At 43.2% G+C, this 140,642-nt stretch overlaps 12 protein-coding genes across 15 annotated transcripts in view; 5 read left to right on the top strand and 7 right to left on the bottom strand.

The window, feature by feature from the left end:
- Positions 1-18,411, top strand: part of ralgapa1 (Ral GTPase activating protein catalytic subunit alpha 1) — a 64,442-nt gene extending 46,031 nt beyond the window's left edge. Inside the window, exons 44-46 of the mRNA XM_079286889.1 lie at positions 12,845-12,969; positions 14,714-14,746; positions 18,266-18,411. Coding sequence (XP_079143015.1) covers positions 12,845-12,969; positions 14,714-14,742 — 154 coding nt within the window. The 3' untranslated portion in view covers positions 14,743-14,746; positions 18,266-18,411. The remainder of the gene's footprint in view (positions 1-12,844; positions 12,970-14,713; positions 14,747-18,265) is intronic.
- A 4,437-nt stretch (positions 18,412-22,848) lies between these two features.
- Positions 22,849-24,855, bottom strand: insm2 (insulinoma-associated 2; the record flags this gene model as incomplete). Its single annotated transcript, XM_079285965.1, has 1 exon — positions 22,849-24,855. The coding sequence occupies one exon, from the start codon at positions 24,853-24,855 to the stop codon at positions 22,849-22,851; it is 2,007 nt and encodes a 668-aa protein (XP_079142091.1).
- Positions 24,856-31,158: 6,303 nt separating this feature from the next.
- On the top strand, positions 31,159-35,746 carry nfkbiab (nuclear factor of kappa light polypeptide gene enhancer in B-cells inhibitor, alpha b). Its single transcript, XM_079285967.1, has 6 exons — positions 31,159-31,461; positions 32,777-32,882; positions 32,977-33,187; positions 33,929-34,017; positions 34,156-34,416; positions 34,513-35,746. The coding sequence occupies exons 1-6, from the start codon at positions 31,241-31,243 to the stop codon at positions 34,546-34,548; spliced, it is 924 nt and encodes a 307-aa protein (XP_079142093.1). The 5' UTR covers positions 31,159-31,240; the 3' UTR covers positions 34,549-35,746.
- A 478-nt stretch (positions 35,747-36,224) lies between these two features.
- Positions 36,225-40,190, bottom strand: psma6a (proteasome 20S subunit alpha 6a). The gene is made up of 7 exons (XM_079287137.1): positions 40,038-40,190; positions 39,313-39,407; positions 39,093-39,174; positions 38,722-38,877; positions 38,124-38,302; positions 37,492-37,586; positions 36,225-37,084 (listed from the first exon to the last, which is right to left on the bottom strand). Exons 1-7 carry the CDS (start codon positions 40,111-40,113, stop codon positions 37,027-37,029), a joined length of 741 nt encoding a protein of 246 aa, XP_079143263.1. The 5' UTR covers positions 40,114-40,190; the 3' UTR covers positions 36,225-37,026.
- Positions 40,191-40,400: 210 nt separating this feature from the next.
- prorp (protein only RNase P catalytic subunit) lies at positions 40,401-48,263 on the bottom strand. The gene is made up of 10 exons (XM_079286302.1): positions 47,560-48,263; positions 47,178-47,316; positions 46,784-47,018; positions 46,374-46,681; positions 45,893-45,940; positions 45,642-45,774; positions 41,775-41,885; positions 41,178-41,326; positions 40,679-40,877; positions 40,401-40,563 (listed from the first exon to the last, which is right to left on the bottom strand). The coding sequence occupies exons 1-10, from the start codon at positions 47,993-47,995 to the stop codon at positions 40,435-40,437; spliced, it is 1,887 nt and encodes a 628-aa protein (XP_079142428.1). The 5' UTR covers positions 47,996-48,263; the 3' UTR covers positions 40,401-40,434.
- A 561-nt stretch (positions 48,264-48,824) lies between these two features.
- ppp2r3c (protein phosphatase 2, regulatory subunit B'', gamma) lies at positions 48,825-55,719 on the top strand. Its single transcript, XM_079286405.1, has 13 exons — positions 48,825-48,951; positions 49,056-49,180; positions 49,577-49,681; positions 49,820-49,932; positions 53,065-53,162; positions 53,421-53,491; positions 53,617-53,749; positions 53,867-53,922; positions 54,183-54,258; positions 54,346-54,482; positions 54,622-54,759; positions 54,853-54,912; positions 55,007-55,719. The coding sequence occupies exons 1-13, from the start codon at positions 48,885-48,887 to the stop codon at positions 55,199-55,201; spliced, it is 1,374 nt and encodes a 457-aa protein (XP_079142531.1). The 5' UTR covers positions 48,825-48,884; the 3' UTR covers positions 55,202-55,719.
- Positions 55,720-55,765: 46 nt separating this feature from the next.
- Positions 55,766-58,661, bottom strand: fam177a1 (family with sequence similarity 177 member A1). The gene is made up of 5 exons (XM_079286404.1): positions 58,569-58,661; positions 57,976-58,146; positions 57,829-57,895; positions 57,494-57,591; positions 55,766-57,309 (listed from the first exon to the last, which is right to left on the bottom strand). The coding sequence occupies exons 1-5, from the start codon at positions 58,635-58,637 to the stop codon at positions 57,094-57,096; spliced, it is 621 nt and encodes a 206-aa protein (XP_079142530.1). The 5' UTR covers positions 58,638-58,661; the 3' UTR covers positions 55,766-57,093.
- A 1,060-nt stretch (positions 58,662-59,721) lies between these two features.
- Positions 59,722-80,540, top strand: ttc7b (tetratricopeptide repeat domain 7B). 3 transcript variants are annotated; one of them, XM_079286201.1, is made up of 22 exons: positions 59,722-59,868; positions 63,670-63,824; positions 64,067-64,142; positions 64,283-64,375; positions 64,900-65,063; positions 66,851-66,972; positions 67,397-67,475; positions 68,244-68,419; positions 68,604-68,667; positions 68,771-68,908; positions 69,140-69,328; positions 69,530-69,647; positions 69,936-69,993; positions 71,033-71,105; positions 71,320-71,480; positions 71,584-71,700; positions 72,739-72,836; positions 73,344-73,592; positions 75,729-75,869; positions 77,274-77,476; positions 78,406-78,479; positions 78,826-80,540. In XM_079286201.1, exons 1-22 carry the CDS (start codon positions 59,748-59,750, stop codon positions 78,971-78,973), a joined length of 2,817 nt encoding a protein of 938 aa, XP_079142327.1. In that variant the 5' UTR covers positions 59,722-59,747; the 3' UTR covers positions 78,974-80,540. The 3 variants fall into 3 exon arrangements, with proteins under 3 accessions (XP_079142327.1, XP_079142328.1, XP_079142329.1); XM_079286202.1 differs by lacking the exon at positions 73,344-73,592; XM_079286203.1 differs by lacking the exons at positions 73,344-73,592; positions 75,729-75,869.
- A 4,187-nt stretch (positions 80,541-84,727) lies between these two features.
- Positions 84,728-92,101, bottom strand: LOC306790776 (calmodulin-1). Its single transcript, XM_079287269.1, has 6 exons — positions 91,973-92,101; positions 87,268-87,298; positions 86,977-87,120; positions 86,757-86,863; positions 86,241-86,376; positions 84,728-85,713 (listed from the first exon to the last, which is right to left on the bottom strand). The coding sequence occupies exons 1-6, from the start codon at positions 91,973-91,975 to the stop codon at positions 85,685-85,687; spliced, it is 450 nt and encodes a 149-aa protein (XP_079143395.1). The 5' UTR covers positions 91,976-92,101; the 3' UTR covers positions 84,728-85,684.
- A 1,824-nt stretch (positions 92,102-93,925) lies between these two features.
- On the bottom strand, positions 93,926-104,618 carry nrde2 (NRDE-2, necessary for RNA interference, domain containing). The gene is made up of 19 exons (XM_079286568.1): positions 104,538-104,618; positions 103,766-103,871; positions 103,192-103,389; positions 102,940-103,080; positions 102,577-102,842; positions 102,242-102,462; positions 101,595-101,822; positions 101,093-101,282; positions 100,763-100,896; positions 98,891-99,011; positions 98,564-98,736; positions 98,114-98,285; positions 97,789-98,009; positions 97,205-97,688; positions 96,013-96,419; positions 95,680-95,819; positions 95,068-95,209; positions 94,429-94,500; positions 93,926-94,245 (listed from the first exon to the last, which is right to left on the bottom strand). Exons 1-19 carry the CDS (start codon positions 104,596-104,598, stop codon positions 94,120-94,122), a joined length of 3,603 nt encoding a protein of 1,200 aa, XP_079142694.1. The 5' UTR covers positions 104,599-104,618; the 3' UTR covers positions 93,926-94,119.
- A 2,191-nt stretch (positions 104,619-106,809) lies between these two features.
- On the top strand, positions 106,810-109,909 carry LOC306789948 (tubulin beta-4B chain). Its single transcript, XM_079286050.1, has 7 exons — positions 106,810-106,952; positions 107,174-107,282; positions 107,839-107,949; positions 108,151-108,395; positions 108,505-108,827; positions 108,925-109,269; positions 109,381-109,909. The coding sequence occupies exons 1-7, from the start codon at positions 106,896-106,898 to the stop codon at positions 109,526-109,528; spliced, it is 1,338 nt and encodes a 445-aa protein (XP_079142176.1). The 5' UTR covers positions 106,810-106,895; the 3' UTR covers positions 109,529-109,909.
- Positions 109,910-112,393: 2,484 nt separating this feature from the next.
- Positions 112,394-139,700, bottom strand: LOC306790363 (zinc finger MYM-type protein 4-like). 2 transcript variants are annotated; one of them, XM_079286563.1, is made up of 29 exons: positions 139,562-139,700; positions 136,187-136,802; positions 135,116-135,168; positions 134,877-135,026; positions 134,537-134,600; positions 133,365-133,561; positions 132,966-133,090; positions 131,995-132,217; positions 131,642-131,857; positions 130,532-130,682; positions 130,080-130,195; positions 129,589-129,951; positions 129,297-129,447; positions 127,714-127,889; positions 127,389-127,566; positions 126,795-126,908; positions 126,657-126,700; positions 126,322-126,460; positions 119,586-119,731; positions 119,363-119,480; positions 118,949-119,206; positions 118,265-118,341; positions 117,823-117,952; positions 117,578-117,729; positions 117,341-117,455; positions 115,520-115,768; positions 115,174-115,291; positions 114,990-115,058; positions 112,394-114,311 (listed from the first exon to the last, which is right to left on the bottom strand). In XM_079286563.1, the coding sequence occupies exons 1-29, from the start codon at positions 139,601-139,603 to the stop codon at positions 114,152-114,154; spliced, it is 4,710 nt and encodes a 1,569-aa protein (XP_079142689.1). In that variant the 5' UTR covers positions 139,604-139,700; the 3' UTR covers positions 112,394-114,151. The 2 variants fall into 2 exon arrangements, with proteins under 2 accessions (XP_079142689.1, XP_079142690.1); XM_079286564.1 differs by lacking the exon at positions 139,562-139,700 and adding an exon at positions 138,530-138,610.
- Between the last annotated feature and the right edge of the window lie 942 nt (positions 139,701-140,642).

The following is a 140,642-nucleotide window of genomic DNA, read 5'->3' as shown; positions in this document are numbered from 1 at the left end:
CCTCTACATCTTGTTGTGCTGTAATTTTTTTTATGCCGCTGTCTTGTATCACTCTGTCCCCCCTGCCGGGATTTTCTCTGTCTCGCTCTCTAATTCTGTCCCTGCGTTTCCTCTCTTGCCTCTCTTAAGTCCCTTATCTCATTGCATCTCTGTTTCTCCTTCTATCTCCATCACGTCGCCTGTTTTTCCTCTTTCTCAGATTTCTTGACTTCACTCATGGTCATCCTCTTCACTGCTAAATCTCATCTTCCCGAAACTACGAGGAACTCTGACATCTTGACTGATGTCGAGGACGACGCATGTGTTATCTCGGTCTCCTCGGAGACCAAAAACACGTGAAAGTTTGAATACAAGTACGGGGAGGCCTTGTTGGTAAATTGATACATGGGTAGGGTTGGGTATCGTTTGGGTTTTTTCCGATACCGGTGCTAAAACGATACTTTTAAAACGATACCGGTGCCTAAACGGTGCCTGAACCGATACTTTTTTCTTCAAATTGAACAATATATTAACTGTTTATACTATGAATATAAATAAATACAAAACACTTGGCAACTTATTTAAAAAATACAAAGTTTATGCACATGTGTTACTGCAAGTTAATAAACACGTTTACTGACATTTGTTTTGCTGCTGTTAATATTAACTGTCTTGATTGATTTCCTCTGCCTTAGGATTGCTATACATATATATATCTATATCTATATATATATATATCTATAGATATATATATATATAGATATCTATATATATATATATATATATATCTATAGATATATATATATATATAGATATATATATATATAGATATCTATATATATATATATATATATATATATATATATATATATATATAGATATATATATATATATATATATATATATATAGATATATATATAGATATATATATAGATATATATATATATATATATCACGCATGCGTGTATGTGTGAATGAAATTAAATAAAGTTATTGATAAATACATTGTTTTAATTGCAATAACTATAACTGAAAGTGTTATTTAACATAGTAACTGATTTAATTAACTGATTATTAATTTAGAAAAACAATATTATGGAGGAAGTCAGTAGCCTGCCAGCCGTTTGACAGATCTTCTTCTTTTTTTTTTTTTTAATAAATCATGGCCGAAGCTTCGCCAGAATGATGGAGGGGTTTGTTTCTAAGCGCGCACGGCTCGTCCGGTTGTAATTATACTATGAGTGAGGAGCGGAGGACCGAGGCTATCGTTACCTGCTGCCAGGACGGAGTCATCAGAGTAGTGTACAAAAGTATTTAAATCGGCTCAGGCACCGAAAGGAAGCACCGGAATCTGCGTTGCGTTTCGGTCCGGTAGATACCGGTCGTATAGGGTTGGGTTTCGGTACCCAACCCTATACATGGGACGTGTTGTGAGAATGCACACACTCTAAATTCAGAGTGCTTTGTTAGTCTGGTGCCAAATCCACTGAATTTAAAAGACAATAAAGTGACACAGGCAGCCTGATGGAGAGAGGCGGACGTACCGCACACGAGGGTTTGATGCCCTTGTGTGCCCCTCAAGTTCTGCATCAAGCGGTGTTTGTGTGATTGTGAGTGCTGCACTGTGACATCGAGCCTCCTCACAGAGGGGCTGACGCACAGAGGCGAGTTGGGGTGGGGGGGGGGGGGGGGGGTGGGAAGAAGGCTGGCAGGGCAAAGTGTGTCAGTGGTTAACTGGCATTTTTCTCTTCTGTCTTTTTTCTGTCTATCTCTGTCTGTCTTCCCACCTCCCTCTCTCTGTCTCATGGCCCTCGGGGTGGTCCATCTGCCTTCTCTCTCTCCCTCTCTCCCTCTGATCTTTCATTCACCATGACCACAGCCATCCAGCACACACACACACACACAGAGTGCCAGGCTGCTAGAGCAGCTGTGTGTAGGCACAGCTCTATCTCACATATCAGCTCATTGCAGCAAGAAAAGCAGTCCAAGACTCCCCGACAAACACACACACACACACATGCATACACACATGCATACACTCCTTCTCCATATAGGGCCTCACCATGTAGTTAAACACAATACACACCAGCAGGTTTTAAAAGTGCTCGACCCTCTGATGAGCAGCGGTAAATCTTTGTTCCTCCTGTCGGCCCACCACAGTGGAATCTGAACTCCTGAGGAGAAGAGATGAACGTCAGGAGCTGAGCGGCGTATTGATGTCACCACTCCTTAAAAGGATGGTTCTGTTTAGTTTTTTTTTGAAGTGGGGTTGTTTGGGGTACTTATCCGTACTCTGTGTAGTACCTCCAGTCCATGGCTAACGGCACGCCCCCCCACAGTTTGGAGAAGCAGACAGGAGTGCTGGCACAGAAGTAATGCGATGTACTGCTGTGGACGGGGGAAGCCGTTATCTCTGCGCTCTTAAAAGTCATTTTACCTCGCAGAACACAGGAGCAGCTGATCTATCTGTTTGCTTGTTTGTGTTACTGTGTGACTTTGGTGTTATCAAAGGTTTGGGTCACACAAACTAACTTACGACTAAAGTCTGATATCTTTTCTTCCTCAGTGAGCCACGCTGTTGCACTGCGTGACAGATGTGTATTTATGCACAGCTGAAATAGTTTCCAAACAAAGGCACTTTTTACTCCTTCCTAGGTGTGTGTGCTGTTGTTAAAGGCTTGTAAAGATTGTTAAAGTCATAAAAGGGAAATCATAAGTGAAGGAAGTATTGAGCCACGGCCTGAAGAATTAAAAATTTAGAATCTTAAAGCACAGTTGAGAACATAATGGGCTATTTATAGGAAGTGAATGATAATTAATATTATTCATTTTTCTAAATTGGACCACAATAATTACAGTGTTGATTGGAGTTGCTCCTTAATGCTGCAGAGGAGACGTTTTTATATTCATGTAAATTAAAAAGCCGCTTTTCACCACCTTCAAGTTGAATCGTAATTTTTGTGACCACGTGTTCTGTGAGCAGAGCCTCCGTGGATCTGTCGACCGCTACGGCCAAGATTCACCTGTAAATCTCCTACAGCTGCTCTACCATCTGATAACTGTGTGAGCGTGAGAGAGAGAGTTTGTGATAGGTGTGTGTGCATGCGCACGTGTGTGTGTGTGTAAGAGCAAGCTGTGGCTGTCCTCCATCTGCTCCTGGGTGATTGTGGTTCTGGGGAACAATGTTGGAGAGACTCTAAGCTGCCACACACACACACACACACACACACACACACACACACACACACACACACACACACACACACACTAGTTCCAGCAAGTAAGTGTGTGTGCTTGAATTTTCAAATGTATATCACTCCATTTACATTTGTGTATTTCCCAGCGTTTATGTTGCATGTGTATATATTTCACTCTCAGGATTAGAGGTATTGTTTGTGTGCGTGCGTATGTGTGGGACATCCCCTCTAGTAGTTGATTGGCAGAGATAGCTGCACTGAGGCTAGGGTCAGCATATGGCTCGGTGTGATAGCGATGCTGTGTGTCTGTGTGTGTGTCTTTTTTGCACGTTTGTGTCACTGCCTCTTTTTTTTTTTCTTCACACTCCGTTCCCGGTGAAATGATGGCAGCTCTGGGCATGTAGCGCTATTATCCCCCATATCCTCACACACACACGCCCCGAGCGCAGCCAAACGCCCGGCGACTTGCCTGGCTTCTCTTTGCCAGCTCCCACAATGGAGCCCATTGTCCCGCTAAGGCTCCAATCTGCTGTGTGTGACGAGCAGTGTGCGTGTTCCTCACCGCGGCAGAAAAGGTGAGGTCAAAACCTGACAAACTGAAGACCTTTCCTTATCGCTGATGCTGAAATGGGGTCATGTTATCCATAACCCCCCCCCCCGAGCTCGACATCACAGAAAGCTGCACTGCCGCCTTTTTGACAGAACTGTTCAATTAACAAATACGTTAGATAATAATTACAGCTGCTGATGCAGGTGCATTGACATCTTGCTGATATTTCATGAAAATATATATATTTTTTAAGACAAATTACATAAATGAAGAAAGACAAATTGTCAGCACAATACATATTTTTGATGTGAGCGATAAAGCTTCTGCATACAGTATGGAGGAATATAAATGTATTTTTACTCGTCCGTTCTTGATTAAAAACAGAACGTTCCATGAGCAGCCATTATGGCAAATTGACAGCAAATCGAAACCACACGCAGAGCGGTATTTGATGCTTTAAAATACAATTAGGATTAGGTTAAGGGTCGGTGTATTAGTGGGGGTAAGGAAATGAATGTGGCCAGAGGAGGGCAGAGATTGTGGTTAATTATTTCCCGTCGGGCAGATAAAGGAAATGAAAAGGAAAGGGTGAGGAGGAGGAGGTCACAGCTAATCGCTCCCACTTCTTCTTGTGTGTGTGTGTGTGTGTGTGTGTGTGTGTGTGTGTGTGTGTGTGTGTGTGTGTGTGTGTGTGTGTGTGTGTGTGTGTGTGTGTGTGTGTGTGTGTGTGTGTGTGTGTGTGTGTGTGTGTGAGAGAGAGAGAGTGTGTGAGACACTTTCCGCATCTCAGTTAGTTTCACAGGCACATATTAGCACCGTGATGTTTGACACTTTGTAATCCGCATAATTTCATAACACACCGGTTAGTCGGATATTGTGTGGATTTCACTCACTCAATCAACGGGATCATTTTTAATCCTTGGGGGAATTAATTCCTAGAATTCTGCTAAACATTCACCTTCTCACCTGACTTAGGGAAGTGAATTTAAGCCCTTAAGACTGATTAACAAGCTTAAGCGACTGCTGGCAGGAGTTTGTCTCACAGGAGCAAACACTCAAACTCAGTGTTGCAGTAAACTCAACATCCATGTCCGTTTCAGGCACCACACACACACACACACACACACACACACGAATAGTCTGTGGCCTGAATTATCAGAGAGAAAGAGGCAAATTGCTTGTTTGCGAGGAGTAATACTCTAGAAATTGGCGTGTGTGTGTGTGCGCACACCTACGCTCCTAGTCACAGAGAGCTGTGCAGACACATGAGTTGTAGCCATCAGTGGCTTGACAACGCCTTGTTGGAGCAGACCCCCCTCTGACTGATCAACAAGCTAATCTGTAGTGTGTGTGTGTGCGTGCGTGCCGGTGTAGCTGTGCGTGTGTGAATGTAAGTATTTTTATGTGACAAGGTGTTTAAGATTCAGGGTGGGATGTCACGGCCGATGTTGAAGGGAAAAATCTCCTCACAATGAAAGTGGAGCAGGCCAGCACACGTGGAATGATAGCTTTTCAGTCACACGGCGCTAAAAACGTTACCGAAACTGATTTACAATTATAAGGAATTTAATTCCACTGATGCAAGTACGATTACAGTTAAACATTGGAGTACATACTCCTATGACATATTAAAACAATAAAACCCCATTTGCAAAAAACTCTACTCAGCTCCTCGGGTATAAAACACGTCTGTCCTCTGCGAGCATTCACGGGAGAGAGAAAAAGGCTTGAAATTAAACCACCCACATCTGTTCGAAACACCTCCTCTTCCGTCTATCCCGATTCCTATTGGCTAACTTCCAGGAGTGTATTCGACTGTCTGCCCCTGAGTTTACTAACACATTCAATGACCGTCAGTTACGTTTTAATCTCTTCTATAATAATCCTTCAGTGTGAAAGTTAAACTTCTGCAACTTGGCAGATGCTTCATGTCTTTTAGCTACTATTCCTACATCACTTTATGTTTATCTTAATTATGCATTCCCAAAACCCTTATGATTATGACTAATTATGAATTATTAATTATGAATTATTAAACACTTTTATTATATCTACTAACTACAGTTTTTTGCTCAAATTTCTTACACCGACCAAGACCATGACAGAGTAGACAGGAGAGCAAACTCTGTGCAATGAGCTCCAACAGCCGTCTTATAATATGGACGACGGTCTTTACAGACTAGCAGTAGGTATGTGAATACACAATTGGTGATTGACCAATCACTTTCAAAAATTTGTTTTGGAGAGAAAAACAAGCTAAAAATAGCCAAGTGTGACTGTATATTGCAGCAGGTGTTTTCAGCGTGAACTAAAGGTGTTGAAACCTTTATTCACATTACTGGGCATGAAGAACGACAAAAATTACTATTAATCAATCATTAGAGAATAAATATATATATATATACACTGTATATTCTGTTGTATTAGATGTGCATAACTTGTGCTATAAATAATGAACCGATTTGCAATTTTCTTCACAATTCAAAGCATGTAGGAAATCAATTATTGTATTTTTTTCCAAATACTTTCTTCGATCAATTTGGATGGCATTATTGGTTTTAATTCTGTATTATAAGCTCCTTCAAACATCTGGATTTATTTAAGTTTCTCGCCAAAAGCTGCATTTTACAAGATTACGTTTGAACGCATTATAAGTTCCCTTCGCCTAATACTCATTTTTACCGTTTACGTTTCCATTTAAACGTCTGTAAATGTGGGAAACGATATGAGACTGACCGGCTCGGTTATGGCCGCTCAGCTGAAAACCGGCCGTCAGCAGATCGACAGATGCATCTCTCGTCCTCCATGTATTGTGTGATGAGTCTATAGTGTAAATAGTAATGAGGTCATGTCCATACATCGTACGATAAGTAGATAGATGTATTTTGTGTCACCTCGCATATCCATATTAAGGATTCATATGGGTGTTCATATGTATGTGTGGAGGATGAATATTGTCTCACTGTTGTTACAGCCTGCAGATAAGAACAGGATCCATCTCCTTAATCAGAGAATTATTATCATGGCCTCTGTGACGTTCACCAACACCCAAGGTGTGCGTGTCCGTGTGCGTGTCCGTGTGCGTGTCCGTGTGCGTGTCCGTGTGCGTGTCCGTGTGTGTGTGTCCGTGTGTCCGAGCACATTGCTGTGTGTGTCCGTTAAATAAAGCTTGTAATTGCGCTGGCAGCTTTAGGGCTCCCCAGTGGTGATAAGGAGGTGGGTGTGTGTGTTTATCTTTTTCACAAGTGTGTGCGTGTGCACGCACACTAGTCAATGGGTGAAATAGTGGGGCGACAAGGGGCCAATTAATGTATCACGTCTGCTTTTCTCCTCGGCCTCTGTTTCTGCATTAGGTTAAAGAGCAGATGAATAGGGGTAAATACGAGTGTGTGTGTGTGTGTGGTTTCCGTGCACGTCGGCCCCTAACAATAAGTAGTGCATTAGATCAACCTATCTCTGCCCTCATCTTTGGCGTACGTGGACACACACACACACACACACACACACACACTCACTCTTCATGAAATCACAAAGCCTCCATATCATTGCTATCGCAGAAAGATGTAACCCCATTAGCTTTTTCCTTTGGGCATGGACACACACACACACACACACACACACACACACACACACAGGTTTATCATTACACGCTGTAAAGCTTTTCCAATTGTATTATCCCTCTGATGTCCTCTCTGTTGTCTGTTCCAAAGCCTGGGGTGGAGAACACAGATAGTGTGTGTGTGTGTGTGTGTGTGTGTGTGTGAGATTCAGGGTGAGATGCTGCGTGTGTGTGTTTGAGGATAGGTATCTTGTAGACGAGCTTTATAAAGAGGACAGGAGATGTGTTGTTGCACTTTTGATATGTTTATTATCTTTTAAACGCGTCACCGTATAATGTTCGTGCAAGTTTTGCTCTGTTCACATTCAAAGTCACGACATGATTGTCCTTCTTCCGGCTAGTAGCGATGTTGGCGTTTCACACAGTTGAACTGCGCTGGGATTCGTTCACATGTCTGGCCGAATGGAACAGTGATTCATAAAACCGTCACAGAAAAATGTGAATAGCAGCGAGTGAACAGAGAAAGCTGGAGCCATCCCACTCCTTTTAACCCTGCTGTCGCTTTAATGTTTTACAAAATGAAGCAGACCGGCTGGACTTGTGGATCATTCAGAGCCACGTTGCCTTGTGTATCTTTTAAATGCGTCGTCGTCGGGTTTCTACTGCGACAGTAACGGGTGAAGAATAATAAGGCTTCATCAACACTACCGAGCACTGCCTGTGTATACAAAGCCTGATTTACTGCATTCCTCTGTGCCATATAGCTCCATTGGCAGTGGAAAAACTAGCAAAACATATCCGTGAGCCCCATCATTACACTGGGACTGTTGTTTATTTTGAGTCTAATATGCACAATCCTGCTGCCGTAGATATAGCTTTCAAACATCAAATGTGTATTCATTCGCAGCTGAAAATAGTCCCTCGCAAATGCTGTATTTATTCCTTTTTGAGTCACGTTAGTTAAAAACAATTCCCAGCTGATTTATGGGTTCACTTTGTCTTTTAAAAAAAGGAAAGTGAAGATTTGTGACGTGTTTCAACCCATTGTTGGTTTTCCTCTTTGTGTGGGATAGTCTTTAAACAAGTCTGACATTAAGAAAACTATTTGTTTGTGAGAAAAATCAAGAATAATGTCTTGTTCTTTAAGTTATTTAAATTGAATGAAGTTGTATCTGTTTACCAGGGCAGCAGTAGCTAATTCCCACAGAAAGGTTTCTGTAATCTTCATCAGCAGTATAGTCGGTGAGTTCTAAGCTGAGCTGGTGATATTGAAATGTCCAACATGATCTGCTCTGCTCCACTTGAACAGCAGAGAGCACTCTCACTCAAAGGCCATCGGTCTGGTTCTCTCACAGCATGGTAGCTGCTGTCGATGAGGCCGTTTTTAGACAATGAGCACAAAGTCCGTGCATGCAAGTGACAATGACTTGCATATGTGGGCTGCATATTCTCTTCTGGGATTCCACTGTTTTATATTTACATGCCCAAAGTACTTTTAGCAGAGCTTAACCGGATGCCCATTTCTTTAAAGAAAAATGGAAATGTACATTTTTTTTTATTAAAATGACCCTTTGTTCCCCAGATGATTCAGTCACTGTCATGTCCGGGACCATTGATCCAAAATGTTTCGTCCTTCTGTATAAAGCCTCCAGCTGAGCTGCATGAGTCCTTTACACAAGACTGACACGGTAAAAGGTTTGGATCCTTACCACATTTTTAAATTTTCACTTTTATTTTGAAATCATTTAAGCTGTAAACTTAAAACAACACATTGACACATATTGACTGTTTCATTATGTTAATAGCAATTAGAAAGGAAGAATACAAATCAACCCATTTTGATCATGCAAATGAGCGTGTTGACAGTCTCAGTCAGCCCTTCACATTTACAAGGAAATATCGAGTATCTTCACACGATATACAACGTACACACACAATCCTCCATGCAAACTTGCCACCGACACGCACGTGCACAACCCATCGGTGGGCCCCGGGCTCCTAATGCGCTAACAAGCTCCCTTTCTCCTCCCCTCGCCGCCTCCAGTCTCAAGTGATCGCAGGAGTCGAACAGCGGCACAATGAGCCGCGCAGAGAGAGAGAGAGAGAGTTAGAGCTAAAGATGGCCTGATCACTTCACTCTCTCCTCTCTTTTCAGCCACGCACAAGAAAATGAGTTTCTGATTGGATACAAAAGAGGCTTTTTATCCGACCCCCTCTCCTCTATCTCTCCCCTGTCCGCCATTCTCTGCGCTGCTTTCTCCCTTGTCTCCCTCACCGGCCTTTTTCCCCCCTCTTCCTCCCCTCATCATTTTTCCTCTTTCTTTCCCTTTCTCTCCCTCCAAAAGAGAGATATTTTTCCGCTGATGAATTTATAAGAGGAGCCATCTGAAATTCAATTACAGATTTCATCACGACGAATGCCATTTGGATGGAGGGATGGATGGATGGTGTGTGAACAAAAGTCCATTTTTCTTTGATCCCTGATTGGTTTCTACTTTTTGATGGTAATAATTTCATTCGATGGTGAAGATGCACCACGAAATGTTCCACAAAGCAACTTTCAAGTCTCAAATAGATGAAATATTTAGTAACCATAAAACAGTAAAAACAAGAGCCACATTAAAAGAAAGCTGCTTGAAGGTGCAGTATATGGGATTCAGAGCATTATTATCCACTGCGCTCATACGTCGGTTAAAGCTGATCACGCTGTCACAGAAGTGTAGCACCCACCCTCCGGCTCCCCCTCAGGTAAACACTGTTAGCTCTGACAGCACTTTTGTCCTAGTTAGCACCGTTGGCTGCAAGCCGCTGGCTCAGCCGTCGCGATGTTGAGAAGCAATTGAAATGCTTCCAATCTCAATCTTCTTCTTTTTTAAATTGCCAAGTAAAAATGCCTTCATATATTAAGAAATATTTTTACATATTCTGGCAAAAATGGGTGTTGAGGACGGCCCTAAACGCCTATATAGTTTTAGAACTTTAGTTTTATGAACTGCTCATGTCAAATGTTTTGCAGCGACAGTGCATCCATCCCTCTCCTGATGTTGGCCCCTCCCAGTTTGGAGCTGGCATTTATGACAGTGACACGAAGCCACAGGCAGAAACCCCCCACTGAGAGGAAGAAAGAGGGAGAGAGATCTGACGGAGGCAGACGGAGAAGTAGGGAAGAAAAGTAAAGTGATGTTCCCGTCATTTATCTCAGCGGTGGTGCCATGCCTGTGTATTTATCTCTCCCTGTTCTCCTCATTCCCCCTGCCTCTGTAGACTTCTTTCTCTCCCGCAGGTGTCCTTTTAAACCTTTTGACCTTTTCATAAATGACGAAACAGTGGCCTTTCATCAGGCAGCGTTGGCAGATACTTTCTTGTATTTCCTAAGCTGCCGCCTCATACAACCACACACTATTTAAGCATGATATAAAGGTGATTATGTGTTGTTTGCAAGAATATATAACAGCGGTTGGTCCTCATTGCGTTACAGTCACACAACTTTCTCACTCACACACTCACACACACTCATCCACCTAAGGGGGAAGTGCGATGCAGGGGAGGGAAGCAGGAAAAGGCAAACGGCGAGATCACATAGAGACTCGGTGTTGGAGACACTGGCTTGACGCTCCATGTGTGACTGCTGCTCTTCTGGCCGCTCCAGGAAAGACACTCTCTCTCACACACACACACACACACACACACACATGCACACACACCACATCATGCTCTTACTTAAACATCCTCCCTCCCCCATCTCACCCGCCGTCCTCCCCTTTCACCTCCACTGTGATTTGCTGCGGGATTCTCACCCTTCTTCCTCTGCACCCTTGCTACTTCCTCCCTGTCATTTTACATGTTCTCTTCCTCCCGCACCACCTCGCTTCCTTTGCACCTCCAGCCTCCATCCTTGCTCCTTTGTTCCCTCTCCAGCTAGTTCACGTTCACTCCTTTTCTCAGTAGGATTCAAGTGAGTATTCGAAAAGTATTTTTGAAACTATAGCTGCTATTTTTAGATCTTAAAATCCCTGTGAACACACAGGGTGGTTATATTCAGTAAAATGTTAAGCAAACAGCGTCATCTGTCCACAGTTTATTTGAGTTTTCTTTCTCTCTGCTTTGCCAGCTTTTTCCACTCATTCCCTCCATCTCCACCCTCCTCGTTTCTTTTTAATTCTGCCAGCGCAGTCTGTCCCTCCACTTTAAAAGGAGCCATATTGTTGTTATTATCATTGTCTCTAACTGGATCAGTTACCATTAGACCTGAATCTTTCTCCTTCTGAGGCCCATAGACCAGCTCTCTAACCCAATAGAAAACCCATGGGAGCTATTACAGATGGCCCACCCATTCACAATGCACACACACACACACACACACACACTGAGGTACAAACACACAGATTTCATTCTGAAGATTCATTGGCCTAATCCCATCACACACTTAGACGGGGACACGTGCGCTGACATACACACACATCGTGCCTGTTCACAACCACTCTTATCAAACACACACACACACACTCTGCTCTCATTGATAATCCTCGGTTATTGGAGCTCACTGAGCAAATGGTAATACCATTTGGAGCTGATGGGACTGAGTTGTGTGTTTGTGTGTCAAAGAGACTGTACCGGCTGTATGCGGCTGTCATTATGGTTGGATGTATGAGTAGGGTAAATGTCATTCTATCAATGAGGTTATCTCTAATAGATGGACAGTTGAAGTCCTGGTTTCCATTTACTCAGCTCTGCGCCTCTCTCTTTGAATTCAATGCTGAAGGCTGTAATCGCAGGTGATAAAAGGCCTTTGATTTGCTTCTTCTTCTTCTTCTTCTTCTTCTTCTGACCGCAGCGTTCTCTGTAGATCCATGTGGAGACTGCTGTAGGTCTATGGAGTAAACGGTGCTTTAATCTGAAAAATGCTGCTTTCTCATTTCATTATGTTTTATTCTATTATATATTCACTTTATTTTACAGTATTTTATTTTCTATTCTGTTGCTGTTGTTTTCTGCTATTTGGTTAATGGATTTTGAATTCATGTTCAAATGTGCAGATTAATGAAAGATAAATAGACTTCATTAAAACAGTACATAATGTGTCAGATATTAAAGGGGCACTGCAGTTATTTAGTCTCCATAGAGTTCGGCTCTTTGAGATACAGATTTTAAAAGAGAATGTGCGGCAGAGTCTAAAATATCCTGACTTTCAGTACCGAGTATGGGTCATGCTCCTAAAACACTGGAGCCTACATTTCCCACAATGCAACTGGATGGTCTTTCTATAAACCTTTGTGCCTGGTAAACACCCACACCTTTTAAACCCCACGCATCCAGTTTGTATCGCAGCCTTCTTGTTATCCGCTTGTAGCCTCCGAGCCTAAACTGAGATATGACCCTGATGACATCATTATGACATCATCAGGCTTGTTTTGTCAGACTTGACTAAGCTCCCCCAGATCTACAGAACATTTTATCACCATCTCCCATCAGATTCTATCTTCATCTTTTTTGCTCCTTGTGGGTTCTGTTGGCGTCTGTCTTTGTTGTTGTTGTTTGAGCTTGACCTTTGACCTCAGCTATGAGGAGCGAGCCCGATACCTGGAAACCATCGTGGAGCACCACCAGGAGCCGACCACGTTCGAAGATTACGCAGCTCGAGTCTACAGTCCCGCTCCCTGCACACACCTGCCCTCTGACACAGGTGAGACACAACCTTCTGCACGGGAAGCATCCAACAACCAGACAGATATTACAGAACATATATATCCAAACCTCGGAGGCAGGCTTTGACGGAACTAATGACACCCGAAAAACTGCTGGACAACCAGCCAAAGTGGCCAAATCTAGACACGACGCTTCTTGCTATTTCTTGTCCCTCGCCACAAATCCGTGGGAGAATTTAGAGCTGAAGGCAAGTGAAATTAAAACATGCATAGTAGACAAACTTATTATAACTATTTAGACTGAATACTTAGTGTGTGTGTGTGTGTGTGTGTGTGTGTGTGTGTGTGTGTGTGTGTGTGTGTGTGTGTGTGTGTGTGTGTGTGTGTGTGTGTGCGCCCTGACCTATAGGTTCTTATAATAAATATAATACTCAGGATTTAATCCTAAGAACAAAGGCTTGTTAAGTGAAATATACAGCTTTTTTTCGAAAGTACTAAAGCTGGATTCTAACCTACCAACAGCATCTCTCGCGCTCTGCCTTTTGAACGACACACACACACACACACACATACTGGCAGCTCACAGCTTGATTCACAGACTCAGAGTATCGAATGAGTTCTGTTTTCTGTCAAACGCCGTGCTCAGAGCCTTCTTCTGTCTCCAGAGCGTCTCTGAGGAATTAGCTGACATCTGATCAGCCAGTAGAGATGCCAGGCATGCACATGGGAGTTACACTCTGCTGCATGACACCTCATATGTATCCCGTTAAGTTTATTAGACGGCTACTGATCATTTTTGCCCGTAGTGTGTCCGGCTGAGTGTCATTTAAAACAGTGTGCTGTCCTTTGACTCGCACATAATCAGATTGTTCAGCGTGGCAGTTATTTACAATAATCGAATCGTGCAGCTGAGCCGCACACTTTCTCTTGAGGTATATGAAGCATAAAGGAGTAACACTGTGTGACGTAAGCCTACATACATATCAGTGTAATAATGTAAGGAATACAGTGACACCGTGTTTGACTTTGTTTCTTTACTGGTCAAGCAGAGGTATGGCTGTGAATGTTGATCTTAATGTGTATAATTAATCACTGTTGGGTTTTTTGTCCAACTGCTCTTCATCTCACCAGCTATTATGGCAGAAATATTAATAATTGTACAACAATAATCAACCTGCTTTGAGGCTGAATAACATTAAACACAACCTGGAACGCTATTATGTTCCCCAAATATTCATTTAGAGTATTGTATGGTACTGAAATTGCTCTTTTATTGGGTTGTCAGTGTGTTCTTCAGCCCCAAACATCATTTCAGAGCACAGGATCAAAACGTTAGTCGGATAATAAGATATCTGGGCCTCTCGTGGCCACTCATTTCACTACTTGCTCGTCTCAATTTGCCTGATTCCTAATCTTAATATGCGTATCATCATGTCCAAATGAAGAATTCGGATTGTGACTATCTGGACAGTTTAATAATCCTGTGCTCTGAAATATACTTTGCTCAAATTACGACAGCCCCCCTCCCCATATCTCTACCTCGCTGTCTCTCTCTCTGTCTGTCTCCCGATAATAACTTACAGGTTCCCCTCCCTTAACAGCAAAATGATCAAACATTATTCTCTCTTTCTGTTTTTTTATTTGTATTTCACCTTCTTATTTATAATTATTTTCTTTTGTTTAAATTGCTTTTCCCTTTTTCCTTTTTTTTGTTCATATTCTTTTTGTTTATTTATTTCTTCCCTTTTTTCTTTTTTTCTTTTTGTTTCCCCCCTCCTTCAGATCGTATTGTCTCACTTGCCTATAGCTAAAAAGGTAAGCCTGGTCACATGATTGACCCGCCTCGTTCTGATTGGCTCCTCCTACTGACATTTCAGCCTAACCTATGCTCTCCTCAGATTCCTCCGCCATATTGTTTCATCTCGACTTTCTTCCCGTCTGTTTTCTCCTCTGTGTTTTCCACAGTTCAAGCAGGTCTGCATGTGTTTACAGTTGTGTACTGTTTAAAAGGAAGTGTCATCTTCAGCTCATCTGTGGGTGTAGTTCGGTATGACTCATTGTGGTTAGTTACGAGTGTAGCAGCAGGGCACGCCATGAACGTGTTGTTTGTATCTGCACATCTAGCAGAGCAACATGAGCATTCATCTGGTGTCATGTTTGTGTCCACCTGATGAATATCAGTCAAATATCCACTCTCCATTTAAGCTCTGGTGGTCTCCACCACCTCCTGAGTCTCCTTAGTCACGAACTTTATCCGCCTTGTGTTGGCTGCTGGGCAGGTAGTGTGGATTCCTTTGATCTTACACAAGAAACAGCTCCCTGTGCTGATGACATTCAGCTGGATTGCATTTATTGAAATTTCTTATTGAACATTGTTTTTGACTTTTATTCTTTAAAGGGACAGAAAATATATTTAAAAAAAATATTTTCCTCTTGCATGTAGTGCTATTTATCAATCTTTTGTGTTTTGATGTGAGTGTTTGAGGTATCGGTCGTAAAGATGTCTGCCTTCTCTTCAATATAATGGAACTATAAGGCTCTCAGCCTGTTGTGCTCAAAGCTCCAAAAAATACATTTTAAAAACTCAACAGCAACGTCTCTCTGGAAATCCTGACCCGGTTACGTAAAATAATCCACAGACCTTGTTATGAGCAGTTTCATGTGGGAACTATTTTCTTTCTAACAAACTACACCCGCCAACCACATCACCGTGCAGAAGGAAGAGTTCATCTATACTCAACACTGCTAGCTCACCTAGCACCCCTGAGCTAGCTCACCTAGCACCCCTGAGCTAGCTCACCTAGCACCCCTGAGCTAGCTCACCTAGCACCACTGAGCTAGCTCACCTAGCACCCCTGAGCTAGCTCACCTAGCACCCCTGAGCTAGCTCACCTAGCACCCCTGAGCTAGCTCACCTAGCACCACTGAGCTAGCTCACCTAGCACCACTGAGCTAGCTCACCTAGCACCACTGAGCTAGCTCACCTAGCACCACTGAGCTAGCTCACCTAGCACCACTGAGCTAGCTCACCTAGCACCACTGAGCTAGCACACCTAGCACCACTGAGCTAGCACACCTAGCACCACTGAGCTAGCTCACCTAGCACCACTGAGCTAGCTCACCTAGCACCTCTGAGCTAGCTCACCTAGCACCACTGAGCTAGCTCACCTTACAGCTCAGCCATCAATGTTTCTATCTCACGCTGTCATCAGCCTCTCGTTCATCAGTGGATGAACTCTTCCTTCTGCGCGGTGATGTGGTTGGCGGGTGTAGTGTGGTAGATAGAAAATAGTTCCGACATGAAACTGCTCACAACAAGGACTGTGGATTATCTTGAGTTTCAGATCATGATTTCCAGGTTTCTCAATCGTCGCTTTGAGCACAACAGGCTGAGAGCCTTATAGTTCCATTATATTGGAGAGAAGGCAGACATCTTTACTGTCCGATACCTCCAACACTCGCATCAAAACAAGCTAGATTGATAAATAGCACTACATGCAAGAGGAACAATATGTATCTTCTGATTTTGGGGTGAACTGTCCCTTTAAGCACTAGATCAGCTTCATACCAAGCTACACTCAGTGGCATGATGAAAGTGAGACGTCCTTGTTATAACGATGTGAGCTTTCTGCTCTTTGGCCTTCTCACTCACTCACTCAGTCATTCTCCTGTTCTGTTAACCTGCGCTGTCACACTGACCTGGTGAAACTTTACCTCTAACCTGTTGTATGCTCCTCTCTTCCTGGTTATGACACGATGTACCTCTGTACACACACACACACACACACACACACAATGTGTAACTTTAAACTAACATTTCAGTTGTGTTTCTTCTGCAGTAGACTTGTTTGTATTGTAACATCTGAAATAAGTAAGTTAGAGGTGGGGATGAGCAGAATGAAGCATACAGATGAGGTTCAGATGTGTTCTGTGTCATCATGAATGTGTCCAACATGTTGTGTGTGTTGTCAGTGAGTTTGTTGTGTCTTTCCATTCTGTCCATTGAATGTATTGTTTTTCTCTTTTGTGTGTGTGGCAATATCTTATTCTTTATTTTTATTCATTTTTCCATTTTCTTTCTTTTCTCTGACCATCCCTCCTTCACGGCTCCTTTGTCATCTCCTCTTTTTATACCTTATCTCTTCTCCTGTTTCCTCTCTATTTCCTGTCTATTTCATTTACTTCCCTTTCTCTATCTTCTGTATCTCTCCTCTGGTGTTTCATTCTTTCCTGTATCCTCCTCGCTTCCATCTTCTCGCCTCTTTTTGTTACCGGCCCTCCTTTCCTTTTGTTCCCTCTCCTTTCCTTTCCTCTCCTCTCCCATCCTTTCCTTTTCTTGACTCTCCTCCTCCTGTAGAGGAGCATAGTGTTATGTATATGATGGTCCCTAAACCACTAGACAGCTTTAACCTGCTCAGGGTGAAGGGGAAGGGTCTGAAGCAGAAGGTCCTTCATGCTAGCTGTGAATGGTATGTTTATAGACAGAAGATAGCCCAATAATGACATTTTCTGTTTCTAGTCTAGTTTCCAAACATCTCATATAGAAATTACTGCAAAGATTTCCAATAAAAAAGAAAAAGTGCTAAAGTGAAAATGTAGGCAGAGATTAGCGTCTCTTGACTAATGTGTTGCTAATATCAGCTGTAACGTCGGATCACCTTTAAAAATCCATGTGATGCAGGATAAGTATGCAAACCATTTGTAACGACACTGTTTGGTCAAATGTCAGTATTTATGAATCTTGTAGAGTGCAGTTTAATTAAAAAGCTGAATCTACCTCTGAGTCCGCTGCCACAGAGCATTAGAACTGAAAGCTAGACGGAGCTGCTCATCCGCTGGAAAGCGAACAAGCAATAAAAGAGCTGAGCTCCAGAGACGAGTCGGCTGATATTCTAAGTGTAGATGGGAGCAACTAGATCCTGACACTTGTCAAGCACATGTTGCCTCTACAGCAATCGTGACGATTCAGCAAAAGGCAGCTGTTGTACATTCAATGTCGAAGTTCATTTATGTAGCTTTTAATGTCACACATGGTCTCAGAGATACAGTCTCTGTTCTTCTGTGAGCTTTTAGGGATTTAGAATGAATGCAGTATGTTGTGTGTTCTTCTAGTCTGTGTCTGTCTGTCCTGTCTGTGTGAGTTTGTGCAGTCCGGCTCAGTAGAACATCATGGGGCGGGATGCATTTTACTTATTGTCCCTTCTTCCTTTTCATTCTCTTGTTTGCCTCCTCCCTCCTCTCTTTTATCCCTCCCTCCCTGCCCCATCAATCCATCCTCCTCACTCGCCCCTCGACCCACAACTCCCCCCCCCCCCCCCCCCCCCCACCCCACAGGCTCCTGCCTAGAGATTCTTCGGGGAGAAAGTCCGGCTCTTGGGGAGGCCGGGAGCGACTCGGCGTCCCCCATGTCTCCTCGGACTAGCAAGAGCCGCATGTCCATGAAGCTGCGCCGCTCCTCTGGATCGGCCAATAAGACTTAAGCTCTCTAGATTTTCGCGGCCCCGGTCCGAGCCGATCAAGCAATCAGACACTTTTGGTCTACATTTTGTGCTCAGAAGTCGGCGAAAACAGACTGTGGTGGAGAAATCCACATAGATGTTTATTTCCAACAGGAAAAAGACTGATGGGTGTTCTCAGGAAAGAACATCACCATCTGGGGTGTCGGTAGAATTTGACGCTTCGTCACACAGTTGTACTCTCAAAAAATACATTTAAAAGTATTCTGTGGAGTATTTAACACTGTAACTTTATTTAGAAATTGCTCACAGCTGCTGAATATATCCTTGGCTTTGCTCTAAAAAAAGAAACATAAAATGTTTGAACCAGTGCTGATCTTCATCGTAGACGCAGCCAAACGAGTGCAGCACTCGTCCATCATGATCCGTGCCATGTTAGAAATCGCAAAAAAAAAGCTCAAGTGTGCCACATTAGACGCTGTTCGTTTTGGAGAAGCGCGTTCATCGAGGTCAAAACCGCAGAACAAAGAGCGGTTGAACGCCGCTGTGTGGAATCTGTATATTTGTACGATAGTCAGTCCGTGTGTGTGTACAGACAGAACTATGAGTTTTGATATAAAAAAAAAAAGAATGCATTTCTGAACGATTGCACCTTCAGTGTTGCATGGAGAAAGCGAGATAAAAGTATATTTTTGTTCTCAGTACAGCATTAGGCCTACAAAGATAAGGGCAGGGGTCTGTTTGATATTCAGTCCTCATAGAATGTAAATAGAAACTCTTTCGTTTGCTAGCCATAAAATGCGGCATCACTCTAAAGCCCAAAATGTTCTCCAGAAGAACAATCGCCCTCCTTCAACTCCCGTTGAGCGAAGAGATGTGAGAACCAGTGTAGAAGGAATGATGGAGGGATTGTTTGTCTTTCACGACGCAGAGAAAAGCGCGTTGTTGAAAAGTGATTGATCGAAGAGGAAGCACTTGTTACATAAAGTTAAGTGTCGACTTTTTTGTGCTCATGCTGTAAAATGTGGACAGAGCACTGATGTTCATTGCATTCATGTTCCTTGTGTTTTTCTTTTTTTTGTTCCTTTTATATATATTCTGTATATCTATATATGTATGAGTATATCGGTATATATATAGTAGATATATGAATATCTATAAGGTTGTGTACATACTCTTGTGTGAGATTAGCTGCCAAAGTCCAACTGGTTTATACTCAGAACACATTATCTGCTTAAAACACTACAAGATGTAATGCTTTCCTACCCAGTTTACTCTTCAGCCTCTCTGTATCTCAAGTATTCTTCTTCACTGCTGATATGCGTAACCTTGCTACCACTGTGTTTTAGGCCATCATATTCCTGGTTTTACATTGTTTGACATATTGCTAAGTAAGGCCCGAAGGAGGAAAAACAAAGTGTTTAAAGGAGAGACACTGTAGAACCATGGCCAACGAGGGGGGGGGGGGGGGGGGGCAGGCAAAGGAAACACCATCACTTAGAAATAAACGGTTTTGTGCTTGTAACTTCTTTTTTTTTTTAATCCCGCGCTTAACTTTCGACTCTTTCCTGGTTCCAGCTGTGGATGGAGGGGATCCGCGTGTCATCACAATCCAGAAACCGTGACGCTACGCTCATGTGTTGATGTTTCAGATCGGCTTCCATCGTTCTTTTCCGGGTTTCTCTCCATTTATGGTCTCAGCTGTGGTTCCTTCAGGGTTTATCACCATTGAACCTTCATCCGTTTATTTGACACGAGTTCCTTTTCCTCCTGTCTGATCTAAAGGAAACACGCATGTACTGTATGAAATGTTTGCATTTGAAAATATAGATCTGAGTTAAAGGTTTTGCGTTATGCTTCACTGCTTCATGGTGTATTCACAACTGTATTTTCTGTTACTGTTTCATTGTATTTACTTCAGCCATAGATTCCCTGTAGAGAGGAAAGGGATTGTCACACTTGTTTTAATCCCTCTGTGGGGTTGAAAATGTTAAAGATTTGCCAGTTTAAAAATGAGGTCAAATTAATCTTGTGTTATTTTGTCTGTGGATATTTAAAGTCAGCTGAGATTTGAGTGTTCCCGTTAAATTATTGCTGTCACGGTTGTTATTATTATTATTATTATTATTATTATTATTGCCGAGGTTGAAGAAGCACCATTGATTGGTTGCGACACGTGGTCAACTAGCCCCACATGGGAAGGATCTGTACATGCTGTATGGAGACCGCAGCTCACCCGCGTCTCAATATCTTTTGGGTCTCAACATTACTTTGGCTTTGGATTAAAATACCATACTTGAGTCATGATGCTGCTTTCATAGTACCATGAAGAAAGATTCAGATAAAAAGGATTTCACTTAAATAAAAAAACCCTGATTAGCAAAACCAAAATGTATAGAAAACCTAGGTTACCCAAAGCCTTTCAGCATTCTAACGAATCCACATCAGCCTGAGGACCGTCTGTCCAGGAAGATTGTTCAGGAAGAAAAGTATTAGTCCGCATTATTGACCCAAATCTGACATCTTGGTTGTCTGTAGTCTGTTGCCATGTCGACCACACACAAACATGTATGTAACTTCTGCGCCTGCGTGGATGGATGCTCTGAGCGAGAGGGCCGTGATGGGTACGGGGTTCAGCTGTTGTCAGTTGGGAGACGGATGTATGCAACTACTGACTGTACACACTGCATGACGCCGGTTCAGTACTAACCGCATGTGTTGATCATGTAACAGCTGTATCTCAACACACACACTTCCTGATTGTTACTGTCACACCTTATGTAGACCTGTAATGTCTCTTTTGGACACTGAAGAGAGCGCAGATGTGCGATGGTGGAGTTTGACAATAAACGATTCGTACCACTTGACAGCCGGACCCGTGTGTGTGTGTGTGTGTGTGAGTGTGTGTGTGCCAACTTTGAAACCACATGAATGAGCACTGTCTTAACATTTATTGACAATAATTTAGAATAAATGTCACATTCAACTTCAGACATATCAAAATAGTACTGGTTTCATCGAACCACAATTATATTTTAGCATCATGAAGGCATTTAGCAAATATTTCAACAGTAATGAATCATCAATAAAGACAAGACTTTTTTTAATTAGCAGTACACACATTAAATGTTCCATTTCTGTATGAAAATATTTTGTAGCTGAGAAACTTACTGGCACATTTACTATAAAAGGCATGTTATGGTCTATCTGATTATTTTCTCTTTATGTTTTATTTGTTTTAGTTTTATTGTTCACTGTACATGAAACAGAGTTAGGACATTGGTTCTGTCTCCGGTTGGTGGGGTAAGGAAGGTCACTTTCTGTAATTACAGGTCACTAAATTTTACGTCCGTACGTAATGTAACACACCGGCTCCACCTGAGCTTCGGTGTAATGTGATTACTTTGCCACAGAACCGTGTCGACCGTGAGTTTAAACATGTAGAGAGGCCTGTGTCGATCTTTGCTTCAGTACATTCGGCGTACAATAGCCCCATCTTGCTCTAATTAGTCACAATCGAATTACCCTTTCTGTCAAAATTCAGTCTAGCCTGTTCTCTCAAGTGTTCACTAATTATAACAGTTTAGTTACTGTGATTAAATGTCAAATCGTTTACAGACGGTTGAGCATAATATGAGAGGATGCAAGAGAAGCCGAAAATGAAATGGCCTCCATGTGGCAAAACAGGATATATATATATTCTCTAAATGAGAAAAGAAATATAGAAACTATTTCTAACTTCTGATTGTACTGCCCGTACAAATTCAATATTGACAGATAATGTGATTTGCTCTCAAGATTTCAACAGAAGAAATAGCCATTTAGAACAAGGGTCACTTTAATTTGCATCCAGTTTAATGTGTAATCGTCATAATAATCCTGCTGTTATTTTATTAAATCATCTTAGATCACATGTCCAGCGAATTAAAATGTCCTTTTTATTTTTCTTCCAAAAACAAACAAACTGTAAAGACTGAGCAACCTGTGGAAGATAACAGAGGTGCGTTTGTGGACATGGTGTCGGTTTGTTTGTAATAGTTTCCGTAGGTCGTTTATTTACCGGCAGTTGAGTTTCAGCACCATGGACAGTTCCGCTTCTACTGACACTGTTAGGTAATTGTCTAGTTTACATTTGCTTTTGGATTATCAGTCTCAACACCAGAAACAATGTTTGCATCGTTTTGGCGTCAGTAGATCATAACTGTATCTTTGTGAAACAATTGAGCAGTCAAGAGGCTCACTGAGCTTTAAACAAAACTCACCCGTAGTCCGTAAACACAGTGAGTTTTTGCTTTTTGACCACAACTGAACCCAACAGGCCTCCGTCCCAATCTACAATAGATCCATAGCTGAATTAAATGTACTTCATAATTAGGTTCCTCATAATTACGGTCAATGACTTTTTCATATATAATCTGTTTGCTTGTTTGAGTGTTTCTCTTGGCCCGTCTCGCGCTCGCTTTATGGTCGCACGGTCATCTGCAGCAGCATCACCTGCCGGTTCTCGGTGGGATGGGATTTGTTGATGTGTCTCGCGAGCCCCGGGGAGCTGAAGAAAGTGGACGGACAGTGCTTGCACGTGAAGATCTGCTGCTGCTCGCACTCCCCGCTGCCGCTCTCGCCTTCCTGCGCGTGGAAGACGTCTGGTCTGAGTCCTCCTCCCAAAGTTCCCGCCAGTAACTCGTCCCTCATCGCGTGCCACAGACGGTGCTTGTCCCTGATTTCCGCCGACGGGAAGCGCGCGCCGCACAGGTGACACAAGAACACCTGGCTCTGTCCTCCGCCTGTCTCGCGCGCCTGCCCGTAAGATGGCGGGTTGGGAGACGCTCGCGCTGTCGTCTCGTGCGCAGCCAGGTGTTTCTTTAGGTAAGCCTGTCGGCGGAATTTCTTCCCACAGTACCGGCACTCATACACGTCGTCCTCCGGTAACGACTGGACAAACGGCAAAGGAGGATGCGGAAGCGACGGCAGGTCCGCGCGCTCGTCCGGGTTGCCGTTTAACAGAAGCAGGCTCGAGGGTGGACTGTCTGCCGCCCTCACCTGCTGCTGCAGGTCCAGACAGCTTTCGGCCGGATTCCGGTAATGAAGCGAGGAATCATAGTGAGGGGGCGCGAGGCTGGCGCCGTCGGGGTTGTCCCGTGAGCGACCGTGGAGCAGCAACAGGGAGGGCTCGCGCCTGACGCGGGAGCTGTCCAGCGCTCCGTGGTGCTGGTTAGCGTTTATGCGCAGCAGCTCGTTCTCTTTTCCCTCCATCTCTACCGGTTGCCTCTCGTGCTGAACGAGACCTCGTGCTTCTTTCAGCGGCTGGCTCTTGTTTGTCTGAGTCTCTCCACCTTGGCCGTTTACCGGACGAGGCTTGTGCCAGCGGCGGTGGGATGCCAAGTTGGCGGGACAGCTGAAGACTTTGTCGCACTCGGGACACCGGTACTCCACGCGCACTATGCGGGAGCACTTGTGCTGCGCGAGGGAGAAAGGGTCGGAGTACTCCTCTTTACAAAGCTGGCAGATGTACTCTCCGAGCGGCTGGTTCCCGGTGGGAGCGGACGACCTCTCCCGCTGTCTCCTCTGCTCGGGAAGCTCCTTCTTGATCCGCAGACCCAACACCGGCGAGGTCATGACCTCGTCTTCGAAGTTCAGCTTTCGGTTCACTTTGGGTTTCTTTGACGGGTTGCCCGCAGGCTGTTTGCTGTGTCTGTTGCCGTTCAAGCGTTGATCCTGCTCGAGGAACGAGCGCTTCCTCGCCGCGTAATGCTGCTCTGGGTTCACAAGTGTCAGTGGCGGGAACAAGTGTACATTACCCATGCTCGGGTCGTATTTGTCATTGTGACCGTAGGACGGTGCGTTGCGGCTGCCGCTCGCGAGGAGCATCTCAATGGAAGGGGACACCGAGGTCTGCGTGGAGCTCACCAGGAACGGCAGCTCCGGTAACCCCGGCACCGGGGAGGATGTCAGGCACTTGCCGGGTAACAGCGGCTGCTTATATCCCTCCTCGTGGTAGTGGTGGTGACGGTGGTGGTGGTGGTCCAGCAGTCTCGTGCCGACCGGTTTAACGGGGCTGCAGGACTCTGTTGATGTCAAGTCGCGTGGGGGTAGAGGAGGAGGTGGGAAGAAGCAGGAGAAGTCACTATCGGGAGTCAGAACGTCCACCTCGCTCACCTGGCCCTCGGTCTCCGGTAATTGTGCGCGCCGGTCCGCCTCCGCCTCCAGTGCGGACTCCACGTGCGGGCTCCACGCCTCCCTGACAGCGGCGGAGTCTCCACGGGACACCGGCAGCAGTCCATCCGGCCGTCCAAACGGGAACAGATTCAACACGTCATTCGCCTCCACTGCCTCCGGTTTTGTCGCTTCACACTTACCGCTGCTATTCTGGTCACCGTAATATGCTTCGGGTTTGTTATTACTGTTATTCCGTGACCGGTACGACGCCGGACATCGCCGGTTTCTCTTCACCAAGAATCCTCGAGGCATGGTGGTGGTTGTGGTGACGATGATGCTGGAGACCGCCAGGCGGAAAGAACAACTCTTGTCTCGAGCCCACTTTCAAGTAGAGCTGTGATGTGGCGAAGTTAGAGAGAGGGAGAGGAGGAGAGGGGGGGGGGGCGCGCGCAGGGAGAGAGAGAGAGAGAGAGAGAGAGAGAGAGAGAGAGAGAGAGAGAGAGAGAGAGAGAGAGAGAGAGAGAGAGAGAGAGAGAGAGAGAATTATCCGTGGTGTGCGTATTCTTTTTTTTATTCACCAGTCTCTCTCTGTCACACACACACACTCTTTTCGTCCATGGGCCAGTATCCTTTAGCAGGCTTTATTAGTTGGCTAATTAGCGTAAGCCTTTTTTTATTTGTGAAATATCAGTAGGAATCAGTAACAGTTTGAGCATGAATGTTAGTGTATAGATACTTATCAAGTGTTTTAAAGAAGCCATTAGAGATGAATACCCTAAAATAAACAGTTGGTGGCTCATTAGGTACATCGTAAAAACTATAGGTTATAAATTATATTGAATGTACGTTTTAATTTTTATGGAACCAGCATTGTTTTACTGTACCTAACTCTTCTTCATGTCATAATCTGGCCCACTTGAGATAAAACGCAATTTTATATATATATTTTGTTTTTATAAATAGTGTTGCTGTTTTTAACTCTCATGTTGTCACAATAAGGAAATAAGTGGGTTCGCATCTGTCCGAGGTAATCAGGAAGTTTGCATTATGGTTAAAATATATAATTAATTATTAATATTACTCACTTATATCATATCACAATCACTGAGTCGTTGTAATCAGTGGAATTTTGAGTTTTATCAGTTATACGGGGCGACCGTGGCTCACTGGGTTAAGAGGGTCGTCTGGGAACCGGAAGGTCCCCGACTGGGACGTGTCACGTGTCGAAGTGTACCTGAGCAATACACTGAATCCCCGGCTCCCCGGGCGCTGATCACTGGCAGCCCACTGCTCCCTATATACAGGGATGGGTCAAATGCAGAGATACATTTCGTGTATGTGTAAAAATATATATGACAATAAAAATGGTTTCTTCTTTCTTCTCTTTCTTATTGCTGGGGTGTGAAATAACATATTGCTGTGTGCGCGCGTGTGCGCGTGCGTGCGTGCGTGTGCGCGTGCGTGTACACGGACTATTCACACCCGTCCCACTAGAAGCTGCACTAGCTGATAAGATATCGGAGGGATATTCATCTATCTATCCATCCGTGCTCCCCCACGGGCTTGGCCGGGCCCTCCGCGCAGGCCAGGCGGTCTCCAGCTCGGCCAGTGGGATCAGGCCAGCCGGCGTCGCTCCCTGGAAATCAATCAAGGCGGATGAGCGTGAGAACGAGCTCGAGGGTCGGGCTGCTGGCTTGACGAGGGCCGCCTGGGGAATAGAAATGAGAATAGAGAAGGGGATTGGTGGTGGAGGCTCCAACACTAAAAACTAATTAAGCACCAGGCTTATCTGGATTTTTATTTGGGTGGTTTTTCACTGTAATTGTCAGCTGCTAATGTGTCCCACAGAGAAACCTTGACCCGGGTTCAGCTGGTATTGACCCGACTGACTGAACGTGAGTGATTGAGGCCTCTGTCAGATTATTTTCACCCCACTTTGTATCGCATGGATGTGGAAGCCCATTTATATCAGGAAAACAGAAAAATAAATAAGAGCAAACGTTATAAATTATTTACTTTTTTAAATACTGATAGTCCAAACAATAAGAAACCAAGTCAAATTACTTTCTCTCTAATCATTTTCACTTGTTCTCTAACCTAAAGTCAAAATTGTGATTTATTTTACATGACTGTATTACATTTGCTCATAATTAACTGACTAAATTATGACGGCATCACACCATATTAACGATATGTTCACTGTTAAGTTGATGCACATCATGTATATTCACGGATCATTTAAAATCAAATGACCGTGTGATGATAACCAAGACAAAGGAGTGCACTGGGACTCAGAGCTCTGCCACGAGGTTATAAAACCCCATATTCTAGTGGGGGGAGGACGGAGCAGGCAGCTTTCAGTCGTTTAAAAACAGGAGAAATGTTCTCAAGTCGATTTCCTGTAAAAAAAGATATGGATCCACAGACATGGGGAGGGGGGGGTGTTGGGTGGAGGACATGAAGTGTGTGTCTTTAGTTTGCATCGCATCAGTGGGCAGTGAGGTGGATAATCCAGACTGCTGAAAATGACTCTATTGATCTGTGCTTCTCAGCCACAAGCCCAAGTACTGCAGTATTATACAGCTCAGCTGTCTGTCTGGGAACTGTATTTGTACATTGCGTCTGTCTGCGTGTGTGTGCACGCGCGCGTCTGATAGAAAAATAAGGAAACCTGTTAAATGAAGACATTTCACATGGTTCTCGTCTAATGAGAGGACTGTCAGTTTAGTTTTAGGACCTGAGTTTATGGTTATGTGTAGCTTTCACTTAGTGCCACGTGTAGAATGTCCACCAGCTTGCTGATCAGCTCTTAAGTGATGAGGGCGGAAAATAAAGGGACTGAAATCATCCATGAACTCCTGTCACTCTTCGTTACCACGCTGAGAGTTAAAGACAGACGGCAGAGACCTGCAACATCCCAATAAAGCGGTCATCTGTCGCCATCTAGTGGTACAGAGTCACAGCACCCATAAGGTAAGTTTGAAGCTGCTATGTTGGCTTGTGGTCGATTATTATAATACAAATAATATTAACAATAATAATCATTATTACTTTTGTCTTTTTTAGCACTTTTATCAGTAAAGTGCTGTAATAATAATAATCACAGTAATAATTCTTATTGTACAATGAAAACGTTTGACAGTTGTTTGACTGCCAGCAGCCCTCTTACTCCCCTACTGACAGAGATCTGTCACCCTGAAATCCCAGGAACATCAACAAATGAGTTAACAACACAACTAATGCTCTCTGGAAAGTTGATAAAGATGTTTTAGCTGCACTGGTTGCAACAGTTAGCACACAACATTTTTGCACAAAGTGGAACATAAAATATTATATACTGTATATATAATGTCTTCAATAAGCTATATATTTATATATATTTATAGAATGCAGATAAAATGCCAGTAAAAGCAACTTAAACTGCAATTTGATCATTATTTTAAAATCTATTTTTCTTTTTCTAGGATTGATATGAATATTCCTGCAACATTTGGGAGAACATTGTAAACCTAGCCGGTCTCTGACTCAGCCTTTATCGCAGTATCGTCGTCTTTTTGTAATATTCAATGAAAAAATACTACAATGCGATACTACATGCAAGTAAAAAGTCTGCATTCTTACTTGACTTAATTAAAGAACACAAGTATAAACCACAAAATTAACTTAGTGTCAAAAGTAAATTCACTCAGGCTTTTTTCAGTGATATATTATTATTATACATTATAATATTGAGTCTTAATAATATGAATCAGCTACTGTGTTAGCTGGTGGAGGTGGTTTATATGTGTTTAATCTGTACACTTATATGTTATATGTTTTTTTATCTGAAATGTAATTAAGGATAAGTATAAAGTTAAATAAAATGGAAATACTCGAATAAAGTACAATACCTTCAAAAGTACTGTGCTAGAGTAATTCTACTCTGTGACATCCCACCACTGATTAAACCAGACCTAAATTTAAAACATATCACATACACAGGAGGCCGGCATATATACTGTGGTTTGCATTTTGCTTTTAGATAATCGTCTCTGACTAAAATACTTTTTGGACCACAGCTCTGATCGGAATATTACCGGTTCAGGAAGCAGGAAGCAGAGGGAAAAAGGGAAGAGCAGGAGGAACGGGTGAAACAGTGAAGCCCCATGTGTCAGAGCTCATCAGAGGGGGGGCATTGTCATGCTTTCTGTTCTCCCCACAGTCACAAGTTCAAAATGTCATTCGATGAGTCATTATTCACTTTGACCCTTCACCATCATGTATTTTACTGCGTTTGGCTGATTTGAGTGATTCATGGTGAGTCATCCTGTGCTATACATGTCAGCTCATATCCAGAATGCCCAGGGATTCCCACGACACACACACAGGCACGCAAACGTGCACAGATGTACCCGCAGCTGTGCATACAGTCACACATTTATGTAAGAATGGCTATTGTTCTAAAGCAAATATTCAATTATATTTCAATTCAATTATCTCATTAATACACATTCTACAAATAATATGAAATCACATGGTCACCAAGTTTTAAAAGGTCTATACTTCACAGACGCCGCACAGTGTGGTGAGCCGGGTGAACATGATACAGCAGTGGTTCTCGTCTACTGGAAAACCAGTGCATATTGAACACTGGGTGCCAGGAACTGGCAGCGTTAGCCCATTAAGCCCATGTTATTTGACCGCTTACGCTCCTCTTTCGTGTTTGTTCATTTTAATAAAACATTGAGGTGAGAGACTAATGGCAAGAAAAATATCTGGCTGTCATTCAACCCGGCTACGTTTATTCCAGTAAAAGCTCAAATGAATATATTTAAAAGAGCAATATGAAAAGCATTAATTCCCGACTTCCCCTGACCTCTATGGGTCATGTCTCCTGCTGTAGCAGGTGACAGGGTATAAAGGGTCTACTCTGTCAGAGAAGCAGACTGGTTGGTTGTTTTTAGGAAAGCGGAGGAAGGCTGTCGTTTTCTGCACTGGAATTCTTTCTTCTTACTAATCATCTGCAGAGGACTCTACATGATTAACTGAGTGAAACGTGTTTTGCGTCTTCCTCTTGGTGGCTGGCCTGAACTTGTTCTGTTTTTCTGGAAAGATCAGCGGCTGCACGCTGGCCTGCTCTTCCCACTCCAATCCTGAAGCACAGCAGTCACAAACCATACACATCAACCAAAATCATTCTTAAGTGTTTGTTTTACAGTCTTTTGTTCTTGGAGGCGCATTCTTGCTGGGACACATACGGTAGCGTGTTCCACAGTGCATTCGACTCAATCCTCCCCCCTCCAAAATATCACAAGCATCATGAAGACCGAGCTTATCACAGACTTGGTTACACCATCTCGGTTTCCTTTCCCGGATTTTCTAGTTAGAGCACACTCCAACCATAAATAGGTCATCAACAAAGTGTGAATGACTCGGGTTACATTTTGAAAAGCCCAGAAAAGCCAGCTGGGAGACACCCCGGGAAAACACTGATCACACAAAACAAATACAGGCAAGTGTAGTTCCTTCCTTCCATGTCTGCTGCTGCTTGTGGAACCTTTAGGTGTTTGTTAAATGCATTCGTTTCTGGCCCCTTTTAAGCATCAGTTGCTGCAGATTGTTCTTGTCTGTTCCAATATCATAAACGGATAACACGGATAACCTCATTACGGTTCAAACAGAGGTCTTGTCTTCACTGTGGATGCATCGCATGTACTCAGAATGAACCGAGCGCCGTGTGGTTTGTTGTCCTCTCTACAGTCTTTCCATCGCTGCAGCAGAAACTGACATACAGACGCAGAATGCAATGTCAAACTGAGACATGCAACAGTCGCACAGCACATTATTCTCAGTTTAACCCTGTGCAACATGGTAAATAAATACCCAAATCAACGGTGCACAGGAGTCTCAGCAGAAACAGCACGCATTTGCATAAATGTGCTGCTCAACAGTCACTATCGTGACAGTAAAATATGTGCTGAGAGCGGCGGGGCCTGAGCCTCCCCGTCTAACTGGTTGCACAGACGGAACAATGGGAGGTAAAACAAGCCCGGAGTTTCCCTCAGGGCCTCCGGAACATCACGTTCGACTCAATGTTTGTTTTCTTGTTGAAAGGGAACGGTCGCACGCTCGCCAAGTCTCGCGGCCTTGGAGTACTTCCATTTTCATCCGCAGAGGAATTTAATGAGTGATCTGGGTGATGCTGGGTTATTCAAGGCACTGCCACAGAATCAGTGGGAGTTTGATCCTCATCTCAGTGGTGGCATCACTCTCTATAAGCACAGTGGGTTTGCAGTGCATACTAACAATACTATATAGTTTGCATACTAACTGAGAAGTAACTGCTGATTTCAAGTTGGAGGTGTAGATAGAGATGATATATGCATATTTGTTGGGGAAACACTTATGCAAAGACTGAAATACTGCAGAAATGTGTGCAAGTGTAGCCTGCAAAGAGACTTTGCTCTCTTGGTGACAAACTGGGGAGTGTATTTATATGTGTCTGAATAGAAATCCCCTCTTGGTGCCAGCGCCTCTGTACACTGTGTTATTCTGAGTGACAGTGTTCTGGAAATCCCCCACCTAGTCGTTAGCTCCGCCCCGCCGCAGCAGGGCATTAACAGCCATCTGCACAACTCCGCCCGCAGACAACTAAGCGCACCCTCGTCCCGAACAACAAGCCACCACGGCCCTGCACCGGACCAGTATATTAAACCAAATGGATTACGGCCGGGAGTCGAAAGAAGGGAAGCCGGCTCCGTCGACCGAGGAGCGGCTGGACAGCGGCCTGGACTCGCTGAAGGAGGAGGAGTACCAGGCTGTGGCGGCCGAGATCCGTCAGCTCCAGTTGGAGTGCGAGCCGCCGCAGCGCAAACAAGCTCTCACTGCAACCGGAGAGCCGCACGAATGGAAAACGCAAATCACGGAGGACGGAGACACGTAAGTCGGACCAGGATAAACCGTTCTAAAAAAATTTAAGCATGGGGATATTTACGAGTTGTGTGAATGTAACATTACGGCTCGGCTTGTAGTATCGCCTGAGAAGAAGGCCCAGCTCGCGGGTCTCGGAGGTAATTTGATCCCTTTCCTGTGGGGAATGTCTGCCTCGAGCCTGTCGTTACAATGCAAAGGAGCGGGCCCAACTGTGTCCGTGTTGGGGCTTCGTGTAGTATTAGGGCTCTTAAAAACGACGTCGCCGCAGCGTTAACAATACACATAACGGGTGTCCGGTTTGATAACGGGTTTAGTTGCGGCCAGGCACTGCGGTGTTGGACGTAAACAAAAGGCCGCAGGGTCAGACTGGGAAAGTCCCGGGCGCGCCGCCAAGGAATCCGACGCGCGCTCCCGTGATGCGAGAAGAAGGGGGAAAAAAACAAACCAAGAAAAAGTTAAATTACACAAAACGTTAAGTGTGCGGAGGTTTGAGGGCGAAACCCACTTCTGGAATACGTGTCTGCGGCTCGTTGCTGTCAGCAGACCAGGGGGAAGAACATTAAGGGTGACCCCAAATGTGAAGTTAATAGTTCAGACTCGGAACAGTATTGTGACTGTTCTCATGGCACGTGCATAAATGATTAGCTATCTCGTCAAAAGTTGAACAACGTGACTTTATTAATCAGGACGAAGAGCCGAAACGGTCTCATGTTACAGTTCAGGGAGCATACGAGGTTCTCAACGTGGGGTCTGGGGAACACTTGGAGGTCATCAGCAGCTTCTAGGGGGCCTTTATTACATTTGTTTACATTCATCTCCTGTAATGGCATCCTAAGGAAACTGTTCCCAATGCATCAAGTGCTAAACTGGCTGCTTACAAAACGATCAATTTGATCTGAGTCTAAATGAAAAGAAAACAATGAAGTAATTCAATTACGTAAACTTGGGGAACTTCTGTGTTCTACTTGATGTTTTTCTTCAAGGATTATACTTCCTGCTGACGGGAATGTGTATAAGTCACACAACATTGTTCAACTTTTTCAGTGCTGATTTTTGAATACTAAAAATAAATGAAAAAAACCTTATGTCTGCACTTGACATAACAATCTTAGCTGAGGACAGCTTTTCACTGTTCAAAAGTAACAGTATCAGAAGAAAACCACAAACGGAGTTATCTGCTGTTATTTACTGTCTTCCATAACGTCACGTGACTGTCACTAGTTTCCTTGTGGGATGAAAAAAGCAACAATACTATAGATTATGTTGTGTTGTTTATGTGTATTGTAACAGGTTTTTCTACCACCCCTCTCTGTCTCTATAGGCTGCTCCACCTGGCCATCATCCACGAGGCCAAGGACTACATCAGAGGCATGATAGACCTGTCCAAGAACACAGACTTCCTCGACACACAAAACGACCAGAGACAGGTATTGAAGGGGATTATCCTCACGTAACTAGTAATACAAATGTCCTCTGACTCTGCAACTCACCCGTCTTCCCCCGACTTCTTTCTCTTCCCAGACTCCTCTCCACTTGGCAGTAATAACGGACCAGGCGGCCGTGTGCCAGAGCCTGCTGGTGTCCGGCTGCGACCCCACACTTGTGGACGACAGCGGGGACACGCCTCTTCACATCGCCTGTCGCCACGGTAACCTGCTGTGCTTCAGCGTCCTCACGCAGAACTGTCCGCCGGAGCATCTGCACACGGTGATGGCCGCCTGCAACTATCACGGTGAGATTGTGGAACGAGGATGGCGGTTCTTTGACCGTTTACCACATTTCTGATAAATGCTTCAGTCGTCGACGTTGGAGCTATACTTGTTTACTTGGAACAGAAATGTTTGGGTTTAGCAGGGCTAGGCTACATGACTACGTTTCGACATCATTAGAATATTATGGAGGTAATTTCCACCTGGAAACAGACCAGACACTGACCAGTCTGCTGCTGGTCTTAACTGCTATTTAGATGAAGGAATGGTGGGCACGAAAAGAGTAACTTCCATCCTCCCATTATCCCTGAACACTATGTTTAGGGGGAAGGAAACATTTTAACAAGGAGGGGAATGCCACATTCACGCCATCACTTCCTGACAAAAACCCATCGATTACGTGGCTCCTGATGGTAGACGCTCAGGCTTCAAATAGAGTAAGACTTGTGGACATGTCTGATTCTTCTTTGGGGGAACCGCATTTTTAAATGTAAAATAGAAAATGTAACAAATTGTATAATGTACAATAAAAAGGACCTCTTGCAAAAGCCTGTTGTCCCTTAGTAATCAGCATTAACATGGCAGAATAATATAAATCCACATTAAAGTATCAATACTTTGTCCGGGGAAATACTATTTAGCTGTTGATAAATCTTAATGAACTTGAGATCCACCTTTTTCCTAGAAAACATCAGGTATATAAATATGACGTATGCTGGTCTTGTGTCAGTTATTAAGCTCTTCCTGTGATTGTGTTCTTGCAGGTCAGAACTGCCTCCACCTGGCTTCAGTTCAGGGTTTCCTGTCACTGGTGGAGAACATGGTGGATCTCGGAGCTGACATTAACTCAAAGGTACACACACCAAAGCTATATGTTAGAATATACACTTGCATAGTATATATATGTACGTGTAGAATTCTTCATTTGTTTTAAGGGCCAGCACCCCCACCTGTCACTAATTCAAATCTTGAATCTCTCCCTGTCCTGTAGGAGCAGCGTAACGGTCGCAGTGCGCTGCACCTGGCCGTGGACCAGCAGAATCTCTCGCTGGTCAGACTGCTGCTGAAGAAAGGAGCGGACCCCAACCTCCTGACCTCCGGGGGCCACACTCCCTTCCACCTCACCTACGGCCGCAGCGACGACGACGTCCGGAAAGAGCTGTACTCGCTGACCAATCCCGACCTGCGGGAGCTGCCCGACAGCGAGTCGGACGACAGCGAGGAGGAGGAGGAGGACGAGTCCGACGAGGAGGTGCGTGTTGAGAATGCGGCCATGTCGACCGTGACGTTAAAATGAGCTCACTGGCCAGTGTGTGACTTTCTTTTTTTTATCTCCGTGTGTTTGCAGGTGGGTTATGACGACATACAGTGGAATGGACATTAGCAGGAAGAAGGCGGGGGAGGAAGTTACAGAGGCAGGAGGATGCGATGGTGACGGTAAAGGACAAGAGAACGGGCTCGGCTCTGCACGTCTACTACTTCCTGCAACGACGTCACACGACAGCGTTGGCGGGGGGGAGGGGGGAACGGCGGCCGACGGAACAGATGGACAGACGGCAACGAGTCCGTCCCAGGCCGCGGGAGAGCGAACACGCTGCGCTTCGACTACACCACGACGGGATGAGTTTTGCTGTATGAGAGGATTGCTTGTATTTTGTGGACACCACCAATCATTTGTCACAAAACATCCATCCATCCACACAGATGTACCTGCAACAGCTCTGTTGTATGATATTGTAAATGCTGTGTATACAAAGATGTATTTTTTATGGAAGCTGTGAATGTGTACAGTTGAGCAGGTTGTATATGTCAGGCAGCAAACAGTCCAGCACACTCCAGTTAAATTAAAGACACTCATATTTAACAGTACAAAATCTGTGTGCATGTTTGTGGGGATGGGATGGGTGGCATGTGATTGGAAGATTAGTTATTCATTGATGGAAACTAGTTTGGAGAGAGAGCGCATTAAGAACCCAACGTATCATCAACAGCGCCTGACAATACGACAAGGCTGCGATTACACCAGACATCACTTTTACCACGTGGCCTCTGCTGCCGTCAGTATGTCTGCTTCGGTGAAGGCCTCCACCCAAACAGGACCGCCGAGTTTGAGTTTTATTTTCATGTCTCGCAAGAACGGGCTGCTAACTCGTTTCCACTGAATGAGGAACTGGCGGCTAATTGAACTCTCAACAGTTCCTGTGTGTGTGTGCAGAAAGCGATAAGAAGCATAAGGGGAATTGTGAGGCCGGTCACTCGGTTATCTAAACCAGGAAGTTTTTAGGAGAGCGGGGCTAAGGAGGAAGGGACAGGAAAGTCCCAGGAACAGAACACTCAGCAGTTTCCCGACATTCCCGCTTCTCGTTCCGCCAAAGAAGGGAATCTCCGCCGAACAGGACGCTTCAGTCAAGCTCGGCGGAAGGGAGTTTTACTCCAGTTCCAGTAAAATAAATATCAAGCGTCAAACTGATAATTAGGCTTATGAAAGTCTATGATTAGTGTGTTGGCTTTACGCTCTGCAACTTTTAACATACAATGGAGATGTAATGTAACTTTATAACAGCTGTGAATACAAACTATAAAAACTAATATATTAAATAATTGCAAGACTCTTCTTAATGTGCCTAAATTGTAAACACCACGAATATTTTCCCAAAAAGAAACTGACATCTATGCTTCGCTGCAGTGTTTGGAGTAAAAGCATACTAAGAGCTGCATACATGCGATCTTTGGGGGAGTACAACACATTATGCATACACGAGACACAGTATTCACCCCCACCCACCAACCACTGTCATATGAGACAAGCAGTGCAACTGCTATTGTGACATTTCTCCCCCGAAGTCCCTTTCAGACTTTCACCCAGCTAGTATGTTTTTAACTTTAGCACCTTTCGAGAGCAGAGGGAAACAAAACAATGTAAATAAGAATGTGAAAGTAATGTTCACTCCCACAGCAAAGGAACTGTAACATGGACAGACAAGCACATGCTGCTGCCCTCAAGTCTGAATTACCCGCTTCACTTCATGGCGGTGATACGCAAAGAAAAGGAAACTCAAGTGTTGGATAAAAACATTGCGTTTAATAGAAGTGCAGTAATGTACAGCAGTGGCAGCAGACGGGAGGATCAAGACACGGGAGAGGATGATGTCATCAGTGACTTCCCGTTGACGTTGACCTGAGCAGACCTGAACGAGGGTGTGACAATGATGGGAAAATTCCCACAGCTGTTCCCCGAGTACACCAGAGCGTAAACATCGTCCTGAAACTAGAGACAGTGGAGGGGGGGGAGACTTTAAAGCAGAGTATCAAATGGGGGGAGATACGCGTTGTGGCGGCCCTGAGTAAATGAGATTAGAAGCTCTGATGACAGCGACTCCAGAAGCCACTGAACAACAGAGGCCGGAAGTTGTAAGAGGTATTGTGCCGTAGTTTTAGTGTCACCACACCCCGCTCTTCCAATCTGCTCATGTCACGCTCATCAACGGAAATCATTTGGGCTGAGCTCCATCCACACAATGATGAATGTCTCTGTGACATTTGGCAGCTGCCTGCAGTATGGCTAGAAATGCAATACATCATATTGGTTCCAGTCAGGTCCTGGCTATGACCAGTAAGGGTGGAGGAGGGGTAAGTGCAGGTGGGTAACACATTCTACCCAACCTGCTAATGAGGACCATATTGTTCTTTACTGTTTTATCTTTTCTGTGTGTCTCAACCTCACTGTGCGGTACCGCCGATTCTGAACAAGATGATACCAACTCCTCGTTAATCTTCCTTCTAGGATGAGAAAAACCTGTGTGTGTGTGTGTGTGTGTGTGTTGGGTGGGGGTGTTGTCATTCATCCTTTTCAGAGCTTTCCTCACTCTCTCTCAGACAAAGCCACCAGGTGGACATCGATCTCAGCCTCGGACAGAATCCTGGAACACAAACACACAAGTTAACGGTCATCATTTGTTGTTACGCCAGATTTTATAAGCTTTCTCTCTCTCTCTCACACTCACTCACACACACACACACACACACACACACACACACACACACACACACACACACACACACACACACACACACACACACACACACACACACACACACACACACACACACACACACACACACACACACACACACACACACACACACACACAACCCTGTAAGCCCTTGCTTTGAGTTTTGGGGAATTTCCATTACAACACTATTGTGTTTTTTATTAATTTTTAAAAAATAGCTCTGATGCATTACTAACAATGCCAAGACATTACCACGTTTCAGCACTTTCACTTTTCCCCCCAGTGTCAGCACTTTAAATCAGATAAATACTCACTTGAATCTTGAATCTTTTGTCGTGATGACTCCCACCTCCAGCTCCGAGGGCTTGAAGTCGATGGACAGAACGCCCGCCAGACACGAGATAGCCGTCTGTTTAGAGGAGAGAGGGCGAGTCGTTGAGACGCATGAGAGGAAGCAGGGGAGAAGGAAATAAAATGAACCTTTGGAAACGGGAGCTCACAGTGTCAAATAACCGAGAAAGATGGGACGTTTTTTAAAAAGACATTAGAAAACAAAATGTTTGTCCACCTGCTCTCTGTGTGACATATTTCACTTGTTTGCTTTGACTTCTTGTTCTTCTACCAAGGAGAGTACATTCATATCTGGGAAATATTAACCAATATTTTGAACAGAATATCTAATAAATAACAAATCAGTTTTCATTAGACTAATATCTGGATTCCTAGAGAGCCGGACTTGTTTAATTGCATCAATGGCTGCAAGCGTTTGGTTTCCACTTCAGTTGTTCAAAGAGCCACTAAGTAGTGCAGTCACATTCCAGTAGAGGGACATTTCCTCTGTGACATTTTCTGACACCCAAAGCACTCCTAGACTTTTCCTGCCAAAGAAATTCCCAAATAATTCCATGACATTCAGCCCTGATCAGTCAGGTTGCGTGTGCGCTACCTCTATGGTCTGCTGATAGGTCCAATCCAGTTTCTTCTTGACTTTCTTCTCTAGGTAGCTGGTGGCCTCAGTCTGTTTGACTCCAGCTGCCGTGGCCTTAAAGCCACAGTAGTAGCCGGCTGGATCACACTTATAGAGCTGCGGACCCAACTCTTCATCCAGCCCGACCACGATCATACCTGAAGGCAGAGGGGAATGATCCGTTCAAACATCTGGTTAATGCTCTAAACAGCACTTTGACAAATACATTTTACTCAAAAATTGTTTCAAACAGCCATGTTCAAGGGCTGGACCAATATCAGGTTTCAAAGATATAACATGTAAAATTAAGCTGCAAATATTCTGTGCCGTGTTCAGAATCAAGCTGTGATGAAACGCCATTTACACAATATTAACAACACTCTTAGCTTTCACTATAGATCTCAATACATCACAAAGTAATGTTAACATTAAAGCATGGACCGGCTCTGGTCATGAAGAAACACATATTATTTAGAAAATGGATGACAACAAGTGGTTTTGAACATTTCTAACAGGTCAGTTTTGGTTCAAATAAGAAACAATCATATAACACTAACAATCATAAAGGACTACTCACAGCAGCCTAGCGGCCTCATCTCAGCATTCTGTGTGTAGACCTGGGAGATGTCCGCCATGCGTTTGCACAACATGTCCACAGGGATCTCATAGCCGTATTTATACATCCAGTTAGCCGCTTCATACCGGGCCCTCTGCACCTGGGACCTGCTGTCAGCTGGAGGGAGGCAGAGGACAAACACATGACAGAACATGAGCATTTTTACAGTGAAAGAATATGATGAACTTCTTTGCACAAATGTGTCCATGAGACAAGAGTCATCGTAGATACGGCTGATTCAATACTCTCAACATGGTTGTCACTGACACATTATATAATTTTAAATGACTGACTAGGAGTAATCACCATCAGATGGACGAGACATTGCTTACCTGTCATGCCAGTCATAACACAGCCGATGCCCTCTGTGATTTTGTACAGATGTGTGACTGTCAAGGAGTCCAACAGCTTGTCCTGAGAAACACACATGACAAAGACAGAAAGATATCTGACCACATTTATAAAGAATCTGACCACATTCTCTGTGAGGACGGAGAAACATAAACGTGTGTGTGTGTGTGTGTGTGAACTAATGTGAGCATGTATACTGACTGGAACTTTCTTTTGTGTGACAACCACAACACAGTCGTTCCCTCTGACCGCTACGGTTGTGAGTCCTCCCTGGTTGATGGCTTTGAAGGCGTACTCTGCAGACAGAGAGAAGGGGAAGACTGCACTTCAACGTTTGGACAATTCTGTGCAAACCTACCAAGTTAGTTGTTTACATGCAACTTCATTTTACATACGCACAACTATTCAAGTATTACACAATTTATACCGTTTTCTCATGTTTCACAGATTTTCTTTTGACAATTAAAATTGGTCTTCAGCCAACATTTCATACAGTTATGATGACTTACATCATCATTGTATAAATTATAATTAATACAATTGTGAGCTGGGGTTCTTAGCGGGTTATGGTTACTTGTCTATTTGCTACATTAGCTAAATAAGGAATTCATTTAAATTCTTATACAAATGTTTATCTAACGTTAAACATGAGTTAATAGTAGCACTGCGCAGCTAACTGACGGTAGCTAAGAAGCTAGCACCACTGGGTTCAAACGATCCTGTTAGTTACTTAATTACTACAGAACTATGATCAATTACAGTTAATCATATATCAGCAGCTCATATTCTGACCGATCACGATGTACTGACTCATTTTCGAAATAACAGCGAGTTATGAATGGGCTAGCAAGGAGCTGCTAGCTGATGTTAGCAAGTAGTGATGACTGAGCAAGTTGAGTTTGGTTCATTTCACCGACGTTACTCACCGACTTGGTAGAGTCTTCCCTCCGGGGAGAAGATGGTGATGTGGCGGTCAAACCCTGCACTCGACCCCCGAGACATGCTGGCTGGAAATAACGTTAAACTGAAGTTGCAACAAAACTGAGAGGCCACAGAGCAACAACAAGGCAGAACATCTACACCGGATGTGATCTGTCCGACTGGAATCTTCCACTTCCGGGTCACCTCCGCAGCTCTGTAGCTCACAGATGTCACCACTGACTACAACCCTACATTCATGCATAGAGATGCAAAGCGAATCAAATGTAATTTTTCCAAGTCTCAAAAGTGAAATTGAAGAGTGCCGGCCACTTAGTTCTTTGTTGTAAATGATTTATTTACAAGTCCACAGTTATAATCAGAACATATGAGTTGTGTGTGTGTTCAGTGCTTTGTGGTAAGGCAGAGCCACCGTTGTGGTACTTCATAGGTGCTCCTGTCCTCTGTGTCGTCGTAGGGAACATGCCATGAGTCCGCTGATGTCTGGACAATGGTGTCATAGCTGGTAATACTCTAAACACACAAACGGTTAATTGGTATGCTTCTTTAAATCATCAACTCCCTCTCCGTTCGTACCCCCTTGCTGCTGCTGCTCCTCCTCCTCCTCCTCCTCCTCCTCTTCCCTCACCTGAAATCGGACTCTCCTGCCTGCTGCGACGTATCCGTCCACCACCAGCTGGTGGCCTCTCTGCCATTTGAAGAAGAGCCGTCGGGTGGCTCCGTCTGGCAGGCAGGCCTTGTGGTCCCTCATCAGGTCCCTGCTCACGAACCGACAGTGGTTCCCGGAATGCAACGTGGCGTACAGCAAGAAGGGGTCGTCCTCCGAGCTGACCAGACGCAGAGACCACAAGGTGTGAGGTTAACTCGTTACAAATAAAAATATCTCAAGAGCAGAAAGGTTGTGAATAAAAAGAGGTATAGCCGAATAACAATGTGCCGAATGATAACATGTGAATTCATATTCCCTGCTGTGGTTTATTCTTTATTAAATCAGCCTCCCACATGCTGCTCCTTAAACATTCTCAGTAAATAGCCTGTGTTGCCCCTGCTGTGTAAATATATTTTTTTTCTTTTTCTATTGAGCATATCCCATGCTCTTCTTTGTTTTTTAGTTATCATGTGCTCACATGTTTTCAGTGAAGAAGCAGTGAGCCTTCTGCTGGATAAGCTTCATGTTGTTTCTCTCCCAGGACCTGGAGGGCCGCAGCATGTGTTTCCTCCCCAACACCAGAACAGTCAGGCCCTGACCCTGCAGCTCCGACACCACCGCCAACAACTGAAACGCACACGCCTCAACACTTTCATCTATGTTAACAGCCACAGAACGTCTGAGAAAGATGTGACGTAGTTGAACTCAGAGCGAAAAGTACCGATAGTTGACACATAACACACATCCTGGTAGACAGACAGATGTGGGCAGGCAAGCAGGCCAAGTGTTGTTAAAATCAGGTATTGGCCACAGTTCTAAAGGCACCTCCTACACACACACACACACACACACACACTACAGAGTTAGTCATAGTGCAACCGGCAGAAAACTCCCCGGGTTCACTAAATCACTAAAATCACTAAAATCAAGACTGTAAACCTGTGTGTGTGCATGCAGACAGGATTCTGAAAAAAAGTGCCGTTAGTCCGGTAGACCCTGTACAATATGTCTCTGTCTCTTATCTCCTTGCTGCATCACATTTCGCATGCATGTGCGTCTGGACGTATTTTCTCACCGACTCCGACTGCCTGCTTTTGTCCTTGTTCATATTTGCCACATTCAGCCCATCGACGACCACATCAAACGCTGGCTTCCTCTCCACAAACGCCTTAAACCTCTCCAACTCCTGAACAGACACAGAAATAGACAGAGAGAGTGATACTGAGGAAAACAGTGAGTCAGTGGCGGAGTAGAGAAGAAACGGATAAAAAAAACAAAAAAACAGGCAAGTTACACATGAATATTGTACAAAAACACTGCGTGACATTACCGATTTTTTTTGCTGTTTAACCACCACAGAGAACATGCAAAATGTGCACGAGTTGCAGTGTACGACAGGTTTTCACTGTCAGTACTAACAAGATCACAGCCGTGCTAGCGGTATGTTCACAATGACAATATGATATTAAGCAGGTATTATGTTGAAAGACTGAACTCACCCGCCAAACTAAGCGTGCTAGCATATGCTAATTAGCAGCAAACACAAAGTGCAGTTTTGCAGGGTGTTTGGTCACAGGCCTGCCAGTAATACATCTACCGAGCCTTTCCTTCTGTTTTAACTTGATGTTTAAGAGCTTATAAAATGTCGCCTTCACACTGAGGACAGGGGGACTTTTCTCCCTGTTGGACAAAACATATTTTCGACTAAACTCAGACTAATGTGAGAAAAGGTGACGTGGGCTACTGTCAGTGCACTAGTCCCAACTGTATTTATTGTATGTAAAACATTTGGTCACACTTTATGTGCCGGTACTTACTCCCTCAAGGGGCCAATACAAAGTATATAAATAAGACGTCTGCACCTGAAAAAGCAGCTGATCGTCAACAATTTGATACTTTGGTGTCATCTGTTGAATTTGAACACCACAGGTTTTCTGCAGTGCGGGGAATGAGGAAGGCTTCGTCCGTGTAACAGCTTTGTCCCATAATAGGCAAGCAGTGCTGAAGCTCAGAATAGGCCTCCAGCACACGAACGTTGTTCGTAGTACTTTCACTTTTAGATAGCAGCAGTATGGAAATAGGCTTGCAGTGAATTCCCCTGGACTTGAAACTTGACTGCGTGCCCGCCACCATCAGCGTGACCATAAAAATGTAAAAAAAAGGCAGCAATAGTCCTCCTCCGTCCTCCAGATAATAACGCCTGCCGAGCCCCGTTGATGCTGCAGTACTATTGCTTTAATTCACTAAACCCACAGAAGTATAGTAATTCATTCTACAACAATGTGCAGTTTCACATTGGAGGCTAGTTTTGGTTGAGAAGGGGGAGATGTGTGCTTTGGGTGGGAGGCTGAAAGAAATGAAAGAAAAAGAGGGATGGATGATGGACAACTGGAAGTGTGGAGAGGAAGAGAGTGATTGGTTCTGATGGAGAAAGGGTGCAGAAACCTTTAAAAAAGAAAGAAGGAAAATAGAAAGAAGGGAAGATTAAGAGCAGCAGAAGGAGGAAGAGAGAGAGAGTCCAGTATAATTATCCAGGGACTTTCCAGAGTCGATATGTGAAACCAGTTCATTGTGCTGCTGCGGATGATATGACTGCTTCTCTCTCGCACACGCACACGCACACACACACACACAAAAGTATCAAATTGGATCAGTATTTTTATCTCATTGCAATCAACAGAAGGACCCCAAATTATTTTGGATAAATGATGGCTTGCAGCAGCGGCAGTAATGCCAGATAACAATATGTACTTGAAAGTTATTTATTTACTTTGGTGTTGAAATAAAACATTTGCATTGTGGTGAAGTGATATTGGTTGACAGAAGCAGAAGAGGACTGTATTGTGCATTGCATGTCTTCAGTTGGACTCATTAAGAAAGCCCGGGACCCCCGCTGACTCTGACACTTACATCAGGACAATCTCTCCTCAAACAGCGTTGCACCCTTTTCCCTATTAATATACACGTGACACTTTAATACTATACTTGTATTAATACACTCTTATTTGTTTACCATATTTTTACATTTTATTGTAAATTGAATGATGTTTCTATTTTTCAATCATGTCTTGTATTTTGCACTGTGTTGATTGTTTAATGTTACGCACCATCCACCAAGTCAAATTCATTGTATGTGCGACATACTTTGGCAATTCTGATCACGTAAAAATGGACCAAACTTCTGTTTTCGTTTTGATATGTGAGGCTTGTAACAGTGCTGAACAGTGTGGACACAAAAAAACAAAGGAACTGAAATACGATTTAGCAGAACAGTTCATCTAACATGCAACCTTTGAGAAACTTTGGATGCTTTCATTTATGTTTCCAAAAATATTAGAAATGTCACTTAATATAATCAAGTGCAATGCATCAATACTGGAAACTACAGCCTAAAAAAAAAAAGCTTTTGTTGAAACCGTGTGTCCGTGTGGAGTAAAAGAAAATAGGCTTCATAAAGGTGCTAAACTACGGCTGCTCTGTTTTGCTGGCCACTCGTTGCGGTGTCAAAATGCACGACTTGATCTCAGCGTCTCATATGTCTGTGCTTACAATGACATCACGCCTTCCTGCTGGCTGTGACGACTCTAATCAGCACATGCAGACGAACACAGCTCCCCTTTCTGTCTCCGTCCCTCCCGGCATGCTTCACTGTGGTCTGAAGCGCCCTGTTTGCCCTGAGAAAAAGGAATTGCCTTAAACTGGGAATTAATAATGTCGCGTTAAGCATCTGTCTGCCTTCCTTGTTCCGTCTCCTCGGCGGGAGGTAGATGTGATCCAGATTCACATGGTGCTCACATGCTGGAAATCCCCTCAATTTATCTAACTGTTGCGCCAACAAACTCCCCCTGACTGCTGAAAGACACAGAGGAGAACATTTAAACATGACGTATTATTAAACTATATGTTACTGATGTTTACACGTTTCTTATTGGAACTATTTCAAGTGAATAACCTTGTTTTTCAGTTTATTTTCATTGGCATTGTAAAAAATACAGCTAGCACATTCCAATCCAATGAAAAGCTCTTGCCCTGGCTCTCTCTCCACGCAGACAGTGGATTTATCTCTCCCAGACACTCGCCTTATCCCGATCAACACAGCAGACTATAAAGGACAGAAAAGCTCGGACTCTGAGGACGGCAGAGACGGCTTGGCGGTATCGTCCTCTGTGTCAGGGACTGATGAAGAAATATCAAAGTCATGCAGTCGCACTCCAGAGAAAACGAGTCTTTGAAGCAGATGGACAGACATCTGACGCAACACTTGACTTCCTTTACAACAACTCCTCAAAAGGAGATCTGATCAGAAGCTGTTGAGCTCTCATTGATCTGGATAGTGATGTAGATGAGTTCACTGAGGTTTCAACTAGCCTCACCCTCCCGGTGCTGCATGTGTGCCAATGACGCCATCTAGCAGAAGGTCGAGAGAAGGAGATGGAGGGCTAATGTACCACGCTATTGGCAGATAAGCCTCATAATAGAGACTTCATTTTTGGTTTAAAAAAGGCTGTGTCTCCAAATTTTGGGACAAGGTGGAATTTTTATTTAGGATGAACTCATCTTAAAGAAAGAAGGAAAAAAAACATACCATTTCAAACTGAACACAGCTTCAAAGTTCACAAACTCGTAACACCAACATGACGCTGTATTATTCATCGTGTCCTGTATTAATGTAAAGGTAGATTACATTGATGGACAAACTGCAAGCTCAATTCAATTCATATTATCAACATAAATGATCTGTTAAAACCAATGCATATTTCATAACTGCAAAGAATACAATTAAATAAAAAATAAAACTACATTATATGTCTTCCATTCCTAGTAGAGATGCATTTAAGCTGTTTAAATGCTCTTTATGACCTCATTGTTAAATTATTAGAGACCTATTCAGTTATTAGGGACATGTGGAAACCTTGCTAAGAGTGTGTGTGTGTGTGTGTACCTCCGGTGTAGTTTTGTGAAAAACATCTCGTCCCTGAATGATGTCAGTCATCACTCCGTCTTTCAGCTGTTGGTACTCCTCAGCAGTCAGCTGGATGGACTCTAACTCTGACCCACAACACCGGCACACACCCCTAAACACACACATTCATAAATGACATACACAGGACACACTATTCTGCCCCTGCACACATATGGAGGAACACACCTTCCACAGAGATTCATGTTGAGATAGGGAAGTGATGAACGTACTTTGGGGTGGCGCCGGTCCAACTTCCTGTCCATCTCTGTCCCGTGAGACTGAAGACAGAGAGGAAGAAACAGACAGAGAGAAAAGAAATGAGAGGGAGGAGTGATGGGTTGTCGATGCAGATAAAAATGGATGAGATCGCATTGTACAGACAAGACAAAATGGCTAAATGCTTGCTATCTATCTATCTATCTATCTATCTATCTATCTATCTATCTATCTATCTATAGAAGGGAGGGAAAACCACCGAAAATGTATTCTGAAGCCATACCTAAATAAAACTCACCGGGGCAAAGTTCAGCAACTATGTTCACTCAAAATGAGTTTATTGACAACGTTTTAAAAGCGGCACTTTTTAAGACTGATCAACTAATAATGTAATGTTTTCATACTTCTAAAATGACATCATTGTGAAAGAGTTTGCCACAGAATTTAGGTCGATCATATGAAGTAGTTTCCCACCGAACCATCACTCTCTTGTACCTCTCAAACCAGGTCTTGATGCTGCCGGCGAGGCTGTGTTGGGGGTAGATCTGGTTGTTCCTCATGTAGAGCAGAATCCCCAGCAGCCTCTCCTGGTGCTCAGACTGAGACATGGCTTCAGCCTCCTCCTCGCCCCTTTCCTCCTCAGTCTTCCTCACTCCCTTAAACATCGCGTCCCAGGTTTCCTGGTGCGGGCTCAGTCCATTCTCAATCAACTCACCATAAAGAGTCCAGGCAGTGGTCGTGTCACCGTTTAACATCGCCGCTGCGATGATATCGCCGTAGTTGCGTGCTGACGGGGTAAAGGCCTGTAGGAACAACAGTAAAACCGGGTGACGATAGAGAAGGGGCGCCATGTCCTCCAGCTCCGATATGAGATCTTTCAAAGTAAAAATCAGAACGCTGTTTACCTTCTTCACCTCACGCAGGATGCCGACAGCCTCGCTCCACCTCTCCGTCCGGCTGAAGGACTTGATGAAGAGGCTGGAGGCTCCTGTGTCCAGAGAAGGGAAACTTCCCCGCATGATGTCGTAGACATCAAACACCTCGGCATCGTGGCCGCCGCTCACACACAGCGTCAGGTACCGTAGCAGCAGCTCATAAGACAGCGTCCCTGTTTCCATGGCTACAAACGTCAGTAGGGACCTGTGGCAGAACGGTGCAGACATTGATGAGCCCTGCTTGTGTTTTCCTCCATTTGGTTATTTGAATTTAATTTAAAATGATAGTGCTCAAACTGTAAAACCAACAATTGGACCTGGAAATTTTTTTTCTAAATCACAGACACACTCGCCCTGCGCTCACTTGGCGATATCCAGCTGTGTCTCGGAGGTGAACAGCGCGCACATCATCTGGATGTCAAAGCGTTGAGGATTTCCCAGAGACTCCTTCAGCGTCCTCCACTCAGCAGCAGAGAGCGGCCGGTCGGGAGGCTGCACCTTCGCTGTGAAACATACATGCTTCAGGTGAAGGAAACTGTAACAATGATTCCCAAACTCTTTCATAGATTATTTCAGTCTTTATAAGGCAGTAGAAAAACATATTCAAACTAAAGTTACAGTCATGTTAAAGTGTCTGAAAAGATGGATTTAATTGTGCAGTTATTTGAATGGACAGAGACACACAAAGCTTTCCTGAGTGTATACAGATGCCTATTAATTAGGTAGATAGTTCCAGTGTGTCCTACCTGCTCCTCTAAGTGTCCTCCCTCCAGGCTTCCCACCATCCTGCTCCTCATCCTGCGAGACTTGAGATGTTTTCCTCTTCAGCATCTCTGCCATCCTCTTTGCCGTCCCAGCAGCAAACACAGATTTGGGGGGAGAAGGCCTCTGCCAAAGAGGGGAGCTCTTAACTCTTCCCTTCGCAGCACCATCCCACAATTCCTCTTCCCTGGTGCTATTGTTTACTCCCCCCTGTTCATCAGTGTGTCCACTGTTCCCTCTGTCTGTCTGTCTGCCTCCTGGGTTTGGGTCAGTGTCTCTAGTGCATAGAAAGCGGGCTGAGAGGGGCAGCTGTGATGACTTAGAAGTATTTAGTGTGTATAAAGCCGAACTTCCCTGGTAGAAGAACGGCTTGAAGGGTTTCAGGCATATTCTGACTTTTAATATCCAGGTGGAGCCCATGTTAGCCTACTCTTTACTTATAAATCAGCTACAATCCTCATTTACATACCATATGCCAACTGTAGAAATATGTATTTCCTAAACCAACGAACTAAAAAACAAATCACATGCTGTTACGTGAAAATAACCTGGAAATGAGACTAGCCTGCTAATAACCTCACTGTTTCCCAACGCCAATAGTTACTAGAAGATAAATATCCCTCCCTCGTTGGTTTAATAAGTAATTATAACTCTTTAAATGCGACTCACACTTCCTTTCGATGTCCAAATCAAATACAGCTTCGTTCTTTCTACAACTTCATGGACAAACACAACTGAGGGAGCTGTAGGCATGACTCGAGTCGCACAACATGACGTCATCAACGCGTGACAGCTCCGTTTGTGAAGTGTCAAGTTTGTAAAGAATACCGGTAGGTCCGGGTAAAAGACCGGAATACGCAATTTGGTTTGAAATTGATGACGCAAATTATATCACTTGAAAATAAAAATATATATATCTCAAGGAAATCTTGCAAAAATATAAATCCAAATTAATTTAAAAAGTTACTTGTGTGTCATCCTTTCGATTTTTTTTTATTTGAGGCTTATTTTTATGATTGCATAGCTGAATTTGTTATTACTATTTGTATTTGAATTTATAGAAACTGTTATGAAGTGCATATACTTTAATGCCTCGGCTTTTATGCGGTTTGCGTTTCCCACATATATTAACAGTATGCTTTTATTTTGAAATAGTAAATCAAAACCGGAAGCCACATACATGTTCAGTCAGCAACTTGACGTCCCATATTTGTGTGGAGTGGCTACTTGATACAAGTCTTCTGTGCCCTGTTTTAAACTTTGGGGATGGAAAGGTTGTACTGCCGAAATATTTGAGTCACTTCGGATTATGGCTAAAGACCAAGAGCCTCAATGGGTGGATATTTTGAAAAGGAGGTTAGCAAACACGAAAAAAGGTGAGACAAAATGTAAAGTAACGTCTCACAACGTTAGCTAAAGTCGTTGGTTAGCTAAGCCAACACTAACTTCTCTCTCTCTCCGTGTCCATGTTGCTGCTCAGACGACAGAAGCGACGAGGAGAAGAAAGCAGACGAAACGGAGCTGTTCACCAAATACTACACAGAGTGGAAGGGAGGAGGCGACAAAGACAAGTCCTACAAGAACATCCCACGATTCTACTACAGGGTATTAACATGTGTCTTCTCCCTTTTGATCTGCTGTTAACATGAGTCTTCCCCTTTAGATCTGCTGTTGTGTGTGTATATATATATATATATATACTCTGTTGCACAACATATGTAAACCCAATCATTCGTGTCAGGTTTGATTGTGTTATGGTACGGTACAAGACGGATGACTAAACTCAGTGCCATCACTAACTCCATCTGCCAATTAATTATCCTTTTCCATTTGAAGAAAAAAAATTACATCTCTGCCCCAAAATAATAAAACTAACAAGATTAATTTGGACAAGCTATTTTATTGCAGGGCACTCTAGATTGTATTAATGATATATGTCACCAGAACATGGGTGATGATGATGGTGGTGGTGATGATGATGATGATGATGTTGTTGTGCAGCTACCAGCAGAGGATGAAGTATTACTTCAGAAACTGAGAGAGGAATCCAGAGCCGTCTTCCTCCAGAGGAAGAGCAGAGAACTGCTGGATAATGAGGAGCTACAGGTAAAGCGCGCGCACACACACACACACACACACACACACACACACACACACACACACACACACACACACACACACACACACAGTTCAATTTCCTTCTGCTTTGTTGTTCTTTTATCTTCCTGTTTGTCTTGTCTGTAGAACCTGTGGTTTCTGCTCGATAAGCACCAGGTGCCTCCAGTGAGTGGAGAGGAGGCCATGATCAGCTATGAAGCCTACCTGCAGGTGGGGGAGAAGGCCGGGCCCAAGTGCCAGTAAGTAACAGGAAGTAGAGGTTTAATGGCTTACTGCGCGGTTTGGGTAAAACCCCGTTGTGCCAATCTTGTTTTATGTCTTCTTGTATTGATACTAGATCAAAGGTTGATTTTGGAAAATCCCCCTGTCACCATGACTTTATATCTGGCTGCTGTCAGTGTGTCTTTGGTTGGATGAGTTATTCAGCAAAAACATAAAATCCTAATTGCATTGAAAATGCGACCACCACCGCTACAAGTTGCATTTGGCCACAGTAAACGAGCCAAGCTACGTACCGTGACAACGAAAATTAACTTTTGAACCAGGAAGTGGACACTGGTGGTTAATATGTCAATGCGGGTCCACTGTGGGGAGAAATCTGCCTTTGAAGGTTGAAGCAGAGAACAATTGAATCTTGCAAAGGTCTGGAAAAGTAAAATCCAGCTAAGATAGTTCTGTATCTAGGAGAAGACTCATGTTAACAGCAGATCTAAAGGAGAAGACACATGTTAACAGCAGATCTAAAGGAGAAGACTCATGTTAGCAGCAGATCTAAAGGGGAAGACTCATGTTAACAGCAGATCTAAAGGAGAAGACTCATGTTAACAGCAGATCTAAAGGAGAAGACACATGTTAACAGCAGATCTAAAGGAGAAGACTCATGTTAGCAGCAGATCTAAAGGGGAAGACTCATGTTAACAGCAGATCTAAAGGAGAAGACTCATGTTAACAGCAGATCTAAAGGAGAAGACACATGTTAACAGCAGATCTAAAGGAGAAGACTCATGTTAACAGCAGATCTAAAGGAGAAGACACATGTTAACAGCAGATCTAAAGGAGAAGACTCATGTTAACAGCAGATCTAAAGGAGAAGACACATGTTAACAGCAGATCTAAAGGAGACGACTCATGTTAACAGCAGATCTAAAGGAGAAGACACATGTTAACAGCAGATCTAAAGGAGAAGACTCATGTTAACAGCAGATCTAAAGGAGAAGACTCATGTTAACAGCAGATCTGAAGGAGAAGACACATGTTAGCAGCAGATCTAAAGGAGAAGACTCATGTTAACAGCAGATCTGAAGGAGAAGACACATGTTAGCAGCAGATCTGAAGGAGAAGACACATGTTAACAGCAGATCTAAAGGAGAAGACTCATGTTAACAGCAGATCTAAAGGAGAAGACACATGTTAACAGCAGATCTAAAGGAGAAGACTCATGTTAACAGCAGATCTGAAGGAGAAGACACATGTTAACAGCAGATCTAAAGGAGAAGACTCATGTTAACAGCAGATCTAAAGGAGAAGACTCATGTTAGCAGCAGATCTGAAGGAGAAGACACATGTTAACAGCAGATCTGAAGGAGAAGACACATGTTAACAGCAGATCTAAAGGAGAAGACTCATGTTAACAGCAGATCTAAAGGAGAAGACACATGTTAACAGCAGATCTAAAGGAGAAGACTCATGTTAACAGCAGATCTGAAGGAGAAGACTCATGTTAACAGCAGATCTAAAGGAGAAGACTCATGTTAACAGCAGATCTAAAGGGGAAGACTCATGTTAACAGCAGATCTAAAGGAGAAGACTCATGTTAACAGCAGATCTAAAGGAGAAGACACATGTTAACAGCAGATCTAAAGGAGAAGACTCATGTTAACAGCAGATCTGAAGGAGAAGACTCATGTTAACAGCAGATCTAAAGGAGAAGACTCATGTTAACAGCAGATCTGAAGGAGAAGACACATGTTAACAGCAGATCTAAAGGAGAAGACTCATGTTAACAGCAGATCTAAAGGAGAAGACTCATGTTAACAGCAGATCTAAAGGAGAAGACACATGTTAACAGCAGATCTAAAGGAGAAGACTCATGTTAACAGCAGATCTGAAGGAGAAGACTCATGTTAACAGCAGATCTAAAGGAGAAGACTCATGTTAACAGCAGATCTAAAGGGGAAGACTCATGTTAACAGCAGATCTAAAGGAGAAGACTCATGTTAGCAGCAGATCTGAAGGAGAAGACTCATGTTAACAGCAGATCTAAAGGAGAAGACTCATGTTAACAGCAGATCTGAAGGAGAAGACACATGTTAACAGCAGATCTAAAGGAGAAGACTCATGTTAACAGCAGATCTGAAGGAGAAGACTCATGTTAACAGCAGATCTAAAGGAGAAGACTCATGTTAACAGCAGATCTGAAGGAGAAGACACATGTTAACAGCAGATCTAAAGGAGAAGACTCATGTTAACAGCAGATCTGAAGGAGAAGACTCATGTTAACAGCAGATCTGAAGGAGAAGACACATGTTAACAGCAGATCTAAAGGAGAAGACTCATGTTAACAGCAGATCTGAAGGAGAAGACACATGTTAACAGCAGATCTAAAGGAGAAGACTCATGTTAACAGCAGATCTAAAGGAGAAGACTCATGTTAACAGCAGATCTAAAGGAGAAGACTCATGTTAACAGCAGATCTAAAGGGGAAGACTCATGTTAACAGCAGATCTAAAGGAGAAGACTCATGTTAGCAGCAGATCTGAAGGAGAAGACACATGTTAACAGCAGATCTAAAGGAGAAGACTCATGTTAACAGCAGATCTAAAGGGGAAGACTCATGTTAACAGCAGATCTAAAGGGGAAGACTCATGTTAACAGCAGATCTAAAGGAGAAGACTCATGTTAACAGCAGATCTGAAGGAGAAGACACATGTTAACAGCAGATCTAAAGGAGAAGACTCATGTTAACAGCAGATCTAAAGGGGAAGACTCATGTTAACAGCAGATCTGAAGGAGAAGACTCATGTTAACAGCAGATCTAAAGGGGAAGACTCATGTTAACAGCAGATCTAAAGGAGAAGACTCATGTTAACAGCAGATCTAAAGGAGAAGACTCATGTTAACAGCAGATCTAAAGGGGAAGACTCATGTTAACAGCAGATCTGAAGGAGAAGACTCATGTTAACAGCAGATCTAAAGGGGAAGACTCATGTTAACAGCAGATCTAAAGGAGAAGACTCATGTTAACAGCAGATCTAAAGGAGAAGACTCATGTTAACAGCAGATCTAAAGGGGGAAGCCCTGGCTTTCAGATCTAACAGCGTCATGGTATTAACAGTAACAATTCCTTGCCTCTTCTCTCCTCTTTCCTTCAGAAAATTCTTCACAGCCAGAGTGTACTCCAAGCTGCTCCATAGCGACCCTTACGGCAGGATCTCCATCATGCAGTTCTTTAACTACGTCATGAGGAAAGGTCTGGACCGCCATGTTCTCGTCTACTTTGTCCCTTTTTACATGTTCATCAATGAGCAACGATAAATAAGTAGAATATACCGTGAGACGGTAGAACAACAAGACTTATTGTTCTCATATGACACACTTCTCAAGATATTTCCTTTGATAGTTTCGTTTTGTTAGTAACTCCCAGCCCAGTTTATTACCTGGATTTATCTAAACTGGTGAATATCTTGTCACTGCATGTTGCTCATTTCTATCCTCTCTGTACATCCAGTCTGGCTGCATCAGACCCGGATAGGTCTGAGTCTGTATGACGTCGCGGGACAGGGCCACCTCAGAGAGTCGGTGAGCATTTCCATCACTCACCACACATTTAAGAAAACGTGTTTCCTCTTTGAAGTAATGAGCAGCCAGTAGGAGATGAATGGCTTCCTTTCGTGGTGAAGTGAAAAGGCCGTTGTTCTGTGTAGGATCTGGAGAACTACATCCTGGAGCTGATCCCCACTCTGCCTCAGCTGGACGGACTGGAGAAGTCCTTCTACTCCTTCTACGTCTGCACCGCTGTTCGCAAGTTCTTCTTCTTCCTCGACCCCCTCCGAACAGGTGAGCCTGAACCCCACACATGGTGAAAATGTAACACTGAATTGTGGGCTTCAGAGAGGCTGAGTTTACAAAGTCCTTGTACTGAGGACGTTTGTGTCTCTGTTTTGTCTTCTTCAGGAAAGATTAAAATCCAGGATATATTGGCCTGCAGCTTTCTGGACGACTTATTGGAGGTAGAATTTTTTTTTTGCTCTATCACTGATAAGATGTTATTAATTTATTCTGTTTCTACACTACAAGCGGGCAGTTAAAGGATCAAAAACTCTTGTTTTATGGATAAATGCTGTTTTTTATCTCTTCTTACATGAAATCATGCAACATTCCAAGGCAGATTCATTGTAAAGCAATTGTCCCACAACTGTAGAGACCGGCTTGTGTAATGTTTGGCTTCTTTTCTCTCACGCTGTCGTCTCCTCTCCCTCTGGGCTCTCAGCTGAGAGACGAGGAGCTCTCTAAAGAGAGTCAGGAGTCCAACTGGTTCTCGGCCCCCTCCGCTCTCAGAGTCTACGGTGAGAAAACGTCTCTGCGTGAATGTCAGGTTTCCAGCCTCCAATCGACCGTTTGCTGGATGTTTTGGTATCTTTGTGTCTCCACAGGCCAGTACCTTAACCTGGACAAGGACCACAACGGCATGTTGAGCAAAGAGGAGCTTTCTCGCTACGGCACGGCGACGCTCACCTCGGTCTTCCTGGACAGAGTGTTTCAGGAGTGTCTCACCTACGACGGAGAAATGGTACAATCAAACACAGTACCTAGGCCAAACGGCTCCAATGCCCCCCCGTCAGTCATTCTCCAGCTTTCTGCAACTGTTGCGTTGCCCAGTGGTGTTTTAATGATGGTGGAATAATTGTGTTTCTCTCCTCCTGTCTCAGGACTACAAGACCTATCTAGACTTTGTATTGGCGTTGGAGAACAGGAAGGAGCCTGCGGCGTTGCAGTATATTTTTAAACTTCTGGACATGGACAATCGGGGATACCTCAACGTCTTCTCCCTCAACTATTTCTTCAGGGTAAATTATCATCCGAGCTCCGGACTCTTTTTAAGGCTTGGACCTAGCTTGTAGCTTGTGTCAGTGTGTAATGATACTGTTGTGTGCTTTCAGGCCATTCAGGAGCAGATGAAGCTCCACGGTCAGGAGCCCGTCACCTTCCAGGATGTCAAGGTATATTGTACACACACACACGCAAATAGAGACACTTTGTTTTGGGGTAAAAAATAAAGAAAGATGAAGGTTTTGATCCCTGCCTCGTCCTCAGGATGAGATCTTTGACATGGTGAAGCCCAAAGACCCGTACAAGATCACTCTCCAGGACTTGGTGAACAGTTGCCAGGGCGATACCGCCACCAGCATTCTCATCGACCTTAACGGCTTCTGGACCTACGAGAACAGAGAGGTGCTGGTTCCCAACGACAGCGACGGCAGCAACACAGCTGACCTCGACGACAGCTGAAGATGATTTGGGGGGCTGAAAGTGTGGCAGAGGCACCCCCATTACCTAAAGGACACAGTCTCACTCGGTGTCACACCTGAACTCTTGCTGCTGATTCAGGTCCCCCTGGGTACGTTTTAGCTAGATATGGACATCGTGAAAACCTTGAGGAAAGCAGCAGACATTCTGCTTTGCAAATATTCCGTATTTTCCTGGAAAGACCATTGTTTTGTCATTTACCTCTTTAAAATAACTGTTTCCTTTTGTGACGATGCCTAAATGGTTTATTTTACATTTACACCCACTGAGATCAAAAGCTGCTGTTTTGAGATGTCGCGCTGTTGATCTGAGCCATGAGAGGGAGATTCATAAAGTTATTTAAAACTGTAAATGAACATCATTTATTAGATAAGATGGTTGGGATGTTAGAACACCCTTCATGATTTGAATGCCTAGTACATGATAAAGCTTCTAGAATGAACAGCTGGTTAATTCCTTTATAACAAGTCATTTGTTATGTATAATGATAAAACAAACAAAACTCCACCATATGAGTGTTTACATGTTTTATTAACACAAATAAAATATAAATATACATTCATTAAAGGTTTGTTAAAATAAATTTTGCATATATGTCAGCCCCTTTTACACAAAGCATGAATAATATCCTTCATTGACGAGTGAAAGACATTCACCCACAAAATGTTGTTAACAAACGTAACAAGCCATGTTAAAGCTCTTGTTGAGCTGGGTCATTCTGCAAACACTGCGGCTGACATGTGAGGCCTGTCACCACACAGCCATGTCAGCGGATATAAATAATCAATAAGAAGCTTACGATAGCTCGGTCTCAGCACTACGCCTGCTGAGCAGCTAAACACTCGTATGAAGGCTTCCAGAAGGACACTTCAAGAATGAACACACAAGTGTACACATGAAGGAAGATCAATGTATTCGGTTCACGTTCCATGACAGTTTTAAGCATTACCACAGAAACACTTCTATATAAAGCTTACCAGGAGGGCCCAAAAGAAAACTAAATATTTAATAAAACACCACATTTTATCCGTCAGATCTTCTGCTCTGGAGGGGACCAGGATATTACTAATTAATATACCAAACCAAGCATCACACCTATGAATTCAGATCTTGGATTAACAGGCCTCCTAGTTAACAGCTCAGCATTTTACACGAGTCCTGTTCTAAGAGCAGTAGCCTTGAGGAAGTACTCGTGACTATCAGAAGGCCGAAGTGGCAATGTCATCATTCCCTGCTTATCTTTATAGCTTGGAAGTCAAAAACGAGCCATCCCTCTTCCACTTTAACGATGCACATGACGAGTGTAGACAACCATATCGGAGACAAGAAGCACAGAAAGAGACTGAGGGGCCAAATCAGGCCACTCGTTACAAAACTGGCTGAACTTGCAAAATGTCAGACGTTGCTTACATACAGCAGCAGGATCAACAATCACACAGCAGGTGTAACGCGTGTCTGTTGATGTTGCTGCTGACACCAGAGGTGGGGCTCATTATTTTTCTGTTGAGTTCAGTTCCGTTTATAAACCGATGAACAAACAGATTGGGGACTATTTCCGCCATAAGATTCACATCCAGCATGTTTTCCACATCCACTCTCAACTGCTGTCAATTCAGAGTGAGCTGAGCCCCGTGTGGTCAGCAAATAGAAACATCTCAATCTTGCATATTTTCACACCATACACATTCACACATAAGGCTAGTGCAGTCACTTCCACAGCCCTTTTACTTTCTCCCTGCGCCATGTACTAAGAATGTTCGTTTATAAAATAAAAACATAGAAAATATTACAGCGCTATTAATCTATACTGCTCCGTAAATTAAGGTTTCGTGTTTCGGTTTGTTGTCGGTGGTTTGTCTCTTGAGAGTTAGTTTTCAGGAGGGGAGGGGAGAGGGGACTCTGTTGGTGTCTGCGGGGTTGAGAGGAGGTTCAGGTTCCAGATCAAAGCTGATGTTTACAAAGGAGGCTCCGGAAGCTTCCGGCTGCTCCACGGTAGCAGGATGAAGATCCTCCTGCTCGCCTCTTCGCTGCTCCGTGAACCGACGCTCCGCCGTCTCGGACAGATGGTTGTCCTCCTCTTCCTCCTCCTCCTGCAGGGTGGGGGGGGGGGGGGGGGGGGCACACACCAGTGTAAGTTGCATTTCATACTAATATAAATTATTGTTTGACAGCTTGCTCCTGCCTCTGTGTAAGCAGCTTTTAAAATGATCTGACTTTATTCACATTCACATAAGAAATTGACATGTGGAACCCAAGGATGTGCATGTGGCCTACCTCTTTCTTTATACGGTAGTACTCATCAATAGCATATTGGTATTTAGGAGAGGTGATGCCGAACATAGAGGCCAGTCTCTCGCCCATGTAGTCACACACTACAGGAACAAACGCACACAAACACAATGACGATATCAAAAACAGCAGAGTACAATTCAAGTGTGAAACACGCTGTGAATCACATCTGATAGTGCTAATATTCCAGTATTCCCGCAGAGCATTTATAACATGTATTGACTTCTCTGACTGTGAGATCTCTTGATATTTCAGAACGTAGTAGGATGCGATTGGTCCTTGCTAGCGTGAATGCCAGCTGAGACAGTAGACTACTTTACCTGAGATAGTGGAGGTGCCCATTCTCCACATGTGGAACCAGAAGTACGGAGCCCAGGTCAGTTTGGACTAGAACACACATGAAGAGAATATGACAATTAGACCACACGTCTGCTGGTCAATCACAGAAAGCACAAATCTGAACCTACCGTGTCAACAGTGATGACGTCTCTCTTCAAGGGCTCCTCCTCTTCATCAGTGCTGTACTCCTCCATGGTCTCTCCGCTGGCGAAGTAGATGGTCCTGCGGGGGACCTTCACCTGCCTCCCGGCAGAGTCTCCCATCTCCACCCGCTCCAAGTCTGTCGGCCCTGCTGGATTCTGTCAAAACAGACAATGCCACCAGTAATATTAGTAATATGCAGTATATTATTAACAGCTTTTGTAAATGGTGCCGATAAGCCAGGCACAAACATGCTGAAAGATATTCTTGTTTGATGTGCCCTCCTCCCACAGTCTGGCAGAATAAACTAATAAAACATCAAACATAAAAGATGTAACTACGAAGCAAAGTTATTTAACTAACGTCATATGTAACTTAACGTTCGTCAAGTTTTTTACACTGTGTAACTACACAGTGTGGTAAGTAAAGTCCCAAATGTTCGTAAATTAGCTGTTAGCTAAGCTAGCTACTTTGTGTTTGTTGACGGTTATCTTCTTAGCTAAGGAAGTAATTCGCAAAAAATATGTTTTTTTCATTTACAAACACGGAAAGTGGTGAAAGTAGTATCGCACAGACTAACCTTATCAATATCCATAGTTTGCCGCAGTGAAACATTGGCATTCGCGAAATACAAAGACAATTCTGCCATCGCTGTCACTTCTTCCACCTCACGATCCAGTTGCCAGGGTTCCACTCGCACCACTTCCTTTATAACTTCTTCAGAATAAAAGCTTTTTGTTCGTAACCCGGTTTGTTTGACAGCATAAATTCAGCCCTGCTGTACACTCTTATATTATCTTGTACACTTTTATGTTTGGTAATAACTGTCCTGCACATTTAAAAAAAAGAGAGACGTACAGTTTACATGCTCTTCTTAAAGAAATGTATTTATTGATTTTATCCTCAATCAACCAAGAAAGGAGAAATAAACATTGTTGAACCATTGTTGATAAATATTTACACATATAAGTCAACACAATTTGTGAGCATCTACAGAAAAAAATAAAACAAAGTAATGAATAAAAAATTATGTAATAACTTAAACATGAGGTGGAATCAAGACAAATGTAGAAAACTAAATTAACAATAATTAATAACAAGATTACTAACAAAACTGTCAACTGTGGCAGGAGGCAACACAACTCTGCTGTACTTGTACTTTCTTTGAGTATTTTCATTTTATGTTACCTCTACTCCAAATTGTATTCCACTAAATGTATGTATATCTACAGTGTCTACAGTTACTCTGCAGATTAAGATTTTAAAAACCGATAATGAGCAAATCGAATTGGATGCACTTTCATGAAGTAAATTAAACCAACCAACAGTATGTACTTTCCTTGTACTTTCCTTCAAGTACAATGTTGGATGCAGTACTTTTACCTGTAATTGAGTATTTTAAGAGGGCTAATTGAACTTAAGTAAAGAATGTGAATATTTCTTTGAATGTGTATTATGCATATGATATAATAGTGTACATCAGACAGATGTTAAAAATGTTTTACATTTTGACTAATCACAGTAGGGAAAGTACAGGTGGGACAACTTTTGTATTAGTATTATTTACACCTGTTTGCCTGTAGTGACATGTCAAACTGTCTCCTGTGAAAGAGACCTAGAGAGTCACTTGGTAGTCAGAGCTTTATTTCGAAAGATAAGAGCGGAAGCAGTATTTCTCGTATGCGGTAGCGTGACAGTCGTACTAGCGAGAGGGATCTTCGCCTGTGGTGTTTTGGTCCAGTCGAGCCCACTCACAAAAATGACAGCGCGGAAGTCTGGCTCACGACTGGAGACCGAGATAGAGCGGTGCCGCTCTGAGAGTCAATGGGACAAGATACCGGAGTTAGTACGACAGCTCTCAGCCAAACTAATAGCAAACGGTAGGAAACGTGCGGCTTTCCCTGTTCTTCGTTCATTCAGTCTGTCAGGCCTTCCCGCTGCTCGGAGTCCTCGGTACTTCCTGATAGCGGCAGCCGATGCTGGGAGTTTTCCAGCACTGTGCTCTTGGCAGAGCCAGTTCGCTAGGAAAGGTCAAGAGAAAGACTTACTGGGGTTGTGCCATCTTCGGGCAGTGTTGTGTGTAACGTCACACACTGAGATACTTTGATTTTTAGAGAAGGAGAACTTAGCTTGTGGTCTGACAGCCCCCCCCCCCCCCCCCCCCCCCAACCTTCACAGTCAAGCGGAACTCCGTTCACACATCTGTCATTAGGTTACTGTTGTCCTTGCTTAACATGTATGACAATAACGTTAATAATAGTTGACTAACACCTTCACAGCAGCATAACATAATTGCTTCACCCTTCCTTTGTTACTAACATGTCACGATTGTGATGATGCTGAATTTACCAGAATAATCCCGTTACTAGTTATAAGATTCGACATTTAATCCATATAGAGCACACGTTTACCAAAACGGTCTAAATCGGCAGATTTTCAATTATGTTTTTCGCAATTAGCGTCACTTAGCCGTGTGGCTAAGATGAGTGATTGCTACATGCTAACCCTAGCTGTCAAACTCCCTGCTGATGCAGAACTACTCACAGTACAGTAGTAGGTCGATGACGACAGAGGAACATCTTAGTTATACACAGTAAAGACAGTGGCCGATCCATCACTGTAGTCTCGATCAGTGTTTTGTATTCATGAAATCCCATTGGTTTAAGTGTAAAATTCCTCATGTACATCGTGATGCGTTCATTTCACACAGATTTTTATAGTTACCTCTTTCCCCCTTTTGATATGGAAATTAGCTGGTTTGCGTGCAAACAGATTTAAAAGGACATGTAAATAGCATTATATCCTATCTTTCCATGCAATTTAAATTCACCTATTATCATTACTATAGCATGAAATATAACTCATGGTGGTTGCTCTGATCCAATATAACTTCTAAATTGGCAAATAACTACATCCTGTACTTCTAGTTCTACTGTTCTTTTGCTGCAAATGTCTGTTATTCTCTATCTTGCCACAACTGCAAATAACCACGGCAGACTGCTTGTGGTGGTTTGCGCATTTAATTACCATCAAGACTTCTAGTGTGATTGATAGCTCCTATTCTTTTAGAGGAATTGCTCGTGTTGTGTTTTACAGTCAGGTTGAGGAGAGCGGAGGGCTTGTGGCATCATGGTCAAAACAGAAATGTTGTTAGATCTCTGTGAACTGTAAGCCAACAAATAAAAACGATTCGAATGGCTTCAGTGAGTAATATTTTACAATTGTGGAAGAACATGCAGCCTTTATGGCAGGGGTCTCAAACTCATTTTCACTCCGGGCCACATCAGCATCATGGTCGCCCACAAAGGGCCGGTTGTAAATGTAACTACTCGTAACATATTGTTAAATAACTCTCTGCAGTCACAGTTTTAAGTAGTCTTCAATGTACTCACAATACATTTCCATGTCAAATGTACAGTAACCAGCCAAAGAGCTGCTTCTATGACTGTGTTTAAGTATCTCATCATTTTGACTTTCTATCATAGTTATGACTTTCTATCTCATAACTTCGACTTTCTATCTCATAATGTCGAGTATGGGGATATTTTTTATTATCAAGTCGAACTTAAAATATTTTTTTTTACTTTTAAAAAAAAATTTGCTGACGGATTCGCGGGCCACATAAAATGACGTGGCGGGCCGGGAGTTTGAGACCCCTGCTTTATGGAATGTAATGTGGCACAGGAGAGCTGTAAACTGTGGTCACTGACTGGGATCAGTAACAGGATTAATGCTCATTTCACGCTTTGAACCTCTTAAAAACACCCACAATCACACGGTTTTTAAGCTTGTTAAGGCTTCACATAACTCCGGCTGGTATGTGTGTCAGCCAGCGTCGGAAATACACGAGGGCAAAGGGCAAAAATGCCCCTATGAAATATAATTTTGCCCCTGATATCACTAGGAGGGGGGCAAAAAATGCCCCCATAATTTCCTCTAATAATAATGATAATTTAATGAACTTGTCAAAAACATCGTAGCCTATATGACCCAGTGCAGTTGCCATAGAACGGTTTTGATTTTCGCCTTGACTGATGTTGCGTGTGCGTGAAGAACCGAACTTTCTAAACAAATAAATAAATGGAGCGCTTCTTAATCAGACCTGTGACTGCGGTCAACTCAGCAGACACTTACATGTTCGTGCACCTAGCGTTATATGCTGAAATTCACGGTAAACTCATTCAAACGGCGCAGATCGGGAGCGAGCGAAGGACTTTGAAAGCTAGCGGAAAGATTAACGTGAGACAACATCCGGTTTCTTCAGACAGACTAATATCCGGTTTTCAGAATAAGATGCCAACAAAGTATACATATTGCATAATGGGAATTAGATTAAATGAATTATATTCACATTAAGTATAAAACATGCTGCCTGCATCTCGTAAGTTAAAGGGAAAATACACCTAAATTGTGCGCAAAGTGTCTTTATTCTTTGATTTGAGGGTTGTATAACACCTGTATAACACGGTTGTATAACACCTTTGAGGGTTGAATAACACCTGACTGACAGTCAATTAAGATATTTTACTCAGCAAAAAACTCTGAACTGAATTTGAACCTTCAAATGGCACATTTTTTAAATTTTGAAGGTGCTATAAAATTGTTTTTCTCAAAAATTCCATACAATGACTAATGCATATGTTCACGACAAAAATGGGTAATATCACAATATTTGAGGTGCTACAAAAATATCTTCCTCAATAATTCCATACAATGACTGATGTATATGTAATCAAGGCATCGTTGACTTAATAATTGTTAATAGTTGTTTAAAAAATGTAATAATAACACCAAATAACCACAAATAAATAATAATAAAATTGAATATGATTGTCTGAGTTTGTTTTTTGTTCAAAAAATCTAAGAAAACACTTTGAATCTGTAGACGACTGCCTAATAGTCTTATTGCCATTTGATGACAATTGCTCATATACTGTAAGCCTAAATAAGTATATTTATATTTTTGAACAAAGGTTAAATGTTATTTCACAAGTTTCAAAAAGTGCCCCCAAATTTTTTTGAATGCCCCTGGATTTCAGTCAGTGGGGGCAAAAATTGCCCCCTAAAAAATATGTAAATTTCCTACCCTGGTGTCAGCACAGGTAGTGTTCCTTCATATGTTGAAGCATTTATTTTGATCGCAGTCAAGCTGACCATCAGGAGAACCCTTCCAAAGGATACGTTATCATCGCATAGTCCCTCAAGTGTTTCGATTAATCTTATTTTAAATTGTGAATTGTGAATCAATTCATTTTAGATTGGCTGTAGAGTGTTCTAAAATTGACCTTCAGACTTTACACTGTAATCCTAGATCAAACATATATCGCCCTTAGATGAATTATTGATTAATCTTAGATTGGTTGTAAATTAATGTTCGATTTTAAACTGGCAGATTGATCATAGACGGACTCCATTGTTTTTACCCCAAGTTTATTAAAGGTGCAGTGTGGATTTGGCGTTATCTAGCCGTGAGGTTGCCGATCGCAACCAACTGAATCTTTTCCCGTGTGCCAAGCGTGTGGGAGAACCACGGTGGCGCTATCTATAGCCAGTGTTAGGTTTGTCCATTCTGGGCTGCTGTAGAAACATGGTAGCCGTAAATGCTACACACTGTTTGTTTTAAGTGATGAGGTAATTCTAGTCATGATTTCTCCAAACATGGTGTGTGTGTGTGTGTGTAGATGACCTAGGTGAGTTGTTGCTGGGGGAATGCAAGCTTCAGACGTACCTGAAGGAGAACCCCCTCAAACAGGGAGCCAGTCCCAGGGGCCCACGACCTAAACTGGTGGAGGTCAGGAAACACCTCACTGCTGCTCTGGACAGAGGAAACCTCAAGGTAACTGGATGACGAGATGCTCGACACATTGTCTGAATGACTTACTTGGTTTGGTTCACGCCGACGTTGTCACATCGTTGCTTTGTTTCTTATTTATTTTACAAATCGATTTCGGTGTGTGCCACGTGATTTTGTGCCACAAATTGTGATGGCTCATGCAAGCTTTTCAAAATCAGCAGATATAGTGAATGTACAAAATCAAAATAATAAAAAGAGAAAATGTCTTGTTTTCTGTCCTTCAGGCGGATTACCTCCAGGAAGTCAGTCTGCTGATGGCCAAACTGTGCTATGTGGAGGGAGAATACAGAGACGCATTAGGTAACCCTCTGCTTTATTTACTCATCTTTAGCATCTGTTCCTGGTATGATGTTATTCATTTAATAAAAAGCGCTCTTGGTTTTATGGCTAATACACTGGTTTACCGATCGATTTCTTCATTAATATATAATTGGTGACAGGTCACTACAGCAGGGTGAACCTGGATGACCTGCAGCTGGGGGGAGCTCCTGTGTACAGGCTGTCCATGATAGCGGAGGCATACGCTACTAAAGGTACACACACACACACGCACACACACCCGTGTCTCGTATCCTTCTTGATTTAACCTCGTGGTGGCAGTAGAGTGTCACTGCAGTGGAATAAACTGGATTATGCTGGATTGTTGTGATTAATAAATGCACACAGTCACACATCAGGCACCTCTGGATGCATTTGAATAATGTATATCCACTTGTTATTCTATTCTTATTCAGGTCATCTGTGTAACCGAATACAACTCTCAAAACTCAAGAAACCATTCCCCGTCATTTAAGATTGATAAGATAAGACCGCGATGATTATGAATGATGAATGATGGTTTGAGGCTCAAAGCAGCTTGTTTTGGAAACCAATCATTAGTAGGAGAAGATGATCCCCAGAGGGTCACAAACTACATCAAACAACGACCAAACATCATGAGCCAATGGTTTGAAAGGCAGAACATGTATACCAGACACTAATAAGTGACTCATGGCCGTTGCCACTGTGTATTCATTTTCTGTCGCCTTGCGCACTCTTTCCCTCTCTTCCCCCCCAGGACTGTGCTTAGAGAAGGTCCCAGCAGCCTCTCCGTCTCTATCCAATAAGAACACTGGGTCGCCCTCGTCCAATAGGAGCACAACAGACCGGGACCAGGAAATCATCAACTGCTATGAAAAGTCTGGAGACATTGCTCTGCTCTACCTGCAGGAGGCTGAGAAGGTACACGTTGGTTCCACGTCGTGCAATCAGACGTCTAGTGAAAGCGGCGTACTTACGGCCAATTGCTGTGTTTTCTCTGAGCGTCACCAAATGTCCTGTTAGCACCTGGACTCCCGAATGCGTTGCCATCGCTGTGGGTGTGTGATGGAAGCTCTGCAGACAGTGTGCAAGTTTGACCAATGCCTTACCGCCGGTGACAGCCAACTGGCAAACAAATCTCTCCTTTATTAATTTGGAGGATGTCTGTCTGAGAGCTGTCATCCTCCAACTGACTGAGCAGTGAAGTGCAATAAAAGCCAGGAAGACACAAATCAAACTGTCCCAACATTCAAATTATACTTGAATGAGATGTGAGGAAAAGAGATGAATTCTATAAACTCGTGGCTGAAGACGGACAGAAACAGAGAAATGTTTCAAATGATATTGCGATTGTATTGTTCATGTTATAACAAGATTAGGTAGATGTACTTTTTCTGAAAAAGTAGCAAAACAACTCCAGTTTCACTGCTTAATAAGACTATGAGGCCGCCCCACCAATTGTGCACTGCACATTTCAAAATGTTGTTAGATATAAGTTAATATCAAGTTATGACTTTAACATGAAACGTTTCATGCTGTAAGAAGATACACAATATACATATATTGTTATACGTTATTATCTTTTATGTCGTACTAACGTGAAAATATGTCGCTATAACCTGAAAAACATCGAGCGACGAACATTTGACGTTATAACGTGACACTTGTCCATTTCTCTTTCTCTGGGGTGGCAGCAATACGCTGCTGTAACTAGCATAATGAATTATAGGACTATTTTAAGATATCATACTTATTTTTATGAGTCAGTTAAGGTTTAGGGCTGCACATTTCATCTCTATAATGTCAGAGAACAGTGAGACATGGACATCACAAGAGTCCAAGGTGAAGTCTTCAAATGTCTTGTTTAGACTGGCCGGCAGTCCGTCACCCAAAAACAAGCAGTTTACTCTCACAACAGAGCTGGGACCAGAGGCTTTCTTTGAGTGGTTGTGCTTGAAACTTGATGATTTCTCTATTCTCAAAATAGTTACTGACTAATAAATCAACGTATTGTTTTCACTCTAGTAAAGTGACATCTGAAGTCCTTTATAGGATTATTAATGTAAAAACCATCATACTTGGATGTAGATGATGATGTAATTAAACACAACATTTCACCTGAGTGTAATTGTCACTAACACACAAACCTAACCAGCAAATTCCAACAGGTGTATTTATCAACTATAGCCGAGTCATTTGATTCCTGTCATAACTTCTTCTCCACAACGCTGGATTAATAATCCAGCGCAAGTAACAGAAATGTAGGCCAACAAAGCTTCATGTTACCAACAGCCCGTTCTGGCTGCCAAAGACAGACGCAGCATCATCTGTATCTTGCTTAGTTAGCATTTCTCATGCATAAATAAATGAGATGTGTTAAATAGGCCACTGTAGAAATGAAATGGTTTGAGTCATAAAATGATATCAGGCCTCGTGTTTACATCTGAAAATGTCCAAGATTATACACACGGACGTAATTTAACATATAGCTGCTACACCGATGAGTCACCACAGCTCATTGTTTCTAGTTCACCCTGTTTTCATTGTGTGCTGTGCAGCAAACAGGGAAGACAACCTTCTGCTCTGCTATTAACTGCATTGACAGTATTTCACACATGATTGATGTCGGGGGGGATTCAGGCAGATCTTTCTTTGCAATTGTGTGTTAACTTTTGTGTTTCTTTCTTCCTCTCCGTCTGTTTCTGCAGGCCTTATCAGCAGGAATTCAGAACCGCAGCCCGAAGCCCGGCCCGACCGCCCAAGACCTGGAACTGGGCTACTTCCTGGAGACAGGCCTGCAGAGAGCCCACGTCATCCACTTCAAGAACGGGTAAGAGAGGGAAGCAGGTGGTGGCGCACAGAGAGAAACGGAAATGAGAGAGAGCCCAGAGACAGCTGCCCGTCAATCACTTCAACACCACAAAACAGAGATTCTTAAGAAGTCGACGTCGGTGAAAGCAGAAAAGTGTGAACACTGTTAAGTAACATGCGCAGCAGAAAGTAGTTCCCATCGTGTTGTTGTTCTCATTACAGCAGAGATAATTAAAAGCATCGGCTAGCGCAGCATGAAATATGAACAACATTACCTTCAGACCTCTTCTGTGTCATTGTGCTGTTAAATATTCACCTTTTCACTCACACATGGTGTGGATCATGCTCACATCTGTTGTGAGATATCTTCCATTCACACATACACACACACACTACAGACTGACAAGTGTCCCTCTTCCTGTTTCCTCACTGCATTGCCATAGCAACCTGACACAAGGCGTGGGCCGGTTTCGGGAGATTCTTCGGGCTGTTGAGAACAGAACCACCCAGAGCCTCCGCATGGTGAGGGACGATGGGTTGGGAGGTTGGCATTTTGACTTTGCTCTGAGATTACGAGATGTTTATGTATCACCTCCTTCACGTTTTTGGGATTTGGGAAATGAGTTTATTTGTGTTTTTGCCCGGCTACCTCAGGAAGTTCTCTTCCAGCCCCCAATGATGTTTGTACGGATTAAACAAAAAGTAGACAGAGCGTGTTAATTAGTGAGCGTTACAGGTGCTGTTGGGAGGATTCTGTTACCTTCTGACAAACCCAGGCTCGCTGTTTTCCCCTGTTTCCAGCTTCATATTTTCCAAACAGGGATATTTAACTCTCTGCAGGAAAGCAAATAAGCTTATTTCCCAAAATGTCAAACTATTCCTTTTTAAAAAAGACACTGCTTCCATCCTCACACCCACCGATTTACATTCTGCTTCAGTCTGTAGAATTTGAATGTGTCCAAGTTGTACAAAATAATTCCTTCCAGCCTTTCTGTGCACTCTGTTAGAAACTATAAAGACTTAAAATTAGATTTTGAATGATGTGATGTGATGATGATGAAAGGATCCAGATAGCAGCCTGTACAATGGTAGAATCATTAATATAACTGACTGTATTCTAAGTATATTAGAAGCAAAGTAAGCCCCAAGTAAACAGATTGCTGCCGTGTTTGTACCAGACTATCGTTGCCAAATGTGTGTGTGTGTGTGTGTGTGTGTGTGTGTGTGTGTGTGTGTGTGTGTGTGTGTGTGTGTGTGTGTGTTTGTGTTTGTGCATGCGCGCGTATGCAGACCATAGCCAGACAGCTTGCAGAGATCTTGCTCAGAGGAATGTGTGAACAGAGTTACTGGTCTCCTCTTGAAGACCCGCCCACCGTGTCGCCATTGGACGATCCCACACGGCAGGGACACACTCACACCAAGAACTACAGCCTAAGCCGACGCCCACGCGTGTACTCGGGAGAGAAGTAAGTGATAATGTGTGTGCGTTTATGCTTAAGTTGGAATACGGTGGAAAATAGCCAACACGGCTCTAAAATTACATCTTTGCCAATGTACGTTCAAACTTTTTGTTTTCCTTTTTCTCCCTTCCTCTCATCCTCGTCCATGTTTCTGACTCCCTCGGTGCGTTTCTCTCTCGCTCTCTCTCAGTCTGTTCTGCCCTCAGGAGAACACAGAAGAAGCTTTGCTGCTGCTGCTCATCAGTGAGTCCATGGTAAGCACAAACACGTCTCTAAAGCTGTGGGTCCTCGACTCGGGTTTGGAAACCTTGATAGTGCCATTCCTGAATCTCTCTATCTGCGTTTGTGTGTGCTCAGGCTAACCGTGACGCCGTCCTGAGCAGAATCCCTGAACACAACAATGATCGCATCATCAGCCTGCAGTCTGCGTCGGTGGTGTACGACCTGCTGACTATAGCTCTGGGCAGGAGAGGGCAGTATGAGATGCTGTCAGAGGTTAGTAATCCCTCTACTATGGGCTGCATACTCACGATCATAGTGATTGTGAGATACAACCATGGTACACCCGCATGAAATCACACTTGAACTCGTTTTTTCACATTTTCCCCAAACAAATGAATGTTTTATCACAATCCAATTGGCTCTAAAATGGCTGTAGAGCTCGATGAAGCTTACAGATTCCCTGAGAGGGTTTGATGAAATGTGTCCTATTTCCGACGGCTCCAGTGTTTGGAGAGAGCCATGAAGTTTGCCTTTGAGGAGTTCCACTTGTGGTACCAGCTCGCCCTGTCGCTGATGGCAGCTGGGAAATCAGCTCGTGCCGTTAAAGTCCTCAAGGAGTGTATTCGTCTGAAGCCCGACGACCCCACCATCCCACTGCTGGCTGTCAAGCTGTGTATCGGACCTCTGCACTGGGTAAGGAAGGACACAAACGATCACAAAGCATCACAGCGATTCTAGAGCACTTTTGGTTTTCTGGAGCTGTGTTTTGCTCTGTTGATGCCTTCCCTTAAATACCTTTTATTTTCTAAAGTAATGTCTTTTTACTCTGGTATCTCTTTGCTTTTTTCCTCTCCATTCCTTCTCATTTTATGTCTGTGTACTTCCACAATCCAGTTGGATGAGGGGGAGTGCTTTGGAAAGATTGTGATTGACATGGGGGAGAAAGCAGCCGAGTTCAGAGCCAAAGGCTTCTTGGCCATCGGGCTGGTTTACAGCCTCAAAGCCACTGACGGTAGGTCTCTCTGTGTGTTTGCTGTTGTAGAAAGGATGATAATCAGGAACCCTGAAAAGCTTTAGGATTTCAGATAAGGTGGCGTTAAGGTAGGACATTTGGGAGATTGCCCCTTTGGCCGACCTATTGTGAGGGATGACATCATAGAAAGCAAATCACATATCTCATGTGAAATTGAGAAAATAAACATGCATCCATGTTTGTTTCTTGTTCTCTATAGGATGTGTTTACACAAAAACTCTGCTTCTCTCTTTCTGTCCCTGACTCTGTCTCTCTGCATCTCTGCAGCATCATTGCGAAGCACACAGGAGGAGTACCAGAGGAAAGCTTTGGGAGCCTTCCAGAGGTTGGGACTGAGCCATGCTGCTGGCCGTTTTCTCTTTTACACCCACATTTCACTCGTTTCATTTTTTCACAGCACAAACTGCCTCTCGGTCTGACAAAATGGAAACTGTTCTCAATTTACTGTCTATGATGTTTACCGGTATCATTTGAATCCTACGTCCGCTTGCACAGTTTTTCTTCTGTGTACACAGTATATGACTTGTATATGAGTCACATACTGCCACTAGTCAGTGGTAGAGCGGGGTCGTCCTGCAATCAGAGGATCGGCGGTTCGATCCCCGGCTTCGCTGGTCCATGTCGATGAGTCTTTGGGCAAGACACTTGCACAGCCTGCGGCGTATGAAGGGGTGTGAATGATTCGATAGAGCCTGATGGGCAGGTGGCACCTTGCATGGTAGCCTCTGTCATCAGTGTGTGAATGGATGAATGATGACATGTCGTGTTAAAGCAGTTTAAGTGGTCGGAAGACTAGAAAAGAACGATACAAGTACAGTCCATTTACCATTTACTGTCCTTAAACAACCTCCACCATGAATATGTTCATGGACATCTTGGAACCAGTCTGTAATGCACCCATCTTTTAAAGGGGTAGTGCTGATTTTTGAACTGGGGTTGTGTGACGTCCTGATCCACAGTCGGTGTATTCACCTCCAGCAGATGGCCGTTGGCATGCTCCCAGTTTGGGAAAACTGTACTACGAAGAATTCACAAAGTGTACTGTAAGCGTCATCTATTAATAAGGTGAAAGATGTTACTGGTTTTAATATACATACTCTGCATTACTTGTCACGTTTTTATGCTTGTTTTATTTTCCGTCATTCGGCTTATTAATACGGAGGTAAAGTTTCTAATTGTGTAAACGTTTAAATATCCTTATTTGATTTTCTTTAGCGCTCTGACTTTGCTGTCTGTGCTACCCTCTTACTGTTCTGCTGCTGCAGCGACCCAATTCACCCACAGGGATCTTTAAAGCGTCATGAAATCTTATTTGACTTTTTATTCAGCACATCTGAACACACAGTATCCGTCTCTTCCTGTAGAGCTCAGAGTCTGTCTCCGACTGACCACCTAGCAGCCTTCTACTTGGCGCTGCAGCTTGCTGTGTCCAGACAGGTAAACACAATATTTAGTAATAATACCTTAACATCATAATGCACGTATCAAAACCATGCGAGTTTGAGGCATTGCTGCCAGATAGGGAGAGTCAGGGAACATCAGGAAAATGACACACCTGTCACTTGACAAAGTGCTTTTTTACCCCGACTGTGGTAACAACCTGTAGTCTGTAAATGTGTGTGTGTGTGTGTGTGTGTGTGTGTGTGTGTAGATCCCCGAGGCACTAGGCTATGTACGACAGGCGTTGCAGCTCCAAGGGGATGATGTCCACTCCCTTCATCTGCTCGCCCTGCTGCTCTCTGCTCAGAAGCACTACCACGACGCTCTCAACATCATAGAGATGGCTCTGTCCGAGTACCCAGAGAACTTCAAGTAAGACTCTCGACGCCACCACAAGACTTCATTTACTGCACACACACAGTGTCCTTGTTTCTGTGTCACCTTATCTGGTGTGTGTGTGTTTTGCGTATCGTAGTCTGCTGTACACCAAGGTGAAGTTGGAGTCGATGTGTAGAGGACCGGAGGAAGCGCTGCTCACCTGTAAACACATGCTGCAGATCTGGAAGAGCTTTTACAACCTTACCAACCCCAGGTACACACACACACACACACACACACACACACACACACACACACACACACACACACACACACACACACACACACACACACACACACACACACACACACACACACACACACACACACACACACACACACACACACACACACACACACACACACACACACACACACACACACACACACACACACACACACACTCACTCACTCGCTCCTTCAAATGCAACGACTTAATGTGTAAATCAGTTGTTAGCATCTCAGTCCAATCAAAAGAAATCATCTCTGTGCATAACTGCCAAAAACGTATAAAATGTACGTGTGACTTTTTATTCATGTTTCATTTATATATACATGGAGATACTGTCTGTGTGTTTCAGGGTCAGTCGTATTTATGGAGTTCAGAATTAGAGGGTCGTTTCCATTTACTGAACTAAAAAAAGCTATTTAGTCATATTAGTCATTATTATATATTAGTTAATCGAATGGTATTTGAATATTTTAGAAATTCTAAATATAATTTTATAAAGTCTTCTAGTCTGTTAACGATAGCTCTAATCTAGTTCACGTCATTATGAAACAGCATTTTGATCACGAGTCAGGTCCAATATCTTGACCATATTTCATACGTCTTTTACTCTTCAATCTTAACAAGTCAAATATTAGCACGCAAATGTTAGTTTGCGACAGTTAAACCTGGCAGAGTATCAATGTTGAGCAATAACTAATCTCTTTTTTTCCGAAGTTTTGTTTATTGACGTTTTCAATGGATGACATGGATCAGCCGTCCAGTTTTTAAGTTTCAGTGCCCGACAGAATATGTTCTATATTGTTACATAATATTAGGTAAAAACAACAACAGATGACAATAAAAAGTGATTAAAAAGGTGTTCCTGTTATGATACCCTGAGTTAGCGTTTCATAACAACTAATCTCTACAGAAGCGCCAGTCTGTGTGCTGCAACCCATTTAAATGTAGTGATGTGTGAATCTCTCTGTGTGTGTGTGTTGTTTGTCTGTTTGTTTGTGTGAACACGTGTTTTTGTGGCAGTGATTCTGGGCGTGGCAGCAGTCTGTTGGACAGGGCCTTAGCAGACAGACGGCAGCTCAATGCCATGACTCTGCCTGACTTCAGTGACCCAGACACGGGTAAGTGCACACACACACACACACACACACACACACACACTGGCTCCTACTCAGGAACCCTCAGGACCTCCCCAGTGAAACTAATACAATTGTGCTGATTGATTTTCAGTAAACACAGTTTATTCCTCTCATCTAATAGTGACCATATTTCCTTTTTTGTACAGTTGTCAATTATGATTTGATTATGAAAATGTCATCAAGAGTGAGCTGTGTCTTCCTGCTTCTTGTTTTTGTGTCGGTCCATTCGCCCTCATATCTACAGATATCAAGGGACAACATTTGCCAGTGCTCCAATATTGCTTCATTGACATTTGTTTCCTTTTTGCTCATCAAAGAGTTATCATGACACCATGTGTCACAAAAATTATAACTTTTCAATGTGAGAGAATTTTAGAAATATAGTTTAAAGCGTATGCAGATTGGCAACCAGTGACCTGTATGACTTCCCTTTCTTTATTCCTTGATTTATTGAACCCTTTTCTGTTTTATTACCTTTGTTTGTTTCAGTCTCAGGTTCTTCCTCTTCTCACTCTGGTTCTGAACCGGTCTCCCCCACCTCCCCATCCACCATTTCCACCCTCTCCTCCCCACTGTCCTCCCCTGCTTCCCCTGTCTTCATCCTCCAGCCTCCTCCTCCACCCAAAAACCCGTCCTTCCTCCCTGCTTGCCCTCCTCCTGCTCCTGCTCCTGCACCCACCAAGACCAAGACTCAATCCTTTTGCAACCACGTCTGTCTCCGACAGCTCTCCTCCAATTGTAATCCGCCTCCACGTCCACTCGGCCTGTAGCATGGTGTGGAGAGTGACCTCAAAGAATACATAAAGTTATTGGGAGAATTGCTTATCAATTGACTCGTGTGTTTATTAATGAGAGCATTCCCAGTGTGTTTGGTGCCCCGGTGCTCTGTGCTAAACAGCATCTTGATAAATATCTGATTTAAGCATTGTACAAGATTTTACTCACATAGTCTCACCTGGTGAATCTTGCATTTGACCCGTTAACCTCACAAGCATGGACAACCAGTTTCAAACTAAACTGACTAACCTTTACGGATGTGCTTCAAAGTCTCACCTCCGAGCTGCTGTGACTAACGTGTAGAAGGTAACGGCTTTGCCTGTGGATCAGTGCAGTGGAGCCTTGATAGATCTGCTGCAGTTGCTTTGTGTTTTTTGCGACTTGCTCAAGGTCTCCGGTGAACTCACTCCCTCTCACACGTTTAAACTCCACTCACTCGCACTTGATACAGCTAGGATTTGGAGATCAGTTGGGTTCTTTTTCGATACTACTGAAAATGAGTTTCACGTATTACAGCTTTGCTGTCTCTCCACATCCATCTGCTCTTCCCTGCTCTCTCGTTTTTGCTGCTATTTTGCCTCCTCCTCTTCTCTCTTTCTCGGTTTCTGTGAGGATTATACATTTGAGCCAACATTAATTTGTCTGGCTTCCCGGTTCCAACCTTATGTTGTCTCTCCTTGTTGCCGTCTCTTCTACTAATGAGGTTCGCACTGGAAAATACCGGTTGTTATTTCGTTAAACCGTTTAGCTGCATAGTCAAATCAGTCATTTTTCTCCGTTAGCCTGAGAACAATTACATGATTTAAAACCATGACAATAAGTCCATCACAATGATCACAATTACTGAAAATCTGACTGGTTTTTTTTGTTGCTGCATTGATAAGTGAGCACTTTTGTGCACATTGTCATTCATCTAAAATGTTTTGTGGCGTGCCCCTAATTTCAATCCAACTGTCCTGAAATGCAGAATACATGTAATGTTACTCTGCATTGCCTCATTCTGAGCATGCGGCTCAACCTGCCAAAAACAAGCTCTCGTGAGTTATTAAGCAGAAACACATGAGCCTATTTCATCCTTTTAGTTAATTACACTTGATGGCTATTACTACCAGTAAAAGTGCAGATTTGCTGCTCGGTAAGCATTTATTTGCACAGATTATGGCATAAAAGATGCACAAGTATGGAAGCTTGTCTCACGTTATGTGGTCTAAAGACTGCTGTGAAGAATAGAAACCTCATTGTGCTCTTCTGTCTTGCTTTCTGGAATCAGCGATCGTATTCATTTGGATATTTCTTCCCTGTCTCGACCTCTCTTTCAATCATTAACGATCATCTTTCTGTTTTTTTCCCATCCCTCCATTTTTTTTTCAAGGCGGTCTTCTGGACGCTAACACTCTTGGTTTTTCCTCCATGTTTTCTGTTTGTAAGTAGCCATCTGACACCTCTTTTTCCATCCATTGTTCTGTCCATCCTTTGGTCCCTGTTGACCCTCCTTTCCCTCACGAGGTTCCGATATTCTGTATGTACAATATCTGTACAAAGAGAATATGTACATACATCCTCTGCTTTAACTTGATGTCTGCAGCCAGTTTCCAGGAGACTTGTATTGAATTTCGATCAAGTTGCTGGTATAAATATTTAAAGGAATACAATGACGTAATTGAAACGAATAAACAACATCCGGAACACACTTCTTTCAATTACTAATCCACAGAGTGCAGATTGGTGCAGTGTGTATGCATGGCAGTGCAGAAATCTGTTCATTTTGAGCTGGTTAAGCTCGCGCCATAACACTGTGTGTTGCAGCGTGTGGACTGATTTAAAGGCTTTAGGGCAGCAACAGAAAACCTTGTGCCCATGTGGGCCCGGAGTTTTGAGCTTTTAACTTCACCCAAACACTCCGGATTCCACTGGTATGCTCCTCTCTTTCTGTTGCATGTTAAGGGAAACAGTGAAATCTGCTCGAGTGTTTGGCTGAATTAAAACCCTGCACTGTGGCACACGGCTGCCTAATGCTGCTGCAGTAGTTAGTCACTTCCTCTAGGAGATGGCGTGTATAATGGTTCCACTCTTACCCCCCCCCCCCCCCCCCCCCAGGCTCGGTTCATGCTACATCTATAGCAGCCAGTCGTGTAGAGCAGGCTCTGTCGGAGGTGGCCTCCTCTCTGCAGAGCAGTGCCCCCAAACACGGACCCATGCACCCCTGGATGACCCTGGCTCAGATCTGGCTGCATGCAGGTATGCAAATGTACATAACTGTCACATACATGCAAGTGCAACAGATACAAGCACTGGGCTGGTATTTAGAAAATGATTGATTTGGGCTCCTGAGTGAAATACTTTATACTTTGGTGTCTTCAGGCCTTTCCAATCCCTGCTGATGACCCATGTTGACACTAAAAGGCTGTAACCTGTGATGTTAATGCTCATTGCTTCATTTGAAGGGGTCACATGCTTAAAAGAAGGATTAGGATCACTGATTTTAAGTAGATTATTGAATGGTCGACGTTTCAGCACAGATGCTGTCTTAAAGGTAAATTCTGGATGAGGTCAGATCCATTTCTGTCGCCTAGTTCTGCCCAGAAAGGTCAGAAAGTGAGTTACATTTCCCGTGTATAACTATATTTTTAACACTTGGAGTAATAGCCTTTTGCCTGTTACTACTCTATACTCCAAACTATGCTACATGCATCATCTTCCTGCTAGCATAGGTGCCATCAAACAAACAGACTTGAAGTTGCAATGAGTGCGCTGGCATCAGCCTGCAGGGTGTATAACAGCAGTTTGACGGCCTTCGCAATCACAGCAGATTAGATTTGCTTTGGAGTAATCTCGAGCACCGATTCTCATTTCTGCATCCCCAGCAGACACAAAGATAAGCAGGCTGAAGAGTACACATAAACATGCAGACAGCGCACACACACACACCCATAGAGGTTGCTTGTTCGCCCGTTTATCTCTCCAGCTGCTTCCTGTCAGAGGTGGTCATTTCCAGCTTGGCGACACGGCTAATATAATCATCCAATCACAGGGCAGACGGTTCAAACTCATTTCCTCTGTCTGTGTCGTTCGTTGTTCGTGTCTCTCTCTCTCTGCACAGATCACATTAGATGTCCTTGATACTGACAATGTTTTTCCTATTCATGCTGTTTGAGGGAGAAAACTGCTTTCTCACCGCTGTTTCTCTCACATCTTCTGCTTCTCCATTTTGCAAATGTTTATGTTTTCACCTTCAATACATTTAGCATTGTGTTTGTGGCTCTTCATTTTAATACATTATTTTAGTTTAAGAGGTTTAAACATGTTGCTTGAGATGGGGCAGCATCCTCTTTGTACAACACAGCAACAGCTTTAATGGGAAATGTAATCTTTATTTTATAAGCTGGTTACATTGGCTGTTATCTCATTTGTTTTCAGTAATTATACCAAGCTGCCTGTTGATTGGACAAAGATAATGACGTTTGGAACTACTCCAAATTGCACAATGCCATAAAAGGTCATAAAAAGGCATACTATGGTGTACCATAAAAAATGGCCGACAAATTGCATGTGATAGTATGCCATAAAAAGTCAGTGTGCTATTCACTCAGTTAAACCTTCATGTTTGCAATCTGTCCTCCCTGTCTGTGTTTCCTTTGAAAGCCGAGGTGTACACCGGCATGTCGAAGCCCGCAGAGGCCTCGGCCTGCACGCAGGAAGCCTCAAACCTCTTCCCCACATCCCATAATGTGCTGTACATGAGGGGGCAGATCGCTGAACTTAGGGGCAACATAGACGAGGCCAAACGCTGGTATGAAGAGGCCCTGTCCATCAACCCGACGCATGTCAAGACCATGCAGAGACTGGTAATACACACACACACACACACACACACACACACTTAGACTGGTCTTCTGCTGTGTCCTTGGGCAGCTTGGCAACATAACAAACCTTCTTCTCTCCGCATTTTCAAGTCCTCCATGTCTACAACTAAATTCATAAATCACTCATAAATAAGACATCAGAAAAAATACCACCTAAATAATTCATCTAGCCTTTTTTCCCCCTCAGGCTTTTGAGAGAAATAGGATTTGTAGTGTTTTGACACAAGATCATCAAAGAATGTACAATCTAAAGGAAATAAGACTATCCATTTCACAGAGCTCACACAATCAGTTCCCTTCCTGAATATTCTTGAATCTGCCCGCCTCAGTGGCCTGAGGAGGAATACCAGCTTTAAACTGCGCACCTAGAGGTGCTTGATGAGATGTGACGCATGATTCAGGACCCTACTTTTGTTCAGTATGCAAACATGTCCTTAAATCTGGTCAAACGTGAATCACAGCTTATGAACGAGAGAGGTGCGTGTAGCTCTATCAATGGTGACACATGTGTTGTTGTTACGGTGGAGGCTGCTGTCTGTCCCACAGTTTACCTGTTCGTACACTATCTCCCCCCTCATCCCCACCTTCCCAGAGTAGAAAGGGAGGAGGCGAGGTGAGGCAAAGTGGAAGTGCAGGACTGTTTTTATTTGCTGCTCCATCATTATATATTGCTCGGTGACGTGTCAGTGATTTACTTTCTGCAATTAAATAGAATTGCACAACAACACGTGTAATGTTACAAGTCAGGCAAATGTGTTGGTGCCAACAAGAATCATCAACAGCAGTATCTGAGTTCAAATGCACAGCAGTAGATTTTCATCACAAACACGGCGGCTGTAAGCCTAAACATCTTCCTCTCTTTCTTCATCTTCCTCCTCCACCCTTCTTCTTATTCCTTGTCTCTTCCACAGGGTCTGATTCTTCACCAGCTGCAGCGCTACAGTCTGTCGGAAAAAGTCCTGAGGGATGCTGTGCAGGTCAACAGGTGTGTGTGTGTGTGTGTTTGCCAGTGCAATGTAAGTGGTTATTATATTTTAGGTCACTCACTACAATATTTACCTTTTGTCACTTTTATTTGTTCTCTCCTCACCTCCCTTTTCCTCTCCTCTCGTCTTCCTTTCTCTCCTGTTTCCTGCTCTCCTCTCCTTCTCTCCTGCCTTTTCCTCCTCTCCTCATTCTTCCATCCCCTCACTGTTTCCCCCTCTCCTTTTCCTCTCCTGATTTCTCTTCTCCTTCCTCTTTTCTCCTATCCTTCCTGCTTCCTTTTTCTCTCTCTCATCACCCTCTCTCCTTCATCCCCTCCTCCTCCTCTTCTTTCCTTCTCTCCTCAGTACGGCTCATGATGTGTGGAACAGCCTCGGCGAGGTGTTGCAGGCTCAGGGAAACGCCGCCGCTGCCACCGAGTGTTTCCTCACTGCCTTGGAGCTGGAGGCCAGCAGCCCCATTCTGCCCTTCACCATCATACCCAGAGCACTATGAAACCCACACAGCGTCACAGTTCTAGCCTCAGCACTGTACACAGTGGCACAAATGATGGACCTGCAAGCTGCAACCAGCCCGTAGACACACAGTATGCCTGCATGCCAGTTACACACACCTGCACAAGGGTTTACTGCCGTACCCTTACTGTAAATACACTCAGAAACACACTGTATAGAAAGGCAGATAGTACACATAAACATACAACCCGCCCTTCCCACAATGCCTTGCTGTGGCTGTGAACCCTAGCTGTGTGTGTGAATGTGTGTGTGGGTGCTGACTTGTACTTTTTGTGTGCCTGTCTGTGCATGTACACCCATATCTGTGTATGCGTGCCAACATGCTGCCTGTGCATATTCCTGTCTGGCTGTATGTGATTTGTAGTATGCTGTGTGTTTTTGTTCATTCCTGTTCATAGACGTTAAAAGAGTTGAGTTCCTACTCTTGCGTTGCTAGTAGTCAGAAGCCTAAGAGTTTACATTTTGTTTACATGTTATTGAGTCCATTTCCGTTACGAGCCAAATATTACTGATAATCTCAACACACACACACACACACACACACTCATACGGAGAGGGTCGCGGTTACTGTATGGCTGGCTCAGGAGCATTGACCGACACGATCAACCGATGACTGAGGAGTCAATCACTCAGTAAAGTCTATATGCCAAAACACGGGCTGCATTTACACACACAGCAGATCAGGACGGCTGCTCTTTCTTTCTACTTTTTGTGTTTTATTAAAGCATTGTCTCTCGTGTGTACAGCCTTTGCGTGCTCTATTTGTTAAACTATTAGAACACGACATTCTATGGTTTTACAAATGTTCCTGATATTGCACTATTATTCAATTTCCTCAAGGAAAGCTTTGAAACTAAAGGAATAGTTCAACATTTTGGAAAACGTGTTTTGTTTTGTCTTTTCTTGCTTGACGGTAGGATGAGAAGATTGGTTAGAGAGTGTAACCATCGAACTCTTGGCAAGAAATCGAATGAGCATATTTGCCAAAATGTCAAACCATTGCTGTAAAATAAATCCCATCTTTATATGAATACTTGTACATAGTTCGTGCTTTTGATCTGTTGGAGAAAGCTGATTTTTTTTTAGCACGAGATGAACACATAAGATTGTCAACTACAAAAACACAAACTTGATAATGTTGCAGATAACCAACTCAATTTCATATGAATTTGAAAAACCAGAGCTCCTTTGTGCCATTTATATATGAACAAATTGTCAGTAATAATGGGAGGAATCTGTTCCACTAATGTTCTCAAACATCTGATTTAATGCCGTGTGTAAATGCAACCGGTGATTGTGTTGTCTTTCTCCTGTCATGTTAAATATGAGATGAATATACTTCTTTTCATTTAATTATAAATACAAAGAATTGTTGTTGTATATTTGATTGTTCCAAGTGTATTATTATTGCTATGGTTTTAGAAAGTAAATTATAATTCTATTTTCTGGAGAGTGATGTTACTGAGGTGCAGTTGGATGAATTTGTTGATGTGCGCTCAGTCAGTGGGTCTTCAGTGCAGTAAATGAATGACTGAAACGAGGAGTACAATGACAAAGATAATAAAAGTGGTTAAAAACATGTGGGATGTCTTGTCTGTTTGTTGTGTGTGATATATTGAAAACATTATTGCTGTAATCAGTAAAAAAAGCCATAGTATTTCTTCTGCTCATAACATGCTTTAGATCGGATGAGATATGTTTTATCTGAAGGCTTCACATGTTGCTTTGCACCAACATGTGCGTCTGCTGTTCCCTCTCGCTGTGGCCTCGGGGGCCGACGGTGTGTGTTCCTTTCTCCGGTGTGCGTCTGTCAGTGGGGAGGTGTGTCCTCCTTTGTGTGCTTTTATCAGAGGATTACAGCGCTGACGGGCTTTGTCCTCGAGTGTCAGAAGGCACAGTTCAGTCAGTCTGTCACCCCCCCCCCCCCCCCCCCCCCACGGCTGGATTCTCAGGTAACACCAACAGCTGGTCCCCCTTGAAGGCCACGACCTCAGCCCACAGGTGCACTGTACAGTCTATGTGGCTGATATTGGTCCTTTGATTACATACCGATTGTTCATTTGATGCTTCTGACACCCATTTCAAAATGACAGGTTTTCTTCAAATTCCAAAAGTGGGAGATAACTTTGTACATTTACAAGTACTATACTTCAGTACAATTTTGAGGCACACGTAATATTCCTGAATGTTTTTGTTTTGTTCTACTTCTCTCCCATTACATTTGTGTTTACATTTCCAGGGTAATATTATACTTTTAACCATATTACATTTCATCTGACGGCTGATTAACACGTTTTGTTGTTAAATATCACTGTTGGGTAAACATCTTGTATCTCAGCACGGTCCCAGCATGTTCTTGAATGAATGAATGAATTTTATTTATATCGCGCTTTTCACAGACAGTAGTATCACAAAGTGCTTATCAGAGCAGACATTTAAAAGCATAAAAAACACAATGTGACCCTAGGGTCAATAAATTATCTACACAAATAAAATAAAAAAATTAAAAGATAAAATTAAAAATAATAGAAAATAAAATATAAATGTAAAACATATTTTAAGAGCAGCTCTAGGACATGGGTTTATTTTTACACAAACGCCAGCCTAAACAGGTGGGTTTTTAGCTGGCTTTTAAAAGTATCCACAGTATCTGCGAGGCGTAGAGTTGCAGGCAGAGCATTCCAGAGCCTCAGGGCCACTGCCTCAAAGGCTCGGTCACCACGGGTCTTAAATCGTGTGCATGGGACAGAAGACCTAGAGCGTTTGACCTGAGAGTGCGGGCGGGTGAATAGGGGCGAAGTAGATCAGCTACATAAGCCGGAGCCTGACCGTGAAGTGCTCTGTAAGTGATGGTGAGCATTTTAAAGTGTATCCGAGATGCTACAGGGAGCCAGTGGAGAGATCGGAGTACGGGGGTGATGTGAGACCGTCGATTTGTCCTGGTGAGTAATCTGGCAGCAGCATTTTGGATGACCTGCAGACGGTTAAGAGCAGATACACTGAGTGATGTGAAAAGTGAGTTGCAGTAGTCAATGCGTGAAGAGATAAATGTGTGTATGATCATTTCTAATTCAGGTGTTGATAATACAGATCTCAGTTTACTGATATTTCTTAGATGGAAGAAACATGACCTGGACAGCTGCGACATGGACATGGATTGATCAAAGAAAATCCCAAGATTGCGCAGGTTGCAATGGGAAGCAGAGGAGAGAGGACTAATAATCTGCCTGATCATGGGGACAAACTCCTCTGGAGCAATAACTAGGACCTCCGTCTTAGAGTCGTTGAGTTGCAGGCAGTTTTCTGCCGTCCAGTCTCTGATGGCATTGACACAGTCCAGGAGCCTAGTTAATGTGAATGCCTCGCTGGGTTTGAATGACAGATGAAGTTGGATGTCGTCTGCATATCAGTGATAGGACACATTATAGCTTTTTATGATCGGTCCCAAAGGTAACAGATAAAGGGAAAATAACAGAGGCCCCAGAACCGAGCCCTGCGGTACACCACAAGACAGTGGAGAGGTAACAGACACAAAATCACCCACAGAGACATTGAAACTTCTGTCATTGAGGTAAGATGTAAACCAGTCTAACGCTATGCCAGTTATGCCCACCCAATCACGAAGCCTCTTAATCAGGATGTCATGGTCTACAGTGTCAAATGCAGAACTGAGGTCCAGAAGAACTAACACAGAGCAGTCACCTGCATCAGCACACATGAGAATGTCATTTGAAACCCTCAGGAGAGCGGTTTCAGTAGAGTGTTGCTTACGACCTTGACTAAGGATCTATTAACTTATTATAATGAAGTTATTAGTTAATGTTCACATTACACATCCTCAGAAGTGGATACATAATATGAACATGTTCATAACATTAACTTCCCCAGCAGGAATGCAGTAATCAGACTACATGCTAACACAATCTTAACACTCATGGAGGAACTATTCTTTTGCAATGAGTACATTTTTTGTATATTTGACTATATTTACTGCTAACACTTGTTTACTTTTACTTTGGAAGAATTAAATGGTGAGTCAGTACAGCCAGTACACATACAGCTACAGATATACACATAGCAAGATGTAGTTTTAAGAGATGTACTGTTAATGTATTATTCAATGCTATAAACATGTCATTAAAATGTCAGAGTCATAAAACATGTCATAAAACGTGTTATAGTAGAGTGTGCAATAAAAAACAAATCAGAAAACATGGCATAGTATATTATGACATGAAAATGGCATTAAAGAAAAGTCATGGTATGTCATAAATTTGTCATAGTATGGTAGACGTTAAAACTGTCATGCCATAAAAATGTATAGTATATTATAGTTTGCCATTTTACAAGGAAAGAACAAGAACTAATGACTGATAATACACTGAATATCTGCCTCATACAGTAGCATGGGATGTCCAACCCTAACACACACTCCATTCTTCTAGCTGTCAGGTGAAAAACTGAAATATTTATGTGTTTGAATGCTGGAGTGAGGGAGGGTGTGTGTGTGTGTGTGAAGCACACGCTGTTTGTAAATGTGTGAGATTAATTTGAGGTGAATGTGAGAGAATCCTCTGGATTGGAGACCCTGCTAATAACGTTGGAGTGGCAGCTCGCTAATAACAAGCAGCAAGATATATGAATACACTTCAGACCGTTAAGTAACTATAGCTACTAACTGTGTGTCTCCATCTCTGTTTCATTAGTGCCATCATCAAAATCATCAGCTATCTTTTTATTTATTCTAGGACGTAGCATCTGTGCAAACATGAAGCTATACTCGTCGACACAGCTCCCCAGTAATTAAGCACAGACGGAGGTCTTTAGGTTCTTTGTTAGACTGCACAACAACTTCATCTGAGGTATTTTAGGAGGAGAGGTTTTATGAGTTTTAAGATGCACTGAATTGCTTTTCTCTTTTCATCCCTTGTTCGCTTCCTCTCAAGTCCCATTTCTATTATTGTCTCTCAACCTCCTCATCTCTCCCCCCCCTTGTCTCCTATCTTGCTCTCTCCTCAAACTCCCACAGTTTCAGTCTTCTGCTCCCTCTCCTTCACTTACACCCACCCCATGCCTGGCTGTTGCCAAGCAACACCTCCTCATTTGCAGACAGACGTTTTCAGTGATCTGGAGAAGTCCTTGTGACACTGACTGACACACACACACTAGATTCATGGGAACATGTTGGTGTCCATCACAGTCACTCGCTTGTTCGTCCATATAGTCCCGTGTTTTAGAAATGCTCCTTTAAAACAACTCGTCCCTCCAACAAACGGCTGGTCGGTTGACGGGACATTGTACTTGTACATGTGTTGCTCTGTGGATTGTTTAAAGCTCAATCACTAAGGCAAGATACATAAAGTAACCATGGTGATACGTTTAAATAAATGGAGGGGGTTTGTTCAGTCATACTTTATTCCTGACCCTTCATTTCTATCTTTACTTTAGAAACCGGTGCAATCACTGAGTTGCTATGCAAATACTTATATTGTATGAAAGACTGAGACTAGTCATATTTCGCATTTGTTGATCTTCTGCTTATTTAGATTTAGGAATATAAAGGCTGACCAACCCCCCCCCCCCAAAATATGTTGTAAGTGGGCTTCAGTGTCTGTGCTTCCACGTCCACTCTCAAAGACTTCGCATGCAATAAGTAGCACAGATGAGTCATTACAGCAGCATGTCCCCCACAGAATCTGCCTTCACTGAGAGAAAACACAAGAAGACCCAGTACGAGATGTTACTTCATGAGATTTTATTGGAAAAACAAAATGTATAGACTAGCATGTACAACTTGGAATGCAGATCAACTGAACTGAACAGTTGGACTGGGCCGGGCCTCGCCGCACCCACACACACGCAAACTCACACAAGATAGAAACGCTGCAAAGCACCGACCCTTTCTCCACTAAACTGAAATGAAGACCCCGTAGAATCACGATTCAAGTGCAACCTTTGAGGCAATATACTGTCCCGAAGCATGCTTCAGTGATAACCACATTGCCCCAAAGTTGATCTTGTATATCATTACCTTTAAAAGCCCACCCAAGCTTCCCCCTCAAAAAAGGTAAACACAAAGGATAAAGTGAGTATCCCGACATGCCAGAAACACAGAATCTAAAATGAGTTGTTCCATTTTAAAATTGTTCTTAAAAATATCTGTCGTCACTGACTTCATTTAGGTGAGCAAACTGCAAAGGTTCCGCTGGTTTACTTACTCCCATCCATCTGTCAACTAACCCCTCCCTCTCTGTGGGTCCCAGGCCAACAGCCTTCTGCCATCGGGCTCTCAACAGTAACCCATCTAAAGCTGCATGCATGAAAAACAGAAGAAAGAAAACAGGAAGTCATAGAAGAAAGGCCATTGGCCATCCCATATGATCATCATGAAATCAGGCAGATAGAAGCAGAGGTGCACCAGCCAGCTGCAGAGAGGCTGCTTGGCTAAAAGGTTGCGATCTGATTGGGTAGCTCAGCACTGGGGGCGGGAATACAAGCCAGTACATGCAGATAGATTGATTTAGAATTTTTCTTTGTCTTTTTTTAAACCTTTTTTGAGCTTGTGAATATGAACAGATTATCAGTTTTCCAACATTCAGTCTATACAGAACAGTATGAATAAATGTAGATTTTTGCAATAAGAGGTAAGTGAAACATTTGACTGATTCTTTGTCTTCAATGTGAGCCCAGTTCATTTGGCAGTCATCATCTGAACAAATTCTGTGGGAAAAACAGCAATAAAAGTGATCAGGAACAGTGTTTCAATTGTTACTTAAAACACAGTGAATACATTATGATTGATCAGTCTAAGGACTTATGTCTATCAGCAGCAGTGTGCCAAATATAGGGGGTCTCTCGGGGGAGGGTTCAAGATCCCTTGATTGACACTTGAAAACCCAAACAACGGTTTTGGAAAAATCATGAACAATGTCTTTTAAGTCTACAAAGTATTTTAAAAGATGATATGTCTAGCTGCATCCATTGTTCAAACTGTAAAACATTTATTCACAAATAAGAATACAGAACAATATTGTATTGTTTACTCGTATCTCGCCATCTAAAACCTTGTAGTTTCTGGTAAGGACTACATCCATGGGTGGTGCTGTTGCAAATGGTCGGCAATGCAAATTTTGAGTTTAGAAAAGTTAACCCCCCCCGATTAGCACCAGGTATTTCGCACACTGTCGTCTTACATAATTTAGCCTTGTTCCATAAATGTACCGGTACTTATATTTGTATTAGTGTACCTTCATAGTTGACCTGTCCGTCTCCATCGATGTCTGCTTCTCTGATCATCTCGTCTACTTCCTCATCCGTCAGCTTCTCTCCCAGGTTGGTCATCACATGACGCAGCTCTGCTGCGCTAATGTAACCGTTGCCGTCCTGCCCAACACACATACAGCATTACAAGCGGCTCTCAGTGAAAATTCTAAATACATATTCCAATAGTAAAAAACGAAATATTTTAATACGAAAATTTAAGATTTGACTGTGGCATAATAAGCAGGACTACGGCGGCTGTCTACCTCACCGCATTGAATGCACCACACAGTCACCCTGCATTACAGTAATCAATGGAGACAGTCAAGTATCACTGTCACAGAAAGTAGTCCCTCCTTAGTTGTCAGCCTTAGCGTAAGGACATTCTGATCTCAGATGAATGACTTTTGTATATCAACGCTAAACTGCTGATGAGAAAAATGTGATATGCATTTAAGAATCAATTATTGTTCTGTACACGGAACATACACATCTAGGCTTACCTTATCAAAGACCCTGAACGCCTCCCGGATCTCCTCCTCACTGTCAGTGTCCTTCATCTTCCTCGCCATCATCGTCAGGAACTCGGGGAAGTCAATGGTCCCGTTGCCTGGAGGGTGAGAGAAAGCAAGTCATAGTTACCAACAGTCAATATAGTTAAAAACGTTTCATAAAGACCAGTCTAACTAAATGGTTCCCCATGTTGAGGAAGAATCGGCATACCATCTGCATCCACCTCGTTGATCATGTCCTGGAGTTCAGCCTCGGTTGGGTTTTGACCCAGTGACCTCATGACGGTGCCCAGCTCCTTAGTGGTGATGGTCCCATCGCCATCCTTGTCAAACAGGGAGAAGGCCTCCTTGAACTCTGTCACACAGTAGGTGGAGGACAGGATGAGGAAAGATATTAGTAACAGCAGCTGATACTCCAGTGACGCAGGAATGAATGGACCTCTGCAGGGAATATGTAGTTATCGCTAAAAATCGTAATGCAGTGATTTTGTTGTCACCTTACCTGCAATCTGCTCTTCTGTTAGTTGGTCAGCCTAAATTACAAAAGGCAGAAGAATGGGAGAGATTAGAGCATTGGTTGGGAAGCAAGTAGTGATAGGTTTTAAAAAAAAGCCTATATCCGGAACCAACACAATTTATAATAATTTACAGCCATCATACGTGATCACACACAGGAAGAGAGGCAGGCGGCGACACTCATTAAAACAAGCATTGGTCATAGCAGGTAAAGTGCTGCGGCCATAATCATCATTCAAGAAACCATTATGAACTGCACTGTAAGACAAACTCAAGAGGGATGCAACCATTTGCCACAATTTTGTTATTTTAAGCCATTTCATTTTTGGGACCAAGCGCCCTGCATACTAACATCTAGTGACCAGAATGAACCACAGACACAGGCTATGCTCTTCAAGTCATTGACAGTAGTATATTTTGGCTATCCAAGCAATACATTAACACCCAGTTAGCACCCAGTGACAGTGAAAGCTCCCGCTAACCCAGACGTTCCACTTTGTGTGTGCATCTGTGTACAACCTTTATGTCATCAAAGTGGATATCTGTGAGGTCGGCCACCAGCATCGCAGCTTTTGGTGCTGGTTTTTTCCCTCCTCCATCCAGCCTTAACCCACCACCTCCTCTGCGCTGTTTCAGATCCACGGCTCTTACTCCTGCACCGCCCCCGATTGCTCCCGTTTTGACGCTGGGGCCATCCAGCTGCCCTCGCACCATCACCAGGCCTTCAGCCAGCCACTCGGCCCGTTTGCCGTTCTGGACGCCCTGTTTTTTAACCTCGACTAGCTCAGCCTTGGTTCCCTGCAGGCAGTTTCTCAGGTCCTGCATCTCTCTAACCATGCCGTCCATGCGGCTGGAGGACGAATCCATCAGCATCTGCAGGAAGGCTCTGTAGTTCCTCTCCTGCTGCTGGATGAGCTCCTTGTAATAATGCTGTTGTTCATCCAAGAGGTCATAGACGGTAGACAGGCTAACCAGCTCATCTTCTGCTGGGTATGGGGCAACGTTCTTAGGCAGCATGTGGAGGGAAGGATGACACGAAGGGCAGGAATGATGTCTCAGGGTGGGAGGAATAGGTGGAAGGAAAAAATGACGGCTAGACATCTATCAATCGCTCCCAATTTGTAAATATGATGGACAGCAGATTTTTGCATCTCTCTGAATACTTACATAACTGTATGTGTGAGGGAAAAAAGATTTGATTGAGAAGATGGCAAAACAGATGATGTTTTTAGTCCTCCTGGATAGGTAGATAGCTGGATGGACACATGTCAGTTGACAGGATAACAGCAGGACTTGTCTTTCTATCCATCCAGTGTGAGTGACTGGATGGATTACAGAAGTTTCACAATCCCTCTGGAGTGGTAAAGGTCAGTCTATTGGCACTGACCTGATGGGCGAGGTCTCGCTCTTCCATGAGCTGATGGAAAAGCTGGTCCGTTGATGTTTTCCTGGTTACTTGTCCGTCCGTCCGTCCGTCCGTCTCTCAATAAATCTGTCTGCTTAACCGTCGATCTTTCTTCCTGTCCTTGTGTCTTGCGGCGCTGTGAGTGTACGTGACCAGACACTGCCTTTCCCTGACTGCATCGGACTCCAACTGGATGAAGCGATAGAGAACGTCACTCCCTTTACCTCCACGTCAGTGTGTGTGTGGTGTAAGGCTGGGCATGACAGTGAAGGTCCGCTGTCTGTCCATCTCCCCAACAGAAGAACAGTAAAGATGGATGTACAGATGAAGTGTCCACCTCCTGCAGTAGTTCAATAGATGAATAGCATTCAACACTTTGAAAGACAGAGTGAGTGTGTGTGTATATAGACACCAGGCCAGAGGAGGTCACCCAAATGTGTCAGGAAACTGATTTAAGGTGTGTGAGAGTAACAGTGTCCAGACTGGGGGAGGTTGTATGCATGTGCTAAACGGTGGCCTGTCATCTCACTGCTACAGTTGCAACTCCTGGAGAGGATCAGTTGGCTGGTCATCTGACCTCCTAGACAGCATCATGGGTCACACAAAATGGCCCCCTCTGTGAGTGACTCACTAATTACCCAGGAATTTGACATCAGTCCCAAGTTAAGGTTTGTAGAAGTAAATGAGCCAAAAATGGAAAACCGCCCTTCTTACAAAACTAAGTCTATACTGTCATCAAGGTACAGATAGATGCTAAACTGCATTCCAACCAGATGTTCAAAAGTGGAGAATGTCCTCTTGTGAATCTACACATTTTATTTTCCACAAGTCATGAGTAACATTGCATTTCATGAAAACCATCATGAGTTATATTCTATGTTTATTTTGATGTACTAGACTCTTGCTAATTCAGAAATAGTATATATTAGCAACATGGCATACGCTGTCTCTGATGCAGTTATCTTATGAAACTCATAACACCTTTTTCACATAAGAGACACGGAGATCACTAGTTGTGATATTTGAATCTTTTTCAGAACGTTGAAGATGATAATGGTCAAAACAGAGGTTTCCTCTACAAGGTAGAGTACTGTGAAGCAATACATATTAGACGTTCAGAATTATGCTGATGGTAATGACAGCGAGGATTTGTGTCAATGCATGTGCGTGTGTGCGCTCTAGCGGTGGTTAACAAGCTGCTAACCCCTCTAACACGTAGGCCAAATTCCTCTCAAGGCACTGCAATGCTAGTGTGATAGTGAGTGCAGCATGTAGGCCCTATGAGTCACAAGAGATTTAGGGTGAATATAGAATGATTTATTTAAATGTAGTGATTCCTCCCCTGCTACTAAATAAATCAAGGATAATCAGTAATTACTAGCAACAGTTCTAAATGTGGTGATTTTGATATGAAAATAGTTCTTGATAAATAAAGCTACACATAAGAACACACCAATGTGTATTTCATTTTCAGTATAATCTCACTTGAAATGTGAATTCAATGAACACATTGAATTCACATTCCGACTGCAGTAGGATGACTGACAAGACAAGTATTTCTGCCTTAAACAAGTCCCACAAAAATAAAGGAACGATGACAATGGTAACAGAGATGTCTCAATCCCAGTGACTGTTTCCTGTACCACATTTTGTCAAAGTAACCATAACCATACCTGGTAACTAATTCAATAATCAGCTACAGAAGCCTGGCCAAAATGTTCATTTTGATACGATTTAAAGATCTAACAGGGACATTCAAATGAAAATGAATTTATTAAGCACAGCTCAACCTACTATTCTCACTCATTGAGAAACTTTGTCAGACTACTTGTCAATTACTTAACTTGGTTTGTAAGCTTATCCAACTGACTTCAGTTCAGGTAATCCAAAAATTATAGGCTACAAATTTTTTTAAATGATCTTTCATAAGTAATGTCATGATGCAAATACCTCAAATATCTCAGGAAGTTAAAGTTGGATTTGCAGTGCTGCGCGCACACACACACACACACACACACAGTAAAAAAACAGTCCACTGATTTTTGACCCAGGTCTTCTAGAAAGATGGATGGACCTGCTGTTTTTTTTTAATGTGAATGAGCTGTTGGGACAGAAAGCCAGACACACACACTAGGACACACACCACTGTGTTAGTCAAGGAGGAAATGTCAAAGACACAAATAAACAAAATTCACTTCAGATGTGATCCAGAAAAGAATCCACTACAATCCTAACTTTTAGTGATATGTTGCTGCAGGACTTTAAAAAAAAAAGGTAATTACATAACTAGTTAACTGAAGCACTGCATAATAGAGGAGCCAACAATGTGTTCAGCAGATTACATCTGTCAAACTAAATGTGTAGCCTTATTGCCTAAAGAAAAGGTCCATCGTACCATGCAATCTAATCTTCTCACAGCGTATTTCATCTAACATCAATCAGTAGCCAATAGGGTGATCTGGAACACGGTATGCCAACTGTCCCTGACAAGTTGAAATAATAGGTTAATCTGTGTTTATTGCGTGGCAACGTGACGCCGTACAGGCGTTACACCATATTCTGTGACCTCATTAGGACTCTGACGTTACTCATGCGGTTTTTACAATGGTTACATGTTGTACTTTGATAGCTGTTACGGATGATTATTACGGTGACCGTTATGATAATATGTTACACTATATTCAAGGGTGACTAGCCGTAGGAGCAGTGTACGTTAAATATGTTACTCCACCAGGTGTCCTTTTGTAGCGGGATGTCTAATGTCTGTGCAACACCGGCAACAAACAAATATGTGAAGAGACTCAACACCAACAATCGCGTCGCCAGCGTCACTGTGGAAACAAACTAACGGTACTCTTACTCTTGACACAGAAACGCGTTAGTTGACTGTTGGTACAGCTGTCAGATGTAACATTAGCTGTGATGCTAACATTGGCAGCCGACCGAACCGCCGTAACAACTGCAAAGAGCGGCCACCTGTAACAAGTAGTGTCCCGTCAGTGTGACATCATATCAAGTACGGTTTTAACTTTCATGGCGGGAACGAGCTTAAGCAACAACGGTGTGATAAGCTTCTCTGTCTAGCCACTAAGCGTTAACAGTTAACTTAGTTAGCTCTAACTCAGCAGTACAAGTCTACTCGCGCTCTCTGCAAGGTAGGCTGCAGGATATTCCTCCAACAAAACCACTATCCGGGAGACACTAAAAAATGCCTGGCTGGCATTCAGTCAACTCAAAACCATCTCAAGTCGTACATATCACAACCCGTGGTTGATTAAATACTCACCATGTCTGTTTGAGCTGGGAACGCTGGTCTGCTAACGCTACAAGGAGAGAGGAAATGGAAGGTTGCCACTGAGCAAGGCTGGCTGGAGGCGGGCAGGCAGGACGAACCACTGCTGTACGGTTCACTGTATTCCTCCGCACTGGGGAAATTCTCTCGATCAGTGCGGCGTCCTGGCTCCGTCTCCTCAAACGTGCATGCGCATACAAGCCTGCTGATGTGCGCGTACCCGTCTTCGGGGTGCCATGTTTTATATGTTTTATAAAAGGATGTTATTCTTGAATTCGGGTTTCACAGTTTAAAAAAAAATGTCTTCACTCAGAAAGAGAAGCGACGGTAATACGACTTTATGTGAAAGGGTTTGCATAAAGAATGGATCATTTCTGGGGACCGCAGCTACTGACACCACATCGAACGCCCTCTGTGCACTGTATACTCAGTTTGTTCCGATGTGATTACAATTGTATTAGGAAAATGTACAGAACATAAGCTCTTAATAGAAAGTTCCTTTACAAGAAGGGGGAACGACCGACGAAGGGCCTGCTTTAGTTGATATTGTACTTTAGTGGTGCACATTCCCTAACAGATGTGCATGCATGACAGTGAACCTGGGCTGTGGTCTGCTTTGCCCCGAACCACCCTCGATGCTGTGTATTCAGATAAATCGACTGGTGTGATCGGCTTTCGCAATACCAAATGAAATGAAGCCCACTTTTCTGTTATGAACATATGCAATCATAAAACACACAATCTGGCGCCCACCATCGAGCACCAACGTCATAAACACAATATTGTTGTAATCCGTACCCGATGAACTGCAACAGGCGTCTACATTTACCTACATGGGTTGACATTGTAGGCCTAATATAAATGTGTGTGTAGCATCTTCATTTCCAAATAAATCGCCTTCAGAAATATTGCATTTTCAGGCAAAAACGTTAACCTTCTTTATCACAGTCGGTTATGTTTTATAAAATACAGCCTAGAGAAGAGAATTCTGCCTGGGGGGGGGGGATTTTTTACAATAATTGAGTCGTTCATAATAGTGGTTTTCGACTTTAAAGAAAAAGACGAGAGATTTCCTCGTATCTATTTTTACGACTTTTTTAATCTGTCAAAAGTGACAAAGTGACGGACTAATTTGCGCTACACAGGGTTTTATGCAGGCGGAAGGATACGTTTGGGTTGGCGGCACTGTGGAAGTTGTGGTTTTGCTTTTGAGAGGCGGATCATGATTGGATAGAACAGACCTGCAATATTCTGCACACTGTACAGAGACCGCTGATTGGCCAGGGCGGACCTGCAATGCGTCAAACCACGGCGCGGCAACAACGTCAGGAGGGAGCGACTCCACCGCCACTGTACATAGTATGTTCTGTGATGTGAGTGATAAAATAGGGCAGGTGAAACTTCCAGGTAATTCACAGGTGGGTTGAGGAAGTGAATGAATAAAACTTACCGCCTACTTATAAATTTAAAACTGAGACTGAAATCTTAAAATTTGATTATTTAAATAATGCAACAATGCATTGTTAAACTCTGTGTCACATTTTGCAGATGCATTGATGAAATTGAATACACAAAATGACTGAAAGCTAGAACTCACTTAAAAAAGCCATCACCATGTGTAAAGTGAAAATGTCCTGAACTTGACACTGCCACAGCTTCTTCTTTTCTATTCTTGGTTACCTACCGGGTAAGATTGTCGATCACCAAGGTGCAGTGACACAACGTCATTTTACCTCATTGTCAGCATTATGAAGTTGAGGCATATGCATTTGAACTTTCACAGTTAAATGCTGATACAGTTTTAAGTTACATTTTACATAATCTTTTCTCATTTATCTCAGTATCTGTTTACAATTATTTCATTCATCTCTAATGTGCAGTTGCCCTTTACAATCACATCTAATATAAACATGCCATGAACCATGCAAAAGCAACCGACACAACACATGAATTAGAACACTATATTTACGAACAGTATCTGGTACTAAAACACATGTACAAAGGATAATCATTAGTTCACTCTTTAAATGTGTGTGAATGCATCAGAGTGTGTGTCTCCTTTTCTTGCCATCAAGTGTGCCGACATTGGCACACGCAAGCAAAATCATGTTCCTGAATGAGGTGTGTGTGTGTGTGTGTGTTCAGTCCTCCAGTAGTATATCCAGTTCTTCTAGAGGCAGTCTGACTCGGAGTTCTTTCTCTGTCATCAGATCTACAAACTCCTGCAGATGCTCGGGGAACAGCTGCACTGCGTCCATGTACAGACCCTGATCACACACGCGCCAAACACACACATATTTGCATAAATGCAAATTTACATTAATGCACAATCACACACACACACAAAGAGAGAGAGAGAGAGAATTGATTTATCATACGTACAATTTAAAAATGAAGTAGCCAGAGGTCAGCTGCTGTGAAGGAATATCACTGTTCTGTGTGTAGCTCACCTTAGCCCAGGGAATATTCTGTAAGGCCTTGTAGAAGATCCCTGTGGCTTTATCCACCTTCCCTTCCGACACCTGCAAATACACACAGCGCCGAAATAAGACTTTACCGACTGTCAATAGTTGTATATTCAAATGTGCAAATTACACAAAGTAAGTCTGCATAGGCTGGTCTTTCTGTGCGTGTTAGTTCTTAGACCAAGTCAATCTTTTGGAAAATGAGAAAAAAGAATGCACTTTGGTCAGAGAGTAACACACAGAATGAACAAAATGGGATATTAAAGGCACAGCAGGCTTCTGCAATAATTATTAAAATTTGATTATTTTGAAAATATTTTGAATGCTCGACGCTAACTTTCTGCCTTGATCCTTGATACGTTTAACTTTTGCCACACGTCCATCGTGTGTTCATCTATCAGCTTACTGACGAGTTGAATCAGTGAAAAAAGAAAAGCAGGTATTTGCCCTCTTAGTGACATCTAACTATGCCGTTATGAGTATGATTAGATAACTGTTAAAAAAAGGATTATGAATTTCCCCTACTTTGTATTTTCTTTTAACTGACTGGTCAAGGATAGCAAATAGAGTGTCCTCACAATATCACTAAACATGTGAATGTGTGAGTGTTAATTGCTGTCTCACCAGGAAGTGCATGTACATCCTCCAAAGTAAAGGACAGTGAGCACCCATCTCTGTTGCTATAGCGCTTTCAAACAGTCCACGGATACGGGTGCTGAGGCCATTCTCTGGCAGGATGGGCAAGGCAGCACCATGGCAACAAGACCTATAATGACCACAGAAACACATACAACATTAACAGTGATGTAATTGTGATAGATTGATGGAGAAATAGTTTTCTCTCGCCGGTGTTATTGCCTTAGCGTGTTGGGGGAAAAAGGTTTGTGAGGATAATCATTCCTTAATGACCTAGCGAAATGAAAAATACACTTCCCCAGTTTTAATCCTGTGTTACTCATTAATCACTTGTTATATGCCAAATATATGTAAAAATAAATAATTAAAATATGAGTCGCCAACTGAATTTCATTTTATCTTTTTACGATGTCAATAAACATTAGACACCAAGATTTCTTTTCTCAGTTGCCTCCCAGTTGCTCCCGTAATATAATGAAAGGAGGGTTAGAGAAAACTATGATCATGGCATCTCGATTAAGAAGTTGTTACAATGCTTATTCCCATACAACATGAGTGCAGGATAACCTCGCCCCTACCCATCATCCTTCCTGCTCTTACCTCTGAGCAGCGTCTACCAGCTGCTTCCTTTGTTGTTCAGCAACAATGGCAAAGAGGCGTGGCACCACAGTGCTGTTGTGCCTGGTTACAGAGTGGAAAAACCGCCGCGCCCGGCCAGCACTATGGTAGCGGTTCTCCACCTGAAACACGGGTCGCATGAGGGCCATTATGACAAAGTACACAAGGACTCATCTGGTACAGAATAAGTGCAAAAACACTGGGTGAAACACATCTAGAGACGCTCCTTGCCGATCACTGATTGATTTGATTTTAACCCACAATGATGCAAAAATGAAATGAGTTTTGGTATCTTACGAGTAGCGAATGTCTCACCTGTATATATATGCTCCAGAGAGGGGCGCTGCCGGGCCAGGTGGCGAGGGCAGAGGTCAGCATTTGTCTCAGGGTTGCCAGTGGAAACACACTGACACTGTTGTGGTGCCAAAGCAACGCCGCCTGCTGCACTGCCAATGCCTCACACTCAGAGGCTAGCCTGGTAACATAGTGCCTGCTGGCATGGCTGGAGTCAGCCGCAGACTGGCCAGCATCAGTGCCAGCAAGGTTGGCCTCCTCCTTACTGTTGAGCTGCGTCAGCGCGTGGTGCAGCTCCTCCGTCCTCTCTCTGGCCTGGCTGTAGACGGTGTTAGCTGCTTGGATGCCCATTGTGAGGTACTGGAAGAGAGCGTAGCAGCCTATCAGGCCTCTCAGCCTCAGCTTCTCTCCTAGCAGGTCCTCGTGACCTGTTGGTGGAACAATGAGAGGAGAGGAACAAATTAATGAAAGATAGACCATTTTTCACAGGAGATCTTCATCCAGACCTGTCATCGTAGGAAAAGTAGAGCTGTTACTAATAACATTAACAACAGTGTTTCTGCTGTCAATGACATGGATTCAATCACAACAAGCAGACAAGTCAGCTTATAGCATCCCAGCTATCCCTGGTCTCATGTTACCCCACATGGAAATTACTCCAATGAGTTTCACATAGTGAAGTTTTAAATTTAGGAAAAAGAGAGCAGCGGTATCCGATCAGCACTTGGTATTGGTAGACAGGTGAGAAAAAGTTGGACTGGTGCGAAACTGGTAATAATGAGTTGTTTATGAAGGTTGTTGTTCCATGTTTCAGAACAATTATTAATAATCACATACTTTATGCCACACATTATTGAGCACCATTTTTAAAAGACTATAAAAGTGTTTGCATTAATTGACACCTATAAAGATATACAAGTATAAAGACAATCAAAGATTCACCCAATTGTGATGGATTACATATTTTGCACAAGTTCCAAGGCTTTGCAAGTTGATTTTCATGCTGTACCAAAATGATTAGAAAACACTGGCTGCAAAGAAGTTGATAGAAATGCACTTATGAATGCAAACAAACGCGACAGTATGTTTGGAAAAAATGAGCAGCAGTAACAGCAGAAAATAGGCCAAAACATGCAAAACCACAGATAAGGGCCTTTTATAAGACATGCAGCAGCTCCGGGACAGATGAAACACACAGAAGTTGTTCAGGAACCTTTTCTGTTGGCCTGAGGGTTGTGGGGGCTTTGGTCCAGGGCTGACAAGCCGGCGGTCAGAGCCTGCTCATAACACTTCCTGGCTTTCAGGATGGAAACCGGAGAGAGGGACTGGGAGGATGAGGAGGTTCCTTCTGCCAGCCTGGTTAGCACACAAACAGCCGGGGACACGGTGACATCTGCTAGTCCTCCCCCCCGCTCGCTTGAGCCGTCCTCCACCTCCAGCTGGGCCCACAGCAGACACAGCTCGCAGAGGGCGGGGCTCTTCAGCCCTTTGGTTCCCTCTATGGCCGTGGCCGTGGAGAAGACTTTGCGGGCCTCTTCGAGGTTGCCCAGCATCCACTCCAGGCGGGCGTACTCCTGCCACAGCACCAACGACGAGCGGTTGTCGGGTTCTTTGAGCAGTTGCTTGGCAACCCGCTTGCTGCTCTTGCCCTGAGAGCGCAGGCGCTTTTTGTTGCCACCACGCAGGCAACGCAAGACCTGACACGCAAACACATACGAGTAAATCAGTGCTTTTGACTTTGAAAGTTGACCTTTTACTTCCAACGTTTAACTTGGAGTCCAGTAGACCGACTCCTACCTTGAGTTTCTCATACTGCATCCAGCTGAGTGACAGGGCAGCTCGGTGCTGGGCAGGAAGGACCGGTTGGACCACACCGAAGATGTTGGCGACAAACCTCTCGCCCTGCTTCCCAAGCCCCACCCACTTCCTGGTTCCCTGGAGAGTAGTCATGTGACCCACAGAGCTAACCCCGGGGTCAGGCAGGTCGTGGGAGGTCAGAGGACCCTTGAGACCATTACCTAGGATGTGACATAAAGTCAGCTTTGTATCAATGATTTGCTTCAAGTTGTTTATAACATCAAAACAAGCTCGTTTGTTTTATTAGGACTGTAGTTTGTTTTACCCTGAGTGAGCAGAGAAAGGTTCTCCAGCAGCAGGCCAGGCTGACAGGGGGCAGCAGAGAGCACAGAGTCTACGGGCAGGCCCAGGAATGAGAGGAAACGCAGAAGAAGACAGAGCTGGAGCTCTGGTGAAGACAGACAAATTAGGGATGGGCCGATGTCATCAAACAACACCTACAGTTGGAGAGAAAGAGAGAGACGAAAAAGTCAAACAAAGTAATTTGTTTAAAGTACTGTTATCTGTTTGTTGTGCACTTTACTTTATATTATATTGTACATTTTAATATGTTTATATTTCTTGCACTGTGTTGATTGTTTAATATTATGCACCAACCGCCATGACAAATTCCTTGTATGTGCAACATACATTGGCAAATGTATTCAGATTTTCACACACTGTAAATGGGCTTCCACACATGCCACACATGAGCGGAGACACTTTAAATCAGCACCTGTCTGTCCGGGTCCTCACAGTCCACTTCTGACTGGCCCTTGGCTTTGTCGGGCCTCCAAGGCAGCCAGTGAGCTGCTTCACGAGACGGCTCCACGTCCAACCAGACTGTCCATCTGGGCTGGCTCCGATCCTTCACCTCCTCCTCGTCCTCTTCCTCCTCGTCCTCTTCCTCTGCAGAAAAACAAACAAACAAACACACACACACACACACACACACACACACACACAAGAACATGACTCTGGTTCTCTTGTCGTTTTCACGATTTTAGCCCGCAAATCAATTGAGAGATTATTCCAGGATTTACGTCAACAGTGTGTGTTTCACCTGCACTGGGCTGTAGCCACCCTCCTCGCTCTTGTTGGAGCATCCAGGCTTTCCAGCCTCTGGCCCCCAACTCTCCAACCCTCTCCTCCCCGCTGTCCCAGAACGGCTCAAAGAACTCAACCTGTCCACACATAAAAATAGAATTTAATCTCCTCATTTAGGCGCACTGGTGGGTGTCCTCTGGTGGTTTTTTTCAATGCTCATAAAAAGAACAATCATTCTACGTGACCACGTTTTGCTGGTCTGCTTCATTAAAGAAGTAGTTCAACATTTTGGGAAGTACACATCTTTTGCTTTCTTGCTTAGTTTTAGATGAAGAATCTGTATCACTCTCATGTCTGCTGGTTTTAAAGGTGCCCTGTGGAGTTTTCTTGTAAAAACGCAAAAGTTACTTTTACATTCAGTGTTACTATTGTGTGAAGTCTAACATATTTAAAATCCTGTACTGTTTACACCCATGTTTGCTAGCTAGCAGACTTCTTCTTCACTGCCTCTGCTGGCACACCACTATGCTTCTTTATACGTTACTGGCATCAGTTGTCAATCAGTTGAACAGCATGAACCCATTGGGAGGAATGTGTATTGCTGCTTGCATGTGTGTCGTCGTGTGCATGTTCAATACATACAAGACTGATGGTAAAAGCATCGCTCCCTAGCACTACAAGTGGTCAAACATTCTGCTAATTCTGTCCAAAGGTGACGAGATCCACCTCCCAGCACCTCTGAAGCTCCCTAATTACCACGTCGTAGATACAAAAACTGAAGTGAAGAAGTTACAAGTTCTGGTTTTTCGGGGCGGTCATGTGCTTGACTATTTCTTAGTCTGGGCAAAGAAATGACTGGCTGCATTAATCACCAGCATTCGGCTTCGATTTGCAATTCAAATGAGTATTAAAGTTAGGATTAGTCTGTAAAGTTGTATTGCTTTAGATCAGGGATTCCCAAAGTGGGGTGCACGCACCCCTGGGGGTGCGCGAGCTGCCTCTAGGGGGTGCGCGAGAGGAAAAATGTAATGGCGGTGCAGTCCCGTCTCCTAAAAATTACGTTCCCCCAAAACTAAAATGCATTCTCAATTACGTTTTACCACGAACGTATTTTCTCCCTGATCACGTTTGTGTTTGACGTACAAATACGTTTCTCATCAACATATCTTTGCTGTACTTTGCTGCCACTCGGAACCATGAAACCAAGTCCCGGATTTCACCCGGGGGACATTCTGGAGGTATTGTGACCGGGTGATGTGCCTCGTTGCTGGGGAGGTATGAGCCGAGAGTGGCGGGGTGTTATGGAGGTATATATTACAACTCGGTGTTGTTCCCGTGCGTGGATGAGCGCATTTCTGCCGGAGACAGGCGGCGTGTTGTGGTCGTATTCTGACCGCGTAATAGGGAGGAGAGGCGGTGGTGGAGAGGGAAAAATGTTAAAGAGATGGTGGAATGTATGATTGGAGAGAGAGAAGCGAAAAAGTTGGACGTGATCCCGCGTCCAACAACACTGTCGCGCGCATCGATGCTTTGTCCGAAGACATCCTGGCTACATTGGTCGTCGCGTGAAGAAGAGTGAGTTTTACTCTCTGCAAGTAGACGAGCCTACAGATGTGGCCAATCTGGCCAATCGTCCGTTACCTTCGTAACGTTACGTCCGTTACCTTTTCGAAGGCACGAAAACAAACGCCACGCACGAGCAAACTGTTCTCTCATTCGTCCGATTTTTATGCGGCTCTGTTGCTTTTTTTTTTTAAGGTGTGTGTGTGTGGGGGGGGGGTTGGGGGTGCGTGAAGCCGGTCGGGATGTAGAAGGGGGCCTAAAAAGTTTGGGAACCGCTGCTTTAGAGTGTGTGTGTGTGTGTGTGTGTGTGTGTGTGTGTGTTTACCTGCTGCTTGGTGGACAGTTTTCGTACGCTGTCAGGTTTGTAGAAAGTAAAGTCGATCATGGCCTGAAACAGAGAAGTTCCTTTCTCTGAGTGACCAGACTGACGCAGGAAATGACACTGCTGGGTGAAGATATCTGGACAGAAAGAAAGCAAAGACAACCAGGAACAATTACAACAACTTTCAATAAGCATTGAGCACACACAAAAATACGTATATGATGCATCAGGTGTGACCGCCTTGTGACAGAAGCTGGTGATGAAACTGAGCAGGGTAACTGAATAAGTAGTGGAAACACTGGATAAGTAAAGGCTAAACAACATCTCTGTTACCCAACATATCCTCCTCAAGCCCAGGTAGGGCCGGGTGAGAGACCATGCTGCCGTCGCGCACAGCACTGAGCGTGCTTAGACACTTCCCGTACGCGGCGTTGACCTTTGACACGGTGAAGTTGCTGAAGTAGCTCTGGGTGAACAGCAGATACTCCCTCCACAAGGGGGCACTGTTTGGGTGGAGGAACACCTGAGACACGAGATAAAACAGGAGTTAGCATTAGAATTACTATAAACTTTGGTCTACAGACACGTCAACATTTGCCAGTGACAAAAATGCTCAGAGAAGGATTCAATACATGGTTATAGAAAGCGATCCCTTTAAATGTGGAGGAGGCTTTGCTTGTAAACAGACAGGAGTGACACTGAATAAACCACACACAAAATGTAGAGTACGGCTATTTTCCACTCTTTTTAGAGCAAAGGAATAAACCACAGCTGGAGTCAAAATACAGAAGCCCTGCATGAGTTTCATGGAAACACACAAAGACTGTAGACTGACCAGTTTCTTCCATTCTTTAGCCAGAAGCGAAGGCTCCCAGAGCTCTTGGCAGATCCTGAGCCTCTCCAGCTGCAGAGCTACGCAGCCGTGGTTGGTGGCCACTGCGCGCTCCGCGATACTCAGCTTCTTCTCCAGGACCGCTCTGTAGGAAGACTTACGCCGCTCGGCCCCATCGCTGCCCTGCTGCTGCTGCTCCTCGCCTCCAAACGCCATCGCACTCAGCTCATCCTGGAGAGGGAGAGGAGGGAGGTTTAGAAGTAGTGCTGCATAGGAATAACTTCAGGAACCACTTAATGGTTGAAAAATAATAAACAGGTAGAGTTCAGATTATTGGTCTGGTGATGATATTCGGCTAATATGACTATCCCACTGGTGTCATATATACGATACATATTGAAAGTTAGAATATAGAGGGCGTGAAAACATGTGATTTGATATCCAGCATGTGAGACGGTCCGTGGTTCTACAGGCCTTATAACCGGATTGTAATACACAAGTGTACAAACCACGCACGCAAGCACTGACACATAAACATTTACACAAACAAAATGTACAGCACATCCTCTCAATTCAAAGCTGATTGCAAGGCAAATGAAGCGGAACAAAGAGGCAGTCTATATAGTAACAGAAGGAGAGTCTCGTCATACCTGGTATCGTATGAATTCTATCCATAGCTGCGCGTCTGCTGGCTGCTCTCTGAGCCGCCTGTTAAACTCTTCCGTCCTCCCGGCCAAAGGCGGCGCACTCTGCCCCGTCTGGGTGTCCTGCTGCTGCCGCTGCTCCGTCTGCCCCTTCCCCTGCAGCCAGAGGGCCGTGGAGGAGTCATACACACCGAGAGGATTCACTGACCATGTCTGCACTCTGACACCTGGATTGACACGTGACATTTTTTTGTATTGAAAAAACAACACCAGGTTTTTGGCTTACTTTTTGAGATGGTTAAGCCTACCCCTTCACCGCCTGTTGAGGCTAAATCTCTTACCTGTCTCTCCTCCTTTGTTCTCCTCATTGTCACCCAGAGGGAGGAAGGCGGAGGGGCCGACGGCATCGCCGCGCTCAGGAACCCTAGGTAACGTGGGAGCAGGGGGCTCGGACCTCAGCAGCTGGCGACTGACTGCAGAGAAGTATCTGTCTGCTGCTTTCTTCCTGTCCCCGCCTTTATGTTTCTTATTTGACTCTGACTCCTCCCAGCTGACTCCCTGTCTGCGGGGGTCCAGACCCAAGGACGAGCTGCCTTTCCTCCTATACCTGGTACACATGGAGAGTTTCATCACACTTCCAGGACATGCCAAGGCATTGCCCTCATGGTGCAGAGTGTAAGTGTGTGTGTGTGTGTGTGTGTTACCTGGCTACGTCTGCTCTGTACAGGGACTTGTACGTCCAGTTGGCTGGGTCGGCTTTACGGTCCACACAGAATAGCTGCTTCGCGGGCAACTGGAGGTCATCCAACCAGGAGAAACAGCTTCCTAACGGAGCAACCTGGGGACTGCATGGCCGCACAGACGCCAACCATCAATACAGAACAGAAGCAAGCCAGTGCTATTGTGTGAACATTTAAGAGTGTAAGCATGTGTGATGTAAAAGTGTGCATCTATACCTGTCTGCCTCTTGCACCCTTTTGAGGTCACTGGGGAAAACGGTTTCTGAGTCTGTCCCACTGCTGTCCGAATATCTCCCACTCTTCTTTTTGTGTTTTTTCTTCTTTTTCTTCTTCTTTTCACTCTTCTTTCTCTTCTTTTTAGGTTGCACATTACCCTCCTCCTCCTCCTCTGCAGAACTCACATGTCTGCCAACACTGAGGATTGTAAGGTGAACTCAACGTTACCCATTAATAACCTGCCTCAAGCAAAACAAAGAATGTATTTGACAAATGTTCATGTACTTCTAATACATGTACGGGAAAAGTTATTTTGGCAAGTTTCTAAACAGGGTTTGTGTGTGAGAGTGAACAGAATGAAGAAAAAACAGATGCAACCGAGAAGAATGACAACATAGAAACAAATGAAAACAAAAGGAGAAATGCGTAATGTAAAAAGATCAGAAAATGTAATAAAACAATCATATAGAAGCAACAATAAAATCGCAGCATGTGTCACTGACATTGGCTTTCTCATAAAGAGGAAATCTAAAAGATGGTACGAATCACAAGGTTGAACATGTAAGATCTGTACCTCGATTCCTTCTCGTTCGGCCTCTCATTGGTCTTCTCAAAAAAGCGACTGTGCAGAGAGAGGGCATCCCCAGTCTGAAAACTCTTATTGGTCAGCCAGTTTAGTTCTAAAAGAAGAATTAAAAAACGTTATTCAGTAATCAGCAGGAGGACTGAGAGATGTTGATGGTGAGTATCACTCACTGAGTGTTTACATGCGGTGTAGTATCACAGCAGTAACTTTATTTTTTCTTCTTTAATCCTATGTGGACACATCATATCCTAATACTGCAGGGGATACATGTCTCTCGTACTACAGTACTGAAGATTAGATGGAGAAGCTGAAGCCACACGATGGGTAAGTACACCAAAGTCTAGGAAGCCAGAAACCAGACTGAGTTAACTCAGTGAGTACAGAAATGACAGATTATGAGTTAAAGGCATGCCTGCACTGCCATAGACTAGGATCAGGATCCTGGATAGTGTTAAAATCAAGTCTACATGAAGCTGACTGACAACAGCATGAAATACGAAGCAAACTAAATAGTAGCCATAGGTAGAAATAGGTATCCTGGCTTTCAGAAGTAACCGTGTGGGGGAATGTAAACTCACTGACAAGAAGGTAAGCTAACGCTAACGTCTGTCAGTCAAAGGCAACGGTGGACGGACGTTAGGACAGTTACTATGAGTTAGCTCGTAGTTCAACAGGTGTATCTTCTCAACACAGTGAAAACACAGCATTGAGGGGACTATCAATCCATGTTAAAACAGAAGCTACATGAAAGAGTGATCACCTTTGGACGAATCTTCAACTTTGTCAATCTGTAATTCAGCAAAAGCTGGAAACAGCGCCATGACGGTATGTCGCACATAAACAGTCGCAGGAACATGACGTCATTTGACGAGGGAGGCGCTCGAGAGAAAAAAATTACCAGTTTATTATCCTAATATATTATCCAGTTTATTGATTTTATTGTTAATTTGGTGAATTTAATGGGGACAGGTTTTTTGTTAAATGAGCGATATTTTCTGTTTTCTTTCCCAATTCGAACACATTTGATGAACTTCATAAAATGAAAGTTCATAAAATAAACAGTTATGTGTGCAATTGAATATTCTAACTACATATCGGAAAATACTTGAATTCAATCTTCTTTTAGAAATTGTATTAATGTATTTCTTGTATTTCATTTCATTGAGTTTTTTTCTGTATTGTCCTTTCTATCTTATATTTCTTATCTTAAACAACGATTGTGCTTTCTATGTACACTGTTAAAAACTTTGATTGTCATGAAATGGTAATGTGTTTTGGATTAATAGTTGAGCCTTTTGGAAGAACAGAACGGGTACATTTATTTGTTGGAAAATTGTGCTTTTCTTATGGTCACAGAAATAATAACAGAAATATAAGCTTATCAGAATCAGAATCAGCTTTATTGGCCATGTATGCTTACACATACATGGAATTTGTCTCCGGTTTCCACTCCGCTCTCAATGGACATACAATACACTATTTAAAATAAACAAGGAAAAATATATAAGAATAAAAAAGGGCAGCAAAAAAGTAGAACAGATGTAGGTATAAACATTTAACAGCTATATACAATATAAGTATAAATATATCCCAGAAAAAGTGTATCTATATATATAATACAGTAGTGCAAACAGAAGTAGTAGTGCAATATTATTTATTGTTCATGAGAGTGACGGCCAGTGGAAAGAAGCTGTTCCTGTGTCTGGTGGTTTTGGCGTACAGAGCTCTGTAGCGCCTACCAGAGGGGAAGAGTTGGAACAGCTTGTGTTCAGGGTGTGAAGGGTCCTATTGGAATGAATGTGTGCAAGAAATACCTTGGAAGAAAGACTTTGCCTTCTAAATGTCTACAGTGCTACCAGGCAACATGAGGTAAGTTTATGAGATAAGGCTCTATCCAACAAAATTCACCCTCCAATGTCTAAGAAAGGACATCCACACAAACTGTTCATTATTTGATGTATGCTCAGAGACAATCCTCCACTTGATAATAAAATAATTCACAACATTCATAAAAACATTCAGAAATGTAAAATAATTCGGAGCTTGGATTGAAAGAGGAATCTGGTCTATGAGCCACATAATGGACACATTTGCAAACTAATTACAATATGGAGAATTCTGCGATGAATTAAATCTTAACTGTTCTGTTGGATAATATAATAAGGTGACAAAGGTAATTTGTATTCCCCTTAAAATAATGGTTCCACTGGCTTTGGTGCACTCTATTGTATCAGAGCTAGCAAGCAGCACACCATTACATTTGTTGGAAATGTTTTATCACCAGAAAATGATCCTAATATTATTATCCTGTGACGTCTGTTGAAGCTGGATCATTTATGGAGGAGGGAAACTTGGAATTTTAACGAAATGATTTGACTCTATTTGGTTAAAAAAATGATTAAACAGATTGAAGAATAAACCGACAGCATAAACCCCCTTGACGCAGTTCAGTGTACAAGAAGCCCCTTGTGCATCACGTGGTTTGGGTAGCCCTGTATTATAACGCCATACACCGCCATCTTATGGGCAGGGCAGCCACAACAATGACTTCATCATTCCTCTTCTTCCATGACGACCTAACGTGTAGGATTAGTTAGATAGGCTACTTGTCGCTTAATAAACATCGTGCGATCACACAAAAATATTTTAACATTAAAACTGTTCATGAAAGTTAGGTATGCGTTATCAAAGATGATCATCTATCGCCTCAATGTTTGCCGATTTGATCTATTATTACATTTCTTAAGCAGCAGGCTCGTGTATTACAGATTAAGATAAATACATTATTATTGGTATTGTTATTAGAGGCTAAAACGAAGTTGATTTGGTTTAGTGAGTGTCTGAGTGTCTCTGCGTCATGTATTAGATTATATCCGGTGTCACCAAGACACTCGAAGAGAACCATCCAATCCAAACTCTCAACACATTCTGTTGACCAATGGGATGTCCGCTGTACCGTGACCGACATTTCGTTGGACCAATAGCATAAATCGGTCCGCTGTAGTTGGCCTGGCCCCACCTTCCTAGGTTAGTCCGTTGCTGAAGCGCGAGAGTGTAACATCTACATTAACAGCTCTGTTTCGGTCGTTGTTCGAAAGATTGTTTAATTACCGTGAAAATGAGGGAAATCGTGCACCTGCAGGCGGGCCAGTGTGGAAACCAGATAGGCGCTAAGGTACCAATAGCTTTGTTTTAAAGAGAAGTCTTAACACAATGAAAAATGGCGTGACTGTTGCAGTTGGTTTGGGCGGGCTAATAGGTTAGCTTACTTAGCAACGACGCTAATGGGGCCGTGGTTTCCGTACCAACGATAGGTTTGACTCGTGAGGATACGTCGTGCTAGTTAGCCTGTTCATATAATCGTTAACCCCCACTCTCTGTTTCTCCTGGTTGTAGTTCTGGGAGGTGATCAGCGACGAGCACGGCATCGACCCTACCGGGTCGTACCACGGGGACAGCGACCTGCAGCTGGAGCGGATCAACGTGTACTTCAACGAGGCGTCAGGTTAGCCGCACTGTGCTTTGGGCCCCTACAGAGTTAACGATAGCTAATCTAAAGGGGAACCAAAGTGATTCAGCAACGGGAAATTCCGTTAGTACCGAAGCTATCCAGCAGGGCTACGTTATCCCTAACCCGTTGGAAACTATTAGAAGCCACTAGAAGTCACAGTGAACTCTCCTTCCTAGTTGCCGTTTCCATGGTAGAACAAACCAACAAACCATCCAGCTCACGAATGATATTATCCCAAATATATACGAGGAATATGAGGACGTTTGCTATAATCTATTGTCATATTTTGAGGCCAGGTCCTAAAGGGCTATAGAAGCATTTATGACCAAATAAAAACAAAAGTAAACTGTTCATGAAGCATTTTTGCATATGTGTGCTCTCTTGTAGCTCTGTGTGACTCTGCTGTAATTGAAATCCAACCCTTACATTTTTTCAACATTTAATAAGGCAAAGTAATTAATGCATACGAACAAAAAAAGCACCCAGCACCGTGCGTGTAACTTGTAATAATACCAGTGATTTGTCTGCTTGTTTTTTTAAAAATCTCCAGGTGGCAAATATGTCCCCCGTGCAGTGCTGGTGGACTTGGAGCCAGGCACCATGGACTCTGTGAGGTCTGGTCCCTTTGGCCAAATCTTTAGACCAGACAACTTTGTCTTTGGTGAGAATTTTAAATGTGAACAAATGTGTGTTTTGACTTGGGTTTATGAGAGTCCGTCATATTTTAAAGCTGTGTATCTATAAAGAGTTTCCTCTGCACAAGTGAAGGAGCCAGTCTCCTTTCAGTGTATGCACCCCTCACTGCGAGTTAATGTGTCGACACCCCAGCTGTGACAAATTACTGTATTTTCATGTAACACAGGCCAGAGCGGCGCAGGAAACAACTGGGCCAAAGGCCACTACACCGAGGGGGCCGAGCTGGTGGACTCGGTCCTGGATGTGGTGAGGAAGGAGGCAGAGAGCTGCGACTGCCTCCAGGGCTTCCAGCTCACGCACTCCCTCGGAGGAGGCACTGGCTCCGGCATGGGCACCCTGCTCATCAGCAAGATCCGAGAGGAGTACCCGGACCGCATCATGACCACTTTCAGCGTGGTGCCTTCTCCCAAGGTTCACATGATACGCATGTTTCAACTTTAAATATTTGCCCCTCCATGTGCTCCTCAATGCTTTTAATGCTGTTCCCTCTTCCTCTCTTGTCTCCCCTCTCCTGCTCCAGGTGTCGGACACAGTGGTGGAGCCGTACAATGCCACCCTCTCCGTTCACCAGCTGGTGGAGAACACCGACGAGACCTTCTGCATTGATAATGAGGCCCTGTATGACATCTGCTTCCGCACGCTGAAGCTCACCACGCCCACCTATGGTGACCTCAACCACCTCGTCTCCGCCACCATGAGCGGGGTGACCACCTGCCTGCGCTTCCCCGGCCAGCTCAACGCTGATCTGAGGAAGCTGGCCGTCAACATGGTGCCCTTCCCCAGGCTGCACTTCTTCATGCCGGGCTTTGCCCCGCTGACCAGCCGAGGCAGCCAGCAGTACAGGTAGAGAGGCAGGAGCTTGCTTTTTAGAGACTCTAACAGACCTCAAGTTTCATTAATTTGAAATTAATCCTAATTTATATTGTCTGTCTCCTTCTAGGGCATTGACAGTTCCCGAACTCACCCAGCAGATGTTCGACAGCAAGAACATGATGGCAGCGTGCGACCCCCGCCACGGGCGCTACCTCACGGTCGCCGCCATCTTCCGGGGCCGCATGTCCATGAAGGAGGTGGACGAGCAGATGCTGAACGTGCAGAACAAGAACAGCAGCTACTTCGTGGAGTGGATCCCCAACAACGTCAAGACTGCCGTCTGCGACATCCCGCCCCGTGGCCTCAAGATGGCCGCCACCTTCATTGGCAACAGCACGGCCATTCAGGAGCTGTTTAAGCGCATCTCTGAGCAGTTCACTGCCATGTTCCGCCGCAAGGCCTTCCTCCACTGGTGAGTAAGAGAAGGCTGGTGTCAGGACAGTGGGGAGAATTTTCCTGCACTTTGCTTTTTACCCAGAATTCATAGACATAACGCATGTGAGTAAGCACTTACTTGTTTCAGGTACACGGGCGAGGGCATGGACGAGATGGAGTTCACTGAGGCTGAGAGCAACATGAATGACCTGGTGTCCGAGTACCAGCAGTACCAGGATGCCACTGCTGAGGAAGAGGGGGAGTTTGAGGAAGAGGGTGAAGAGGAAATGGCCTAGACGCCTACCATGACCCTTTTGTTTTTTTGTTCTATGCCAGTTAGAGCTCGGTGAACACGGTTCATATTGTTGTAGTTATTAAATACTGTTATTAAATCAATCGTTTTGGACAGTTATAATAATTATATATAGAATATATATATATAATTATATATATATATTATATATATAATAATAATTGCCCAGTAATTCTACTGATAGGCATCAAGTGAAAATATTGAACTCTTGTCCAGCCTTAGCAAGAATGCAAAGGATGTTCCTAGTCTTGGTTTCTAAATGTTTGTTCTGTCTTTTCTTCTGTCTTCTCACTTCCTTTAGGAATGAAATGATTTCATTCAGCAACAAAAATTAAAAACTTAATAAAGGTTTTATGACTGGTGATATGCTGTGTGGTTTCTTATGGCTACTTATAAATATGACTATTTATTACAGATTATTTTTATCACTCAAATTATAAATCTTGAACCTGTCTACTTGCAGTACTTAAAGACTTCCTGATCCAGCAGACATCTTTGTCCAATATTGCGACTCTTTGTAACATGACATCACGGAAAATAAGAAACGAGTTAAAATGAACAAAAATAACATCTTTTATATCTTGAGACAATATGCATATGACCATACCCGTACGACATCTATGCAAAATGAGTGATGTAAGCCTGTTATGTAAAGTTTCTGTCCATCAGTTCAAAGGAAGTGATGTAGCAGAACAGGCAACAGATCTGATAACATGCAGCTTCCGCGTGGGCCTACTCACGCCCTCAGCTTCAAAGATCAACTTTCCTCTGATCCTCGTCAAACCACGCCAACTCCCTTAGACTGTACACAACCTAATATCTGTGTTCATGGCCTTGTGATGCATTCATACATATGTTCGGAGAGATGTGTGAATTATTGGTGGAGAGAACATCATCTGACCACGTTAAATTGTTATTTAGTAAGTTACACAAGGGAACGTCTACGTTTCTGCTCACAACAAGGTCTGGATCATCTCTGGAAAGAGACATTGCTGTCGAGTTTTTCAAATCACATTCTGCTTCATGTTGGTGCTTATTCGTGAGACTGGGAGAACACAGGAGAATAGGAGTCAACACATTAAAGAGAAGAGAATCCATTCATAACATACATTCCCTTATTAAATATAATTCGGACAGAAACTGAACCGAGGAAAGAAAGGAATAAGATGACTTTTTAATACTGGACGACAATACAGCATTTTGTGCATGACAATAAAACAGTCATTTTTTAAAAATGTCCTCTGCAGCAGCAGTGTGTTACAGTGTCGTTTAACAGAACTAATGCTAATGCTCAGCGCCAGACGACACGTGAACCCTTAATGCCAGCAGAACATCTGTCAGCTTCACATTTGGGCTTCTACACTGTAGCAGACTCCATGAAACATGAACATGAGGCGAAGGTAAAGGCACGTCAGCTTCTATCACAAAATATATAATAAGAGCTGAATCAAACAAAATATATTTAGTCTATGTTGACCAGGGGCGGGCTGGCCGTAGGGGATACCGGGGAAATCTCCGGTAGGCCGACGGGGTTGGGGTGTTCCAATACCGGCCCACCTCCATCACCAACCGGCCCTCGCGCTGAGATCGCCGACCCCGACTATATTCTACGTTTCACAGTTAACACGTTAAATTGACTCTAATACTTATGGTTGACAATCGCTGACTGATATTTATACTACTCCTCGCGATCTGTATTCACACTCATGGTTTCCATCTGCGAGCCGGCAGCACCCCAACACACACACACACACACACTCACATACCCAGCATGCAATCTGCCCCAAAGAGGCGGGTCTATGAAGCAGTTTAGCCAATGATGCTTTAATGCTGATTAAAGATATAAATGACTGACATACAATTTAGCTGTCTGAGAAATGGATATATAGTTATAAATAAATAATGATATATGTGTGTGTGTTTTATATTATGGTGAATATTAATATGTGATATATATATTATTATGTGATATATATATTATACGATATTAATATTATTATATGATATATATATCATTATATTATACAGCATATTATTAGATGATATATATATTATACGATATATACATTATTATATTATACATATATTATTATTATACAATATATATATTATTATATTATATGATTTATCTATTATATGATATATATATATATATTATTATATTATACAGCATATTATTATATGATTTATATATTATTATATTATATGATTTATCTATTATATGATATATATATTATTATATTATACAGCATATTATTATATGATTTATATATTATTATATTATATGATTTATCTATTATATGATATATATATTATTATATTATACAGCATATTATTATATGATTTATATATTATGATATTATACTGAATTCCCTGTGTGGGTGACACAAATAAGATGTCCTGACGTGTTATTTACTGCTTTTTTCATGTTGGAATAAAAGTTAAATATTTAACTGCAAAGTAGTAATACGTGTTTGATACCTTAATTGTTTTTACATTAAATCATACTGGGATGTTTGCTGAAATTGATTGGATGTGGCACAGCCCTACAGAGAACATGTTCCACCAGCCGCCACTGCGTATAACCATCTGATACTATCCCAGAGTTCAGCATATTCATCTAGCAAACTATACCTACCTTGGAGTGTTACAATAGCCAGTATCATTGTATTCCATGTGTCCATCCAGGCAAATTGGTGGATCCAAATGTTATAAAAAAAAAAACATATATGATGTAATTTATTTGCAATCATCCAAAATCATGTTAAGTGTATGGTATTTTTCCAAGTAGGCCACTGACTGGTCGATGCGTGCGAGTGGGCAGCGCGCCGTGTATTGAGTGGACCGGTCTGACAGTAACTCACGGGCCACTTTTTCCCCCCAGTCTGCCCCTGGTGTTGACTATCTATTTGCCAATTTAGAAACATTGTTCTGAATCCATTCAAAGTCAGAGGTCCAGGCAACAGACCGTGGATCTTGAATGGATGGATGAACAGAACCAGCATGAACACTGCTGACACAGTGGTAAAAACCTTAGGCACATTGTCAAAATACTTGCTTTTGAGTGGATGTATGGCCAACAAAAAACACACAATACCATGAACACCATCAGTTATAATGCAGGAAAAGTCGAGGGTCAGGGTTGAGAAGAGTCCTGTGATAGTACTTTGAGTTGTCTGCTGCTCATTCAAATTGTCCCAATTCCATTTGTCAAATCAGGGAACAACGGCAAAGTGCAAGAGGAGAAACAAAAAGAGGCTTTTTAGATATTGGCACGGTTAAAAAGAGGAAAGTTACAAGACTACATAAAGGGAGAGCATAGAAGGAGCATAGATCCCATTGTAATGTAATCGTAATAATTGAAACACTCCCAGTCATGATAATGGTGCCATATCAACATCAAGGTTGACTTTGATGTTTAATGACCTTAATGATTAAGTTTAAATTATGACACCACATCAAAATTTAAATCTTCAACGGATCTGTACTTTCATTCCATCCATACTGATGAGAAGGCACTAGAATTTCCAAAAAAAACCCCTCTCTTCCACACTTATTGCCAGTGTGCATTGGTTCAGCTCCCGTGCCTGAGGCTGCCGACCCCTGGTACAGAGGATAGTAGATTATGTGCACTGCAATATAAGTGGATGTGTGAAATGAGCTACTCCTCCACTTTACCTCCGGAGGCTATATGAGTGAACCCTGGAGGGCAAACGGGGAGACGGGAGAGTTGTTTGGAGGGAATTAAGGCCACACAGGATGAAGAATAATCCTAATCATCAGATAACTAGACAACAATAAAACAACAAAAGATGAGAGGCACTGTGAGTCTCCGCTATCATTACAAGGGTTACACTGATATACAGTATACTGGTTTAACAGCATATTCAATCCGATATTGGTCGATGCATTTTGTTAAACGACATATTTGATGGTTCATTGTTCAAAACCACACTGGATGTCTGTGGTACGTGCTTCACTTGAACTGAGAGACAATTTTTTTCATCAGGTTTTGTGCAGCTATGGATGAACACACTGTCAAATTCCAAAACCCTGCTCACCAGCGGGTAGAGGCACCAGAACGCGGGCTCGTCCTGTCACAGTGTCCGTGAGCGAGACACTGATCCTAATGCTCAGGATGGGTCAAATCCAGAGGTCACATTCCATCTATGTACCGCTCTGTATATGACGATTGTAATTGAGTTGTTTTTGTTATTGTTCTCAAAATGTAATTGTTTTGGATTTTGGTGAAATTTAAAAGAAATTCATAAATACCGAGCTGATGCAAAAGCGAGGCAAAAAACGATAAAACAGAACATTCAAACCCATCAATCCACAGATCTGACAGGGCCTGATGGATGTGAACCCTTCGCCAAGTTTGTGAACTCATTGTGCTTTTATGTGGGGGAGCGGATGGCCACCGAGTTACCTAAATGCAATGATCGTTTGTCTTTCATCGTGTCTACGTTCTGTCTTTCCCGTTTCAAAGACCCGTCAGCCTCCATCTGTATGACTGACGGGCGTACGCACAGCTGTCATTGACTGTCGGCGGATTTCGCCATCAGAGAGGGTTTCCGCTGCAGAGAAGAGATCAGCAGGGTGTGAACTAGCAGAGCTCCGTGTCACTGTAAACTGCGGCGGCTGAGGGCGGATGCCGAGCTGCTTCATGTTGCAGGTGCTGGTGAACCTCTCTGACGGCCAAGATGCGCGTGAGCATGCTCTGTAGAGTGGTGGCCTCTAACGGTTGAGAGGTGTACCAGTGGGAACTGTTGAGGTCAGAGATGGAAAGGAAAAACATTGTTATTTTGGACTGGATTAGTGCAGGAGTCTCCAGCAAACGACAGTGAATACAGTGAAGGCTGTATTTCGTTGACAGATTGTGACTCCTGTCCCATCTCTTGCAATCAATCCCCCCACACGCACTAACGTGAAACTTCGTACTGTTGAAATTGTGATGCGCCATACAGAAAAAGTGCAGCCTCATGCATTTTCTGTCGTTGTAATCAAAACCTCATATCTTACTTAAAAAATATTACAGTGTACACTGCTATACTAAGGCTTAGCCTTTTGACTATCTTGTTTGTAGACCGTGACACAAGGACTTGTCATTCAGATGGCACTGACATGCTTACTTTGGAGAAAGAGAGCTCAAAAAGGATTTTGAGCAAGTAACAGGCTTTTGCACTGTTTTACAAATGCTACAGCTGATTCGAGAAATCTACCGAAGAGAACATAAAGCGACACCTCTGCATGTTGCAAATAGCACAGAAGGTAATATTTTCACTCCAATTAAATCTTGATTCCTGTCAATGACCTAAAAACAAACACCATTTTATTTGGGCAAATAGGGTGAATGTGCAGCATATACGAGGGTGGATAGGAAGCTGGTGATAAGCGACACCTTCATCACTGAGTGTCTTGAATGTTGGAGGACTGACTCTGACCTGTGAGTGTGCACAATCTGTTCAGGCTGCAGGAAAAACACGTCTGTTCTCATCTTCACCGACTCTGGGCTGTTGGGGAGCAAGAGGACAGAGATGAAGCCTTCGTTCAGTTGCTTTGTACGTCTGCTTTCGTCTTCATCTGTCAGCTTGTCTACAGGTGTGTGTGTGTGTGTGTGTGTCTTACCATCTAGAGAGGTAGAACTCGTAAAGTCTGACAGGACAGTGTAGAGGGTTGGTGACATTTTCAAGCATCTCGAGGTCCTCCTCTTCCTTTTCCTGTCCCTGTCTTTTTCTGAATCGCTCTAAAAACAAAAAGAACGATCACCATAACACAAATAAGTCTACAAATAAGGTGAATCTGATTCATAAAAACAATTTAAGGCTGATATCAATAGTTTTATTGGTAAAGTCACAGTCACCTGATATTTTGCACTAAATATGGTCAGTGTGAAAATTTAAGCTGCTGCTCAAAAGCACAGCAGCACAGACAAACTGCTATCATCACTACTTTCATTTAAAAAGACACCCACCTGCGTGAGGCGTGGCGGTGCTGCTTCTGTGGTATCGGAGGTAGTGGACTTTGCCCGCTCGGTTGCAGGGTTTGGAGTGTCGAGTGAAGTTGGTAAAGGAGAGGCTCTGGTGCTGCGCCAGCGTGGTGAAGCCGAAGTTCTTGGTGCAGAAGAAGAGCAGTGTGTTGAGCAGCACTATGGGGGAGTAGGCGCCCAGCTGCTTGCATTCCCACAGGTAGGACTCCAACACACGGGAGGAAGCAGCACCGCCTTGAGGAGGAGAGAGGGAGCAGGGAAGGAGCTGAGACTCAAAGTGCCCATAGCAGGCATTCACTGGTCAACCTGTTCAGGATGCCTCCACCGCATATACTGTGATGGCTTTCAACATGACTGGGGCAGAATGAATGAGTGATAAATGATTTTATATCAATGGATAATGACAGTTAAATATATTAAAATCATAACTGCATAATTAAAGTAGGTTTTGTATGATTAACTTCAGCTTTGTGGGGTCAACCTGGCATAATAGCTTCAAGTTTTGTTTTTGAAAAGGATAACCTTTGTAAGGTTTTGAGACATCCTGTTACATTAAAGCAGCATGAACATATTCTTTTTGTTGGCCACTTGGGAGCAGCGGAACAAGCCGTAAACGCAACACTGAAATGTTATCGACTTATAAAATTGATATGTTGAACCTGTTAGCAAAGTGTTGCCTCATTAAACGTTCGACCCATTGTTAGAGTTGTTCTGGTACCGACCCCGATGCCTCCGATGCAGCCTGAAATGTATGGGTCACGTATCGGCGAATCCACGCACGGATCCGACATCACATTATCAAACCATTTTATCATTTAACAGCTCATTTACGCGACACAGGAAAAACAACAACACGTGTCACCTCCTACTCACTCCGTACATCCTGGCCTGTCGGTACTGCACACGTGTAAACTAGTTCTACTGTAATGATAAAAATGTTTTAACCTCCTCATCATATTTTCTGTGAGATATGTTGCTGTTAGGAAGTTCATTTGTCTGGATGTCTGAACACATTGACCTATTTGGTCGAGTACAAAGGTCACTTTTCTATCTTAGTCGGGACAAACAACCGACGTGTTCTTTCCCTATATCAACTGCTTCTTGTTAGACTAAACATTTCTGCCTTAGTCTCCGGTGTGTTGTCTGTCTCCTCTGTGCCGGCCGGTATAAATACCTTGTTTTGATTCTGCGTCTCCAGAGCATATTCACAGTTCACTGCAATACGTGGTTGTGTTTGTGTTCTCTGTTTGCAAACATTAAATTGACTTTTTGAAACTTTGATCATTCATCAAGACTCTGTTTTTATGTTAAACACTTTGGATAAAACCAACTTCACTCCTGAACTTTTAAAGGAAATATTCCACAACACTACACACCCTCAAACACTCTCGTTCACCCGATTACTTTACCTAATAATGCTACATTGTAAACAAAACAGCCAAGTTGAAATGTGCAGGAGGAAAGCTCGTTAACATTAACTGTTAGCAGCACTCGTATCGGATTGGTACTCAGTATCCACCGATATGCAAGTTAAGATATCAAACTCTGTATTGAGAAGGAGAAAATGTTATCAGAACATCGCTACCCATTGTTATAAAAGTATAGATCAGTGCAACAACAGTTATCAGTGATCTGAATCCATCACGGGAATGTCGGACCACAATCAATTAAAACTAGAGAGGTCATCATTTAAAGAAAATAGACTGAATTGATATTGCAGAACAAATCAAACAACAAACAGCATTACAATTTGGGTGTAATGTAATGAAAATCTGAAGGATTATGACTTTATGTCAGTGATCGTACCGCTAGGTAGTAGTCTAGGTTTCCATTGTGACAGCATCCCGCTGATCTTGGTAGCAAAGTGACTGTACAGCTCGTCTGTAAAGATGTTCTCTATGCGGCCCTTCATGAACAGATACTGTCCAAAGAGAGGGAGACGGAAAAGAAGGCATCAATAAGAAACACACTAAAGGAATCAAGGTGTAAACCAGTGACACAATATGTGTGTGGGTGTGTGTGTGCGTGTGTGTGTGTGTGTACCTGCTGTATCCCCAGACAGAGGTAGAAGATGCTGTCTGGGCTGTAGGTCTCTGCATTGGGCCGTCTCACATCTCTGATGAAGTGAGACAGAGCAAAGCTCAGCTCAGCAGAGTCACACTGAAGAACGTCTTCTTTAATATCCACTAGATTAGCTACAGGGGGAGGAGACGACAAAACACAGTATGGAATAACGTAGGTAACTATAGAAGAGATCCAACTGGACTGTAAAGAGAACTGAGGCTCACATTCTCTCGGGTGTTTGTTCTGTTGTTGGACCCAACACCTCCAGGCTTTAACCCCGTACAGGTGGTTCAGTTTGGAGGCTGCTGGAGGCACCACTGCGCTGCGGTTCAACGCAACAGTTCGTCTTCGACCCTGGGTGGGTGGAAATGCAAATGAACATTGGGCAGTATGGGAAATGGTTGATGCAACTGAAAGGTTGACTGTGAGCAGAAAATGCACGTTAGGCTAAAGTTGGGTGTATTTGAAAACCTTTTGGGTCTATAAATACATGTAATATTTAAAAATGTGCACAAATCATAGGACAGGCAGAGAGAATCACAGAGCAGCCTGCAAGACAACTCGTCTGCCCACGAACTCAAGTCAGTAGAATGAAAGGTTATAAATCAGAGGCTGATAACATGCATGAATGAATGAAATACTACTGAACTATCGGGGGAGTCATACCCGTTTCCGGCTGGAGTAACCTTCTCTTGGTCTCTTCACGCCTCTCTGTGGAGCAGATGACTTCTGATCCAACGATTCTGCAAAAAAACACACACAGTTGTAGGTTTGGGGTGCACTTTAGGGTATATTGGCAAGTCCTTAGAAATAAGAAATGTTGCTCATCCATTTTCTAAGTCTGTCCCTGTAAAAACAGGTGAAAAGAATTAGGTTTGTCCAGGACAATCTTTCTGAGTCCCTCCATTTTGTTTCCCATCTGTGAAACAGATAATTTTGCAAGATAATTAAGAAAGTACTATTTTATTAATTTCACCTGTCAAAATGTCTGTAATTGAGTTTATTGTTGTTCATTTCGGGCCACAAAAGGCTGAAGTTCTAAATAGGACTAAAAACATTCATGTTTTCTTCCAGGTGAGTTTGTGTGTCAGCATTTATGTGAATTAAAACTCACCTGGAAGAAAACATAAATGTTTTAGTTCTTTTTATGTCATGCAGTCGTGGTGCACTTCAGACTCTTGTGGAATGAGTATTACAACAACAACAATGTTTCCCACCAGTTTTAACTTAGAAAGATTATCCCGGCCTAACTAAACACAGGAGAGAAAACAAATCAGACCAGACTTAGAAATCAGCTTTTTTTCTCCCTCACTTCCCTGTCAAGGCTTCTATAGTAAGATGATATCTCACCACTCGGGATGTCAGTCTCCAAGTCCATCATTGGAGAGGAGGGGGGTTGAGGCTCAGCACTGGTGGATGGTGGGTCGCTTGTCGTCGTGGTCCCCTCTGGCTCGGTATTAGGTTGGGGATCAGTTGATTCTGTGATGCTCTCTGCACTTACAGTAAGTGGCAGGTCGGCCTGTACTGCTTTTTCAGTCTCCTCATCTTCACGGATTATGGAAGTGACTGCCTCTGACTTCCCGTCTCCATTAAAAGAACTGCTCTGGTCTGCAGCAACAACATAAAAACAGACATAGATGAGGTGAAATTTGGGTCGTAACGCTTTTGATATTTCAGTCCTTGGATTGATCAATGTAGCAACAGAACTCAACTTTTATATACGACAAGAGTGCATAAAAAAGCAGGACAATAAAGCGCCCTCACCTGTACTGGAAACAGGCCCATCTTTCTGTTTTTCTTCCTCCACAGTCATAGGCTCTGACTGGACTGCTGCATCTTTCATGTGCTTCTTCTGTGGTGGTACTACTATGGGTACAGGAACCTGTAGGAAACAGGAGAACAAGTTTACATTGGATTTGCTGCGGGAAACACTCAACACAAGGCACATGAATCATTTTTAATTCATAGAATTGCTGATGGGACGTACGGGAATGGGCATGGCCATTGGAACAGGTGTGTGCTGGGAGTACATGTTCATAGGCACTGGAATGAAGACCGGTACTGGGACTGGCACCATCAACACTTTCACATTCTGCTCCCCTGCAGAGAAGCTAACTGAGGGCAGAGTCAGAGCTGGAGGAGGGAGGGAGGGAGGGAGGAAAGAGAGGAGAGATCATGGAGAAGAGAGAGAGAGAGACGGGCAAGAGGAGAAAAGAAGGCAAAGAAACAAAAAATGGACAGATTAGGCTCAAACATCCAACCGTCTCCAAAATATCAAAGTGAAAGAGAAATGAACTTGATATAACAGGTCAATTAATTGGTGACAACTAACATACGTACAGCTTTTATTGCAATACAATATATGACACTACTATATTCAGTATCGGAGCTGCATCATTCTATGATGCAGAAATGACGAGAGCAGTTTCTGGGTCATTCTTAAATCAAACTATTACATTTGAGGGCAAGAAGACTTATTTTCATAAAAAGTATTTTAAAATACACGCATAAACACATTCATATTACGGATGGACAAAATGATCACCACCACGCACGTTATTTCGATGTGAAAAATCCCAATGAATACAAGACCATGGATCTCCAATGACTCAAAATGAATGAATGCAGTCGTGACTTATTGAAGCTAAAATGTTACACATAGAACCTGTAGCACAACATCAGTGGAGCAGGTCATGACTTCACTGATAACTGGACCTATGCAAAGGAATGTGCATCCAAACGCATCAACAGTTTCACTTTTCAAGGCACCTTTCATTTGGGGAACACATGACCTTAGACTTAAAAGGTGAAACTACTATCCTGAAGATCTGTTGACATATCAACAGACTCCAGATGTTTTGGAAGTCACAGCAGATCACTACTTATTACAAGCGTCAAACTGATTTCGTCATCATTCAATTGTCAACATATTTACCTGGTACTGTCTGATTGCAGCGTGCCGGTCCTTTAGTGTGCTGCAGCAGAGTCTCTGTCACTGGAAACACCTTTATTTGAGAGTAAATCACCTCGGTCTGTGGCCATCTATTCTGGTGGTCATATGACCAGTGACACAGTACTTAAGACAAGTGGAATCATTTCTCCCCTAACTAAAACATATTTGCTTGTATTTTTATCTATATTGTAAGGCAAGGCAAGTTTATTTGTATAGCACATTTCAACAACAAGGTAATTCAAAGTGCTTCACATAAAACCATTAAAAGCATCAAAACATAAGGCAAAAGAAAAGGAGATTTAAAAAACAATTAAAAAACTGTGTAAGAAATAAAATTCAGGAGTAAAATGCAGAAATGCAGGAAATTGATGAATATATCAATTGAATGTGGTTCAATTAAAGGCAGCAGCAAACAGAAAAGTCTTCAATCTTGATTTAAATGAGCTGAGGGTCTCAGCAGACCTGCAGATTTCTGGGACTTTGTTCCAGATATGTGGAGCAGAAAAACTGAACGCTGCTTCTCCATGTTTAGTTCTGACTCTGGGAACAGAAAGTAGACCGGTCCCAGACGACCTGAGGGGTCGGGATGGTTCATAAGGGAGCAGCAGATCAGAGATGTATTTTGGTCCTAAACCATTCAGTGCTTTGTAAACCAACAGCAGGATTTTAAAGTCAATTCTTTGTTGGACAGGAAGCCAGTGCAAAGACATCAGAACTGGAGTGATGTGATCCACCCTCCTGGTCTCAGTGAGGACTCGAGCTGCAGCGTTCTGAATCAGCTGCAGCTTTCTGACGGACTTTTTACAGAGACCTGTAAACACACCGTTACAGTAGTCCAGTCTGCTGAAGATAAATGCGTGGACAAGTTTTTCCAAATCCTGTTGAGACATAAGTCCTCTAATCCTTGATATATTCTTCAGGTGATAGGAGGCTGATTTTGTAATTGTCTTGATATGGCTGTTCAGGTTGAGGTCTGAATCCATAACTACACCTAGATTTCTGGCTTGGTTTGTGGGTTTTAACATCAGTGACTGAAGCTGAGCGGTGATTTTCAAATGTTCGTCATTGGTACCAAAAACAATTACTTCTGTTTTATCTTTGTTTAATTGAAGAAAATTCTGGCACATCCAGTTGTTGATTTGTTCAATGCAGTTACCCAGCCCTTGTATGGGATTATAGTCCCCTGGTGACATAGTTATGTAGATTTGTGTGTCGTCTGCATAATTATGATAACACACTTTGTTGTTTTCCATAATCTGAGCTAGTGGAAGCAATGTATTACATTTGTTATTCATTTTAGGCACTTTAGCAGTAAAAAAAAAAGCTTGGCCGGCTTCCTCATCCGTCTGCAGACTGTGCGTCTGCTTGGAGAGTTCGGTTTTGTCTTTCTTACTTTGGGTCTCACAGAGTTTATGTCTTGGATGCAGCCATGATTACAACTGACCGCAGCCTTTTGTAACACTGGGACAAATGATTTCAGAGGTGGGAGAGTTACTGAACAATGGCTACTTGATAGTTTGGTTTAGACTGTCGGGCAGGTAAAATCTGAGGAATATAACTCAGACAGACACACATCAACACGAACAAAATTGTATTCACAAATGTAATTTATTGACCCATTTATTTGAGTTTTACGAAACCATCCACTCTTTTAAAAACGAACAAAAAAAGGCAGCAATGCAATCTGATCCATGTCAGTGTCATCATAAAAATAAGGAACAAATAAAAACATGCCGGAACAGTGGAGAAGTTAAAAAACACCAACAACAGACAGTCGGCTGCAAAAGAAGTAAAAAGTAAACCACTTATTGGAGATGCACCACAGGGCTGGAATCAACTTAAGCGTCGCGCTGACTCCCTCCGACAGCAGACGGATGAATTGAAGTCAGCGTTGGTTCAAATGACTAGTGACGTACAGCAAGGGATTTCATCTTGATACATACATCACACATTCAAAACAATAGTACAAATAAGGTAACTGAACATCAATTGAATGCAGTTTTCTTCACTCACACAAAAAATTCAAGTGATTGCGGATTTCAGCCTCGTGTGTACCTGCATCTTAAGCTATAGGTGGTGAATGTTACAGCATCTCCTCTGGTCAACATGGCAGCACAAGTGAACCCAAACTAAATGACCTCCACCTAAGATCATCCACTGGCTCTGGCTGCATTACAGAGCAACTGCTGCATTTCATTATGCAGCCAGCATCTTTAAGTCCAGCCAATTGATCCTTAATGAGAGAATGAACTCTAGTATGGCGCCCGCCATCTAGACAGAAGTTACTTAGTTCCTCTATACTGGGGATGAAGATCCCGTAAAAAATGAGCCAGTTTTACAAGAACTTACAACACAAAGAACTCTTTAATACTGATTCAGTACTCGTGAGTGTTTCGTCCAAAGTAGAAACACATTTAGCAGCACAGTTGCCCGGAGACGGCTCCATGAACCTGCATTTTCTTGTCGGGCACATTTTCACTTCAGAGTTTTAGCATAAATTGTTCCCTGTTGTAAATGGAATACGCACAGGAGCTTTTTTTCAAAAACATATCACAAGTTGGTTTACCTAAACAATGGTATCCCTTTCATGATAAACCTGTTCAGTGACGTACAGTGTTTCCCCCCCATGAGCTGCATCTGGGCGAGTAGGTAGGCACAAGTGACCTGAATAAATGTACGGATCAGGCTACATACTGGAGGACAGGCATCACTACTGCTCGTGACACAATGCATGACTGTAATGTCAAGTGACATCACATCAAGGGATACGTTGGTGGTAAAAACAAAAGTGTGTGTGTGTATAAGAACGCAACATAAATAAAGTGACAGCACAGAACAGTTTACATAACACACACAAGTGAAATGAATGAAACATCAGTCACAAGTTTTAGGACACTTGACAAATGTGCCATGATGTTCATGTCTCATGACACGAGGTATCTTTACCTGCATGTTACAGCACCGTGTTGTAGGCCAGGGAAGCACTTAAGGAAGTATGTCAATCCAAACCGTTAGTCCATAAGTTATAGATGACTTGCAGTACCGTCACACAAAATAAACACCCTTCGTAGGAAGACGATACACAAAGACTGCCATGTGTATATATATATACACACATCTATCTATATATATACACACACATCTATATATATCTATATCTATATCTATATCTATAGATATAGATATAGATATATCTATATATATCTATATCTATATCTATATCTATAGATATATCTATATATATATATATATATATATATATATATATATATATATATATATAGATATATATAGATATAAAATAAATAAATGTCCAAAACACGCAGTGAAGTGAATCACTTCACTGCACCGTCAGTTTGCAAATACACATTCATGTAACTGACTTTGTATCTTTGTCCATGTTCCGGTGGAAGAAAACTTCTCACGTCAGCAGGTCAGGAGGCTGTGGAGAGAAAAACTAGGGTGACAAACTCGACCCTCTTAACAAATCAGTTGAATTGACTTGGAAAAAGTACATAAATATCAACAGATCATGCCAGTGCATTGTTGTTTCTATGATTTTAACAGCAGTAAAAGGGATAGTTTGGATTTTTTGAAGTGAGCTGCATGAGGTACTTATCCGTAGTGTATTACCGACAGTAGATGGGGGGGGCAGGAGCAGGAGACGGGGGCAGCGGCACAATGCATTTTAGGAACCTATAAATATGGATCCGTTTTAGTGTATGCTATATTTGCAATATTTTGCCTTGCCGTCAGTCCTTTCCAATGGAATGAAGTGGTTTTATCGATTAACGCTCTCTTCAGTGTCCAGACTCCTTTGACAAAAACAGTCATTTTACTTTGCAGAACACTGGAGTTGCTGGTCTACCGCTGCCTCGAAAGGTAAGTTTGTGTGACTCACCAACGTCAATCAACCGTCTGGCAGTGAATTCAAGATTCAATCACCGATTTTCTCAATGGAGTCTTGTGGCGTTAAAGAGAGCATACCGCTTCAGTTCCCAGTCTCAAAGGGCTGTCTGATGGCAAAGTAATGCGTTGAAGTTATTCTAAACTGATTGATTGATTGAAATACATGTAGCAGCTGCCCACATCGAAAGCACAAAATTGCTTTGCTCCAGAGCTGGTTCTCCTCTCCGTTTCTCCAGACTGGGGGCGTCCCGACCGCCACCTACTAAAGGGAATAAACTGACTATGTTTAAGTACCGCATACAAACCAACTTCAAAAAAAGAAAAAATCAGGGCTATCCCTTTAATTTAGTGACAGTTATCGCAATTTACATGCACTGCACACAAAAGAAGAATCCTAGTGGACACAACTGTGGTACAAAGGTACATTTAAAATACTATTTCATGGTATATTAAAAGCGTTGCGTTATTCAGAAGGCTCACCTTGTGCTTCCAGTTCAGGAGCTGTTTTGTAGATCAGTCTGGTGTGGTAGAGTTCAAAACAGGGCACAGGGCAGAGGCTGGGCTCTCCTGAACACGTCTTACAGTAATACGGCGTCTGCCTCCTCATTGTCCCACTCTTCTGCTCACAATGCTTTGTTTCCGAGTGCTCCCCCTCTTTGCTCTCCCCGTCCTTTGCATCACCCGAGTTTACTCCCTTTGCCGCCGCCTCCTCCTCCTCCTCCTCCTCCGACTCTTCTTCCGTTTTCCTCACTGGCTCCTCCCCCTCCTCCATCTTGGGCTTCTTCTTCTTTCCGCCCTGCTCCTCTTCTTCCACTCTCCTCCTCTTGTGTTGCGAGCAGACCTTGCAGCCAGAGTCGGTCTCCCTCCTGGCCAGGAAATGGCGGCCGGTCAGGCGCGCTGGCACGCCGTTACGCAGCTGAGTTTCTCCCTGAGGTTTTGGTGATGGCGCTGGAGATGTGGATGCTTCCGCGGATGGGTGGTCAGGTTGCGAGGCGCTATCTAGCAGAGCTGGTGCAATTATTGAAACAGCGAGTTGTGAAAAACGGATAATTGAATGAACCAAAAAAAATATGAATGGAAATATATTAGATGGTGTGCAGGGTTGTGACAAACACCGTACAAAAGGCACACCGGCCATGGCCAAAAGGAAAATAAGCTCCTTTAACAGTGCTATTAAAACTAGTTATTACATTATTATTAATGTTATTACGAATGTTTGCTGTGGGTATTGGCACTGACTGATACTGAGTTTGTAACTAAATGTAGCACCGTTAGTCTTGACCACTTTCATCTTTAACCATTTTTTAATTATCAAAATGTAGAATATTATCTTCGTCATGGCAGAAACGGTCAATATTAGCCCAGTGTATATCACAGTCTTTCTTGTGTGGACTGTGAGAATAAAACAGCTCAATATCATATCCCACAAAGCAAGTTCACAATGTTTCTTTGCTTTTGTGACGATTCACCTTCTTGATTCTCACCAACTTATCTGATATGTGTCAGGACACATAGCAACTGCCTCGAAGTGAAACCTAACCCTTCAAAACTACGAGCGGTTTGGTTTGACCAATGCAACACAAGGAGATGTTTCTGAGAGATTGTTCACACACCAAGCACACATCAGAGTGTGTAGAGAAAAATTGTATGTACGTCAAAATTATCTCAAGATCAACTTTAAACAGTGAATGAATAAAGTTAAACTTTCAAATGTCTGTCTGTGCAGTAAGTAGACGATATGCACACCTGGTATTTGGACACTAGTGCATTTTACCGTCAAACTGCTGGATGGTTCACGCACCATGTGAAACTTGCGCACCTAAATCCGGCTGTGCAGCCGTTCTGAGTTTTTTGTAGTTACCTGCTAAATCATCGAAGGGGGTGGGCAGCTGGCACATGCTCTCTTGGTCCATGGTGAAGGGCCGACACAGAACAGACTTATTCTTCATTTGACGGCGACGGGGCATTAGCACTCGCATGGCATCAGTCTGAGTACTGGCCTGGGAACAGACATCAAAAAGAAACTAAGTAGATCTGATCTGGTTCTTAATCAGAAATATGCTGCATTAGATTGTGTCTTATATCTGGACAGTTCTCATATCCTATTATACCATTTAAAAACTCATTTTTGAGTGAAGACCTACAGTTGGATGTTAAGTCTAACCAGAAACAAACACGCACACAAACAACACGTACATGGTCTAGGTTCTTGCCATCAACGTTGGAGGTCGGAAGTGCTCCTAGAACAGAGGAATAAAAACAGCACTGCATTAAACCCCACTGTGAGTAGTGCATACCATAAATGTAGAGAAACAATCGACTGATATAACTAACCAGTAAGAGCAGTGTCTGCTGACACACTGGGCTGAGAGGCAGAGCCGTTGGCCAGTGACACGTCATCAGCGATGACAGGATTCATCTTTGAGGAATGGTGGGGCTGTGTTGGAGCTGGATGAGGAGAGAAACATACCGAGGTTAGAACACTTTTGGTAGTTTACCATCTGAGATTACTGCTTTTTTAAAATCTTTTCCTCCATCCTCTTCTCACAGGGTGCACTCCATATCCCGACTGACATGGTGCCGGTGTATCTATTTATCGGGCTTTGATAGGTTTTAAATCAGAATCGGACTGCAGTTGGTAGTTTCTTTTGGCTGCTGACAATCAAATTAATCAAACCACCACCACATTTTATTCCATTAGACATTTGTCTGAACTTGTCATTACAAGCATATGAATTCTTGAGTTAGGGTCACGTTGACCTCTAATCCGTTCAACCTTCCGACCAAATTTGTAGAACTTCCTTCCTGAGATATCGCTTTCAAGAGCATGGGCCGTACGGATTGCCGTACCTACGTATGTACATGTACGGCAGGTACACTGCTACTCAACATCATACTGTACAACACCGATGCAGTAACACAATTTACCAAACGGTGTTTGTGGGGCCGTTCCAGTACCGTTACTGCTGGTGTGCTGGCTCGTCTCAAGATGCAGGTAGCAGTACTGCAGCAGGCAGGGCAGGTTGCAGAAATTACGGACTGAACCCAAACACTGCAGCTTCTCAGCCATATAGCCCTGTTTCCGACAACCATCACATCGACCCATCTGGACGGGAGAGGAAGAGCAAGAGGGAAGAAAAGAGAAGATGTAGAAAGAACAAAACAACCATAATCACGTTGAACACATAGTACGGCAGTCCCCTTGGTTCAATTGCTATCAATGTACAGTGGAATGGGACACCTGTCTCCTTACCCCATAGTAGAGCACAGTGTACTGGGACATGCAGTGGGCTCTACAGAACTCCTCCATCCTGCCTCCGTAGTGGCTGTGCAGCATCTTCTGGTTGATGCCGGAGCAGTAGGTGCAGGGACGCCAAGGATGATCCTTGTTACGGGATGTCAGGTCGTGTTTGAAAAGTTGCTTACAGCCTGGAACAGAGGAAGGATGGGCCTTATATTAATGCAATTACAGTAGTAAGAATACACATTTCAGCCCACAAGTCCAATGACAGTGAATAAATGTGTTATTTAGATGCAGGTTTATTATTCACCTAAAAAAGAATGGAAGGTCAGAGTGGCAGTTTGTCGTGATTAGTTTTGCAAAGATTGGAACCACTAGCATTATCAGACATTCTGCATTTTCAATAATACAATTAAATAAGCAGATCTTTTTTTGAAGTGGGTTGCATGAGGTGATGCGGTAGATTGCGATTGGCCGTTTAGAGAACCAGGCAGGCGTACCATCACGGGAGCAAAGCAATGTGCTGCTGTAGACGCTGCTTTAGCTCGTCACTTGTTATTATTATTATTATTATTACCTCCACAAGGAGGATAATGCGATCAGAAGAGTGTGTGCGCGTGTGTTCTTCTGTGATTGAGTGTCCACTGCTGATCTCGCATTCTGCATAATTTTTGGGGTGCCCAGTTACAGCTGCGTGCGCAACGGCCTCACGGTTGCTTTGACTCACTTTCTCAAACACCTTTCACAGCCTGTTTTATAATCGACTGCCTGCTGACTCACTAATCTTGACCGGCAGGTGCCGCTAGCGATGAAACAGCTGAGTACATCTTAAATATTCCCATCCACTACTCTGCGCCCAGAGACACAGTGGGGGAAACATTACTGTGTTTGGCTAACAGCTAATGGAACTACCAGTACACACACTACTGTACATTGACGCAACTCAGCTATGCAGGCAGACAGCTTAGTGAGTTTCACTTTGTTTTGGCGAGAGTGTGTGATGCGTCTTATACGACGACTTCGAGCAGATTGCCTGCATACGTCGCCGCTTGTTTTTGAGTTTGAATGACGTGTGTTTTACGGCGCCTGGCGGGCATCGGTTGATCTACTCAGTGCACCTTTCTAGTCTGTGTTGCTGTGTGACTTTTGTGTTTTAAAAGGGTTGGTTAGGATTTACCAAAGTCACCCAAAATCACAAACAACCAAACTGATTGAGTTCCTGCACTCTGCGAGGTAAAATCGCTGTGTTTTGTCAATGGAGTCTTGTAGCTTTGAAGAGAGCATAGATGGATATAGAAGCTTCAGTTCCCTGTGGGAACGGGTGAAAATATTATAAATATAGCGCACACTTGAACCGATATTGATTTTTTTAGGTGCCTAAAATAAGTTTTGCTGCTTCCTGCCCACAGAAGGACATTAGTTAGCTTTCATGCTGGTATTCCGCTCCGTTTCTCCAAACCGGGGGCGTGTCGACCACCATTTACTGTAGGCAATACACCGTCGATGGAGAAGTACCTCATACAAGGCTATAATTCTTCCACAGAAGCGTCAGGAAAAACGATGTAGGCTAAAGGAGCAAAACTATGTCTACTCACTTTCACCGCAGAAGATCAGGTCCTGTTGGTTATAGCTGATGGTGTCAAAGAGCACTTTCTCCTGTTTACAGAACTCACACACAATCAGGATATTCTTCTGGGTTTTATACTGCTCACAGCACGTCCTACTGCAGAACATAGAAATATGACCCTGAAAGAAAACAATTAGCATTGATATCATCATCATCATCGTCATCAGGGTTAGTTGATGAGAGTTACATTCATCATGCATACGGGTTAGGGTTAAGTATCTGTACATACTTAAGAGTCAGCATGGGAGCTGTGTCCTTACTTGGTGACTGAGTAGCAGCGGCTTCACGTTGAACTGTTTGCTGCACTGATGGCAGGTCAGCTTAGAGGTGTCACTGGGCCCGCCCACTGCTGGTTTCAGGGGCTGACCAGCAGGTGCTCTGGCCTGGGCTTGCCCCGGGACAGGGGGGGAGGGCATGGCTGGGTAGGGAGGCGCCAGTGGGGGCACTGAGGTATGACTGGGATGGTGGCTCTGGTAGGGGACTGAAGATGGGTGGTCCTGAGGGATGGGAGGGACTGAGCTGACTCCTGCAGAGGGCCCTGGTTTTGGGGCATCTCTGAGGGAGGGGTCCCTGAGAACAGAGGTTCCATTGATAAGGTCTGGCTGAGAGGTGGCCCCGGACTTCTGTGAGGACGAGGCGAGAAAAATAACAGCAATGTCAAACCCACAAGACGACAAGGCTTAGACCGACAGATGTTCCATCAACGTTTGTTGGATACAAAAAACGTTGGTATGCTGTTTGGTGCCTTTACCCTGTATACGGAAACACAGTCATAGGAGCAGAAGTTACGAATGGTGCCGTCCACCATGGCCAGATGATACTGAGGCACAGCTGACACCTTGCACAGGCAGCAGGGGAATGCAGCACCTACGGTGAAAAGGGTCAAATAAAAAGTAAAGTAAGATAAAACTTCATTCATCTTGAGGGGAATTGTTGTGCAGTCGTTGCAATATAAGGTAGGGAAGAGTGCAAATAATAAATATATAAAGTCTCAGGTAACAATAAGGTGCGAATGGAAAATACATACTGAATAATGTAAGGTGGCACCTGTAATGTTTTGAATTCAATAAATTCTTCATATTAGTATGTTTATCATGAACCAGGAAGGAGACTGTTGTGGCATATACCATCTAAACTTGGCACGTGTGTGTGTGTGTGTGTGTGTGTGTGTGTGTGTGTGCGCGTCTGTGTGTGTGTCCTTACCAGTGAGGATGTGTCGCGGTGGTCGACTGCGTTCCACACAAGCAGCTGAACAGTAAAGCTGGACTTTGCCTCTTTGGTCTCGTTCCATGGTGGTGAAAGACACTATCGCCATTTTGTGACAGTAGGCACACTCAACAGTCTTTCTGCAACTCTACGCAAAAACACAAATAGAATTCAAGAAGTTTGCATTTGCTTGACAAACATTAGAGTACAGTGTGCGATTTCTGAAGTTATGTGATTTGTGGGTACTTGACACTCACATCCTATTGCCATTTGGAGCCACGACTATGAAAACATGTTAAGTATAGCCAGTGGTTCTCAAAGGGTGTGAGGCATGACGGGTGAAAATGTGATGCGGAAGTGATGTTCTGACGCCGGAACGGTAAACAAATGGGCAATCACAATAGCAATGTTGTTCGTTCAGACAGACAGTCTGTAGGTTTACATAATGGGCAGAGATTGACAGGGACGAAAAGAAAAACAGAAGAGATGAACAAGACAATGTGCTCAGCTGACGGTAATCAAATGACAAGATGACGGAGTAGGGCTGTTGACGTTTCTGTTATTACCGTATTAATAACTCACCGAAACATTAACTAACCACACACGGTCTCTGTAATTGTCTCAGTTCTCAACCCAAAAGTCAAAATTTGTTGAAAAATACAGATGTAATCAGTTCCAACTAAATATTCTGCTTCCATATTTGATTTCTTTAAGAGCTCCATTTGAAAACCTCATTCAAAGCTTTGTATGTACATAACTGAGGCTTGGTAAAGCCCTCCGACGATGGCTACTTAGCTCATGGGTTCACAGTGGAAGCGGTGGAGAGGAGGAGAGACCAGTGAGTATTTTATCTCTGACAACTTTGGCAGCTGACTTACCGGTACACTTCAAGCATGTCAGTAAAAAAAGGGCTTGGATAAACTCTAAGTGGCACACACGAAACTACTAGAAGAAAGGTGAGCGCAATGTTCATGATCTTAGTGGTATTTCTTTTTTCTTCCTCCAAAAGTTTCTCCGTTGAAAAGTTTAAGAACCACTGGCCTTAATGTTCATCATACATGTTCCTGCCATAAATTCAGAACAATCCTTATTTTAAAAAAAGCATACCTGCTTGTAGGTGCCAATACAGGTGGGACCACAGAAGTTGAGCTGAGATCTGTCGATTGTGAGCGTCTGACAGGAGCCTGAGCTGCTGCTACAGTAAAGTCCGCAGCCTTCGCAGCAGTTCATTGCTAGGTGCCGCATCTTGCGCCATGTTCCAAAGCAAGCATCGCTGCAGAGTCTGTGCAGACGGCCTTGATGGGTGACCTCATGCTCGATCTGCTGCGAAGATGATAAGAGTCAAACACAAGGAGAAGAAAGAATTAGACCGTAAAGACAAAAACGTGGTAATTACTGCTGACATGGCTTCTTAACAAAAATCTGCCGTTACTGTAAAATCTGCCTTTTGTGTCTCTTACCCTATTAGATACTCTACAGACACTACAAACGGGTTTGTCAAGCGGTCGCTCCACTGGTTTCTCAGGCGGCTTCTCGGGCTTCCGCTCTAGTCTTTTATCAGGAATCTTGTCAGTCTGTTTCTTCTTGTGTCTAAAGACAGACAGACAGAACTGGCCACAGAAGTTAATGAAGGTGCTGTCGTCTCCTGGAATCGTGATCATGTCCCTGGGCTGAAGGATCTCCCTGCAGAGAGACACGCACAAAAGGTAAATACAGTAGTCAGGCCAGGGGATGGAACGTACTAAAGAGGGAAACGACGACGAAAACTCAAACATGGAGTTGAAATGAACATACATTCAAGCAATAGTTTCAGCAAGTTTATTACCTCGACAAAACTTAAGAACTCGGTATGAAACTGTTTATTTTTTGAGTCATACGGAAAAATATATGAATGCATAATGAAACTTAAAATTACTAAAACTGAGACAATCACTTGTCACTTCAAAGAAAAATGACGATGTGTACAGTGAAATAACGGCAAAGAAAACCTACACACACACACACACGTATATAGTGTTTTGGTGAGGAAGTATATAGGATTTAGGGATTCTACATGTGCCCCAATGAACACACAATTTCTCAATGATGCCACCATAGAATTAAATGGTCATACAGTAGATAAAAAAACAAATGCAGTGATCCACAAAAGCTGCTTTATTATAAACTTAATCAAAAACGCTCTTGTGGTCAGCAATATGGTGGAAATGTCTTGCCGTCTTGAGGCAAACTTTACACTCCCATGTTTGTCGGTTGCAAGACAACACCCTAAAATACATACATAGTTTTGATTTGAAGCAGGAGTGCACAGTTTGACCGTCAGTGTTTTCATGTGCTAAATGAATACGACTCATATGAGCCAACTGCCAGCTTATGTCAGTTAAATGAAGGCCTGATTTAAGTTCACACTGATGTCGTGGAAACAAAGATGTACCTGTTGCACTGGAAACAGGACCGGTTCTTGTTGGCTGCAGGCAGGTGGCCGGTGAGACAAACCGTGGAGCAGAAAAGCTGCGTGGAACCTTTTCTTTGGAATGCAGTTTGGCCTTTCAGCAGAACCTACGGCCATTTACAGAACCATGAGACATTAAACCAACAAGAAATAAAACCCTACATCACGGCCAAAAGCCCCGATACATTAAAAGTTGTATCTGCTCATCATGTGATGAACTAGATCTGATCAATATAGTACATATTGCAATATTCCATGTCAATTACAATGTATAGAACATGATTGCTGTTCACTCTTTAACTTTTAATAATATAATGTGCATAATAATATGCACATCTATGCAGAGGGCTCTTGCTACGCAGGACTAAGTTACACCAGTACCTTAGAGCAGCCACTGCAGTGAACGCTCCCAGGAACGGCGGGCGGAGGCGGGCGGGGGGGTGCTGGTACCAGAGCTGGTAGTGAACTTGGGATTGGAGCTGGTGGTCTGACAGGGAAGGGAGCCATGGCTTGTAGGACAGCACTTCTACCTGGGATAAAAATGGTCGCCGTAGGGGGAGCTGGGACTGCTGCTGGAACTTGAGTGGATAAGAGGGGAAAGGTTGGTGAACAAGAAGATATATTATTTTTTTGATCACTCTTAATAATAGAACACACACGCATGGCAATTGTGCAGTTCTGATGCACTTGCTGCAGACACAGATGTATCTGTTGAGCTATTCTGGTGAACCAGCATGCACAATACCACTGCCCCCGAACTGGAATATCTTGATTGAATGCAGTGCTTAAAAGGCACACTTAAATCTATGATTTGTCAAAATGTCTGCTGTTAAAGGGTATACTGGTAAATACCCGTGGTTTTCCTGTCAGCCCAGTAAATCAGTACAAATAGATACTACCGAGGGAATGGCCGGTTTAACTTCATTAACATATTTAGTCGTTTTTGTTTACAAAATGAACAATGCAGCGGATGAACCTCCATGTGTGACAAGTCATCCTGATTTCAGAGCTCTCTTGCAGATTCACAGAAAAGTTGACAAAGTTGTTCATCCCTCCTTGCAGGATATCTGTCCTGCTAACCGATCCAACTACACAGCAGGATTTTAGTACAGCGAGTTGTAAATGTGGACGTGTGTTTTGGCAGGTGAAGGACTACATTTTAAGGTGGGTGTACCGCCCAACATTTCATTTTGACAATATAAAAGATTTTGCAAAATACTACAAAAGTTAAAATATGGCTTGTTACGCGTGTCTTGAGAAATGAGTGGCACTAACAGAAGGTGGAAGCAGACAGTAGTTATTTGGCTCAAACAAAACCACTGGTTTGGTCCTTTAAGCGTGGTCAAACTAACCCAAAAGCTCTTGCCGGCAATAACCTAACTGCCCACAGCATGTCCTGTTCATGCTTTGAAGCCACTGACTTTGACCAACAACCCACATTAGTTTCCTGCTGATGTCTCTTTCGTATCTACCTGACAAACATGAACCGGGCACAAGACTCTGATGTTCAAATGAGAAGAAATAGGTCACAAAGAACAAAGAAGTGAACTCACCAGAAGGGGATGTAAAGGTGTTCCCTCCACCTACAGAGTAGACAGAGCTGATCCTCAGCTCCTCCTGAAATGAGCACACATCAAGATATCAGATTTGGTTAAATTGGGCTTTTCCAGGCAGTACTGTTGGAAGTCATATAATCAAATTATTGATTTGAAGACACCGAGAAAAGTTTCTGGATTGCTATAAAACCATTCTACAATTAGTAACAATCAACACACAGTATGAGCTGTCAGCAGCTTCAATCCAAATATACCATTCGATTCTGGTGAAATCCTCTCCGATTATTACAAATCTACACATACTGAACATAAACAGCAGATATCTCCCCACACCCACCTCCTGATTCTCCAGCTCCTCTTTGATCTGTCTGATGGAGCTCTGAGGCAGTAAAGCATTGTCGTAGCCCTCATCGATTGGCTCATCTTTAATATTGATTGTAGTAGGCAATGGGGGAGTACTGTCCTCAATCGGAGCTGCCTCTGACCTCTGAAATAATAAAGAGTATTCATAATCACCTGCTGAAGGTTCAAAGATTTTAGAATTGCAGTTGCATGACAATCTTTCCAGATCCCTACCTCTCCCTCCTGGCTATCTTCAGTCTCCTCCGTCTGGTTCAGGACGCCTCCATCTGACAGAAGGGTAGAAAAGAAAACAAATAGAATACATAATGTAGAATAAAATATAGAGAAACTAAGCAAACAAGGATGCCATTTTCATGTGACGACCCGAGAACTTGTTGAACAGTTCAGTTATATATGCTGAGAATACGAAAGAATGTCCAACCAGAGCCAATGGTGCCACCACAGAGCACAAACTACATGCGATGACGAGCCAAAGTCATAAGTCTTAAAAGGCCACTGCAGTCATTTACACTGTACCTTCATGAAGATTTTAAGAAAAAGATTGAACATTAACGCAGAGGTCAAGACATCTCGACTTATGTTGCATTCCATTTGAACTGGGAAGGCGGATCAAGTACTCAGGTGAAAATGTCAAACGCGTCTGAACTCTCGGATGAACCACACCAAGCCAGACCTCAAAAAACAATGGCTGCTCTGCTCATCAATAGTAAAAAAATAAATAGAAAGCTGTCGCAATATGCTGTTTATTAGCACTTCTGTCCCACTAAATCAGTCATACGTATAATACTGTCCAACTCCCGTCTGTGACCATGTTGCTATGAACTGGTATGGCTACTAATAGCAAACCCCACTGAGGTTTTTGGGCTTGTTGTACTGCAACGCAGTCAACTCGGGTGGGACGGCTTTCCAAGCTTCTAATTCCAGTTTACGAGGTAAATAGAATGCTCAAGTATAGGTCAAGCCCCCTCCAAATACTGGACCATACATTGGCCATAATAAAACTAAATTGTGTCTTTCATGAGACCCTCCCTGCCTGGTTAATGCCCATTTCTTCCAAAGCTCTAATAAACCTGGTGCCATCACAATGACATCATCAGGGTTATTTTTCTCAGACTGCAGGAAGCTCCCTCTGGAGCCACAGAGGACAATATACAACTGTGTTCACAGGCTGAACAGCACTCTCTGTGACAAATGAACTGAACTCAATGTGTAAAATATGGCATTAGTGAGCAATCTTGTCCTTTACAACTGTCTAAATTTTCTTGTGCATGCAGCTCTCTTTACCTCGGCTGTTTTCAGGTGTGTGATCCTTTGAGGAGTGTGAGGTGTTGGCAGAGCCTGTGCTCTCTTCCCTCTCCTCCTCCTCCTCCTCTTCCTCTTCCTCCTCCTCTCTGGGCTGAAGGGCAGAGGGTTTGCCTGGAGTTGCGTTGTTTCCGACTCTTGGTTTGACTGCTTTTCGGATTGCCTTACCCACATTAGCATCCTCCAGGCTGCCCATTGGCAGGGAAAAGTGCCAGTTTTCATCTTCTTCGTCATCTTCCTCTTCTTCTGGCCCAAACGCAGGAAGGCCATCTAGTGCGTCATCACATGCAGCCCCTCCACTTCCTCCTCCTCTTTCGTTAGCTCCCATGGTAAACGAGGAGGGTCGGACCATGGAAGGGGAGGAACTGCGAGGAAAGGATGACTCTCCCACCCCCTCATCCATCTTTTCTTCTTTACTGCTGCCGTTGCTATCCTCTTCTTCTACCGGTTGGTGTTCCCCTTGTCCTGAAGTTTCTTCTACTGCCTTTGTCTCATCCTGACCTCCACTCCGGGAAGAGCTGGCAGAGCCCCTGGAGTTGTCAGCAAAGTCTCCAAGCCCCATCACTTCGTCAAACACTCTGGACAGGCGCTGCTCGTGCTGTAGGGAAGAAAAAGGTTTGGGAATTCCTGTTTAGCACTCAAAGAAAAATGCACATTCATCTTCAATTCCTCACTGTCAAACCTTTAAACCTCAAAGTAACAAAATATTCATGATTGAGAAACTGTTACCCCAACTATAAATACTATAGCTGCAACTTTATCTTCAAAGATTTACTAAATAAGTCACACACGTCTTTACTCAGACTCATTAAAGGAATAAAAACACCTGATCATCTGTTTTTACATTTTTATATTTTCAATTTAATGAACCATCAGATTGTGAAATGCCCCACAAACCTCCAGCTAATCTCATCTCAGACAACAATGTGACAATGTTTGTTTACCTATGTGTCAGTTGCACATAGTGAGGGACATTTGTACATCACAACTGTACTTTTCACTTCAAATTAAGCACTGGGCAATCGAAAGCTAAGCACTGGTGTATCTACGGTTACTTGCAACATCAGTGGTTACATTTTAAGGTCTTTGTAGACCTTTGTTTTATGTTCTTGTCGTAGCGGGAAGAGCACAGGTGGATCTAAATCTCTCTCTACTCCATTTAACAGCCATGTCACACACACAACATGCACAATACCAGGGCTGTGTAGGTGCAGCCACCTTTAATGTTGTTGATTACATTTGTGCCGTTCTTGTTATCGCATGTCAAAATGCTTACCACAGAATAAGGTATATTAGTCCAACTACTGCATACAGTGCAGGTCTGTCTTCATCCACTATAGACATGAGTGCCAAACAAGTGCCTATACTGCACACAGACTGCCTACAATAACAAACCCATTTTAGATACAAATGGCTGGAAAGCCAAATTCAAGCCATCACCATCACATAATAACATAAGTAATAACACAATAGTGACAGTACTATGCACACAAATCACATCAATCTACGTGTGTTTCAGTGTGTTTGAATGTTGAGCTGGGAAGAAATAATGTAGTCTCTCCGTCTATGAGATAAGGTGAGCATATGTTTGGGTTAACACAAGGAACAATATCACTAAATAACGTCCTCCCCTCACTGAATACAAGCTCTTCGTGTCCACGTTTAAGGGAACTAGCTATACGAACCTTAATGCTATCAATGTCTTGCTATTGTGGATTCTAGTGATCCAGGCCGAATGCTGTCCGGTGTGGAGAAGGCGTCCCACCAAACCCCATTCAAAATTCATCAAACGTATCGCGTCCTGGCACACTCGTAATTTGTAAACGTATATACAAACACTCACCAAGTGATCCAGTGAGACATCTTAGTAGTTGCTGGAGTTTGAGTAAACATTACATTTAAGTAAGTGACTCGCATGCCTACACTTAAATTCAATAAAATATCCACTTTTTTATTGTTCGCAGCAGTCCTCCGCGATGCAACCTTTGTGGAACCGGTCATCAGCTGCGGTGCTGGGTTAATAAATGCTGCTGGGGTTCATCAGAAGCCCTGCGTCATATACTATGGAATATGTTCGTTTTCACATTATCAAGTCGTCCGGCTGTTATCGGCGCAGCTTGGCGTGGCGGTGTGTATCAGTGCAGGATAGCAGCGAGCTACGGGTTCGTAACGTTAGGCTAGCGAGCTAACGTTAGCTTCAATGTGCACATCCCAACCAGACGCTAGCCCACTAACGTTATAACGGAATAGCATGTAGATATCAGATAACCAATTTAGCTAACCGTTTGGGTGTTGCTTTGAATACATTATGTTTATATTTCTTACCTTTAATCTTTTAAGTCTAAATTCCTCCGACTCCGCCATGTTTTAATTATGCTGCAGACGCTGTGCTTCCAAACACCCACCCTTCTCTGGTTATGGCTTATGTACGCAAGCAGCTAACAATACTAACAAAAACAATGCTGCTGTAAACTCAGTGAAGAGACCTGGTCACTTTAAGTCAGCTGACGCCAGCAAGGTTAGGTGAAGCACCTGTCGCACAAGTTAAACACCGAATGATTTTGGATGTAACGTTAACTTACTTCAGAAACATGTTAACGTTACGTATAAATTGGCCAAAGGGCCAGTTGTAGCCGTTAGTGGCATCTAGCGGTGAGGTTGCGCATTGCTTCCAAACTACTGTCCAATCGTGAAGAACTGTAGATGAACCTACGGTGGCCTTTAAGTTCAGCAGAAAACTTGCAACTTCGGCGTCACTCTGAAAACATTTGTCCCTCATCAGCGACTTCCATCTACGAAAGGCCACACCATATTTATCCTGGTTTTCTACCGTCGCCTGTCCCGCTTTCGTTTTGTTTCTTCACATTTGCGCTTCTTTGACAGCGAGGGTTCACGCTCCTTTGCTTTGTCTTGTGCTAAAAAATAAGTATGATCCTCCATTTGGGTTCTCAAACTTTTCACAACACAAACTGCGTAGCCCGCACCAGCAACCACTTAATACAATATGTATTCTTATTCGCCTTCCAACCGGTGCATTCATGCAGACATGATACAGACACTTCAACGTAAACGTCAAAGGCCCTGTTTAGAACCAGTCTTTAGTTTGTCCGTTGTGGGACACGGTAGAAACATGACGGGCTCCGTTGAAGAGGGCCAGCTTAGCTCTCTTGTAGATATGAAAGGCTCATTCTAAGCTAGCAAAGGCATAACGAATCATAGTTTCATGCTATTAACGTTATGCACTAATGAAAACTGAATACACATTATCTAATGTCTGCCAATATATCCACTTACTCATACACACTGGTCCTTTAAATATAAAGACGACGAAGAAGATGGTGGGGAAGATAGCGTTACCGTATTTTTGGGTGGCTCTTCTCCGTCTTTTGCTGTTGGCATGTTAGGAAGTTGTCAGTGATGGTATTTTGTTCCTGATAAACTGATACTTATGTTGTATCAGCGTAGACTTCTTTTAGAAATGCCTAATGCCTTTTACTTTTCTAGTCCTCCCGTGTAGACTACCACATTACTAACCCCGCTTTTTCAAATGCTGTCTCGAAAAAATACGCCCTGCTCTATTCGCTTCAATACGGTAATTCCAGTTTTGAATGTCCACGGAACTGGATATAAACAGCCAGAGGATTGTTATTTTATGGTTGCACTGCGGTTTATTCAGCTTGATGCACAGCAAAAAAACATACGTATTATTTTCCCACAATCCGAAAAAACTGGTCTAAATCAATCAATACAAAATTTATATTAACATAACTAAGCAGCATGATACATTGTCTTTTAATTAGAAAGGGATTTCGGCCCCTCTGCAAATGTGTTTGATCGCTAATAGAAACATTACAATATGTGGCGATAAAGATGGTAGGTATATACTTAAGACACCGTTTAACTAATTGTATTATGTTCAGTTGGGTTAAGAAATGTCTGTAAAATGTCACCACCCTTGTAAGCAAAAGCATAGCCCTAAGTGAGGGTCGCTGTTACTCGATTTATCAAATAATTCTAATGGGTTACAGACGTTTTTAAATCTTATTTTAATCGGAAATGATTAGAAAAGGACTGCAGTTACATCCATTCTTCTTTTTTTTGACCAGTCAGCTGGCTACCACCTGGGGTCTGACTATGTGGACTCAAGACAAATTGTAAAAAGCAAAATTAAGAATTAGAAGGAAAGAAGACACTGCCCCTGTAATTTGTCCTACATTTTCAATATTCTACATTATTGACCCATTTATTGGTGAGGGCCATACTTCATCCTGTCAGGGCCAGCGCTCCTATCCAGCAGATGGCGGTCTTAACAAATGCATGGCTCTACCGTAAATATGGGGTTATCTGCGCAAGCTACAGCATACTGCGGGCATGAGAAGAGTGAGCTCGGTGCTAACAATGGCAAAACAGTCTACTTCTACTGATGTCCCATTTTAAA

Source organism: Melanostigma gelatinosum (genome assembly GCF_949748355.1).
Source record: "Melanostigma gelatinosum genome assembly, chromosome: 16".
NCBI classification, from domain to species: Eukaryota; Metazoa; Chordata; class Actinopteri; order Perciformes; family Zoarcidae; genus Melanostigma; species Melanostigma gelatinosum.
This window is presented reverse-complemented; position numbering and strand designations above follow the sequence as displayed.

Excerpts from the sequence above, each read along its gene's own strand:
- psma6a (XM_079287137.1), bottom strand. The coding sequence starts at position 40,113 with ATGTCTCGGGGGTCGAGTGCAGGGTTTGACCGCCACATCACCATCTTC. Across the intron at positions 39,175-39,312 it reads TCACACAAAAGAAAGTTCCA|GACAAGCTGTTGGACTCCTT; the intron begins GTCAGTATACAT and ends TGTGTTTCTCAG. Across the intron at positions 37,587-38,123 it reads CCTATCAGCAGACCATAGAG|ACGGCTATCTCGTGTCTGGC; the intron begins GTAGCGCACACG and ends TCCTCTAAACAG.
- nrde2 (XM_079286568.1), bottom strand. The coding sequence starts at position 104,598 with ATGGCGCTGTTTCCAGCTTTTGCTGAATTACAGATTGACAAAGTTGAA. Across the intron at positions 98,737-98,890 it reads GTGGCTACAGCCCAGTGCAG|AGGAAGAGGACGAGGAGGAA; the intron begins GTGAAACACACA and ends GTTTTTCTGCAG. Across the intron at positions 98,286-98,563 it reads GTGAGGACCCGGACAGACAG|GTGTTGTTTGATGACATCGG; the intron begins GTGCTGATTTAA and ends CTCCAACTGTAG.
- prorp (XM_079286302.1), bottom strand. The coding sequence starts at position 47,995 with ATGGGCTCCACCTGGATATTAAAAGTCAGAATATGCCTGAAACCCTTC. Across the intron at positions 47,317-47,559 it reads GAGGACACTTAGAGGAGCAG|CGAAGGTGCAGCCTCCCGAC; the intron begins GTAGGACACACT and ends TATGTTTCACAG. Across the intron at positions 41,886-45,641 it reads TTCACAAAACTACACCGGAG|GAGTTGGAGAGGTTTAAGGC; the intron begins GTACACACACAC and ends GTGTCTGTTCAG.
- ttc7b (XM_079286201.1), top strand. The coding sequence starts at position 59,748 with ATGACAGCGCGGAAGTCTGGCTCACGACTGGAGACCGAGATAGAGCGG. Across the intron at positions 69,648-69,935 it reads CAGCCTCAAAGCCACTGACG|CATCATTGCGAAGCACACAG; the intron begins GTAGGTCTCTCT and ends GCATCTCTGCAG. Across the intron at positions 72,837-73,343 it reads CTTCAGTGACCCAGACACGG|TCTCAGGTTCTTCCTCTTCT; the intron begins GTAAGTGCACAC and ends TGTTTGTTTCAG.
- LOC306790776 (XM_079287269.1), bottom strand. Across the intron at positions 86,377-86,756 it reads CGTTCAGGGTCTTTGATAAG|GACGGCAACGGTTACATTAG; the intron begins GTAAGCCTAGAT and ends TGTGTTGGGCAG. Across the intron at positions 85,714-86,240 it reads CGGACAGGTCAACTATGAAG|AATTTGTTCAGATGATGACT; the intron begins GTACACTAATAC and ends TTTTTCCCACAG.
- nfkbiab (XM_079285967.1), top strand. The coding sequence starts at position 31,241 with ATGGATTACGGCCGGGAGTCGAAAGAAGGGAAGCCGGCTCCGTCGACC. Across the intron at positions 33,188-33,928 it reads GGCCGCCTGCAACTATCACG|GTCAGAACTGCCTCCACCTG; the intron begins GTGAGATTGTGG and ends GTGTTCTTGCAG. Across the intron at positions 34,018-34,155 it reads GAGCTGACATTAACTCAAAG|GAGCAGCGTAACGGTCGCAG; the intron begins GTACACACACCA and ends CCTGTCCTGTAG.
- LOC306790363 (XM_079286563.1), bottom strand. The coding sequence starts at position 139,603 with ATGCCAACAGCAAAAGACGGAGAAGAGCCACCCAAAAATACG. Across the intron at positions 133,562-134,536 it reads CACCTTTACATCCCCTTCTG|TTCCAGCAGCAGTCCCAGCT; the intron begins GTGAGTTCACTT and ends TATCCACTCAAG. Across the intron at positions 129,952-130,079 it reads ACTGTGTTTCCGTATACAGG|AAGTCCGGGGCCACCTCTCA; the intron begins GTAAAGGCACCA and ends TCGTCCTCACAG.
- ppp2r3c (XM_079286405.1), top strand. The coding sequence starts at position 48,885 with ATGGCTAAAGACCAAGAGCCTCAATGGGTGGATATTTTGAAAAGGAGG. Across the intron at positions 49,682-49,819 it reads TGGATAATGAGGAGCTACAG|AACCTGTGGTTTCTGCTCGA; the intron begins GTAAAGCGCGCG and ends TCTTGTCTGTAG. Across the intron at positions 53,923-54,182 it reads TTCTGGACGACTTATTGGAG|CTGAGAGACGAGGAGCTCTC; the intron begins GTAGAATTTTTT and ends CTGGGCTCTCAG.
- fam177a1 (XM_079286404.1), bottom strand. The coding sequence starts at position 58,637 with ATGGCAGAATTGTCTTTGTATTTCGCGAATGCCAATGTTTCACTGCGG. Across the intron at positions 58,147-58,568 it reads AAACTATGGATATTGATAAG|AATCCAGCAGGGCCGACAGA; the intron begins GTTAGTCTGTGC and ends CTGTTTTGACAG. Across the intron at positions 57,592-57,828 it reads GGGCACCTCCACTATCTCAG|TGTGTGACTACATGGGCGAG; the intron begins GTAAAGTAGTCT and ends TTGTTCCTGTAG.
- LOC306789948 (XM_079286050.1), top strand. The coding sequence starts at position 106,896 with ATGAGGGAAATCGTGCACCTGCAGGCGGGCCAGTGTGGAAACCAGATA. Across the intron at positions 107,283-107,838 it reads GTACTTCAACGAGGCGTCAG|GTGGCAAATATGTCCCCCGT; the intron begins GTTAGCCGCACT and ends AAAAATCTCCAG. Across the intron at positions 109,270-109,380 it reads CGCAAGGCCTTCCTCCACTG|GTACACGGGCGAGGGCATGG; the intron begins GTGAGTAAGAGA and ends TACTTGTTTCAG.